This window comes from Dendrobates tinctorius, unplaced genomic scaffold (genome assembly GCF_039654945.1).
Source record: "Dendrobates tinctorius isolate UK_male_01 unplaced genomic scaffold, ASM3965494v1 ptg000036l, whole genome shotgun sequence".
NCBI classification, from domain to species: Eukaryota; Metazoa; Chordata; class Amphibia; order Anura; family Dendrobatidae; genus Dendrobates; species Dendrobates tinctorius.
Genome location: NW_027361704.1, coordinates 38971625 through 39115803, shown reverse-complemented (window position 1 = coordinate 39115803; position 144179 = coordinate 38971625). Strand labels below are relative to the sequence as shown.

At 43.1% G+C, this 144179-nt stretch overlaps 1 protein-coding gene across 4 annotated transcripts; it reads right to left on the bottom strand.

The window, feature by feature from the left end:
• Nucleotides 1-31635: 31635 nt before the first annotated feature.
• On the bottom strand, nucleotides 31636-134697 carry MACROH2A1 (macroH2A.1 histone). 4 transcript variants are annotated; one of them, XM_073573801.1, is made up of 9 exons: nucleotides 134577-134697; nucleotides 113114-113305; nucleotides 101310-101416; nucleotides 89532-89729; nucleotides 84384-84485; nucleotides 82028-82127; nucleotides 62647-62736; nucleotides 51977-52151; nucleotides 31636-32526 (listed from the first exon to the last, which is right to left on the bottom strand). In XM_073573801.1, the coding sequence occupies exons 2-9, from the start codon at nucleotides 113283-113285 to the stop codon at nucleotides 32361-32363; spliced, it is 1110 nt and encodes a 369-aa protein (XP_073429902.1). In that variant the 5' UTR covers nucleotides 113286-113305; nucleotides 134577-134697; the 3' UTR covers nucleotides 31636-32360. The 4 variants fall into 4 exon arrangements, with proteins under 4 accessions (XP_073429902.1, XP_073429900.1, XP_073429899.1 ...); XM_073573799.1 differs by lacking the exon at nucleotides 134577-134697 and adding an exon at nucleotides 134361-134489; XM_073573798.1 differs by lacking the exon at nucleotides 134577-134697 and adding an exon at nucleotides 133992-134217.
• Nucleotides 134698-144179: the final 9482 nt, after the last annotated feature.

Here is a 144179-nt window from a genome sequence, read left to right as displayed (position 1 = left end):
GTGTTAAATGCCGCTGTCAGAGTTTGACATCGGCATTTAACTAGTTAGTAGGCACGAGTGGATGTACAAAACAGCTAACAAGTCCCGGCTTTGAGGTGTGTTCACTGCCAGAGCCCACATCAAAGCGGGGGATACTGCCATCAGACGTACTATGCAGTCCGATGGCAGTAAGGGGTTAAAAATTACAAAAAGGAAAATGGGCTGATGCACAAGTGTGGCAACCCTGCATGGTTAGTACATAGTAGCACCCCTTTTTACAAGTATCACAGCTTGTAAATGCTTTTGTAGCAAGCCAAGAGTCTTTCAATTTTTGTTTGACCCCTTAAGGACCAAGCCACTATGTAAGTTAATGACCAGGACTTAATTTTGAAATCTACCACTGTCACTTTATATAACTCTGGAATGCTTCAATGTATCCCACTGATTCTGGGATTTTTTTGTGACATATTGTACTTTATGATAATGGTAAAATTTCTTCAAAATTTCTTGTGTTTATTTGTGAGAAAAATGTAAATTTTGCAAAAATTTTGAAAATTTCACAATAATTTTTATGCCCCTAAATCAGAGTATTATGTCACACAAAATAGTTAATAAATAACATTTCCCACATGTCTACTTTACATCAGCACAATTTTTGAAACATAGTTTTTTTTTGCTAGGAAGTTATAAGGGTTAAAATTTGACCAGCGATTTCTCATTTTTTCAACAAAATTTGCAAAACCATTCTTTTTTAGGGACCACCTCACATTTAAAGTCACTTTGAGGAGTCAATATGACAGAAAATACCCAAAAGTGACATGATTCTAAAAACTGCACCCCTTAAGGTGTTCAAAACCACATTCAAAAAGTTTATTAACCTTTCAGGTGCTTCACAAGAATTGAAGCAATGTGGAAGGAAAAAATGAACATTTAAATTTTTTTATCCCCAAAATTTAACTTCGGATGAATTTTTTTTAATTTCGTCAAGGTTATGTTAGGGGCCTGGATTCTCCCACTGCACAGGGTGCATTCCAAGCCTTGTCGGCTTATGTGGTCCCCCATTCTGCACCAACTGCAGGGGGTCTGCTCAGCAAAGACGTCAGTCTCTGTGTCTTGAGCAGACCCGTGCGGTTCACTTGGTTACTGCTAGCCTTCCAGCCAAAGCTATGGTAACCAGCAATAAGCAATGGCTAACAGATGCTCCAGAAATCACTCTACTGAGCATGCCCATGAGGTGGCGACCCCTCATTGGTGGTCAGTCATCAGCTGCTCAGGTGATGTGGCAGTTCTGGATTGGTCCATGAGCAAGTTCCTCTCTGACTGGATGAAAGCGGAGCATATTCTTTGGGACGCAAATTTGGGCGCTAAGATCCTTTATGCTATGTATCAGTAGATACGTTACCACCCTGTGTGCATGTGTGCTGCTTCTAGCATGGCGATTGTGTGTCTAGGCAGGCAATGTAGGGTAGGAACTCCCGCTTGGCTCAGCATCTGACTCCGGGCATCCTAAGTTGAATGTGCCATTAGCACAGCCGAGTGTAAGAGCAAGCACAACCACCAGCCTAGATTTCCCTGGGGGTAGCTATAGGGACCTACAGCTAGTGTCATTATTTGCTGTACTCCTGTGATGCCTAAGAGGGTATAGCGCTGAGTGCTCTCTGTTATTGTACCGCTCTGTGAAGCAACCGAGCAGGTACTTTGTTCATAATTTATATTTGGTGCGATCCGCAAACCCTAACAGGGAATCAGGAGAAAACTAACTACAATATTTGCTGTGCAATTTCTCCTGAGTACACCAGTACCCCATGTGTGGAGCAAGACCACTCTTTAGGCGCACGGCAGGGCTCGGAAGGAAAGGAGCACCATTTGAGGTTTTGAACGTAAAATTGGATGTGGGTCGCCCTCCCAGGGCTGTGGGGTACTCGGTACCGGGCTCGGTACTCGGTACCGGGCCGGTGTCAGGGGAATGTGTCACAGCAGCGGTGACCCGGTCCGTGGCCCTGGGTGTCCAATATCAATGGCCACTGATTGTGGTGTTAAAGGTGTTAGAGTTTATTGGTATAGTTCGTGATGCCACCCGTGGTATTTGGCAAGTGAGGTGTTAGCCAACGCTGCGTACAGTTCCTCTGGGACTGATGGTGTGGTGCAGCAGAGATGGTATAGCTCCCCACAGGTGGAGCTGTTGTCCCAGGGCAGTGTAGGTGCAATGGATGAGGAGAGGCACAGGATGGTGTAGATGTTGTTACCCAGGTATAGCGATGTGGGAATAACTGGAGGACACCAGAGTATGTGGTTCCAAAGCTTTACTCACTGTTTGCAGTTCACACCACTGCCTGCCTCCGTACTGTGTTCTCCAGGTCAGGGCTCCAGCCAACCTCCAGGCAGGACAGAACTCTCCCTTCCACACTCCGCCAATATGTACCTTCACTGAACGACTCCTCAAATGCGCCTTTAGGTGCGAAGCACTCCAGTACTTAGTTACCCTGGAATGCCTCTCTCTAGATGTTCCTAATCTCTACTTGTATGACAGACAGCTGTAGCCTGCTTCGGGGACTCCTCTCCTGAGTCCCAGCTCGCTATCCGTTTCGCTGTTGTGTCCCTAATCTATGGTGGGAGTAAGGCGTTAGCGGCTCACTACTCCTCCGGTGTCTGTTGCCGGATATAAAGATCCAATCAACCTCGGAAACCGGGCCCTGGCCTTTGCGCTGAGAACCTATAGGCAGGGTTCCTATCCAACCCACTCCTCCTCTCTGTTCTCCTTCTCCTTCGTTCCGATCTGTTCTATGTCTCTCTAATGGAATCTGTAGTCTTCAGTCTACGTCTCTTTCTCCTTCTCTTCCTTCCCTGAGAAGCTCGTTCCACTAAGACCAGTCCTCAGCCTCTCCTGTCTGACTGCCTTCCTCCGCCTTGAGCTCCTCTCAGGCTGACCTGCTGTCAGCCTGCTCTCTTCTCTGGGTCTCTCCCCAGACTGACCCCTTCTGGGTCTCTCCAAGACTGACTCCTTCTGGGTCTCTCCCAGACTCACCTGAAATCCTACACCTTCCCTCTCTTTTATATCATCTAACTCTGCCCGCCTCCCAGCACATCTCGTATTACGATGCAGGGTTCCACGAGGGGTGCTCTGCTAACCCCCAGCCTGTAGCTGTTAGGTGGCCCCACTGAACTATCCTGTGTGTGGAATGCAGGTGTGGAGCATGGTCAGGAGTTCCCACCTTACCTGGATGGTGGGGCACTACACCTTAGGAGAAGGTGCAGTACCTCTGTGGCGACTGAAGCCTCAGGGGCACCACAGATGGAATCAAGAGCGGACGCCATGTCACATTTGGAGAGCCCCTGATGTACCAAAACAGTGGAAACCCCCCACAAGTGACACCATTTTGGAAACTAAACCCCCAAAGGAACATATCTGGCTGTGTGGTGAGCACTTTGAACCCCCAAGTGTTTCACAGAAGTTAATAATGTGGAGCTGTGAAAATAAAAAAATCATATTTTTTTCCACAAAAATGATATTTTTGTCCCAAATTTTTTATTTTCCCAAGGGTAACAGGAGAAATTGGACCCCAAAGGTTGTTGTGCAATTTGTCCTGAGTACGCCAATACCCCATATGTGAGGGTAAACCACCGTGATCACCTTACTGCGATCTTTGGGAGGCAGAATGAACAAGTCAACAAAAGGTGAAGAATTGGTTTTATTTTTTTACACCATTCCTCTTGTGATATAAATGATTAGGCAATTTTATTCTTCGGGTCGGTGCGATTACAGCGGTACCAGATTTATATCCTTTCTTTATGTTTAGCTTCTATCACACACTAAAAGACACTTTTTTTAAAGAAGTTTTTGCAGCGCCATATTTTGAGAGCTATAATTTTTCCATATTTCGGCAGACAGAGTCATGTGAGGGCTTGTTTTTTGTGGGACAAGCTGACTTTTTTATAGGTACCATTTTCGGGCATGTGGTAAAATTGGTAAGGCAGTTTTATTCTTCGGGTCACTACGATTACAGAGATACCCCATTTATATAGTTTTTTATGTTTTGGCGTTTTTTACACAGTAAAAACTTTTGTAGAAAAAATAATTATTTTAGCATCGCAATATTCTGAGATTGATAACTTTTTTATTTTTCCACTGATGGAGCTGTATGGTGGCTTGTTTTTTGTGGGACAAGATGGTGTTTTCAGTTATACTATTTTTACTTACATTCATCTTTTTGATCGTGTTTAATTCCAGTTTCTCCAAGCGATATGATGATAAAGCATAATTTGCTACTTTTTTTGTTTTTATTTTTTACAGCATTCACTTAAGGGGTTAACTAGTGTGACACTTTTATAGATCATATTTTCCCGACATGGCGATACTTTTTTTGTTTATTCTTTTTTTACATAAAAATGTGTATTTATTAGTGGATTTTTTTAATTTTTATTATTTTTTAATATTTTTTCTTTACATATTTTTTAAAAAAAGTTTTCTTTTTTATTTAGTCCTTTAAAGGGACTTTCACTTTTTTACTTTGATTGTAGGTATAATGCATTGTAGTGTATTATACCTATATTGAAAGCTTCTGACACCATGCTGTGAGCATGGTCTCAGATACTTTCCGTAGCTTGATGACCCGGTGTCGTCATGGCAATGATCGGGCCCCGCGATGAGCTCCCGTCCCTCTACCTCACTCCTGAACACTGCGATTGCACCCAATCGCAGCAATTAGGGGGTTAACAGCCAGGGGCTGCGTGGGCGCCGATCCTGGCTGTTAGTGCAGATATTTCCTATGCAATCATGCTGCAATCAGTCAGTCAGATTGACTGACCGATCACAGTGTTCTGGGTGCGGGGACCTCTTCCCGCGCCACTCAGCCGTCAGTGACAGACACAATCCGCCATGGTGCGGAAACCTACACCTGGCCATGACGGACTGTGTCCGTCAATGGACATTAAGGGGTTAAGGGATTTTCATCTATTCTTCCTTGGAAAATTCTTCCAGTTCTGTGAGATTCCTGGGTCGTCTTGCATGCACTGCTATTTTGAGGTCTGGCCACAGATTTTTAATGCTGTTCAGATCAGAGGACTATGAGGGCCTTTGTAAAACCTCCAGCTTCTGCCTTCTGAGGTAGTCTATTGTGGATTTTGACATTTGTTTAGGAAGGATCATTATCCATTTGTAGAAACCATCCTCTTTTCAACTTCATCGTTTTTACCGATGGTGTTAGTTTGCATGAAGAATTTGTTGAAATTTCATTGAATCCATTCTTGTCTCTGCTCAGCCATTGGCTGCAACACAACCCCAAAGCATAATTGATGCACCCCCATGCTCAATGGTTGGTGAGATGTTGTTTTCCTGAAATCCTGTGCACTTTTTACTTCACAAATACGTTTGATCTTTGTGGCCAAAGAGTTCTATTTTAACCTCATTGTCACACAGGACTTGTTTCCAAAAATGCATATGGCTTGTATAGATGTTCTTTTGCATACTTGTGATGCTGAATTTTATGATGAGGATGCAGGAGAAGTTTTTTCCTGATGGCTCTTTCATGAAGGTCATATTTGTTCAGGTGTCTCTGAACAGTAGAACAATGTACCATAACTCCAGAGTCTGCTAAATCTTTCTGAAGGTCTTTTGCATTCAAGCGGGGATTCTGATTTGCCTCTCTAGCAATCCTATGAGCTGCTCTTGTTGAAATTTTGCTTCGTCTTCGAACTGAGGAAACACTTTGCAACCTTCTCACAGCCTTTTCCTGCTTTGTGGGCTACCACAAATTTCATTTTCAGAGTGCTAGGCAGCTGCTTTTACGGACCAATGGCTGCTGTTTCTTGGCACAAGGTTAGAGGAGGCTAGGTTTTTATAAAGCTGGAAAATTTGCAATCCTTTTATCTTCAACTTGCTTAACTGTTCACAATAACATTAATTTTCACCTTGGGTGCCCAATCTTTTGCTTGCCACTGTACATATCATATGAAAACATGTGAAAATAATTAAAAGTTATTTTTTAATTTTTTTAAATATTTCTTGACTAGCCGTGAAGAAAATGAAATGACATTGGATTTTGATAATATATAAATAAGGATGTCAATGGGACTCAAATTGGCTTGGGGTTGCCATCCAAACCCCTGTTTGTGTTGATAGTGTATGGAGCCACCATGGTTGGTGGATATTACATTGAAAGAATGACTCTTGAGGGAGATCTTAAATGAGGAATCATTATGTATATTTTGCCCAGTTAATCTTTAGGAGAGAATGCTGTAGACATTTTTAACCATAGTGAAAAGATCCCTTATGCAGTAAAGCTGGTATATATTAAAAAATATTTAAAAATAAAAAAATAAAAGTATTCCCGAACTTTGATCTTGCTGTTTCACTTTAGGTGAGACAAAGGCTGAGCGTGGGAGCCCATTCATTGAGAACAGATGCACTGATATACTTTTGTTGGCTGGAAAGTCTCTCTGGCCGCCTGTGATGCCAAGCCATTTGCCATGTACTTTCTTCCTTCACTCATGATCCCACAGGAGAAACATTCCCCATCAATAGTCCTATGTCTTATTCCGCTAATTTTGAAGTTCGTTATTATTTGCTCGCTCAAAAAACTGTATGTTGCAAGAACTATTGAACCTTTGGCATGTCATGTGCCTCTTTGGTGCTTTTTTAAAAAAAAAATATTCAGCATATATAACTGTCTTTCTTGTATGGATCTTCAGTATGGTTATATCATGAGGAATACGTTGGATAACTTAAAAACACACTGACTTTGTAACCGTTTAAATAAACAATTCATACTGAACTCTTCCATCAATTGAGTCCATGCCCGTGAGTCTGCCAGCAGATAAAGGAAAACTGCTTTGAATCTGCACTGCATTTCTCTGGTCTGATGACCCATGGCCTGTAACAGCTGGTACATTCTTAATATTTGTCACAATTTCAATAGCAACAGGTGAGTATGTATTCGCTCTTTATACTTTTTGGTGAATCGGTTAAAACCCTATTTGCGCTCTTTTTGCTTCCCAGTCCTTCATCTATTGGAAGTAGCAATCCTAACAGTCAATATCAACTCTTTAACAAACTTTGCTATATGACAAATCCTTAAACTCTTCCTTTAAATGTTGGCCTTTCTAGTCCTTATATCTTCTTTTTTCTCAGTTTTACCTAACTTTATCTCAGATAATGGTCCCCGGGCTCTCCCCTCTGTCAATCCCATCACTTGCTCCTCATTACCCATAGACTCCAGTTTAAAACCCTAACCATAACATGCAAAACCACCCACAACCTGTCTCCACCATACATCTGTGACCTAGTGGGTCGCCCTCCCAGGGCTGTGGGGTACTCGGTACCGGGCCGGTGTCAGGGGGATGTGTCACAGCAGCGGTGACCCGGTCCGTGGCCCTGGGCGCCCAAGCAATGGGGGGATGTAGTTAATGGTAGAATAGTTTGTGACGCCACCCGTGGTGTTTGGCAAATATGGTGTTAGGCCAACGCTGCATACAGATCCGCTGGGACTGATGGTATGTGCAGCTTAGGTGGTAAAGCTCCCCACAGGTGAAGCTGTAGTCCCAGGGCAGTGTAGATGTAGCTGGAACGGGGATGTAGCAGTGCCGAAAGCGTAGGGAACAGACAGGACACAGCGGTTGTAGTTTCTGTACCTTTACTGAGTATGGGCAGTCCAGGGTCCTGATTACAGATGGTATGGAGCAGGTTAGCCTGGAAGCAATTCAGGATTCTCTCTCACAGATGGGCTGTGCAGTCTCCTTCCTAGCGCTTTGTAATGTGAAGCACCCCAGTCCTTAGTTACTCTGAAATGCCTCTTCTCTGATGTTCCTAGAATGTTACTTGTATGACAGACAGCTGTAGCCTCTCTCGGGGACTCCTCTCCTGAGTCCTGGCTCTCTATATCATTACTGTTGTGTCCCAAGTCTTTTGGTGGGAGCAGGGCATTTACAGCCTCCTACTCCTCTGGTATCTGTGGCAGGACCGTCAGTGTCCATGCCACCATGGAGACCAGACTCCAGTTCATGCGCTCTCAAGCTGAGGGAGCTCGCCTCCTGCAGCTCAACCTCTCAGCTTCGTTCTCCATGTCTGCTCACTTCACCCTCCGCAGACTATCTCCCCACTCCTATCTCTTGGCCCCCAGAGGACACCCTTCCCCTGCATCCTGGTTCAGAGTTCCCCCTGCTGGCCTGGAGTGGAACTGTGTTGCATGTATGGATTGACTGTGAGAGAGACCCATCATTGCCTCCAAGCCTGGCATTACCCTCCCCTGGAGGAAGGCAAAGCCAGTGTGGCGACCATACTCCTGGGGGCGCCACATTAGTCTCCCGGTACTTTTCTGCACAAAACCTCCGATCCTGACAAGATCTCCTTCTCTACTCTCCTCTTATCTCCTCTTCCAACAATCGCATACAAACTTTGTCCAGGCATCCCCCCTCCTCTGGAACTCTCTATCCCAACATATCAGACTCTCGCCTACCGTTGAAACCTTCAAAAGGAACCTGAAGACCTTCCTTTTCCAACAAGCCTGCAACCTGCAGTAACTGCCAATCCACCAAATCACTGCACGACCAGTTCTACCCTCACCTATTGTATCCTCACTGTAGATTGTGAGCCCTCGCAGGCTGTGTGTTCTCTCTCTTCCTGTCCCAGTCACAACTTTTATTGTTTAAGATTATTGTACTTGTTTTTATTTTGTATACCTCTTTTCACATGTAAAACACCATGGAATAAATGGAGCTATAATATTAAATAATAATAAATAATAATCTGATACGTTTAGTAGTGGAACATAAGGATGTAACTAGTGATGAGTGAATCTCCCAGAATTCAGTTCAGGCAGATTCACTCAAATCAGCATACAGATTTGTTTTGGTCAGAATAAAATCCTTTCTGCGTTGAAAATGCCCTAAATTGCCGTTAAACAACATTTATAATGCTCTTACGTCTCTTCAAGCCCTAAAGCAAAATATATGGAGGGGAAGGGGTTAAAAACATATTACAAAATATATGTTGCCCTAAGCCTTGACTTCAATCCCCACACTGCCTTTTCCACAGATCCCCATTTTTATGCCATCCCCATTTCTATATCATCCCCATTTCTATGTCACCTTTCGTTCTTCAAGTGCTGAGGACTACAGGGTCATGTGGAAGTGAGCTAATTAGCAAGGAGAGATTCCATTGACTAAAATATAACTTTTAATGTAATAACTAAAATTGGATAAATCAAGTGATAACAAACAAACAACACAAAGTGATAAGGTGCTTGTGCTAAGGTTACCAGTGCTTGGTAAAAAATGGTTTGGTCTCACCACTTTCAGTTGAACTTGTTCTCTGCAGGTCACAGGTTCACAGGAGCATGAAGAGTAAATACAAAGAGGGGGGAGGCCTTGATATCTCCTGTCGTGCCCCTGTATTAGTCCTGCCCTTACAAGGGCAGTCCCCAAGTAAGGCTGCTAAGATGTAGCCACCAGCATGTGTTGTATCTCCCTACGCGTTTCCTCCCCAATATGTGGGATTCATCAGGGGAGTAAATAGTGTGTGGGAAGCTAAGAGCTCCTGCATTTGCAGGTAACCCATATATCAGGTCCAACTGGTCATGTCAAAACTCACTGAAGTGAAGCATGGTACATAAAGAACACCAATTACATGCCCTTATTATATAGTACTATGCTCACCCCCGCATTGATCAGCGTCTGACGTCACTTCCGGTTGTTGGACCGCATAATGGAGCGCAGGTCCATCGGAAGTGACGTCCCCATCTAATCACCTCACATGCGGCCGGCGGTACTCATGCGAGACCCTGGCTGAGGTCCATGGAACGCAGCATATTACACAGCATTCCAGAAGATCTCCTGGACGTGACACCCACTGTCCTATCATCTCACATTCAGTCCAGGGCATCAATGCAAAGCGCTTGTTCTGGTCTATGGAGCGCAGCATGGAAAACTAGGTGTTGCTTTCCAATATGTCCCCAGCTGCTTCCGGTCATTGGATCACAAGTAGAGGTTATAATATAGATTACCCCTTCTGTGGCATTTTAACGCTTTTTCCAGTCTTTGGACTGCATGAAAGGTGCATATTGTAAGCCCATCTAATGGCACAAAGCTACAATGGGGATATCATAACCAGTAAAATTCCATATTGGCCTGTAATCCAGTCCTCTGGACACAAAAATTCAGTTAGTCCAGTAATGGCCAAATATATTCCGATGTGATAGGAGAGGTGGGGAGCTGGGGGGTGAAAATACAGGGGGGGTTGGTGAGTAGGCATGTTAGATACAGTAGGTGATAAAGAATTATCCAGAGGATGATATAACCTAACTCCGTATTATCTAATCATTAGCCAATTCATAGAAAGATAAGATGTTATGATCACAAAGTCGAGGAGAGGGGATGCTCTCAATGCCAACATTTACCTGGAAGCCTTCATCTACCAACTCGCTGTTAAGATGGGAGAGTCAACATCTCCACTCATTAAAAAAAGGCATAGCCAATAAGAAATGCTAGCCATATCGGTCACTATTATACTACTTCTACTGTGGTGTAATTGATGTCACTTTGGTGGTGTCTGTCAATAATTTTTGCAAATGTGTAGACTCCTGGTTGGGTCTCCTTCATGCGTGTTGCCTGTAGCGTTAGACCTCCGAGACTGTCAGACCTCCAATTCCTTGGAGTCAACTACCGTATTACTATCCTTAGATTTTTCTGACAATAGTAGTCTATTGTATGTATATGACATTTGTGCCACCTGAGTGTGGCTGAGCATAAAAGCAGGTTGAGCTGTTGCATGTGGTATCAGGGCTCCTAGCACAGGAGGCCTACACTGATCCCTCACCCACCTTGACTTATTGTGAGGTTCAATTGAAAGCTGTAAATGCTGGCTCAGACCCCGATACCTCATGCATAGCTGATTGCTGCAGTGCCATGCTACAATTTGTACTGTGTGCGAATTGAGGCCATTTTCCTTGTGTTTCCCCATAATTTGATGTGTTTTTGTAGTTTTCGGGGCCGAATCTCTCGCAAGTGAGTATGAGCCCATAGACCGAGATTGCCACTCCGATTTTCAGTGTTCTTCAGCACTGCAGTGGTATATCACATATCACAAACAGACTTATGCCTTTCTATACCTATCTATAATAACAAGCATTGCACTCTAACTTCCTATGTCTAAGCAGAAAAGCACTAAAATTGGATCTTCTTTCCTGCCTTTAACTTTTATAGTCCCTGTAATAGTCCCCTCTGATTGGCTACACTAGACCATTTGATGTGATAGAGGCAAGACATTATGGGGCAGCTCCCAGACTATGCCTGATGTCATGAACCTATTGTCTGGGTGATGTAAAAATGTGTGACATGGCATTGGTATTTTTTTTAAGTTTAACCTCCTTCTCGACATTCACCATATGAGTGAGAGCTGACTCCCTGCAGCAACGCTCGCGATCGGGTGACAACATAGAGGAGCATCATGCAGGAAACTCATTCCCTGCATCCTTCCATCAGGATAATGCGATGAGATTGCGTTGTCCTGATGGTATTCATGGGGACACCCGACCGCAAGATGGCCGCTGGGTCCTTCAGGGAAAGTGGCTTGTGAGCGCTTGCTGAGAGCAGGACCTGAGATGCCTCCCTGCCTGCTTGTCAGATGTTGATGTGATACACTGCAGTGCAGAAGCATTGTAGAATATCAGATCAGTGATCTGACACTATACAGTAATGTCCCAGGATGGTACAATGTAAAAATCTAAAAAAAAAATATTAAAAAGTGTAAAAATATATATATTTTTTTTTAAATCCCCAAAGAAAATTAAGAAACCAATATTTTTACAATATATACATTTATTTATGTAAATAAAAAACAATAAAAGTACACATTTGGTATCACCCCGTCCGGCACTATAAAACTGTCCCCTTCAGTGAACACCGTAAAGAAAAAAAAAAGAGGCAAAAAGCAATGCTTTATCATCATACCGCCAAACAAAAAGTGCAATATAACACGATCAAAAAGACTAATGTAAATAAAAATGGTACTGCTGAAAACATCATCTTGTCCAAAAAACAAGATGCCATACAGCACCATCAGCAGAAAAATAAAAAAGTTATAGCTCTAAGAATAAAGCGATGAAAAAATAATTATATTTTCTACAAAATAGTTTTTGTTGTGTAAAAGCGCCGAAACATAAAAAAAGATATAAATGAGGTATCGCTGTAATCATACTGACACGAAGAATAAAGCTGCCTTACCAATTTTACCACATGCAGAATGGTATAAAAAAACTCCAAAAAGCAATTCCTGAATTGCTGGTTTTGTTCATTCTGTCTCTCAAAAATCGGTAGAGAAAGCGATCAATGTGCCCGAAAATAGTACCAATAAAATGTCAACTCGTCCCGCAAAAAACAAGCCATAGCATGATTCTGTCAGGCAAAATATGGAAAAATTATAGCTTTCAAAATATGGTGATGCAGTTTTTGAAATAAAAAGCGTCTTTTAGTGCGTGACAGCAGCCAAACATAAAAACCCAATATAAATCTAGTATCGCTGTAATCACACCCACCCGAAGAGGAAAGTTGCCTAGTGACTTATACCGCACAAGAAAAGGTTTAAAAAATAAATAAAACCAATTCTTCACATGCTGTTGATTTTTTCAATCTGCCTCCCAAAGATCGCAGTAAGGCCCGGTTTTTCCACCTTACTGGTAGTACAAAGGCTCTGGAAAAGTGAAATGAATCCTCGCCCCCCAAAAGAAATTCAACAAATTCTCTGCTCCCAAATCCAAATCCTCCTCCTCTCTTCTAAGCCCCAGTGTGCCTAGCCACATTTAGCGCCCACATTTCTGTAGCGATGCGAGCCCACCTAACTTACAGGTGCATGTCTCCAGAAGCATGAGCTGGGAATAATGTACTTTAGGTTACTACAATGGCAGTTTGCAATTTTCACTCAGCAACATTCACTGCCGCCTGTTTCTGGAAAACACCCATGGAGTAAAAATCATCACTAGTACATCTGTAGATAAATTCCCAAATTGCTCTAATTTCCAAAATGAGGTCACTTGAGGATTCTGCTTTTCTATCACTTAGGGGCTCTTTATATGGAATACGCAAACTATTCTAGGAAAATCCATTCCAGGAGGCAAATAATGCTCCATCCCTCCCAAATCTCTCTGCATGGCTAAGTAGTACTGTATGTACAGACACATATAGGTATTGCCACGTTCAGTAGAAATTGTGGGACAAATTTTGGTACCATTTTTATCCATTTCCCAGTATGCAAATGTAAAACTTGGGGCTAACACACAATATTGGTGGTAAAAATGTAATTTATTTTATCTTCACTGCCCAATGGTATAAAAGTCTGTGACACACCTGCACCACTAGATGAATTCATTGAGAGGTTTAGTTTGTAAAATGGGGTCACTTATGGGTGGTTCTGCTGTGTTGGTACCTCAGGAGCTCTGCTACTGTAACATGGCACTAGAGTTGCGCAAATATCTTGGTTCCCTGATTAATCGGCAAGCTATAGCGCATGCCGAATAAGCTACAGCGGGAATACGGCTTCTTGGATCATGCCAGCTGAACAGCTGATTGCTGCCGCAGCTGCATGTGTCGCGGTTGTATCACTGTCAAAGAATATGCATGGAGAGCCTGTGTGTTGGCTTCTCCATGCATGTGCTGTGACACAGTCGCAAAACACATACAGCAACACATACTGCTGCGGTGGCAATCAGCTGTTCAGCCAGCACGATCCAGGAAGCAAGGTTCCCGCTGTAGTTTATTCGGCAAGCGTTATAGCTTGCCGAATAAGCGGGGGAACCGAAGATATTCACTCAACTCTCGATTGCACCCTCAAACAAATGTAGCAAAATCTGCACTATAATATGGCGTTTCTTCCCTTCTGAGCTTTGCACTGTGCCTCAAAAGTAGTTTTCGATTACATTTGGGGTATCGGTAAACTCAGGAGAAGAGGCACAACAAATTTTGGAGTCCATTTTCTCCTGTTACTCTTGTGAATATACAAAATTTGGACCTAATAAAAGATTTATCTGTGAAAAATGAGATTTTTTTTTATTTTCACAGCCTAACATTATAAACATCTGTGAAGCACCTGGGGGTTCTAGGTGTTCAATACACATCGACATAAGCTCCCAAAGGAGTCTAGTTTCCAAAATGGTGTTACTTGTCAGGGGTTTCCATTGTGTCGCCACATCAGGGACTCTCCAAACGTGACATGGCGTCCGATAATTATTCCAGCAAATTTTACATTCAAAAAGACAAATGGCGCTCCTTCCCTTCCAAACCCTGTCGTGCATCCAGTTGTTTTCCTCCACCATATTGGCTATCGTCATACTCAGGAGAAATTGCACAACAATTTCTTTGGAGAAAATTCTTCTCTTACCCTTTTGAAAATGCTAAATTTGGAGCTAAAAAAGATTTATAGGGGAAAAATGGGATTTTTGTTATTTTCACGGCTCTAGGTTATAAACTTCTGTGAAGCACCTGTGAGTTCAAGGTGCTCAATACACATGTAGATAAGTTCCCTAAGGGGTCTAACTTCCAAAATGGTGTCACTTATTGGGGTTTTCGCTGTTTAGGCACTTCAGGCGCTCTCCAAACGTGACATGGCGTCTGCTAATTATTCCAGCAAATTTTGCTTTCCAGAACTCAAATGGCGCTCCTTCCCATCCAAGTCCTGCCGTGCACCAACATATTGGGTATCTGCGCACTTAGGAGAAATTGCACAACAAATTGTATGGTCCATTTTCTCCTGTTACCCTTGCAAAAGTAAAAAAAAATTAGGTCTAAAGGAAAATTTTTGTGAAAGAAAAGTAAATGATTATTTTTTCCTTCCACATTCCAAAAATTTCTGTGAAGCACCTGAAGGATTAATAAACTTCTTGAATGTGGTTATAAGTACCTTGAGGGTACAGTTTTTAGAATGGTGACACTTTTGGCTATTTTCTGTCATATAGGACCCTCAAAGTCACTTCAAATGTGAGGTGGTCCCTAACAAAAATGATTCTGCAAATTTTGTTGTAAAAATGAGAAATCGCTGGTCACATTTTAACCCCTACAACTTCCTAACAAAAAAATATTTTTCAAAACTTGTGCTGATGTAAAGTAGACATGTGGGAAATGTTATTTATTACGGTAACTATTTTGTGCGATATGACTCTGATTGAAGGGCATAAAGATTAAAATTTTGAAACTTGCAACATTTTCAACATTTTTTGCCAAATTTCCATTTTTTCACAAAAAAACGCAATTCATATCAAAGAAATTTTACCACTATCATGAAGTACAATATGTCACGAGAAAACAAGCTCAGAATCAGTGGGATCCATTAAAGCATTTCAGAGTTATGACCTCATAAAGTGACAGTGGTCAGAATTGTAAAAATTAGCCTGCTCAGGAAGGTGAAAACAGGCTTCGGGGTGAAGGGGTTAACTAGAAGCTGATGTGCAACAGTTCAATCTGCTCATCTCTAGTTTTAATGCTACAGAAAAACATTGTTTCTGCAATTAAAAACACCATTGTGTTTCTTCTGTTACATACATTTTTTTAAGGCTCCTCATGGAAGCTCATAGAAAAAAAAAACACTGACTATCAAGGCTCACTTTAGCAAAACAAGACATAGTATACACTGTTACCATCTGACCGTAAATATGAATGTTTTTAACTTTTTTTGTGTGGTGGGATGAAAAGAAACTAATTTTTGCAAAGTTTTTAATTTTTTAAAAGCTATTCGCTTATTGGGATAAAATAATCTATCGGAAGTTACAGACATTATGTTATCAAATATGTGTCTCTTTTGGGAGCATTTTTTTTCAAAATAATACATCTTTTATTGTTAAAACTGAGATGTGGGAAGGTGGCTATTGTCATTTTTTTTTACAATGAAGCACATTTTGGACAATGAGTTAGTGTCTCACAATGGGAATATGCACTCCTTTGATAGCTTAGACTCTTCCTACTATTTGGCGTAATTGTATGTCATGATTAGTGTTGAGCGACTTTTGTTTTTTTAGGGTCGAGTTTCGTTTCATGAAACCCGACTTTTCCAAAAGTCGGGTCGAGCAAAATCAGCCGACTATAGGGAAAAGTCGGGGTCGTCCCGAAACACGAAACCCAATGTAAGTCAATGGAGAATTAAAGTCGGCAGTGAGAGGAGGACAGGAAACACACCAACAGTGCCCATTTGAATGCCAAAAGCATAAATTCTTGTTACTGAAGCTTGTCAACCTTAATTAACTTCATAATACTAGTTACGCACTGAAAAATGGGGGTTATTTGGCTACAGTTGTGGGGGGGAGGGCTGGCTCCAGGTTTTCGTGGGCCCAGGGCCAAAGAGCGCCCCTTTAACACATACCACAACTCATGATGCTCCGATACGGCAGAGAAATAGCAGTATAGTACAATGAAAAATACTTCACTTCTTACATCTCATGACTGATATCCATTTTAAATTCTCCAATACCTCCAAAAACGGACAGTATATAACTCCATACAGTATTATGGCCAGCGCTTAGTGCGCTATACAGAGTAATGAGGCCCATATATTTCTCCATACGGAATCATTATTCCCATATAATGTTTCAAACCGTATATGATGAGCTCCACATAATGCTACAGTATATGTTGGTCCCAATGGATGAAGCTCCACTGTCTTATGGGCCCAAATAATGCTCCATATATAATGGGCCCCATTTCTACTGCTCTAGTGTATAATGGGCCCTGTAAATGCTGCTCCAGTGTCTGATGTCCACCTTTGAAATGCTCCAGTGTATGGTGGGCCCCATATATCATTCACCAGAGTATAGTGCTCCCCAAAAATTGCTGTCCCAACATTGAAAACAATTGCATAAGCCTCCTTGCTAGGGAATCCCTGCACTACTCTGAACTCCTTGTCGTCCCCATCTTCCATCTCACTGCACTTGGCTGTTTAGGCCCTCCCACCGGCAGAGACACTTTTGCGTACTATGCAGTGCCCTGTGCCAGTGCCATCGCCCATGAGTATGCCCCCCCACCTGCTCAAGGAACCTGCACTTTCATCTGCACCTTCCTCTTTGTCACCGTGTAAGGTGGTATAGTATGCGGGAAGGGGAACCTGAGTTTCCTCTGGGTCAGATTCTGGCTGTGTAGAGTGCGAGGGGAATGTAGTGGTCTGGGTCAATGTACCAGCAGCATCATCCAGCAGTGGCTGGGCCTCAGTGCACTTGTGGCGTCCCCAAGAGTACGGTCGCCACTGTGGCATTGCCTTCCTACTAGGGAGTGTGTTGTCAAGCTTGGGAGCAAAGAAGGATCTCTCTAGCAGTGAAACCAACACACAACACATTTCCCACTCCAGGCCAGCAGGGAGACCTCTGAACCTGACTGCTAAGGAGCTGCTCTCTGTGGTCGGGAGGAGGTAAGTTAGGGCACTCTGTGCAGGGAAAGAGAAGTGTGTGGACGTGAGAAGGGGAGCTGGAGGATGAGCAGAGTTAAGGCTCACTCCTAGCTGGAGCGCATGGTCCGGATTCCGGTCTCTGAGTTTGTAGGGACACTGACGTTCCTGCAGCAGAAACCGGGGGAAGTAGCAGCTATAAATGCTCTGTACCCAACTAAGGCTCGGAGGCCCCAGCATCGACGTGTGCGAGGCAGAAGGAAAAGGCTACAGCTGTCTGCCATACAAGTAAAGTCTGAGGAACATCTGTTAGACAGGAGGCGTTTCAGTGAACCACAGTCCTGTGAGTGCTTCCCCCACAAGCGCTAGAAAGGAGACGTTCAGGAAGGTACATGTTGGCGGAGTGTTGGAAGGGAGCTTTCCATTCTGGTCCTGGAGGTTGGCAGAGGTCCTGACCCGGAGGACACAGCACGGAGGCAAGCATCTGTGTAACCTGCAGACTGTGAGTAAAGCTTTGGAACTGCACGCTCTGGTGTCCTACAGTTATTCCAGCACCGCTACATCTGGGTACCAGCACCTACACCGCCTGTGCCTTTCCCCCGTCACTACATCTACACTTCCCTGGGACTCCAGCTCCACCTGTGGGGAGCTTCACCATCTTTGCTGCACAACACCATCAGTCCCAGAGGCTCTGCATGCAGCGTCAGCCTAACATCTATGTTGCCGAACACCACAGGTGGCGTCAAACTATCTATATAAACTCTTTACCATTATACCACACCATTTACATGGGCTCCCAGGGCCACTGTCCGGGTCACCGCTGCTGTGACACATCCCACTGACACCGGCCCGGTACCGAGTACCCCACAGCCCTGGGAGGGCGACCCATATGCCGACTGCTGATCGGGCGGCGTTATTCCCACCAACCTCCAAACAGCGTCCCTGAAGGCAAAGTTTTTGGTTTCCGGGGGCAGTATGATTGCAAAGCTGAACCTTAAAGGAATGTCCAAAAGGGCACCACCAGGAGTGGAGCCTGTGGCTTAATTGGACTGCACCCGGGAAACCACTACCATACAAGCTACAGAAAAGATGGACAGATTGCAAGCTTTGTCGATTCTGTGTGTGGTGTGGTATGTCCGTTTGTAGTTGTGCTAGCGATTTCTCAGCTTTATTCCGTTAACGACCGAGACTCCGGCATGGCCCCGTGGTACGCGTCAAGCTTACTAGAGGGATACGCAAGGCTGTGGCACGTGAGATCGAGCAATAACAGGTCTAGCATTCCAGTACATGTCCGGGGCTGCATGCATGCTACACTGAAAGGACCAGCTTTTGTCGCTTACAGGTGCAGATAACCTGCTGAACTCCCTTAATGATGGGGATCTGGGATTCAGATTATTCCCCGCGAACGATGATTTCCCAGTAAGTTCAGGTCAACCGCCATTCCGGAGTTAGACCTAACCGTCATTCCTGAAAAAATTACGTGTCCAAACCACAGGTGCTGTAGCTTGCTTAACAGCTCGGCAGCCGTTCTCAGGCCCAGTATGGATTCAACAACATTGTAGAAAGTTGATAAAGGGTACAGTTTCACCGGATAACATGTATATATGTAGCCTAGTTTATACATTAAAAATATATGTCTATAGATCAGGAGGCAGACTCAGATGTTCTCAGGCCCAGTATGGATTTGACCAGATTGTACAAAGTTGAGAAAGGGTACTTTATCACTGGATAGCAGGTATATATAGCATAGTTTAAACATGTAAAATCTCCGTGTTCTCAGTATGGATTACACAGCAATCTAAAAAGTGGAAAGAAGGAAATGCATTTGAGGCGTACACAACTATATACTTTTGGTGTTATTTTTTAAATCTTCATATATATTTCTGTCTCAGTAATACAGTCCAGCCTCTCCGCAATAGGAAATGAGATGCATACAATTAGTGACATAAAGGCTATTGATTGCAGAAATCTAGGAATTATTATTTACGGGAAAAACTTCCGTCACAATTCTCATAGGCGATGCTGACCCTCAATTTATTTGTGTGTTGAGACAGTGAAAACATTTTTTTGTGAATAAAGTCTTGCTGTATCGCACTTCCGTGGATTCCATCACTGTTACTCATCTCAATCCAATTTTTATCACAGGGAGCGATGTAAACATGGTGCTCACTGGCTATCATGATCTGTCACGTAACTTTGGAGTGCAAAAGACAGAAGCCACAGGCCGTAGGCGATTCTATTTGATTGGCATGAGAGGGCACATTTTGAAATGTGCGCCGCAATGTCACACGTTTGTGAGTAGGAAAACTGTGAAAGCTGATGATAAACCACCACTGCATGTAATTGTGAGTCGACGTCCATAAGAAATGGAAGCCACTGATCATCTGGAGCCAGAGCCCGGCCAGCAGGACAGGGCATAGCTACATCTTAACCATCATCTTTCAGTTCAATCAATTTGTAGTGGCAGTCCCAGTGAAGGATTTGACAGACCAGACTACACAGCGGAGGAGCAGGGAGAGGTAAACATTGCAAATGCTGGGGCCCTGCCCAAGCAAGGGGGGACCCTCGTGGGCGTCAGTACAGGCACTTTGCCTCTCATAGTATGGCGGTGTGTCTGACGGCGGGTGTGCACCACCACTGTCAGAGACACTTGATTGCACTATGAGGGACCCTATGCCAGTGCCCGCACCCAAGAGTCGGCCTACCCACCTGTCCAGGGCAACGGCACTCGCACGGTTTTGTGCGCTAGGTGGTGACCCCGGCCATGGGGGGGCCGCCCACATAGGGAGGTTTACAAAGTGGCATATGTAGATGTGGGTCATTCAGCTGCTGCAAAAGGTGAAATAGGTCAAGTTCGCGGAATAGGAGGAGGACCAAAGCAAGCCATTTTTCTGGCAACTTATGTGTCATCAAGGGAAGGTGGGACAAAATCCTTGGAAACCCATGCATGGTTCATTTTAATGAAGGTTAGATCATCCACATTTTGGGTTGACAGACGGGTCCTTTTTTCTGTCAGGATTGATCCAGCTGCAATGAAGACTCTTTCCGATAGCACACTTGCAGCTGGGCAAGCGAGCTCCTGTAAGGCATATTGTGCCAATTCAGGCCAGGTGTCCAGTTTAGCGGCCCAATAGTCAAAGGGGAATGACCTGTGCGGGAGAACATCGATATGGGAGGAAAAGTAGTTGTTAACAATAGTTGACAACTGCTGTCTCCTGTCACTTTCCATCGATGCAGTATTACCAGTTGTGTGAGCGGTCCGTGAAAAATCAGTCCACAACATTGTCATGAAACCCCTGTCTCCAACGCCACTTCTGCTGTGTGCACCACGAACACCTCTGCCAAGCTGACCCCGGCCCGTACGGCTCGTGTGAGAACCATCACCGCTGCTGTGTGCTGGGAATGCCTCAACCAACCGGTTAACTAGAGTTGCTTGTTTAGTAGCCAATATTAGGTCAAGGTTCTCCTGTGGCATGATGCTTTGGAATTTGCCTTTATAGCGTGAATCCAGGATGCTGGCCAACCAGTAGTCGTCATCGTTCATCATTTTGGCAATGCATGGGTCCCTTTTTAGGATCTGCAAGGCATAATCTGACATGTGGGCCAATGTTCCCGGTGTCAATGATGCACTGCGAGTGCTGGGTGGAGGAGCACTTTCTGGCAAATCCACATCCCTCCAGTCACGCACAAACCCTGTACCAGACCTTGCCACGCCAACATTTTCACTTGCCCCACGAGATGCATCCTCCTCCCCTAAGTAATCATCCCCATCATCATCCTCCTCCTCCTCTTCTTCCTCCACCTCGTCCAGGAGAGGTCCCTGAGCAGACAATGGCTGAATGTCATCAAGGATTCCCTCCATCTCTTCCTCCTCGTCAACATTGGCTGCAGACGCCTGCTCCTTAAGGTGTGTCAAAGTTTGCATGAGCAGACGCATAAGTGGGATGCTCATGCTTAGGATGGCGTCGTCTGCGCTTACCAGTCTTGTGCATTCCTCAAAACACTGAAGGACTTTACAGAGGTCTTTTAGCTTCGACCACTGCACACCTGTCAACTCCATGTCTGCTCTCAAAGTGCCTGGCCGTGTATCCTCCCACAAATGCATTATGGCCTGCCTCTGCTCGCACAGCCGCTCAACCATGTGCAGGGTGGAGTTCCACCTTGTTGCAATGTCGATAATGAGGCGGTGGTTGGGAAGGTGGAGCAATCGCTGCAGCTTCTACATACGAATGGAGTGTACAGGCGACCGGCGGATGTGCGCGCACAGTCTTCGCACCTTCTGGAGCAGGGCTGTTAACTCCGGATAATTATTGAGGAAGCACTGCACCACCAGGTTCAAGGTGTGAGCCAAGCAAGGTATGTGGCTGAGTTTTGAAAGGGCTATGGCTGCCACAAAATTACGGCCGTTATCACTAACTACCTTGCCTGCCTCAAGATGTACACTGCCCAGCCATGACTCAGTTTGTCGCTGAAACTACTCGGCCAGCACCACGGCGGTGTGTCTGTCGCCCAAACACATCATCTGCATCACAGCCTGCTGACGCTTTCCACTAGCTGCTCGATAGGGGGACACCTCGTGTGCAACAGTGGCAGCTGCAGATGGAGTGCTCGTACGACTGCGCTATGTGGACGAGCTTTCGCTTCTGGAGGAGGAGGAGGGTCGAACGCCTACAGCCAACTGTTTCCTATACTGTGGGCTAGGCAGCACTGTCCCACCACCGCTGTCCCCTGTGGACCCTGCATCCACCACATTAACCCAGTGCGCAGTGATGGACACGTAACGGCCCTGGCCATGCCGACTGGACCATGCATCAGTTGTGAGGTGCACCTTTCCACTCACTGACTGCCTGAGTGCATGGACAATGCGGTCTTTCACATGACGGTGGAGGGCTGGGATGGCTTTGTGAGAGAAGTGGCGACTGGGTAGGTCATAGCGTGGTACTGCATAGGCCATGAGTTCGCGGAAAGCTGCGCTTTCCACCAACCGATAGGGCATCATCTCTAACGAGATTAGTTTGGCAACGTGGGCGTTCAAACCCAGTGTACGCGGATGAGAGACTGAGTACTTTCTTGACCTACTCATAGTGTCTGGGAGGGTGAGCTGGACTTGAGAGCTGCATATGGTGGAAGTAGCGGTGGACAGGGCGGACTGAGAGAGGGTTGATGATGGTGATGGAGTTGGTGTTCTTCCTGATGGCCTAGATTCAGTCTTTCGTTGATATAACAGTGGGATTCCCTGACTGCTGTGGCCTTGCAACGACACATCAACATTTGCTGCTGTGCTAACCGGTGGGCTTACAGTGGGGGAAACAATGTAGCGTTGCTGACTACCTTCTTTGTGATCAGTTGCACATGTGGTACTTGAGGTTTGGTGTTGTGTCCACGCTTGCAAGTGCATGCTGGTTAAATGTCTAAGCATGCAACTGGTATTCAAATTTTTCAGATTTTTCCCTCGGCTAAAGGTCTTTGCGCACTTCTTACAGATAACCTTGGCCTGATCATGAGGATTTTGTTCAAAAAAGTGCCACACTGCACTCTTCCTACTTTGGCAGACATTTTGCGGCCTAGCACGCTGTGATATTTTGACCCTCTGGACAAGCTGTCCAGCAACTCTTTTGATTTTTGGAACCTGTCTTTGGAGTGCTCCGGGCCTGCCAGATAACAGCTGTTGCGATGCCAATGTCTGCTGTGGATGCTCCTCCTCCTCATCTGAGCTATTGGAAGCAGCACCCTCTTCCCCCAATGGATGCCAATCTGGGTCAACAACTGGGTCATCCATCACCTCCTCTTCAATGTCATGTGCACCTTCCTCTTTGTCACCGTGTATGGTGGTATAGTGTGCGGGAAGGGGCACCTGAGTCTCATCAGGGTCAGAATCTGGCTCTGTACACTGCGAGGACAATGTAGTGCTCTGAGTGAATGTACCAGCAGAATCATCTATCAGTGGCTGTGCATCAGTGCACTCCATGTCAGATTCATCTTGGCCTGGGTAATTCACCATTTCACTTGATAATCCAGGCATGGTATGTGAAAACAGCTCCATGGAGTAATCATTAGTATGGCCTGCGTCATCCTTCAATCTTGGTTGGGGTGAAGGACACAAGGAAAGGTGTGGTTCATGAACATGAGCCTCCGATGACGACTCAGTGCTTTTATTTTTTACAACTTCAGAAGAGGAGGCGATAGAGCTGGAGGCTGAGTCAGCAATGTAAGACAAAACTTTTTCCTGAAGCTCTGGCTTTAAAAGCGGTTTGCCAACTCCTAGAAAACTAAGCCTTCAAGGCCTTGTGGAGCCAGACGATGACGCAGGCTCAACACCTCCTGCATTCGGTCCTATTTTGCTTTTGCCACTACCATCAGATCCACCACCAACACCATCATTACCAGCTGCCAACCCCCGCCCAATTCCACGGCCTCTTCCACCAGCCTTCCTCATTTTTGGTAGAAATGTAGACAAAATCCAACAAACTATATAGTAATGTAAAACAAGGTACAAGGTGTCTATAGGACAGGGGAGATTTTGAATTTCTGCACACACTTGTGGACACTGGACACTTTTGGATTGTGTGAGGCCCACTGAATAAACTGCACACACTTATGGACACTGGACACTTTTGGATTGTGTGAGGCCCACTGAATATCACAGTGCTATGTCACAGGCTCGATGTCGCAGGTGTGAAAAATGTCACTAGAGGATAACGGAGATTTTGAATTTCTGCACACACTTGTGGACACTGGACACTTTTGGATTGTGTGAGGCCCACTGCATATCACAGCGCTATGTCACAGGCTTGATGTCGCAGGTGTGAAAAGTGTCAACAGAGGATAATGGAGATTTTGAATTTCTGCAAGCACTTGTGGACACTGGACACTTTTGGATTGTGTGAGGCCCACTGAATATCACAGCGCTATGTCTCAGGCTTGATGTCGCAGGTGTGAAAAATGTGACTAGAGGATAATGGAGATTTTGAATTTCAGCACACACTTGTGGACACTGGACACTAGGGTGACCGGATCTCATATGGGGGGGAAAAAATGTCAGAATCTTGTTCGTCTGGACCCCACAAAACGATTCCCCTTTCCAGATATTGAGAGAGCCAAAATTTGAGCTCGATCAAACGACGTTAACCCGTGCCACTCGTCGCTCAAAGTTTAAAAAAATCCAAATTGAGGTATTTTAAGATTTAGGTATTTTGCATAGTCTGTTAGACTATAAAGAATGTGACAACAACATTGCAGAAATAGCCCTGACCAAATTTTCGAACCATTTGTGGTATTTCAATGCAGAGTTAGTGGGATTATCGTTTTTTGATCCCACCATTACAGACAATGAAAAGTTGTTAATGGCTAATAAATTGCTCAGTAGCACAGATGAACCATCAGAGCACGCTAACCTACATGAGTTGATAATTTTACATAGTTATCTAATCTATTCTAGAGCTTTTGTTAAAGTAGTTTTTGAAACGTCAGAATATAATGCTCGGCATTTGCTTACAACTTGCAGGACATATTGCTTTTGTTCTTCATCTTTTGTCAGAAGGTCGTTAAAGTCGGTTACTTCCTACCTCTTTTAATTTTTCTTTGCTAACTTTTGGATTTACAACCCTAGCGTGCTCTGATGGTTCATCTGTGCTACTGAGCAATTTATTAGCCATTAACAACTTTTCATTGTCTGTAATGGTGGGATCAAAAAACGATAATCCCACCAACTCTGCATTCAAATACCACAAATGGTTCGAAAATTTGGTCAGGGCTATTTCTGCAATGTTGTTGTCACATTCTTTATAGTCTAACAGACTATGCAAAATACCTAAATCTTAAAATACCTCAATTTGGATTTTTTCAAACTTTGAGCGACGAGCGGCATGGGTTAACGTCGTTTGATCGAGCTCAAATTTTGGCTATCTCAATATCTGGAAAGGGGAATAGTTTTGTGGGGTCCAGACGGACAAAATTCCGACATCCATTTTTTGCGGTCACCCTACTGGACACTTTTGGATTGTGTGAGGCCCAGTGAATATCACAGCGCTATGTCACAGGCAGAAATTGGCTAGTGTATGACAAACTACAAGGTGTATATAGAATTGGGCAGAATAGGAATCTCCCTAGAGTGTAGGTCTGTAAGAACGGAACAAGTCCTTGACTTATCCTTACAGAGCGACACACAGATAGCTTCACTGTGGCCGTGATAACAGCCGTTACAAAGTACTGAGAGAGGAGCGTGCACGTACACGACTGTCCGGTGTACGTAAAATTGTCAAGCTCCATGTTTTTTAAGTATACGGACTGACACACGCTGTCTCTCTATAGTTTTGAATGTGATCAAACAGCAAATATATTTAACTGTTTGAAAGCTAGACAAAACTAGAAGGTGCAGGTCTGTAAGAACAGAACATGTCCTCGACTTATCCTTACAGAGTGACACACAGATAGCTTCACTGTGGCTGTGATAACAGCCGTTACACGGTACTGTGTGAGGAGTGTGCACCGCTGTATGGTGTGAAAAAATGCACGCTCAGTAACTCACCAGGACAAAAAAAAAAATTGGGATTGCTTTTAAAAAAGCAGTTTGCAGAGCAGTGGGTAAACAGCAATGCAGCCGTCACGAAGCCTTAGAAGGCAGCCTAACAACCAACACCGCTGATCCAGCAAAATATAGCCTCCACTTGCACTGCACACACAGTGACGGTGTGTTGTACAGGCAAAATCGCTAGCAGCAGAAGCAGTTTTTGGTGTCTTCTTCCCTGCCTAACGCTCTCCCTACAAAATCAGCAGCAGCTCTCCCTATTCTGAGATCAGCATGAGTAACATGGCGGTCGGCGTGCACGCCCTTTTATATCCCCTGTGACGCCCACCAAAGCAAGCCAATCACTTGCATGCCCTTCTGAAAGATGGTGGTGACCCCTGCCTATGTCATCACGTTGCCCAGTGTCCGTGGATCCTGATTGGCTGAAAAAGAGCGCAAAACAAACTTTTGAAACGCGACTTTGGCGCTTAAGTCGCCGACCTCGTGGCCGACCTCATCCTAGGGGTCGGGTTTCGTTTCATGAAACCCAACTTTGCCAAAAGTCGGCGACTTTTGAAATTTTTCGACCCGTTTCGCTCAACTCTAGTCATGATCACTTTTATCACACGGTGAATGGCATAAATAAAACTCCAAAAAATAATTCCTGAATTGCTGGATTTTGTTCATTCTGCCTCTCAAAAATTGGAATGGAAAGTGATCAACAAATGCTATGTGCCTGAAAATAGCATCAATAAAAATATCAACTCAACCAGCAAACAAACAAGCCCTCACATGGCTAATTACGATTATATAAAATTATAGCTCCCAAAATATTTTGAAATGCAAACCAAAAAAAATTTTTTCGTTTGGGATAGCAGCAAACATGGAGAAAAAAAACTATGTAAATCTGGCATTGCTGTAATCACACCGACTCGAAGAATAAAGTTGTCTAATCACTTATACTGCAGGAGGAAAGGCGTATAAAATAAACCAATTCTTCACCTGCTGTTGATTTGTTCACTCTGCCTCACAAAGATTGCAGTAAGGCTCTGCACACATGTATCCTGAGGGCTTACACTGGGGTTTCCATGTACATTTCTGAAATACGTGATTCAGATGGAACCCCAGGCAGATGGAAATACTATGGACTCCTGTGAACTGTTTGGCCTATGATCTAGCGGTGTCCCTGTTTTTAAGCATGCATAAAAGCACTTTTGGCCACAGTTTTGTGCACTTCTGAAAAAAGGACAACACTGAAAAGAGGCCAGACACAGTGCACAGTAACTTTGCTGCCTTATTATAGTGAATGGATCCCTCGGGGGTTTCATCTGAATCGCATCATTTGGAGATTTAGATGGAAATCCAGATGTAAGTGCGAAGAGTTAAGCACACGATAAATGTGATCCAAAATGTTATGTAAAATGTTTCCAAAAAAAGCTTCAACGAAATACAAAAGCAAAGCAAGTCCCCTCTGAGGTATGTCATCTGTTAACGGAAATATAGGGGGCTTTCATGTTACTGGTAGTACAAAAGGGTCTGAAAAAGTTTTATGGCTCCTCACCCCTCAAAAGAAATCAAGCTAAATCCAAATGCCCCCCTCCCTTCTGAGCCCCAGTGTGCCTAAATCACATTTAGCATCCACGTTTGGCATTTCTGTAGTGATGAGCGCCCATTTAATTAAGGAGTGCAGGTCTCCAGAAACATTAGCCAAGCATAATGTACTTGTGCACTAAAATGTACGGGCACTACAATGGCAGATTTGCAATTTTAACTCAGCAACATCCACTGCTTCTTGTTTCTGGAAAACACCCATGGAGTCAAAATCGACACTACACCTGTAGATAAATTCCCAGAGGGTTGTTATTTTTAAAATGGGGTCACATGAGGGGGGATTCTGATCTTTTGGCATCTAAGGGCTCTCTATATGGAGTCCACAAACTATTCAATGAAAATTTGTTCTCCAAGAGTCTTGCTCTGTGGCTAAGCAGTACTGTACAGCCACATATGAGGTATTGCCATTTTCTGAAGAAATTGTGTGACAAATTTTGGTGCCAATTTTTTGTGTGAAAAAAATGTAATTATTTTTTCTTCTCTGCCAATTTGATCACTGCACTCTTAGATGAATTCAATTAGAGATGCAGTTAGTAAAATGGGGGTTCTGCTGTTATGACACCTCAGGGGCTCTTCCAGTGGGTCATGGCACCTGCAAACCATGATAGCCAAGTCTGCCTTCTAATATGTTGCTCCTTCCCTTCTGAGCTTTCTAATGTGCCTGAAAAGTAGCTTCCGATTGATTACATGTAGGGTATTGACACACTTGGAGGAAATTGCTCAACAAACTGTGAGGACCATTTTTTACTATTAGCTCTTGGAAAAATAAAAAATTTGGGGCTAAAACAAATTTTTTGTGGTAAAAATGTTCTTTCTTCACTGCTCAATGGTATAAAATCTGTGGTGTCAATATGCTCACTGCACCTAGATGCATTCATTTGGGGGTGTAGTTTCTAAAATTGTGTCACTAAGGTTGGTTTCTCATTTGCGTTCAGGAGGGCTGCAGATGGCTGCCTACTTCCTCCTTTTTTCCTCCCTGAAGCTCCACCTACTTCTGTATGCATCCAGCTTTTCCCTGCGCATCTATCTTCAACATTGGGTACGCAGGAACATGAGTTGTATGCAGATGTGTCTGAATGCGGCAATTTGACGTGTGCAGTGACCACACAAACGCAAAACTTTGCATTTTCGTGCGGTCGCCGTGTAAGGGTCAGCCAGGACCGTAGTCGTGGCCAAGGACTCTGGGTCAATGGTGTCCTGGCCTTCCCTCACATAGACATGACAGCTTCCTGTCAGCATAACTGCAGCTCCATTCTTCTCAGGGCTTTCTGCAATGCGCTGCACGTTCTCCTCAATTTGGAACAAACAGAGTCAGTCCCATTCAACTTTAACAATAACAGCTTTACTGACTTTTGTACAGAGCACATCCATTTCCTTTACAGCGGTTACCTCAGATTCCATAGTGCACAATTCTGTCACTTTCCCTATTCTCTCACTGTCTTCCTTCTGCATATCTCTGGGACGTCCCGTCCCGTTCAGCATCCTCTCTGTCCAGCTTCACCATTTTTGGGAGTTCCTGTCTGTTTTGCCCTAGACCAAAAAGTATCTGCCCATGTAGCAAGCTGCCTCATAATGAGCAATCTGTTCTGCCGTACCGCTGCCAACTGTCTCGCTACCATCTGTAGTGTACTCATCTGCACTGCTATGTTCTGCGCTGCTCTGAACTGTGCAGCTGTGATCTGCGCTACTGTGTTCTGCAGTGTTGTCATCTGTGGACCTCAGGCCCTGGATGGCTGGGTCTGTGTCTTTAACGTTACAGAGCTGAATGCCCTGTCAGGGTGCTCCTGCTCAACTGATTAAAATCTCAGCTGTTCCTCAGCTTAACGGTCGTTAGCTCCTCCTGCTTTAACTATTTACAGGCTGAGTATGCGCTCCACCCCCAATCTAGAGGCCTGACTGGGGTACTACGCTTTCCCTACAGCTGTAACATTAGTTATACATAGCATTAACATAAATATTCATTACTTTTATCCCTTAAGGTAATACACAGAATAGTGTAGCAGTACCTATGTGACACACATAATGGTAATACACATGAACATGTAGCAGTATCAGTAAAATATGAGAGAGAAAAGATAGACCAATAACATTTTCCATTCCCTTACATTTGCACACATCAAATCGCCACATGTGGACACATCTGCATACAACGCATATTAAAGATAGGTACGCAGGGAAACGCAGGACGCATACAGAAGTAGGCAGAGCATAGGCGAGCTTCAGTGAGGAAGAAAGGAGTAAGTAGGCAGCCATCTGCAGCCCTCCTGAATGCAAATGTGACCCTAGCCTTATGGAGGGGTTCTGCTGTTCTAGCACCTCAGGGGCTCTTTCATTGTGGCATGGCACCGTCAAACCATTCCAGCAAAATCTGAACTCCAATATGGCACTCCTTCCCATCTGAGCTAAACACTGTGCATCAAAAGTAGTTTTCGACCTCATGTGAGTATTAGCATATTCAGGATAAATTGCGTAACAAATTGTACCATTCATTTCCTACTATTATCACTTTTGAAAAGTAGTAGAAAATAAAAACTTGTAATCAAAACAAAATTTTAGTGGAAACAATTGTAATTTTCCATTTACTCAACCCAATATTATACAATTTTGAGAATCGTCCAAAATGGGGTCAATTGTGGGAGTTTCTGCTGTTTTGGCATTTCAGGGGCTCTTCAAATGTGACATATCATCTGCAATCTATTCCACCCAAAATTGTGTTCCAGAATTCAACTAGCTCTCCTTCACTTCCAAGCCCTGCCGTGTGCCCCAACAGTAATTTTCTACCACATATCGGGCATTGGTGTACTTCTGAGAAATTGTGCAACAAATGATATGTCCATTTTCTCCTGTTACCCTTGTGAAAAAGAAAAAATTGGGGTTAAAGCAACATTTTTGAAGGATTTTTTTTTTCCATTTTGACTGCTCACCATTATAAAATTCTGTGAAGCACCTGTAGGTTCAAGAAATCGGCGTAATCAGGAGAAATTGAACAATAAAATATACAACCCATTTCCTCCTGTTACGCTTGTAAAAATGAAAAAAAAATGTGGATAAATCAATTTTTCTAAGAAAAATTAAAATTGTAATTTTTTCCTTTTAAATTGCTTTAATTCGTGTGAAGCACCTAAAGGGTTAATAAACTTACTTTTTAAATTCAGTTTTGTGGGTTCTAAAAGTGTCACTCTTTTGCGTATTTTCTGTCACAGAGGCCCCTCAAAATCATTTCAAATGTAACGTGGTCCCAGAAAAAAATTGGTTTTGTACATTTTGTTGGAAAAATGAAAAATTGCTTATTAATTTTTAACAAAAAAAATATTTAAAAAAATGATAGTGATGTAAAGTAGACATGTAGTAAATATTATTTATTAACTATTTTGGGTGGTAAGTTTGAAAATAGTGATGTGTGAGTATGCTCATTGCTCGGGTTTTCCCGCATGATCTGCGACTGCTAGACAGCCTGAATACATGTGGGGGTTGCTTGATTGTTAGGGAATCTCCACATGTATTTAGCCTGTCCAGCAGCCGCAAATCATGCAGCTGAGGTGACGAAAACTAAATCTCTGAGCACGCCAAAATACTCGGAGGACACCCGTGCATGCTAGGGAAAACCCAAGCAACGAGTATACTCGCTCATCAGAGCTTGAAAAGTATGAAACTTTGACATTTTTTGTAATATTTTCAATATTTTTATAAATAAATGCAAATCGTATCAATGTAAACTTACCATGAAGTACAATGCGTCAAGAAAAAAATAATCTTAGAACCTCTGGGATATGTTGAAGCGCTCCAGAGTTATTACCTGATACAGTGACGCTAGTCAGAATTGTAAAATTTGGCCTGGTCAGGATGGTGAAAAAAGCTTTATGTATAGCTTCTATACAATCCCAGAATTTGTTACATCTGTTACGAACAATTTGAAAAAGCAAAACTAGGCAATGCTATATCCTAAAAGGTTTCATGTAAAGCATGCCGTTTTATCGTAGCACTATTACTAACAGAGGAAACCATTCAACTCTGTGTTTACTTATGGCATGAAACTGACAAAATCCCAGTGAAAAGACAATATGTAGCCACAACCCCATAGGCCATTAGCTTCCATAGTACATTTCAAGAGTGACCAGCAGACGGTTGGTTCAGTAGACCCATGGTCTGGATTTCTGAGCTGTAATACAGATTAAAACCAGGAAAGAGGAAATAAATTTCACATTTATTTAGCAAATTCATGATATTTCCAATGCACAGAATATCTACTTTCCCATAGCAATGTCCGTCTACATTCAACCGTTGGTTTTATGACTTTTTTTTCAATAACAGATGGCATCATTAACCGCTGGGTCCTTAAACAGTTGCAATAGCTTCCATCACTCAGTTTACTTGTGCTTGTAAAATATCCCTAATGAGCCAACGGTGCAGAACTGCGGGCATTTCTTCATTCATTGGAGGTTATTAAGAAGGCTGATTCAATCAAGCTACCATAAAATAAGCAGAAAGACATCTTTGTGTTCAAATAATGAACTATGGGACATTAGACACAATGTGAATGTCTCTTTACAAAGGGGAAAAAATAGAACACCACATAGTATACATTAAATGCACCACAACACATTTACAAAATAGTTCTTCCGTGTCATCCACATACAAAATACAATATACTCCCGACTACTATCTGTATCATTTCATACCTCAGTAAAATAAAACTATAAAAATCTTCTAAATTAACGACAATGCCGTAAATATAGTGCATCAAAACAATGTAATGCCAGCTATCAGTGCCACAATTTTTTGTTTTCGGAAAGGTCACGTGGAATCCTTGGTTTCCCAAATGAGCAGGTTTGTCAAATTGTGGTGCGGTCTTGCAAGAAGGGCTAAATGTTGGGTTTTAGTAAAGAGGAAAGTTGGGCGGTTGTTGGATTCGGAGGCTTAGTTGGCATCCAGTTTGGCCATTTCCTGCACATATATGCCTATGCTTTCACTGTCAAAAAGCACAAAATACACAGTTTTGATTGAAGAGGACATTGTAGACACAAAGTAGTTGGAAATCGCTTTCAGGATAAGCTGAGCAGCGGTCTGCTTCGGGAATCCATTTCTGCAAAACCAAAGGGTAAAATTACACTGGGAAGAAATCACATTGGATCTTTAGAATAAAATAGAAGTACAATAATTGTACATTATTGTAAAATAATATAACTAACACAAAGAATTAACACTTAAAAATAAAACAACTGCATATAATAATAATAAAAAAAATCTAAAAAAAAGAAACTGTGGAGGTGGGATTACTGGAAAAATTAACAGCAGTAAGCACAGGAACACGGAAAAAATATTTGTGGTTGCTCAGTCTACGGCTGAAGTCAGAATAGAGGAGCATGCTGCCATGTTTTCATATGGAGTCCTCTATGTTAATAGTTATGTGATGACTAGCATACACACAGCATCATCCATAACAATAAAGAGATTGTCTTTGCACTTCACAATGCTGATAGAACAAGCCATACTCATGCTGGGAATCTGACTCCTGCTCCACCGGACTGCTCCACTTTCTCTCCCTGAGTCCAAGTGATGACGTCACAACCACCAATCACCTTAACGTTATGGCCTTTGGTTGTGGGATGTCATTGCTTTTGGTCTGGTGGAGAATATTGGAGTGGCAGCACTTTTGCAAACTCTTGGGGTGAGGATAGCTTCTATTTTTTACATCCGCATTCCTCGCTACTGTAATGTACAGTAACCCCGTAACTCCACCTGACTAATATTGTGAATGTCCCCTTCTGCTTCTAAAACATGTATGCCAGGACCCAAGGTTTTCCAACAGAATACTGCCTATGCCTTCTTGACTTATTCTTATTGACATCCTCGTGTTGTCTCTTCTCCGGCTAAGCGACGTACACTCACCAAACATGATATTTTACACCAGTCCACCAATCCGTCTGCTGTTATAATGCCCAGTGTTTGAGTTGACACCAATCTACCAAAGTCATGATTAACTTATTCCATAGTTTGTGCTACAACAGCTCTTCTGTGAACTCAGACCAAATGAGCTAGCCTTGGTTTCTCACATGCATCAAAGAACTTTTAGCACTAATGATTGTCACTGGATCATCAGCTCTTCTTCACTGAAACATTATGGTTGGTACTAATGACAATAAAATAATAGAAAAATAACATGTGGTTGCATGAGTGTGAATGCCCTCTTATAATTGGGGATTATGTTCAGAAATAGCTAATTACATTTAATCTTATGGTAAATAGTATAAAGTACACTGCTGCCATTATTTAAAGGGAATATGTCCCTAGATTTTTGCTATCCCATTTAATAGTAGCATATTGGAGGAGCAGAGACCCTGATTCCAGTGATGTGTTACTTACTGGATATTTGCAGCAGTTATTTGATAGTTATTTGAGTCAAGAAACATACAGTAGTTCAAAAACGTAGGGGGGAAAAAAACGTAACATATGAAGGAAATGATACAAATCTCATTTATTTTGAAGCTACTTTAAACCATTTATCAATATTTGCTCCAATGTAATACACTGCACTTCAAAAAATACATGCAAACCAGTTAGATCTGTGATATTGTACATCCCAGAAAAAACAAGCGATCTATGATATTATAAAAGCTTCAAAGCTTATAAAAATTTGAGGGATTTTACCTGAACATGAAAGGACATGTCACTGTGAGTCTGAGTAAGTATAACAGGTATGATGTGTCCCACTGCCCCGACGTGCGTTTCGCCTCTCATGCTTTTTCGCTTGCGTCCAGGAAGCAAGGACACATCATACCTGCTATACATAATCAGACCCACAGTGACAGAGTCATCCTTTCATATTCAGGTAAAATTCCTCACATATTTATACATTTTATAGGGTAACAAGATAACAAGTAGTGGTGAAAACCAGGGAAAAACTTTATTAAATAGGTAGGAAAGATGCTATGCATTGGCAAGGAACCAGGATATATACCGTTGGAGATTTACTTGTACTCTGGTTTTACAAGCAATGTTAATATATGTGATGTCGCTTAGAGGCATTCCTTGTTATTCGTGATTTTATTCCAAATTTGTATTAATTTTTTCAATAAACTTTGAATCTTTTATCATATTATAGATCTTTTCTTTTCTCTGGGCTTTGAAATAGCACAGATCTAACTGGTTTACTGTAAACCACTGCATTTTTTCCACACAAAATAACGCAGTATGTGAACATACCAAGACAGTGAGAGAGTAGAGATTAGGCGGAATATCTTGACAGACTCTGAAATCATCTTTCCATGCTCAGGATTGTTAGGATGAGGTATAGGGTTGGAGGAGAGACCTGCTCTGCTGGGCTTTGGCAGTGCAAAAATGGAACAAAATCTGTGAGGCTGGCTGAAAAGATGGAAACATCTGACACATGATGTTGTAATGGTCGATTCACTACTAAAATTCGAGAAGGGCCTGGATGCCTTTCATGAAAAATATAATATTACACGTTATGGGCACTAGATTCTGTGATGGGACTCTGATCCAGGGAACTAGTCTGATTGACGTATGTGGAGTAGGGAAGGAATTTTTCCCCTAATATGCAGCTATTAGTGACTGCCAACAGGGCCACCATCAGGGCATTACTGCCCTTACTGCTGTATGGGGCCCGGTCAGCAGCAGTACACAGAGGGGCCCGCAGGTCCGGGGCCCCGCTCTTGTGCTTCTGCTGATCGGGCCCCATTGTGCACTAAAATACTGCACACTGCGGTGCACAAGTCAGCGCTGGAGCCCGGTGCCTTTTTGGAGCTGTCCATGGCTGTCTTACCTAGTCGGCTGCGCAGCTCCTGCACAGCTGTAACTAGAATATATGGGCTCCCGGCAGGTCCTGACTACAGCCAGTACATTCTAGCTGCTTCACTGCTGAAAACACACTAGACACCCCGGAAACGACTGAGGTAAGTATAAAAAACGTTTTTGTTTTCTTAAATGGGTGAGGTGGGGGGAGTGAGACTGCAGATGATGAAGTGTGTTTGAGGGGGTACTGCACATGATGAAATGTTAGGGGGCTGCAAATGAAGTAAGGGGGACTGCAAATGATGAAGTGGGGGTGATGGGGACTGCAAATGATGATGTGGGGGTGATGGGGACTGCACTGCAAATGATGATGTGGGGGTGATGTGGACTGCAAATGATGATGTGGGGGTGATGGGGACTGCAAATGATGATGTGGGGGTGATGGGGACTGTAAATGATGAAGTGGGGGTGATGGGGACTGCAAATGAAGTGAGTGTGAGGGACAGGGACAGCAATTAAATTGAAGGTGGGGATGGGGAGAGCAAATGGTGAATTGAAGGTGGGGGAGAGCAAATCATGAAGAATTTTGTGGGTGGGGGAGTTAATGATGTATTGAATTTGGGGAAGAGCAGTTGATAATGAATAGAGGGTGGGAGAGAGACAAAACAATGAATTGGGGTGGGAGAGGCATGTAAATATAATGAATTGGGGTTAGAGAGGGAAAACAAAGAAGAAAAGAACATGCCCATATGTAATGGGAACACCCCAATTGTCATAAATGTTTATACTTTATTGTCAAACACCAAAGAAAACACAATGGAACACAACGGCAATAAAAACACTTAAAAACAAAGTGAAATACACAATCTAGCCATGCCTAAACTTATATGACAATTGGGGTATTCCCATTACATATGGGCATGTTCCTTTCTTCTTTGTTTTGCCATGCTTTTTTGCATGTCCTTGGAGAACCCCTCTAAGATTGGTTAGTGGTGCGCTTCATCCCCTTTTTTTTGCATTTACGGGGTTAGAGAGGGAGGTACATAGGGGGGGCGTTGAGGATGAAGTGACTGGCAATGAAATGGGGGAAAGAGTACAGGTGCTAATTAATTTATATATTAAATGGGGAAAGTGGCTATGTACAGATAATATGGGCACAGTGGCAGATTATAATTTTTATTTGGAATGGTGGGTTGCATAATAACCAATTATATATTAACGGTGGGTGAACGTCTGTATTCAGATGTGTAGTGTAGAAGAAAGGGAAAAAGTGGGGAATGTGTTCTGGAAGTGGTGCTCTAGATCAGGGGTCCCCAACCACCGGTCCGCGGCCCAAAACCTGGCCGTTGGGGTTCTTTTGCCGGTCCGCGGAGCTGCCGCAGACCAGCAGTAAACACTGACAGTGTGCTCTGCGGCGGCTTAGAGCACACTGCAGATGCCTGCCCTGGCTGTTCATTATCACCGGGTGAGTCGCGCGTAGAGGCACGCAGCGCTCATCACATGTGAACACTGCAACGCATGTGTGGCTGCAGGCGGGAACACGCTGACATTGTTATGTGTCAGCGCTGTCTGTGGGAAGGGAGCAAGCCCTCTGCTTTCCCGCCCGTGGCCATAGTAACACTGCAGCCGTGGTCCGACTGAAGCAGCAGGGAATGAAGAGAGGTAGTTATTTTTTTTTTTTATATATGTACATGTGTGTATCTGTGTATGTGTGTGTGTGTGTGTGTGTATCTGTGCATGTATGTGTGTATCTATATGTGTGTGCATCTGCATGTGTGTGTGTGTATCTGTGCATGCGTGTATGTATGTATGTATGTGTGTATGTATCTGTGCATGCATATGTGTGTGTGTATCTGTGCATGTATGTATGTATGTGTGTGTGTGTGTGTGTGTGTATGTATATATACAGTTAGGTCCATATATATATTTGGACAGAGACAACATTTTTCTAATTTTGGTTCTAGACATTACCACAATGAATTTTAAACAAAACAATTCAGATGCAGTTGAAGTTCAGACTTTCAGCTTTCATTTGAGGGTATCCACATTAAAATTGGATGAAGGGTTTAGGAGTTTCAGCCCCTCAACATGTGCCACCCTGTTTTTAAAGGGACCAAAAGTAATTGGACAGATTAAATAATTGTAAATAAAATGTTCATTTCTAGCACTTGGTTGAAAACCCTATGTTTCCAATGACTGTCTGAAGTCTTGAACTCATGGACATCACCAGACACTGTTTCCTCCTTTTTGATGCTCTGCCAGGCCTTCACTGCGGTGGTTTTCAGTTGCTGTTTGTTTGTGGGCCTTTCTGTCTGGGTTGAGATCAGGTGACTGACTTGGCCATTCAAGAATATTCCACTTCTTTGCTGTAATAAACCCCTGGGTTGCTTTGGCTTTATGTTTCGGGTCATTGTCCATCAGTAGTATGAAACGACGACCAATCAGTTTGGCTGCATTTGGCTGGATCTGAGCACACAGTATGGCTCTGAATACCTCAGAATTCATTCGGCTGCTTCTGTTCTGTGTCACATCATCAATAAACACCAGTGACCCAGTGCCACTGGCAGCCATGCATGCCCAAGCCATCACACTGCCTCCGCCGCGTTTTACAGATGATGTGGTATGACATAACTCCCAATCTTACTGGCAATTTGTAAAAAAGACACCTTCTTCAAGCAGTGGTACAGGAAAAAGTCTGCATCTTTCAAGAAAACCATGAGTTTTATGTAAGACAATGCTCCATTGGATGCATCAAAGTCTCCACTGCTTGGCTGCCTGTAAAGGCCTGAAAGATGAAAGAATAATGACAAGGCCCTTTCCTCACCTGACCTAAACCCTAATGAGAAGTTGCGAGAGTTATGATGAAGGAAAATAGTACACTTCTTTAAACACTATAGAAATAAAATTATTATTATTATTCCATAATAATTTGGCACACTAATAGCTGCTCAATAATTCTGCACACACAGATATTCTCCTAAGAAAGACAAAACCTCATGTTCTAGAATACACAAGTTTATTAACCTTTTGGATAGACTGACAGCACTATAATAAAATTAATCATCAAAAATACAAATTGCCTAATAATTGTGCACACTGTATTTTCTGTAGTATTTTTAACCCCTTAATGACCGCCAATACGTCTTTTAACTGACCTGAGATATAAGAGAATAGCATCCTCATACAGGTGAAAATCCAGCAGCTGTCGGCTGTACACTATAGATGACAACTTGCTGCATCAGCCACGACTAGTGTTTGCACCATCAAAAGCTGTTTAACCCCTTAGATGCTGCTGTCAATAGTGACTAGATATAAATGGTTAACAGAGTGTGGGGGCTTCCTCTTTATCCCCATCGGCACCCTGAGATCATGATTGTGTGGTCCTGATGTTTGCCATGGAAATTCACGACCAAATAGTGACCTTAGAGTCTGACGGCTGTTGTAACCTATTCAGAAGTTAGCGGCATTTAGGTGGTAAAAATACATATTTTCATTTCTATCATGCCACTTTGCATTAATTCCTGAAAATCACTTGAAGGGTTAATAAACTACCTGACTGCAGTTTTCAGTACGTCAGGGGGTGCTGTTTTTAAAATGGTATCACTTTTGGGGTTTTCCAATATATATGATCCTCAAAGTCACTTCAAAACTGGATAAGTCCCTCAAAAAAAATAAATTTTGCAAATTTCCTTTGAAAAAATGAAAAATGACTGCTACATTTTTAAACCTCCTAAAAGGCTAACAAAATAAAATAACACTTTACAAATGGTGCTGATGTAAAGCAGACAAGAGGGAAATGTTATTTATTTATGTTTTGCAGTGGTATGACTATCTGTATTAAAGGAATAATCAAAGTTTAAAAATTGCAAATTTTTTAATATTTTTCTAAAATTTATTTTATTTTTTATAAATAAACACAAAACATATCAACCTAAATTTACCATTATCATAAAGTACAATGTGTCACGAAAAAACAGTCTCAAAATCAATGGGATTTGTTTAAGCATTCCAGAGTTATTACCAGATAAAGTGATACTGGATAGATTTTAAAAATTTGGCTCCATCACTAAGGGGTTAATTTATGAATGTTTTAAATGTATTTATTTTACATAATTTGTCCCCCAAGAGATCATCATCTCTAGGACACACTTTTTTTTCTTTATTAATCATTTTGCCATTTTATTTTGGCTATCTACAATAGCCCCAGGGTAAAACAGCACAATAAATTGACACAAGTCGAGCTGATCCGGGTCTGCTACTATGCCAACAGACAACCGGTCATTATGTGATTGCCTGGTTCTACAGAAAAATCAACGCATCCATAATCTGCATAGCACTGAAATAAAATACAGAAGCGATAAACCACTTCTGTATCACGGACCGCGTAACGGGTACCCACCGGTCTGTACGGGTCCAGTGCAGAGCAGACAAAGCGGGGTTCACAGCTTCCAGGGAATAGATGGGACAGTATATGACCGCCGGCGAACAGGACTTGCGGCACGTGACTGCAGGGGGGTGAGACCAGGGCGGAGCCAACAGCAGTATGCCCGGAGGAGGTAGCGGGATGCATCAGGGTCCGACCGCACAGCAGAAGGGTAACGTGAGCCGTGGTCACCAGGTAAGAACACAAGGAGCAGGAGAGTTGTGAGGGTCTAGCCAGAGGAGTCAGAAAATCGAGAGAGGCAATAACGGTACCAAGGGGGCCGACAGAACGGATAGTCAATAACCACGCAAAAGTCGAAGAACCAGGCGAGCAAACAGACAGTACCAAATCAGCAGGCAAATACACAATGGGGAAACAGACCAGGTCCGAACCAAATAATCACACATGAGACCAGGCAGAAGGCACAGGCACACAGGGGTCAACTTAACTCAGCCGAGGGAAGGAGTATAACTGACAAGGACTAGAGCAACCCGAGGCTATAAAAAGCCCCCCCCAGAACCAGAGAGAGGCCACAATGATTAACACCTGGCGCACCAGTCCCAAACCAACCATAGGATCATGACATTCTGTCGTCTTCTCCCCATGTTTGACAGCTGAGGACCGGACTTGCTTCCGTTATGTTAAATTTTCTATACAGTGAAGTTATAGCTCAAAACCAAGCACACAAATTTTTTCATTACGGAGTTTAATTTCTGAAAGGGCTTCTACAGTGATTTTACTAGCAATATTGTTGAGACTATAAGCCAATATTTTGTAGGAAATATATATCAATGAATTGGGCACTGTATAACTTAATTATTTAGGGCAGTGACAATCAGCTGTGCCATACTAAGGAAATCCTGACAATATGATCTGTTGCTGTGTCTTATAGACTGAAGTTGAGGAACGTTCGGGGACTGTGTAGAACGAGTAAGTGAACACTGTATAGAATTATATTACCAAACCATTGTATGTGTAGTTGGGTACAATATAACATTACAATTGAAGTACCAAATATCATTCTTGTTGGGTCACTAGCTAAAATGTTCACAACTACATGTACCCCAAGCTTTATGTATTGGCCCTAATTATAGTGCATTTAAATATTTGGTAAAATCCTGCAAAAACAGAAAATTCACAATTTTGTACAATTACCGTAAGCACAATATTCCCCGCTCCCTTATACTATAGCTGCAGTTTTTTTATGAAAAAAAGTAGACATAAGTTCATTGAGTTCAAACTATAACATAACAGGTTGATCCAGAGGAAGGCAAAAAACCTCATAATGTAGATTTTAGTTTCCCCATATTAAGGGAAAAAATCCTTACCGAGTCTACATATGGCGGTAAGACTAGTTCATTGGATCAATGTCCCATATCACAGAGTCCAGTACCTAAAACCAGTAATATTATAATTTTCAAGAAAGGAATCAAGGCCCTATTTGAAGTTTTTGGTGAAGCAACCATCACCACATCATGTGGCAGAGAATTCCATAATCTCACTGCTGGCACTGCAAAGAGTCGCCCCCTGTAATGATGTAGAAACTTTTTTCCCTCTAGACATAGACAAAGCCCTCTTATCATATTTACAGTCCTTGGTATAAAAAGATCATTAGAAATATTTCTATATTGTCCCTTTATATACATGTACATTGTAGTAAGATCGCCCGTAAGCCTTCATTTTTCCAGACTGAGTAACCCTGTTTGATAACCTGTATTGGTAATGCAGCCCACCCTTTCCACAACCTTGGTAACTTTTCACTGTACCCGCTCATGTTCAGCTTTCTCAAACAGAGCCTTTAGATGACACAAACGCCTCTTTAATAATAAATTATACTGTAATTATCCTGATCTGTGATTACCTTGCAGAGTTTAGTACCATCTTCAAATATTGAAATTTTAAACTGTATGCCATCTACAAGGTCATTAATAAATGTTAAAAAAGGCCCAATACTGACCCCTGCAATACCACTTTTGATTGTGACCCAATCAGTGTGTGTTCCATTAATAAACTACCCTTTGTTTCAGGTTACTGAGCTAGTAATTTACCCAACTACATGCTTTCCACTAGTACCATTGCTCTCCTTGTTTGTAGCAACTTTTTTATGTGTCACTGTATCAAAAGTCTTTCTAAAGTCCAGATAGACAACATCCAAGGGCCTTACCCTGGTCTATTCTGGAACTTCCCTCCTGTAAAACAGGACCAATCCCAGATAAATCCATGTTGATTGTGGGTTATGAGGTTATTGTTAGTAAGATAGTCCAGGATAGCATTTCTTACAAAACCCTAAAGGATTTTCCTACAGCAGAGGTTAAACTTACAGGCGGTTTTTGTCCCCCTTCTAAAAATTGATACCACATTTGCCAAACCTTATTCTTTTGCTACAGGCCTTTATGAAATCCCTGAATATTAGAAATATTAGCATAATTAGCATAACTGTTTTGCTCATGCAAATCTAAGTAAATATTTCTGCTTTATATACATTCAAACACTCAAATGGAGGTAACAAGATCTACCGTACATTATTGTCTTCATTACATATAGAAATATATTTTACTTGCTAACCACAGTGTTGCCCCCAAGTCACAGGCAGAAGGTTGGACTATAATGGTGCTTTTAGACAAGAGGATAAAACGCAAACCATAGTCCATAGGAACACTCAGTACTAACATGCCAGCAAAAGCCTGAAGAAGGAGCAAAACGCTCACTCATTAGGTTACTGGATCATTAACGCCACCAAAATAATCATTATTACTGGCAACTAGTGATGAGCGAGTATATTCGTTGCTCGGGTTTTCCCGAGCATGCTAGGGTGATTGCCGAGTATTTTGTTCCATAGAATAGGCTCCATAAGATGCTCCATAGAAGAGGCCCCATATGCTGCCCCAATAAGATGCTCCATAGATTATGCAACATATGCTGCCCCTATAAGATGCTCCATAGATTATGCCCCAATATGCTGCCCCCATAAGATGCTCCATCGATTATTCCCCCATATGCTGCCCCTATAAGATGCTCCATCGATTATTCCCCCATATGCTGCCCCTACAAGATGCTCCATAGATTATACCCCTATATGCTGCCCCCATAAGATGCTCCATAGATTACGGGCCTATATGCTGCCCCCAGAAGATGCTCCATAGATTATGCGCCTATATGCGGCCCCTATAAGATGCTTCATAGATCATATCAACCACTAAACAATGCATAATGATTAAAAAGGTATAAATCTAATAACAAAAATAAATCATGACAAAATCAATCACCTGTATCACAGGTCAAAAACAGAGCTATTTGAGTCCAGCTACAGGTGAACCAGTAAGAAGAGTTGTAACATCACAGACATTAGACATGGGGAAAGACAATCATATAGCCAGTCTTATAATGAGCAATCCCCCTACAAATGTATATATGCACGTAAAGTGACAGTGCAGAAATTTCTATTAGGGGGTGGCAGGCTCCCTGTTACCACATAGGTAAAGTTTAACAGGGTGTCAAATTTTATTTTTAGGTCGGTGATCATTCATTTGCAAAACCTACATAGCAAGGGAGCTTCTATTCCCATTAATGGCTCTTACCCATGTCCATGTCCGGACATGTAACATGCAAAGATATAAACTAGCAGGGTGGCGATAAGCAGTGGCAGACTGAAGAACATTGGGCCCACCAGAGGATTTGATTCTGAGAGCCCACCTTTCTCCCCATTCAAAAGCCCTATAGCAACTGCATGGTTTGCACTATGAACTCTCCTGAAGAAGAAGCCAGGGTCCACCGGAGTATTCTCCGGTGGGTCAGTCCAACCCTGGCGATAAGACAATATAAAAAAAATGAAACATCAAATCAATGGAGTAATACAAACCACCATGCAATAGGAGAAAAATGGCAGACCCTACGCATTACGCCATATGGCTAATTCGGGGGACAGAAGGCTAGGATTACCAATCGTTGTGTCTCGATCACTGTTGGTCAACCGGAGTAAACAGGTCAGTTAACGAGCGTCCAATGACTTGTTACATAGTCGATCAATGCTCATGAAGGTGCGTTGATGGGTGAAAAGCAGCAGGTCTAAATGAAGCCCTAACTGTAATAACCAGGAAGATGACACTGTGGAGCTGTGAACGTCATCGACTTCAGAGTGAAAAAAATCCTCTGTCTGAAACTTCGTCAAATATGAATTTTCCGTTCTTGGAAAGAACATATTTTTCAGCAGATACATACATATTCAAGTTTTACCATCCGAAATAGAAAATGATATCTTCATTTAAGTTACCATGAAGAAAATTATACAAAGTGACAGATGTGCTATTTATGATGGATAAAAACGTAAAAAGAAGGTTTTCAAAGTACAAATGTGGGATTTGTACCAACACTACACATAAAAATACTGTGCTAAAGTTGTGTTTCATTTCAGCTATGTGAACATAAGTCTTTTTTTCTCTCCTTGAAGTAGAACATGATTTATTTGATCCTTCTGCCCAAAGCATAATCCTATTCTGCAGTTATAAAGAGGAATTAAGCTGTTTCTGTTGCTTTCAGAAGTCGTGTCTGCCTGACAGATGTTTTCAGTTCGGCAGCTGCACAACTACAAGTACTGTATATTGTTTTCCTAATGCAGTTTGACTTTCAGTCCTTTTATAAATAAGCTTATTTTCTGAAATGTATCTTGATCACCAGCGTCTGTAATGAGGAAATACTACTACTCCACTGGTGAAAACAAAAAATATGTCAGACTTCTTATGTTGTCAATTTGAGCTACTACAACCTAAAACCATTGTCTATTGCCTGTGTCTGGTTTTGCCCCATTAACTTAAATGTGAACTGCGATACGAGGCACAGGCCATCGACAGACATGATGCCATTTTTCAAGAAAAAAACAGACCCATTTTTAATCCTGGACAATCCCTAAATGTTACACCTTGTCCCTGCGGCTCGACTGAACTAGAAAAGGGTGGAGACATGAAGATTTACATGTATACAGCAAAGCTAATGAACAGACACTGAATGTGCAGGCTACATGGCACATCTCTGGCCGCACCACATGTAATATGTGTCTACAGATGCATAGAGGGATCGACATTTTTTCTTACATATCAAATAAAGTTTCTGCATTTAGTTCAACATACGCTACAAGAATCCTTTTTTTTTGTTTTACTTCTTGATATTTTCTGACACTGTGCGCCTATCAATTAAATGAATGAAAGCCATAACTAGAGCAAGTCACATTCTTAGTTACAATAGATCTGTAATGTGGGTCTTCTTACTATGATCTTGTCATGTCTTGATGGCCAACAAGCCAGCCATGGAGTGCAAATAATATTGATAGAGGTATTTATATAGGTTTCAATACTCGGTGACCAAAGACAACTTTCTTAAATGGCAATAGCTGTGAATGTGTAAAATAAACAGTAAAAAACTGTTGCATTAATTGGAAATCCAGGATGTGAAAGACACTGCAGACTAAGGTAAAACACACAGGAGCACTCTATACTAATTATTTTATAACATTTTGGCAACAATTTTGATAAAATCACTGTTTTATTTGCTACAGGCATACCGTAACAGTCCTGAGCTATATATATATAGTGAGGTAGCGCTGTCATTCAAGCAGGGGATTCTCGCTTGCAGCCACACAAAAAAGAGATCCGGCATGGGTTTTCCATAAAACAATCATAGTCCCTTCGGTTTATTCAGCATCATAAACCATCAAAGCAACAGAAAACAGCATATAGTCAGCATAGCGTCTGTTACAGAGTTCAGCTCTGTTATCCTATAGTCATACAAGATATGCACTGTTCAATGCGCAGGCTTTCTAGCCACCAAGTTATCTCACCCTGTCAGGATTTCCTCATGCCGCTTCACCATGCTGCACACGTTCATTCCCTCCAGGGAACTATCAGGCACACGTCGCCATTACTCACAGCCATTTCACATGCTGTTTAGGCAGGAAGCCACATCTCAGCGGGACCTTTCACACTGGACCAACCAGGTCCCTGCATTCACCACATGTGACTTATCCTGGCCACCTTATACGGTCTGTAGCCACGCCCACCGGGTCACATGGCTATGACCTCATCACAGGTCCTGGAACCATTCACACATTTTTATTACAACGTTCTCAAACACACCCTCTGGGTGGGTTTGTAGGTAACTGGGTCCGCCCGTCTCCCCAGCTACCTGGAGACTTTTCCCTGTTACATTGAAACACCTCAGCAATATCATTGCTGATCAACACACACACATAAGTCTCCATCTCAAGGCCACCCACCTTGAGATATATAATGGTCCTTCAGGATTCTGCCACTCATCCTCTCTCTTGGGACATCCCCACAGCGCCCCCTAGCGGACACAGTGGTTACTATACCACATATACATACATACATTATATATATATATATATATATATACACACACACACACACACACACACACACAGGCACAGTTGTGGCCAAAAGTATTGACACCCCTGCAATTCTGTCAGATAATACTCAGTTTCTTCCTGAAAATTATTGCAAACACAAATTCTTTGGTATTATTATCTTCATTTAATTTGTCTTAAATGAGAAAACACAAAAAGAATTGTCCTGGATATAATTCCACACCAAACATAAAAAAGAGGGTGGACAAAAGTATTGGCACTGGTCGAAAAATCATGTGATGCTTCTCTAATTTGTGTAATTAACAGCACCTGTAACTTACCTGTGACACCTAACAGGTGTTGGCAATAACTAAATCACACTTGCAGCCAGTTGACATGGATTAAAGTTGACTCAACCTCTGTCCTTGTCCTTGTGTGCACCACATTGAGCATGGAGAAAAGAAAGAAGACGAAAGAACTGTCTGAGGACTTGAGAAACCAAATTGTGAGGAAGCATGAGCAATCTCAAGGCTACAAGTCCATCTCCAAAGACCTCAATGTTCCTGTGTCTACCGTGCGCAGTGTCATCAAGAAGTTTAAAGCCCATGGCACTGTGGCTAACCTCCCTAGATGTGGACGAAAAAGAAAAATTGACAAGAGATTTGAACGCAAGATTGTGCGGATGTTGGATAAAGAACCTCGACTAACATTCAAACAAGTTCAAGCTGCCCTGCAGTCCGAGGGTACAACAGTGTCAACCCATACTATCCGTCGGCGTCTGAATGAAAAGGGACTGTATGGTAGGAGACCCAGGAAGACCCCACTTCTTACCCCGAGACATAAAAAAGCCAGGCTGGAGTTTGCCAAAACTTACCTGAAAAAGCCTAAAACGTTTTGGAAGAATGTTCTCTGGTCAGATGAGACAAAAGTAGATCTTTTTGGGCAAAGGCATCTACATAGAGTTTACAGGAGAAAAAAAGAGGCATTCAAATAAAAGAACACGGTCCCTACAGTCAAACATGGCGGAGGTTCCCTGATGTTTTGGGGTTGCTTTGCTGCCTCTGGCACTGGACTGCTTGACCGTGTGCATGGCATTATGAAGTCTGAAGACTACCAACAAATTTTGCAGCATAATGTAGGGCCCAGTGTGAGAAAGCTGGGTCTCCCTCAGAGGTCATGGGTCTTCCAGCAGGACAATAACCCAAAACACACTTCAAAAAGCACTAGAAAATGGTTTGAAAGAAAGCACTGGAGACTTCTAAGGTGGCCAGCAATGAGTCCAGACCTGAATCCCATAGAACACCTGTGGAGAGATCTAAAAATGGCAGTTTGGAGAAGGCACCCTTCAAATATCAGGGACCTGGAGCAGTTTGCCAAAGAAGAATGGTCTAAAATTCCAGCAGAGCATTGTAAGAAACTCACTGATGGTTACCGGAAACGGTTGGTCGCAGTCATTTTGGCTAAAGGTTGTGCAACCAAGTATTAGGCTGAGGGTGCCAATACTTTTGTCTGGCCCATTTTTGGAGTTTTGTGTGAAATGATCAATGTTTTGCTTTTTGCTTCATTCTCTTTTGTGTTTTTTCATTTAAGACAAATTAAATGAAGATAATAATACCAAAGAATTTGTGTTTGCAATCATTTTCAGGAAGAAACTGAGTATTATCTGACAGAATTGCAGGGGTGTCAATACTTTTGGCCACAACTGTATGTATATGTGTATATATATATATATACACACACACACAATTAAAATGAAGTTAATAACATCAATAATCATTAAAAATCTGAATACTACTAATGATATTTTATTCACAGTGTAAAATCAAAAACAAACTGGATTCAGTAAGATGTGCGTTTTTTATTCATTCCAGTATCTAAACAAATTTCATAACGAAACATAAATTAAGTTAAAATTTATCTGTAAACACAATTAAATGTATAGTCATTTTCGTCATTTTCAAAGATCTTTCCTTGACTTCTACCAGGTACAATTTGAACTGAAAGACCTTTACAACTTGTTACTCTAGAGAATGCAGTGTATAATTGACCATGTGTGAATGCAGGATCATGTAGGAGAACGCCAATCTTATCGAATGTGGTGATGTGGTGGGGGGGCGGGATTATGTGTGGTGATGTGGTGGGGGGGCGGGATTATGTGTGGTGACGTGGTGGGGGGGTGGGATTATGTGTGGTGACGTGGTGTGGGGGCCAGATTGTGTGTGGTAATGGGGTGGGGGGCGGGATTGTGTGTGGTAATGGGGTGGGGGGCGGGATTGTGTGTGGTAATGGGGTGGGGGGCGGGATTGTGTGTGGTAATGGGGTGGGGGGCGGGATTGTGTGTGCTGATGTGGTGGGGGCGGGATTGTGTGTGCTAATGTGGTGGGGGGGCGGGATTGTGTGTGGTAATGTGGTGGGGGCAGGATTTTATGTGGTAATGTGGTGGGGGCGGTATTGTGTGTGGTAATGTGGTGGGGGCGGGATTGTGTGTGGTAATGGGTGGGTGGCGGGATTATGTGTGGTGATATGGTGGGGCGGAGCTACTTTGCAGGGGGCGGGATTAGCGAGTAATCACGATGCCTTATTATATATATATATATATATATATATATATATATATATATATACACACTGTATATATACAGTGGGGCAAAAAAGTATTTAGTCAGTCAGCAATACTGCAAGTTCCACCACTTAAAAAGATGAGAGGCGTCTGTAATTTACATCATAGGTAGACCTCAACTATGGGAGACAAACTGAGAAAAAAAAATCCAGAAAATCACATTGTCTGTTTATTTTTTCATTTTATTTGCATATTATGGTGGAAAATAAGTATTTGGTCAGAAACAAGCAATCAAGATTTCTGGCTCTCACAGACCTGTAACTTCTTCTTTAAGAGTCTCCTCTTTCCTCCACTCATTACCTGTAGTAATGACACCTGTTTAAACTTGTTATCAGTATAAAAAGACACCTGTGCACACCCTCAAACAGTCTGACTCCAAACTCCACTATGGTGAAGACCAAAGAGCTGTCAAAGGACACCAGAAACAAAATTGTAGCCCTGCACCAGGCTGGGAAGACTGAATCTGCAATAGCCAGCCAGCTTGGAGTGAAGAAATCAACTGTGGGAGCAATAATTAGAAAATGGAAGACATACAAGACCACTGATAATCTCCCTCGATCTGGTGCTCCACGCAAAATCCCACCCCGTGGGGTCAGAATGATCACAAGAACGGTGAGCAAAAATCCCAGGACCACGCGGGGGGACCTAGTGAATGAACTGCAGAGAGCTGGGACCAATGTAATAAGGCCTACCATAAGTAATACACTACGCCACCATGGACTCAGATCCTGCAGTGCCAGACGTGTCCCACTGCTTAAGCCTGTACATGTCCGGGCCCGTCTGAAGTTTGCTAGAGAGCATTTGGATGATCCAGAGGAGTTTTGGGAGAATGTCCTATGGTCTGATGAAACCAAACTGGAACTGTTTGGTAGAAACACAACTTGTCGTGTTTGGAGGAAAAAGAATACTGAGTTGCATCCATCAAACACCATACCTACTGTAAAGCATGGTGGTGGAAACATCATGCTTTGGGGCTGTTTCTCTGCAAAGGGGCCAGGACGACTGATCCGGGTACATGAAAGAATGAATGGGGCCATGTATCGTGAGATTTTGAGTGCAAACCTCGTTCCATCAGCAAGGGCATTGAAGATGAAACGTGGCTGGGTCTTTCAACATGACAATGATCCAAAGCACACCGCCAGGGCAACAAAGGAGTGGCTTCGTAAGAAGCATTTCAAGGTCCTGGAGTGGCCTAGCCAGTCTCCAGATCTCAACCCTATAGAAAACCTTTGGAGGGAGTTGAAAGTCCGTGTTGCCAAGCGAAAAGCCAAAAACATCACTGCTCTAGAGGAGATCTGCATGGAGGAATGGGCCAACATACCAACAACAGTGTGTGGCAACCTTGTGAAGACTTACAGAAAACGTTTGACCTCTGTCATTGCCAACAAAGGATATATCACAAAGTATTGAGATGAAATTTTGTTTCTGACCAAATACTTATTTTCCACCATAATATGCAAATAAAAAGAAAAAAAAACAGACAATGTGATTTTCTGGATTTTTTTTTCTCAGTTTGTCTCCCATAGTTGAGGTCTACCTATGATGTAAATTACAGACGCCTCTCATCTTTTTAAGTGGTGGAACTTGCACTATTGCTGACTGACTAAATACTTTTTTGCCCCACTGTATATATATATATATATATATATATATATATATATATATATATATATATACGGTATATATATATATATACGGTATATATATATATATATATATATATATATATATATATATATATATAATTTATGGTTGTCCTGAGGGAGGAGTTGGTGTTGACAATAAACCATTATACTACATCTGATTGTGAATATCTTCCTTCCAGTAAGTGAGAAAACTTCCATTTCCCTGGCAATCCCATTTCTGATACTTTATAAGGAAGCTGTAGAATCTGATTTTTCAGTGGTTGAGTCTCACACAACCTTCTAAGGTGAGCGCGTCTTCGCTCTTTTATATTAGGATAAAACCTTATTGCTCTCTTGTATTTTATCTGTTTAGGAACTGGAGTTACCGTACATTAAATGACAAGTCTCCATTTGCTTTTATACTAGGAGATCCTATCAACTTCTTTAAAACACACTCTTCATAGCTTTTTAGAGTGGAAATAAGATTTATGCTGACTTGAATATTTTTATAGTTGCATGCAAGTCGGTGCTAAGAAAGTGACTAGAATACAACAGCAGGGAAATGACCTGACAGGTAGGGATTGATTTTAAACATCTACACAATGATTGTAGTGTCAGAGTAAACAAACTAAGATCATAAGTGTTTTCTGCCTAATAGCATAGTCATGGCGCTTCAACCTGGTGGCTATACGCAAAATGTGCAGGTGAAGCGTGGTTATCCTGAAGAAAAAGTGAGAGCACTTTGAACCACATTGAGAATAAATCAGAATAAATCTACTCTACTATCTCAAGGGGTTTTTGGACATCTCCATCTGTCGAGACACCAGTAGCGCACATATCCGCTTCTCCACATTTTTTAATCCACATTGTAACCTGCGGAGCACCAGCTGGCCTCCTTATTTCTGGATCTACCAACCTACGTGGCACTCAATCCATCATCTGTATATGGTACCCCAGATTGCATTTACAATGAAGTAAAAGGTAAAGAAAACCGCACCTCTCTGTATCTTTCACTTTTCCTCTGCACCCCAACGTTCACCACCATCTGAACAATCAAATATATTTGCCCTGGGGCCCTGCTCTACCCGTGGGGAGCTGAACCATCTTTGCTGCGTCACCAACAGCCCCAGTGGACCAAAACCGCAGCGTCGGCCGCCCATTGCCGAACACCACGGGTAGCTTCAAGACCAAACACCACATAATTTTCCTCTATTTTAATTACTGGGCGCCAAGGGCCACGGACCGGGTCACTGCCACCGTGACATCCCCTTTAAAGAACCCAACCGGCCAGGTACCGAGTAACCTAAGGCCTTGTGGGGTGCTCTAAACTTGCATGTTTTTTTCACAGCATCTTGATTTTTTTCTCAGTGCATTGTATAGTAAAATGAATGGGAAAATTCAAAACTACAACTTGTCCCATCCCAGCTCTCATACTGGTCTGTCATGGAAAAATAAAAAGAGGAGAAGAAAAAAAACAAATAAAAAACTGAAAATTGCCTGCAGTAGGAAGAGGATAGGGGACTCTACAGTACCATACAACTATCATCAGAGCAGTACAAACAGTGAAGCAGAGAATTCGGAGATATTTCACCTCTGAATTGGGAGTACATACTAGAAAACTAGTGATGATACAGTACCACAGATGACAGCAATGTGTCTGCAAGGTAACTGATTTTTATGTACTACCAGTACCTAGTAAAACATGACTTTACATTTGAACATTATTGGTACCAGATTTAACATTAAAATATCACTCACCTTCCACTGCCAATTGAAGGGAACGCAATTGATTTGATTTTTTTCTCATCCGCCAAAGCTAAACAGTTCTTCACTGTCTTTTCCAGTAGTTCTTCACACTTGTCGGAGCCCCAGCTCGGGCTGTTGCAGTGGATTACAAACTTTGCGGGCAATCCATGACCTGAACTTACTGCGGCTAGTCAGACACAGGAGACAAGAAAGGATATAGTAATTGGAACCATGTCACTGGGTGCGCCATCTCTCCTGGTGTAGATGGAGGTCAGAACAGCTAGACGTTGTCAGCTTATTGGGGCAAAAGAGCTTTTTAAAAAATAGGCATTGTCTAAAGTGGACAACAGAAAGTGTATTCTGAGGCATAACAAAAGCAAGTAAGCAGGAATAAGACTTTCACATGTGTGCAAGATATTACAGGTTTCAGCTATTTTATAGTCCCTGTACTTTCAGACAATTTTATACTGTTACCTTAGTTGGATCGATAATGGGATAAATAAGCTAATCCTTTCATTTGAAAATGGTTTTGTCTTACCCCTGAAATATCACTCATACATTACGCCCAAGCAGGGTTTCCTTTTTTCTCTCTAAAATGCTGCTCACTGCCTGTAGTCAAGTGTAATCCGTCTCTAGCAGCATTGACGCCCAGACAGGTTATAGGAGATGGGGAAGAAAATATAAAAAAATACACTATAGAAACAAGGCACATTCAATAATCAAATCAATAGAACAGTAATAAGGTTTATTTAGTGGGAACCGGTCAAACAATTTATGCTGCCCAAACCCTGGGCAGCATTCATCTCAGAAAAAAGACTAAGTTAGCTATAACGATAAAAAACAGCAGGCAAGCAGAGATGCTTACCTGCCCAGGCCACAGAACAAATGCACTTACAAGGTGCAGCGGACCCATTAAGATGGCACAGGTGCAAAAATACCTGATGAGGCAGCCAGCCTCCAATCAGGACATGGCCGCTTGGTATGATATTGCACAAAAAATGTAATCTGTATGTGGCAGTGTTCACACAGAAAATGCAAAGCATCCAACTGAACCTATTAGTGACGCCCATACTATTAGATCAGGCGGGCCAGCCAGTGCTAAAAAATGCATACCGTGTGAACAGAGGCCACAGTTTACAGAGCCATCTGGGCCCAGCTGCACCCTGAAAAGATATAAAGTGCAAAAAAAACAGATATATGTGAGGTATGAGTTTATATAATGGCCACAATACGTAAGCTTGCAACCTCCGTCAAAGGAAGTGTGACATCTTTAATGTTAGGCATTTTAGAGATCATTTCATCTTCAACCTGCTTAACTATTCACAATAACAGTAATTATGACCAAGGGTGCACAAACTTTTACATGCCAGTATGCAGATGTAGGCATTCTAAAATTAACATACAAGAAAGATTTGCCATAGAATTATTGTTAGGAATGCAGTCACCCTCTTCTGCATCGGGAAATGTTTGTCATTTCATTTTAAAAATGGCTACATCTGTCCTTACTTTTCCGCTCCGAGTATTTGGACCCTTAATCTTATGACATTTATTTCATATGAGAGCTGAAGTCTAGGAGCGATGCTGGTACAAAAGGCGAGTATGCTTTTATCTTATTCAGTACACAAGGGACAAACACAGAGAAACACAGTACAACAAAGGTGAAAAAATACTCTGCTGTAAAAAAGAAAAAACCTAACAATAAACAGCAAGTGCTAGTAAAAAGATAACAAAACAGGGTATTTAGTTTTTTGCAAAAAATGTATACTAAGCCGCTCTACCAAACGCCAAGGTATACCCTTCAGAGCAGTCCTAACCAATGTATTTAAAACTTGACCATATGAACAGTACCTATATGAGCAGGATTCAGAAAGGTAATGTCTGATGTGGACATGCTGTGTAAGATGGCTTAAGGCTATGTGCCCACGTTGCGTGTTAAAACGCACACTAAAAACCGGACTCCTTCCCAGAAATCGCGCAGTTTTTTCCGCGCAATTTCACCGCGATTCTGTTCGCGATTTTGCCGCGATTTTCTCAAGCACTTTCCAAGCGATTTGAAGCATCGCTTGGAAAGTGATTGACAGGTTGATCACACTCGTCAAACATAGTGTTTGACAAGTGTGAGCAGCTTTTTACTATTGAGGCCGCCTATGCTGCATCAATAGTAAAAGATAAAATGTTAAAAATGATAAAAAAATAAAAAATCGGGGTATATTTACCTTCCGACGTACCGCGCTGCCATCCCGTGCCACAGCGTTCCCAGCGATGCCTTGTGAGACCTGTGATGACGTTGGTCTCGCGTTACTATAGCGATCTCGCGAGACCGCTAGAGTCACGCGAGACTACGTCATCACTGGACCGTGCCGCAAGGCATTACTGGGAACGCTTAGGCCGGGAATGCAGCGCGGGACGTCGGAAGGTAAATATACCCCGATTTTTTATTCTTTTTTTTACAGGGGTATGGTACCCAGGGCCTGGAGGACAGTCTCCTCTCCTCCACACCGTGGGTACCAACCGCACATGAGACGTTTAACTTCCCGCATGGTGGGCATAGCCACATGCGGGAAGTAAGCGATTCTCATGTATTCCTACGGGTGCGGAATCGCGGCAATTCTTTGCGATTCCACCCAAAATGACCATGCTGCGATTTTTTCCGCGATGCGATTCCGCCGCGGAAAAAAGCGCAGCATTAGCACAGCATGTGCGGAATGCCATAGGAATGCATGGGGGGCGTTCTGTACACGATTTTTAAACGTTTTCGCAGCGTTTTCGTGCCGAAAATCGCTGCAAAAACACTTAAAAATCGCTACGTGGGCACACAGCCTTATATGTGCATGGCCCACATGGGAGGGGTGGAGACCTCACAAAAACTTGCAAAAGCAAAAAACCAATGGGATACAAACACATGGGCCAGTGAATAAGTCGGTAGGACAGTATTCACACCACCAAGAGACTGAAACACAGAGAAACACAGTACAACAAACGTGAAAAAATACTCTGCTGTAAAAAAAAAAATCTAACAATAAACAGCAAGGGCTAGTAAAAAGAGGATAACAAAACAGGGTATTTAGTTGATACTTTTTTTTGCAAAAAATGTATACTAAGCCGCTCTACCAAACATCAAGGTATACCCATATCAGAGCAGTCCTAACCAATGTATTTAAAACCTGACCATATGAACAGTACCTATATGAGCAGGACTCAGAAAGGTAATGTCTAATGTGGACATGCTGTGTAAGAAGGCTTTATATGTGCATGGCTCACAAGAGAGAGGTTAGGACTGCACTGATGGGTATACCTTGGCATTTGGTAGAGCGGCTTAGTATACATTTTTTGCAAAAAACGTATCAACTAAATACCCTGTTTTGTTATCATCTTTTTACTAGCACTTGCTGTTTATTGTTAGATTTTTTCATACAGCAGACTATTTTTTCACGTTTGTTGTACTGTATTTCTCTGTGTTTCAGTCTCTTGGTGGTGTGAATACTGTGCTACCGACTTAAGGTACTGTCACACTTAGCGATGCACCAGCGATCCCGACAAACGACATGACGCGGTCAGGATCGCTGGTGCATCGCTAAGTGGTTGCTAGTGAGCTGCCACACAGGCAGATCTCACCAGCGACATAGCTGCGGTCGGCGGTCGCTACTTAGGCCTGTTTCACACTTCCGTTTTTTCAAATCCGTCAAAATCCGTTGGTTTCCGTAAAAAAACGGATCCGCCATTTTTTTGCAGGATCCGTTTTTTTTGTCCCATAGACTTCCATTAGTGGTTACCGCGGATCCGTCAAAAAAAACGGATCCGTTTTTTTAAAAACGGATCCGTTTGCATCAGTTTCCGTCAAAAAAACGGAAACGGATCCGTTTGGCGGACACAAAAACGGAAGTGTGAAACAGGCCTTACCTGTCAGACGAGGCGATCCTGACGTCCTCCCGCCCACGCGTCGCTCGTCTCTCCACAGGAAGCCCAGCAGGACGACGACGAGAAACGGCCCGGGACGTTCTCGCGCAATCAGCTATGACCAGCAGGGGAGCCGGTCAGAGGTAAGTATCAGACATAGCGATATCGCTTAACGTCACAAAACCAGCGATATCGCTTAGTGTGACAGGCCCTTTACACTGTGTGCACGGCCCATGTGTTTGTATTCCATCAGTACACATGGGGTTATCCAGTTGTGGACAAGCCGCTTAAAGTAGATTCAGCAAAGAATGAAACAGGTAGCACATTTACACTGTCTTCTTTCATTTTCTAGACAAGTTCTGAAAAACCTAAAATTTATTGGATGTATACTGTTAGTGAAATATTTACCATTGATGAGAACTATCTTAGTCTTTCTACAGTCAGTTGTAATATATTATCCTAATAAAATATTATCCATGATCTCCCACTGGACTGTTACATCAGGAACACTGCCCGCTACTTATGACCTATATTTACTGAAGCGCCTCAAGCTAGAAGGAAGCTCCAGATTTATGGATGTGTGGCAGATGTTCTTCTAGCTTTCCACGTAATAAGTTGCCATCAAATCATCTGCTCTTGCAACCCAACCAATATGTTTTACAATGTAAGACAAATTATCAGTAATGATCACATGCCTTTGATGCTCTTCGGTCTGCACAAATCCATGTTTATCATACATGCCCCATTGTGGAAGTCATAAGCACATGTGTGCTCACCACAGTCTTTCAAAGATCTCAATTATGAAATTTCTTAGCAAACATGGCCATAAAATGCTAAGGGTGCAGTGATTTTCACAGTTACGCTTCGCCGCTCGGTGTCATGATACATCTGCAGCTTTAAAGTTAAACAATTCAAGACACTGCGGTGTAATAATAGTGCAATATGTGCACGTAATTGAAAGCCAGTGTTCTTCAGATCAACATCTTTCAGGAGGTGACCAAAAAAACCCTGCTTTTATTTGGTACGAACAAGCTCATTTCTTCGACGTTATTGCTTTTCCTTTTCTGCACAGACATAAAAGAGCCATCATCAAGGATGAAAATTAAAGTGATTGCAGGAAAACCTGGGTCACCTATAAATTTCACAGAGTGAGGGGAGTACCGGCAACTATTGTGCACTTGGGCGTTGTTCCCTAACATATTGAAGAAGTTGAGCTCTGGACATTTCCAATTTGTTCTAATTTATGTTTCACTGTTTCATTTGGCATATGGAGAATGCTTCATAAATTCAAGAGAAATCTAATAAAACAACCTGACATTCCTGTAATCAGAAGGGGAATTATATGCAAAATGTGGCCAATATGGCAACTTAAGCGTTTCACCTTAACACTACAACTTTCCCTCTGGAATTAGAAGTTATCCGTTGTGTGTGTCTGTAAAGTATTCTTGTCCTTCAAAGATCGCGCACTTGGCAGGTTAACAGAAAACAGCCAGAGGTTTATAAACGGTGTAAACCATTATCACGATTGTAAATGGAGTTGAATATAAGAGGAAAATACCATTGATTGGTTCCAAGAAACGGGTCATTGTATAACCTTCTCCATTTCTGCATTTTATTGCATCATACAATTATACATATACAAATATATATGCTCCTCAACATTGATATTACAACACCAAGAAGGAAAGGTTGTGGACTTATGGAAATTTCAGAATGGACAGCCATGTTAATGCATTGTAAATGGTGTAAAATGGAAACAAAATATTCAAAAGCACGCAACTTATTCAGTATGAAAGTCCTGTGCAGAAATATCTGCACTTACACATCTGTCCCATGAAGTTATTAATGGTTATCGGAGGAATGTTCTGCTATGTGCAATGCACTTGGGCAATCACCAAAATCGGCTACTGGCAGCTCGCTTGGCAATCACCGACCCATGAAATCCCATTTGTGGGACAAGAGCGGAGACGCTCTAGGCCATGGTAGTCTGTTTAGGCCAAACAGGCTGCTCACAGTAGCCCAAGTAATAGGCAGCTTGGTGCTGTGTTGAAAAACAACTTCCCTAGTGCAAACCCCTTCATAGAGTTGCCCATGTAGTTTTCAAACTAATTTCTGTCTCCCATTGCATCTAAGACAAAAGAGGTGTTTATCGCTGAAGAGGCGAGACCTCCATTCCAGTCTCCATTGCCGTCTTGCTCTGCACCATGATATCCTGGATAGTGCTGGCACGAGGCTATTGGAAATCTGTAGCTGGACATCTGACTTATAGCCAAATAGCTTCTGATGTTCTGTACAAATACTGTTTTATACCTCTTGATTGGAGTGTGATGTCTAATTTCACTTGCCGTAGAGAATGGATCACTACGTGTCATTCTTCGAATCCAACAAAATAATGTGGACAACACCATGGCAAAGCTTTCATGAGAGAACGTCATACCGGTTCTACTCTTAGGCTGTGTGCACACGCTGCGGATTTTGCTGCGGTTCCGCAGCGGTTTTGGCCGCTGCGGACCCGCAGCAGTTTTTGCTGCGGTGTACAGTACCATGATTCCCTATGGGAATCAAAAACCGCAATGCAGATGGTGCGGAATTTTCTGCGGTTTTCAATCCGCAGAAAGAATTGACATGTCAATTCTTTCTGCCGATTCCCCTGCGGTTTGCCATCTCCTCCATTGAGGAGATGAAAAACTGCAGGGCAAAACCGCAGAGCAATCCGCAGGTATTTTGACCTGCGGTTTCACCTGCAGATTTTACAAAATCCGCGTGGATGAATCCGCACCTAATCTGCAGCGTGTGCACTAGGGTGACCGGATCTCATATGGGGGGGAAAAAATGTCAGAATCTTGTTCGTCTGGACCCCACAAAACGATTCCCCTTTACAGATATTGAGAGAGCCAAAATTTGAGCTCGATCAAACGACGTTAACCCGTGCCGCTCGTCGCTCAAAGTTTGAAAAAATCCAAATTGAGGTATTTTAAGATTTAGGTATTTTGCATAGTCTGTTAGACTATAAAGAATGTGACAACAACATTGCAGAAATAGCCCTGACCAAATTTTCGAATCATTTGTGGTATTTGAATGCAGAGTTGGTGGGATTATCGTTTTTTGATCCCACCATTACAGACAATGAAAAGTTGTTAATGGCTAATAAATTGCTCAGTAGCACAGATGAACCATCAGAGCACGCTAACCTACATGAGTTGATAATTTTACATAGTTATCTAATCTATTCTAGAGCTTTTGTTAAAGTAGTTTTTGAAACGTCAGAATATAATGCTCGGCATTTGCTTACAACTTGCAGGACATATTGCTTTTGTTCTTCATCTTTTGTCAGAAGGTCGTTAAAGTCGGTTACTTCCTACCTCTTTTAATTTTTCTTTCCTAACGTTTGGATTTACAACCCTAGCGTGCTCTGATGGTTCATCTGTGCTACTGAGCAATTTATTAGCCATTAACAACTTTTCATTGTCTGTAATGGTGGGATCAAAAAACGATAATCCCACCAACTCTGCATTCAAATACCACAAATGGTTCGAAAATTTGGTCAGGGCTATTTCTGCAATGTTGTTGTCACATTCTTTATAGTCTAACAGACTACGCAAAATACCTAAATCTTAAAATACCTCAAATTTGGATTTTTTCAAACTTTGAGCGACGAGCGGCACGGGTTAACGTCGTTTGATCGAGCTCAAATTTTGGCTATCTCAATATCTGGAAAGGGGAATCGTTTTGTGGGGTCCAGACGGACAAAATTCCGACATCGATTTTTTGCGGTCACCCTAGTGTGCACACAGCCTTAAGATCATGGTGTGGTGTGGCATAATGTACAGCAGCCAGACCACTCTAATCTTCATTGCATATATGCCAACAGCTCAGCATTACTTTAGTTTGGTTGTGGAACCAGTGGTGACGCCATGTTCATTTTTCAACAAGACAATGCCAGGCTGCATAATGATCAAGCTACCATGAGCAACCTGCTTGGTATTAACGTGTTACCATGGCCAGCAGCATCTCGACACTTCCGCATACCAAATCTTGGACATCACTTATAAGCAATTGCATATGCAAAGGGAGCTGCCAGCAGTGGATCTTGACAACTTGTGTGCCCAAGTGCATTCAGTGTGGCAGAATATTCCTCAGACATAATAACCTCATAGATTGGAGTCAATGCATGTAAGTGTTTGTATTTTGTTCATACTCGATACTGAATAAATCAATATTTTTAGAAAATGTTGCTTCCATTTTTTAATCATTTGCATAAAATTAACATGTCTGTCAATCCTGTATGCAAACAAAGGAGTGCATCTAACTACGTACAACTTGTAGATACTAAAGATGTTCAAAAAAATAAATATCCCTTAATGATCATTTCTCCTGCTGTACAGCTACTCACCGCCCTCATTCTGCTCCTCTTCTTTCCTCCGTCACTTGCTGCATGTCCAGAATCTTCACTCTAGGTCAATATCTAGCCGCATTCAGGCGCCAGAGGTCACTGTGTGCCGTAAGGTCACGATGCCATGACGTCAAGACATGTGTAGTGAGTAATGACCTTACAGCACTTGGTGATCTCTGACGCCTGGACGCAGCCTTACATCATGGCCTACAGTGAAAAGGCCAAAGATGCAGAGCGAGACGGCCTAAAGAATTGGCCTTGGCAACGGGCATTGAGGAGAAAAGGTAAAAGATGAGGTGTGTAATGGTAAAAAATAATAATAATACGCTTCTTGGGCTATAGTGAAGAGGCAGGCATGAGGTATGCTGCGATGAAAAAAAAAAAAAGAGGACAGGATGGCTTGAAACGAGCAGTGGGCAGCCAAAAAGGTCAGCGATGAGGTATTATTTTTTTTTTTTCTCAGCCCTGCTCCAACTTACATAAAAATTTGAAACCCAGGGATTGCTTGTACATAAAAACATTAAAGTGGACCTTTACACCCGCTGCCCTGGAGAGACAGGTCTCATCCTACACGCACCAGAGCCTCTCACCTAGCCAAATCAGTTCTCATTCTTTGCACTGACGAGGGCCAATAGCCCGAAACACCATGTCTGCAAATTGAGATTCTGATTTGGCTTTAATCCTAATTCATATTGCAAGACTCGTTAAAGAGTCGATGGTGACTTGTAGGATCGCTACTTCCAACAGGTGGCGCAACAGAGTTCAAGTCCTCATTCCCTCTGAAGAGGCAATTTGCACAATGATGGAGTCTGATACATAGACAGAAGACTGAGGGTGTAGGGAAAGGAAAAAATAGCGCCAAACTGCTTTTTGAATTTTCTTTGCCTATACAGTCCAACTATGGCAATTATCAAATAATAACGGATTGCCAGACTGCAGATCACATGGCACAGCTGACCATACTGAATGGGTTAGCAATGTATTCATGCTACTGAGATGGGAGGAAACAAATGCCAGAGTGACACTTTAAATCACATTTTAATGCACCCAAAATAAAAAATGAAGCAAAACTGCAGGTTGAGACAATTTGAAGTTGAAAATCACCAATATATCAGAGCCCAGGAGCTAGAGACGTAAATCGGGGACATGTATTTTTCAAAACCATTTTCAAAGAGGATTCATTTTATTCCCTTTCCACTATGGTATAATTGCTGTAGCCTTTAAAGGGACAGTCTCATCTGAGACAACAATCACCGAGATTGGCACAGCTAGCCCGAATGGTTAAAGCATTACATTGGGGTCATACAGATTGACTGTCCATGAAATGGAAGCACAACTAAATTCTGCAAGAATGGGAGCCACTTGTACACTCTGTATTGGCTCAGAAGAGCGGCCCCAGGCACGGCTAGGATGCACTAAGCTCTCTCTAGAATCGTGCAGCAGTAAGAGGCATTTTACCGTCAATGGTACGTCATACTTACATGACCACTGGTTTCACTAAGTATTATTTGATCCCTAGAACACTGGACCGTCAGAGACGTTATTGGGATAATGTCTACAGGTACCGGTATTCATGGATGAGCAACTGTAACATAGAATGCTATACAAACATTCCAACATAAGGCACGTGAAGTTTACCCTTAAAGGGGTTATCTGGGACTATTTTTTCTTACTATGGGCTTAAAAATTAACAGGCAGTTAGTTGCTAACTAGCTGCCTGTTCTACCTAGCACCGGCACACACAGCAGTCATTGACCGTTCCTGCCGGCGATTCAGATGCTTGGCATCAACAGAACAGCTCTCTCTCTTCCAGGCTGCTTTTTGACGGGACATGCCTGCTGATTGACAGTCACACTCCGTGAATGGAGCAAAGAGGAAGAGAAGCCCCTGCTCTGTGTCAAAGTGATGTCGGTGGAAGCCACTGAACTGCCGTCAGGAGAGATCTGTGACGGCAGAGATCAGCTCCGGGCACAACAGGTAGCAACTACCTGTCTGTAAATTCTTAGGCCCATAGTAAAAGAAAATGAATAGTCCCAGATAACCCCTTTAATGCCTGTTCATTAAGCAAAATGTGCCCATGATTTGCTGCTGCAGTCACAAGAATAGTCAACTATGCCCAGTAAAAGATGACCGACTTCCTCATGTGACTGCCGTCACGGACCTCAGCAATGTACATCAAGGACAGTGATTGGCTACAGTGGTGATAGAGAGGTAGGAGCGGCTGGGCTGGAAAGCCAGCAGATTTATTAGGAAAGCAAAGTCTTTTAACTTTTTATAGCATTCACCGACTTTATCCAATTTTTGATTCAGCCGTAAAACATCCTAAAAGCTTGCTATATGTCGCTTCATTATGGTACATCTAAAAAGCATTAACATTAGGTGCAACCCTTACCTCCAGCTATATCTAAAGGCCCATTCTTTTTCTTCAGTTCGGTGACAGCTTCCATGAACTCTTTCCCTCCTTTCTTCTCTAAGGCACTGCCTAAGTGCAAACATGGATCAGTTACATAGTTACATTTATCACATCACAGTCAGCATTTGTTCCACTTGTTTAACCTCGCTTGTCAGAATGCATCAATGAGATAGGAAAGCACCGAGCAATAAATGATAAAGACGACTACCACTCAGTTTGCAGATCTGAATATTTGTAGCTTGGATTATAGTAAACCTTCCATTGGATTGCAAAGACTTCTCTACAGAAAATGTCTGGGTTTTGCCAAAAAGACCATACGCATAATTAAGATATAGAGATCTTCCTCTGTACTTATACTGTTGTGATCAACACTATTGGCACCACTGATTGTTTTTTTTTAATAAAAATTCTGAGTTTTCAGAAATAAGTGGGCATGTACTCAAGGCGCGTCAACAGAATACTTTAATAGCATGTCTAAAAACTTTCAAGAAAAAGTCTCCCAGTCAGGAGACCTGCAGTCGGTTCAAAAATAAAATGGAGAGGAACTTGGTTGAACAATTTTGGCAACAATTACAGCCTCCAAACAATTTTATTGTAGTCATCTGTGGGCTCCTAGCACCTGTCTACTGGTAGTTTCTTCCACGCAAATCTCTCAATCTCTGGAATTTCTTAAATGTTACAATTCCCAAAAGCAGATTTCTGGTCTTCCCAAAGATTTTCAATTGCATTGAGATGAGGACTTCTTGTTGGCAGTCGATTTTTCCTTCTGAACCATTTGTGTGTACTTTTGAAGGTGTTTGGGTCATTACTTTATTGCAGGACCCATTTTGTTCAACTTAGATTTAGGTCTCACTCACATGTCCAATTTTTGCGTATGAGTGGGATCTGTGTTTTTCACGGATAACACTCGTACCTGGAATATTATATGGGGCCATTCACATGTCCGATTTTTTTTTTACCCGGACCAAGTGGCCGGAGTAAAATATTGGTGAAAATCGGATGACGCTCATACCACAATCTGAGCAAACTCTGATCATCATAATTGGTCCAATTTTCTCATATGCGAAAAAAATCGGACGTCAGAATGAGGTCTTAGTTTTCTTATACTTGGGAGCACGTGTCTCTAACGCTCCGACAATCCTCTTCATTATTTCGGGAACATGTTCGAGGCCTTCAGTCCCAGATGCAGCAAAGCATCCCCATAGGCTGTAGGTAGGGTGCACTTTTTTATTTACAGGCTTCATTTTGTAGTGCATAAATATTATTGCCAAAGAGTTCTAATTTGGTGTTTTATATGTACATAGAACATGTTCCCAGAAGGATTTTGGATCAACTTTTGCATGGTTCTCTTTAACAAGTTTTCTCTTTCCACCATGTTCTGGAAAATCTTTGATCGTTCCAAGAGTAGCAAACTTTTTGATAACAACTCTCTGTTGAAGTCAGGATGCTAAGGTCTTTGGAGATAGTCTTGTATCCTATAGACTGCTTGTGCTTGGTGATAATAATAGCAAATTTGGTCTGCCTACAAAATGAAAAAAAAAGTAATTCTGGCATTTCAATCTTTTTACACTTAATGGATTTACTGAATGGTTAAAGGCAACCTGTCACCAGGAGTAATGCAGTTAACCAGAAGATATGGAGTTAATCTGCAGGCTAACAGCATTCATATGCTGCCCGGGGAGAAAATGATCTTTATTCTCCCCATCAGTGTTCAGTATTCAGTCATAGGGCGGTGCAGCGCCGGTTCAGTCACCGCTCTACTCATAGCGGCCGCTATATCCCTGACTGACAACCAGTTACTAAGTAGAGCCATTGTCATTCAGGGCCAGGGCCGCTCTGTATACTCAGAGCAGTGACTGAACCAGCACAGGCACCACCCCTGTTAACTAAATACCGAATGCTAGAGAGGAAATACGGCACTCCCGGTCAGGATCAAGTGCCCGAGTAGGATCCCAATCCGTAATATAGAGGCTCCAAGAAGAATCCGGCAATTTGACTTGAGTATAGTAAAAAAAAATTAGACTTTTATTACAATAGTCCTTATAGATACTGTGTATCATACGTGACGTTTCGGTCAGTAAAGACCTTTCTCAAACATAGACGTGTATCAGGCCACAAAGTGTGGGACAAGAAATAAAAAAGGCAGCGCTGTGTGTATGAGCGACATCCGTCGCTAGAGCATGGAGCGCTCATCCTCCAAGCATCAATGGGATTACAGTTTTGGGACTGCAACCATGTAATCTAATGGTACATACTAATAATATGTAATAAGAATCTAAAGACAGTCAAGTCCTTTAATAAAAAAGGTTTTAAGTTTGCATGTTAGCACGCACACGAGTTGTCCCACGAACTAAGCACATTTTAATAAAGTAGATCTTGGAATTAAAAAGAACTTCCACAATTTAAAGTATTAAAAAACAAATTCCCTGTGCTGAGACAATCTTATAAATGTGACTCTAGTATGTACTGTGTAATGGCTGCACATACCAAATCTCTTGGCCAGGGGAGGAAGCGAAAGAGTATACAAAAAAGGCAGCATCATATCACAGCTGATTCTCTGAGGTAAAACATTTCCCTGCATGTGTTATCACAGGAGCGACTGTTTCTGCTGCACTCTGAGCTCATCAAAAATCAATTCAGAGAAATATTAAATCAGCCAACATCATTGACTTGATTCATGATGAGTTTGGGGGAACACCTGCTCCTGTGATAAAGCAGGTAGGGTAATGTGTTACCTCATAGAGAGCAACAGCTGCAAGCCTCTGCCATGCCATCTGTATAACTACTTATTCTGCTTCAGAGATGTGGTATGTACCAACTTGTACCTGTGATTGTATAATCACTTGCTTTACACACTGCAATACTGGACGTTATAGGAGGATTAAGTTGGCAGTAATTCAGGTCTTCTGCAATTCTTCGGAAGCCATTGTAACCCATTTTCATCCTTAATCATGTCAGCTCAATTCCTGAGTCCACTAATGTACTAATTAATTAACACTTAATTGCCACATTAACTGTGATTACAGAAGAATATACAGCACTTTTCAATTGAGTTGGAGTAATAGTAGACATAATCAAGAAGTTTACCCATGGCACTGTAGCTAATCTCCCTGGATGTGAATGGTATAGAAAAATTGATAAAAGGTTGCAACACAGGATAGTCCGAAAGGTGGATAAGCAGCCCCAATCAAGTTCCAAAGAAATTCAAGCTGTCCTGCAGGCTCAAGGTGCATCAGTGTCAGCACAAACTATCTGTCATCTTTTTAATTAAATGAAATGCTATCACTGCAGACCCAGGAGGACCTCACTTCTGCTAGAGACACAAAAAAGCTAGACTGCAGTTTGCCGAAATGTACGTTAGTAAGCCAAAATCCTTGTGGGAAAGTGTCTTATGGACAGATAAGACCAAGAATGAGCTTTTTGGTAAAGCACATCATTCTACTGTTTACAGAAAACTGAATGAGGCATAGAAATGAACACAGTACCTACAGTCATCATGAAATCTGAAGATTACCAAAAGATTTTTGGGTCGTAATGTAGTGCCTAGTGTAAGAAAGCTGGGTTATGGGACACCAAACATATTACAAGAAGCACCCAGAAATGGATGGAAACAAAGCACTGGAGAGTTCTGAAGCGGCAAGCAATGATTCTAAATCCCATTGAACTCATGGGGAGAGATTTTAAAATTGCTGTTGGGAGAAGGCGCCCTTCAAATATGAGTGACATGAAGCAGTTTGCAAAATAAGATTGGTCCAAAATTCCAGCTGAGAGATGTAAGAAGCTTGTTGATAGTTATAGGAAGCCATTGATTGAAGCTATTTATGCCAAAGGCTGTGCAATCAAAAATTCAGTAGAGGGTGCAAACAATTTTGTCCGCACCATTTTTGGGGTCTTGTGTTAACTTTTGTCCAATTTATCTTTTTTTTCTCCGTTTTTTTTTTTAAGATGTTCCAATACACACAAAGGAAATACACATGTGTATAACATAACATGCGTAATTGCAATAATTTTCTGGGAGAAATACTTAATTTTCTGGAACAATTTCAAGGGTGCGAACGCTTTCGGCCATGACTGTAGCCTTCTAACATCCGATAATTAATTTATCCAGCTCAAATTACAGCAAGTGTAAAATGAGCAGGAGCAGACCCCAACGTGCTGGGTGAGAAGGGCCATTCAGGAATGTTTAGATAAAGAATGAATGGACGTGGAGCTCCTAGGTATTTTATTAGCAGATGATGTGCTGACGTATTTGCCTTATATAACAGCTGCAAGGATTTGTATATATTGTTCTCTTCTGGGAATACCCGTATTATCACACCATTTAAGAAACAGCTCTCAGAGGTCACCATGACATTGAAAGGTAGTGGAAGAAAATTTTCTGTGTATATATTAGGAAAGGTAGACACCTGCTCTTTTCCAGGTCTCAGCATTTCTTCTTTTAGGGCAGCAAAATAACTAATATTTAATTACAGCAACCCTTAAATCTTATATATTAAGAATCTTAATATAAAAGGTAATGACTAGCAGTAAAAATGCTCCAAAAGTGAGACTAAATAGGTTTATAATAACCAATAACCACTTTAGGATGGGCCTATTTTGGGTTTTCAGGATGAACAAATTTTGTACTTGTGCAATAAATACCTTAAGAAAAAAATAATTTTAATTCTGTGTTGTGTTATCATATTCAAAGAGCCATAAACTTTAGTTTTAGCACTTACTTTTTTGGGTGACATGACTTTTTGAGAGGTGCCATTAACAAAAAGGAAAAAACCCTGCAATTCTGGAATTTTTTTTCTTCCAACAAAAGTCTACAGTTTTTTTTAGTAGACAAAGCTTTGCTAGGGCTGGCATTTGGGAAGCAAGCTGTTTTAAATAGTACTATTTTGGGGAACGCTCTTTAAATGTGCAGCATGTAGATGAGATTTTGAAAACCTTATGTACATAGCTTATGTACATAGCTAGTATTGTATTGCACCTACTGCAAACCTATATCTTCTACAGATAAAATATGGGGTACACAAACAAAACATATGAAAAATAGAAATTCTTTGGTTTAAACATACAGGTGCTTCTCACAAAATTAGAATATCATAAAAAAACTTAATTTCTTTCAGTTCTTCAATACAAAAAGTGAAACTCATTATATAGTCATTACAAACAGAATGATCTATTTCAAATATTAATTTCTGTTGATGATTATTGCTTACAGCCAATGAAAACCCAAAAGTCATTATCTCAGTAAATTAGAATAATTAACAAAAAACACCTGCAAAGGCTTCCTAAGTGTTTAAAAAGGTCCCTTAGTCAGTTTCAGTAGGCTCCACAATCATGGGGAAGACTGCTGACTTGACAGATGTCTAGAAGGCAGTCATTGACACACTGCACAAGGAGGGTAAGCCACAAAAGGTCATTGCTGAAGAAGCTGGCTGTTTACAGAGTGCTGTATCCAAACATATGAATGGAAAGTTGAGTGGATGGAAAAAGTGTGGTAGAAAAAAGTGCACAAGCAATCAGGACAACCGCAGCCTTGAAAAAATTGTTAATGAAAGGCCATTCAAAAATTTGGGGGAGATTCACAAGGAGTGGTTGATGCTGGCGTCATTGGTCTAAGAGCCACCACACACAGACATATCCAGGACTTGGGCTACAAATGTTACATTCCTTGTGTCAAGCCACTCATGACCAATAGGCAACGTCAGAATCGTCTTACCTGGGCCAAGGAGAAAAAGAACTGAACTGTTGTTCAGTGGTCCAAGGTGTTGTTTTCAGAAAGTAAATTTTGCATTTCATTTGGAAATAAAGGTCCCAGAGTCTGGAGGAAGCATGGAGATGCCACAATCCAAGCTGCTTCAGGTCTAGTGTGAAGTTTCCGCAATCAGTGATGGTTTGGGGAGCCATGTCATCTGCTGGTGTAGGTCCACTGTGTTTTATCAAAACCAAAGTCAGCGCAGCCATCTACCAGAAAATTTTAGAGCATTTCATGTTTCCCTCTGGTAACAAGCTTTTTGGAGATGGAAATTTCATTCTCCAGCAGGACTTGGCACCTGTCCACACTGCCAAAAGTACCAATACCTGGTTTACAAACAACAATATCACTGTGCTTGATTGGCCAGAAAACTCACCTGACCTTAACCCCATAAAGAATCTATGGAGTATTGTCAAGAGGAAGATGAGAGACACCAGACCCAACAATGCAGATGAGATGAAGGATGCCATCAAAGCAACCTGGGCTCCCATAACACCTCAGCATTGCCACAGTCTGATCACCTCCATGCCACGCAGCATTGATGCATTAATTGATGCAAAAGGAGCCCCGACCAAGTATTGAGTGCATTTACTGAACATACATTTCAGTAGGCCAACATTTCATTTATCCAGCTGGTGTTATAAAGTATTCGAATTTACTGAGATAATGACTTTTGAGTTTTCATTGGCTGTAAGCCATAATCATCAACATTAACAGAAATAAACACTTGAAATAGATTACTCTGTTTGTAATGACTCTATATAATATATGAGTTGCACTTTTTGTATTGAAGAACTGAAATAAATGAACTTTTTGATGATATTCTAAATTTTGCGAGATGCACTTATACATGCAAAGAGACCAACAGGCTAAAAACATAGGAATCACTTAGCAAAGAATACGTCAAGTCAAGCAGGAGGAGACATAGATAATGTCAAAATATGTCAAATAGTAACAGTCACATTTTAGTAACGATGAAACACGAAATACATATGTGGGGGGGCTAAGGAGGGATCACAAAGTACATATAGCAAAATATAACCAAATAATAACTGTATCCTCCTGCTGGACTGGTGCCAACCCTGACGCGCATTTTAGTTAACGCCCTCGTCACACATTGTGGCTAATGTATTATTGTTCCTAAATGATATATTTTGTAGATTGTGTCTGGCCAACTCTTATATTTTTACACTTGCTCATGGCATTTTTGCAGCATTTTAGTGGTTTAGATTTGTGTACAGACTGATTTTATACCTACCATCCTACATATATCATACTCTCTCCTCCTGTTTGGTTTGGCACATCTTCCTCTGTGCGATTCCTATGTTTTTAACCTGTTTGCCTATTTGCATACAGTAAATAAATTAAAATTTGACATGCTTTTTAGCAGTCTATCCCTTATTTATCTATAGAAATTAGCTAATACTGTATTATGCTGCAGATCGTCTGCATAAAAATACACATAAAAAAATCTGCACCATGTGCATTCACCCTAAGGTTAAAAAAGGATTTGGAAGAGGAACAACTGCCACACTGAAATCAAACGCAAATTGTTCATCATTATGACAGTCCCGAAAAGGAAAATAAACCCATCATCTATACATATGTCCATGAAGAGGTCATTCATGATCAGAATCAATATTCCGGAGAATGTCAGGGAAAGCCATACAATCACGTCTCAGTTTGGTTATGATGGAAAGCTCAATTCCTAGGAGTATTGGTTCAGATGATGAAGGCCGGTCTCCAGTAGGTGACATGCATTTGTTAATGTCATTTCTCCTTTGTTAGGTGACATTATGGAATACAGATTTGGTTAGCAGGAAAATTTAGTAAGCTTTAGATCCTATGTTACCATGCATAAATATATGAAACTCTGCATCACTAAACTTTTCATTACCTACTTGACCACCGGTGTAGAGGTCAGAGCCTGTCGGGTGAACGACAGCATCACTTTCGAGGGTGGCAATGTCAGCCTTTACAACTTGCAACTATAATAGGCAAACATACGTACATCAACCATTTTGGGTAAGGAACACAAAGGACATATAGTATGATTTTTACCTCGTGCCTGGTTGTCCTACCTTATAAGCTCAGGAAAAAGGAAGCAGCTGTCCAGTCATTGCTATATATAACCAAGAACAGATACAGGGCCATGGCAGCCATTCAGGTCTCCTACTATTGTCCATGTAGCATGTACAGAGCAGTCTGTGGACTCCCCTTTATGCAGACACTACCTGCTATATTAGTCCTGAGGAGCGGAAGCTGGGTGTAGGCTGTTATATCATTACCACACATCTCCCTTGCCTTTTCATTTTTATAGAGGGCCAGTTGCTCATCAATGATCTGGTCAAATAACATTTATGAAGGCCTGGATCATTTAGATCTAGATAGCTTTACTATATAGATTGTCTTGGTAACTAAAAATGCGTATATATCAGTGTAGAAAGGACCCGATTTGTCCGTTTTATTGAAATAACAATTTTGGTGTATCTTGCACTGCACCATTCCTCTGTTCTCCCTCCTCGAAATCTAGAAATAACTTGAGAAATCAGCTCGAAGAGATCCCCCTCAAGCTTTAACAGTGGCTAACCAGTACTCCCAGTGGCAGAAAGCAGCCTTTTAGCAGTGGGAATGATAATACCCAATGTTCAATGCATGTATTATTTTTAGAATGGGTATTTCATAGGGAATACAAGGGAATCTTCAGGCAAAAAAGAAAATCCCAAACCCTCACTTAATATGGTGTCCTGTAATTCAGAGCTCTAAATTCTTCTCCTGGTCATCTTTTTCTGACACCTCAATGGAAAACCATAGACACCAAGTGATGTCATGAAGTGGTAAAAAAAAGAGTGAGGGTCGAAGATAAAGACCACCTAAGAACTGGATCCAATTTTTTTTTTATTTTCTGGGGAGAGGATGCCTGCAAAACAGCTTTGCAGATCGTTTTTTTGTATTCGAGACGTGAAAATTTTCATTTTTTAACTGATGAGCTTTCGGGAAACTGATGTTGCACATATATACTTAGAAATATGAATAGTCTAGATACTGATTAAATCTAGGAATTTCTTGAATATGCTTTTAGAATCAAATTATTTCTCCTTAAGGAGTAATCAGCAAGTTATCTTTTTCATAAACTAATAATCCACATTAAAAAAAGAAACCATGTAAAATATCTTATTAGAGACATCCGCTTCTTTCTCCATCAGGACGGATGATTCATTTTCAAAATTCTCAATTCACAGGTAATACCTCTTTTTCAGTGAATACAGACTTTCCCATTACGGAGATGGGAGATGGCAGTTGGTGCTGATAAAGTTCTATGGTCTAAGCAGTAATGTATCTCCTTGTGGAGAGTGACATGCCTGACCTGTCAGAACAAGCCATGCAATGCTCCTCTGGGAAATTAAATATGCAAATTGCCTCTTCAGAAATTAAAGGGAACCTGTCACCTGTTTTGGCCGCTATAAGATATGGCCACTGCTTTTCAGGGCTTATCTACAGCATCCTATAATGCTGGAGATAAGCCCCCGATCCGACCTGCAAGATAAGAAAAATAAGTTTTATTAAACTCACCCAGAGGTGGGGTGGTCAGGTCTGATGGGTATCGTAGGTACGGGTCTCAAAAGGGAAGATAAGTATGCCTGCACAGGAGCGCGAAGTCAGGGAGCGATAAAGCAAGCGGGAGAGTGACATCACAAGAAGATGGGAGGCGGAGGACCCGGACCTGTGACACCCATCGGATCGGACTTAATTTTCTTATATTTCAGGTCAGATCGGGGGCTTATCTACAGCATTATAGAATGCTGTAGATAAGCCCTGAAAGGCAGCGGCCGCATCTTATAGCGGCCAAAACAGGTGACAGGTTCCCTTTAAGAAGACTTAAACTCTAGTGCCAGCTATTGGGAAGTAGCCATCCTAAAAGTCACCATCGACCCTTTAAAACAGGTAACCGGGACTTGTACCTAAGCACTAGCAGGCAGGTGAAGTGCAACTTAGGCTAGTTTCACACTTGCGTAGGGCATAGCTGCGGAGAGCTGCGTACTTCCTCCATTAAGCCCCACCCACTGCCACACCTCTTCCATTCAGCTCCGCCTATGTCTGCATGCGTACACTGGGTACACAGGCCATGTGAATGTATGCAGATGCCTCCACATGCGTCGTTTTGATGCTGCGCCGACCGCAACAAAATGCAACATGTTGCGTTTGACACAGTTCGGATCAGCGTCAAAACGACACATGTGGAGGCATCCGCATATGTTCGCATGGCCTTGGTAACTAATGTTATAGGTAGATACGCAGGACGCATGCCGATGTAGGCGGAGCTGAATGGAAGAGTTGCGGCAGTGGGCGGGGATTAAAGGAAGAACTATGCAGCCCTCCGCAGCTATGCCCTACGCAAGTGTAAAACAAACCTAACCTGCCTCTTGTGTTCGGCGCCGTTCTTCCTGCACACAGTGGTCACAGACCGCGCCTGCCAGGGATTCAGAAGTCTCTGCTGACCTCACGTCTACAGAGTGGAGGCTTCTGTTCCACTCTGTCACAGGGGCGGGACTTCCGACGTCATTCTGATTGACAGCCGAATCCCCACTAGCTAACTGGGCGAGCTGGCTGTCAGTCAGAACAACGTCAGAAGTCCCACCCCTCCAAGTAAGCAAGAGATCTGATTTGGCAATATGAGAGGTCTCTGACTAAGGTCTCACAGAAGCATTGCATGGCATATAAGTTTCCTTACACTGGTATGTCATCCTCCACAAGAAGAGACTTCACTCCTTAGAACCTATTCAAAGGCATTTTATAAAGTCAAATCACAGCTCTTGCTTTGCATTGAGGAGAGGTAACACACCGAAACACATGTCTGCTTATAGATATTCTGGATTGGCCTTTATACTAAGTCATGTGGCAATTAAAGGGTCAAAACTGACTTTTAGGATTGCTACTTCCACTGTCAACGACCAATCTAAGCTGAATGTGCCTGCCCTCGTCAGATCGTAGCTGCTTTTCAATAGATGGTAGTAGAGTTCACATCCTCTTCCTCTAAGAAGAGGAAATTTGCATATGAAAGTTCTACGGAGAACTGTACCTTTTCAGGTGACCTTGCAGCAGAACGTCTGTGTCTGCCTCTAGCTCCTTCACTCTTAGAATTTTTAAAGCACTACTGATATCTCCTATCTTAGTATTGTGAAAATCTGCCTTCACTGAACACAAACTACCGATTTTATCCGTGAATTGAGTGGTGAAAGATCAATACAGGAGGAAAAATAACCAAATTTTAACGACAAAGTCATTTACTTCAATATGTGGTGTTGAATTATCAATTGAAATTGAAACAAACGGTTACTCTTTAGGAGCAATCTAAGGGTATGTTCACATTAAATTTTTTTTAAGTGGATTTTGAAGTGGATGTTCCAAAGTCCATATCAAAAACCACGTCAAATGCTATTTGAATACTCTTTGATATGGATTTTGTAGTACATCTGATTTATCCTTTTCGTGATCAAACTAATTTTGACATTAATGACAGGGAAAAATTTTTAAATCGGAGCAGTGTCACTTTATGAGGTAATAACTCTGGAACGCTTCAACAGATCCTGGTGAATTTCTGAGAATGTTTTTGCATCACATATGGCTGTTCTGGATAGTGGTAAAATTTGTTTGATACGACTTGCGTTTATTTGTGAAAATATCGGAAATTTGTCAAAAATTTGGAAAAAAAAAAAAAAATCACAATTTTCAAATTTTCAGTTTTTAAATTCTTAAACCTGTTTGTCATGCTGTACAAAATCATTAATAAATAATATGTCCCATATGTCTACTTTACATCTGCATCATTTCACAAATGTCATTTTATTTTGTAAGGATGTTAAAGGGATTAAAAGTTTAGCAGCAATTTCTCATTTTTTCAACAAAATTACAAAACTTGCTTCTTTAGGGACCTATTCAGATTTAAATGGACTTTGAGGGGCCAATATATTGGAAACTTTCCAAATGAGATACTATTTTAAAAACCGCACCCCTCAAACACTTTAAAATTGTTGGCAGGAAAATGTAACCCTTCATGTGCAACTCAGGAATTAAAGCAAAGTCGAATGAAAAAAAAAGAAAAATTAAATTTTACCTCTAAAATGTTGCTTTAGTCTCAATTTGTTCACTTTTGAAAGAGGTAACAAAAAAAAGTGGACCCCACCATTTGTTACCTACTTTCTCTCGAGAGCAGCGATACTTCACATGTAGTCAAAAAGTTCTGCTTGGACAAACGGCAGAGCTCGGAACGGAAGGAGCATCATTTGAATTTTGGAACATAAATTGGCTGAAATAGACTGTGGGCGACATGTTACATTTTGCAGAGCCCCTAATGTGCATAAACTGCAGAAACCCCCCACAAATGACCACATTTTGGAAGCTACATCCTTCAAGGATTTTATCCAGGGTATAGTGAGGACTTTGAACCCAAAGGAAGTACAAACTTGATAACATTAGCTTGTCATATTGAATATGTTGTCATTAGTGTTGAGCACAAGCGCTCACTACTCGAGTTTGCATCGAGTGCTCGGGTATGCACCGAATATCGCGGGTGCTCGGGTGACATGCTCGAGTTCCTGTCCTGCATGTTTCGTGGTGCCAAACAGGTGGGTCGCGGACTCAAGCATGTCACTCGAACACTCGCGATATTCTGTGCATATCCGAGCACTCGATGCAAACTCGAGTAGTGAGCACTTACACTCAACAATAGTCGTTATATTGTTTTTTTTTTTTTTTACTTTAGAAAAAACACTAACCCCAACTATAACCCTAAGCCCAACTCCAACCTTATCTGCAAAGAAAGAAAGAAAGAAAAATCCCAAAATAAAAAAAAATTAAGCTAAGGGAATGATTTACTAATTATTGAGCTTTTGATCACTGTGATGTGGTCTATTAAAGTGATAAAAAATCTGGAATCAAAAATTCCCTGCTGTTGCCAGGTACCGGATGGCAGGTCTCAGCGAGCGCACTGCGCATGTGCAAGCCACTTTTTTCATGAAGAGGGGGAAGAGGGCCAGGCACAGAGCACGATGATCCAGGGGATGGCAGAGGTACAGAGGGGGGGTTGGGGACATAAAACGTGTCAAAAAAGAGAGAAATTATCATGTCAGAAGAGAGAAATTATTTTTTCTAGCGGACACAATTTGTTTTTTGTGTGATCACTTTTATTCAAGGAATAACAACGCTCACGTGATGGGGATCAATGAAGAATCGGCCCTGCCTGGAGATTTTCCAACTCTGGAGGGCACCATAGACTTATTCCAGATCGCTGTTTTAAGGGAATATGGCCCCTTAGTGGTCATTGTTTTAATGCGCATCGGTGGTCGTTAAGGAGTTAAAATTCACGTAACAAAAACTTTGTGTGAACATACCTTAATGCATGTGGACAGACTAAATTGCCCAGCAGGGGTCTATAAACCTATAATACAATTGTAAGCTGTCATTTACAGCATATAGCCTAGATATAACTAGATATTTTCTAGCTTCTGTTTCACATCAGCAATCTGAATAATAGAAGGATATGAAGAAATTGCTCTATTTGCAATCCTCAACTCTGAATAGCAAATGTAAAATAAGGTTTCAGAGCTGCAGAAATGCTCCTTGTGGTATTGTGGACATATTGGTATTTTAATGCCTGCTCGGCTGCTGGTTATGAATAGGTGGTTGTTCCACCGATAACTGATCCTTTTGAGGGTCTGCAGGCGGGATCCACGGTTATTCACACTTGTTCTTATAAATGATATTGCTGTGAAGAAACACCAAAGGTGTTTGGGGTCTTCATTCCTGCAGGTCTGTGCTGGACAAGAATTGGTGAAATATCAATTGTGACTATATACTTTGGAACAACCAGTAGTATTGATTGCGACTGGCCCCAATAAAATAGAGTAATGTGGTAACATATACATTTACTACAACTAGCTCCATTACATTCATTCAAAACTAAGTACAAGAGGAAATGAGCTATCAGTCCCTTCCAAGGATATTTCTCAATTTTACTCATGACAAGCCAAAAATATGTTACATAATTAATGATATTTATAAAGTTGCCACATCACTTTAAATGGTTGTCCCATAACCAACATAGGATAGGTGATACATGTATGATTGCTGGGGGTCAACCACTGTCTGAGACCTTCGTAGATCACTAAAATGGGGCACAAAAGACCAGTGCTTCATACACTGTCGACAGGCGTGGTAGGCACACATGCTCACCAGCACTTCATTTACACAGATGACTGTGCCAACCATTGTTGGGATCTGTGGGGGTCTAAGCAGCTCTACCCCAGTGATTCTACAGTTCTCTACTATCCTGTATAAAGGTGATAAAAAAGTTTAAAAAAAAACTAACAAAAGAAGTGTGATATAACTGTTTTCAGAAAATCTGGTATTCTCTAGGATTTTATTTTAGCTGAATTAATAAAATGTAAATTTGTTGGAGAAAAAAATAATTCCTGGGAGCAGTCATATTAAAAATACACATTTTCTCCCCATATTGTCTGCATAAACCGTTCAGAAAGGTGTACATAGAACATGCAATGAACTGGGGTTAAAGGGAACTTGTCACCGAAAAAAATGCTACTAACCTGCAGATATGGGCTGAATCTACAGGGTAATAGCGCTACTAACCTGGCCAGCACCTGCACTTAGCCGAACACTGCAGGGAGAAAATTAACTTTATTCCCCACGCAGCGTTCCAGTTTCAGTTATGGGTACGCCTACGTGAGTTCAGTCACCGTTCTAAGAATACAGAGCAGCGTCTGTAAGTATGCCCCTAGCCCTGACTGACATGCCCCAATGCAGAGAGAGTGCCAGTCATTGTCAGACGCATGGTTACAACTGCCCCTCTGTATTCTCAGCGGTGACTGAGAGCAGTGCCTGAGCATGCGCAGGCGCCGCCCCTATGATTGACACCGGAATGCTGCTTAGTAATAAAGTTCATTTTCTCCCCGAAGTAGTCAGCTCGGCACGAGACATCTTACTGACTAGAGATGGGCGAACTTGAACAGTAAAGTTTGGCGTCCGAATCGAACACCTACTGTTCGGGCACGGACATTGAACACGAACTTCACCAGGAAGTCAGTGTAACTGTCGGGTTTGGCACTCCAAACACATGGTGTTTGTCGAGCGGTAATGTGCATAAGAGCGTGGGAACACTTCTTCTGATCGGCATTAAAATCATTACCGCCAATCAGACAGCTGTGGTTCCCACACTGTCAAATTACAGAATTAGCTGTGATCAGAGGCATAAAGTTTACCTCTGATCACTGGTGCAGCATCAATGAGCAACTGTGACCTCATCGAGGTTACCGCCGGTCACTGACGCTGCGTACCCAGCCAGGCCAATGAACTGCGGTGACCTCCCTACGGTGAGATCAAAAAAGTCTCATAGTGCAGAGGTGAGTTCACCGCAGCTCACCAGGAGAATTTCACTGTAGTGAATTTCAAGTACGGTGAACTCGCCTTTGCACCCTGAGACTTTTTCACCGCAGTTCATAGGCCCAGCTGGGAATGCAGCATCAATTACCATCGGTAACCTAAATGAGGTCAGTTTGAAAACTATTAATCCCCAGACATGGATTACGGCATGGGACAGAACGACAGATAGGTGAGGGATATTGTTGTTTTTATTAAAGGAAAAGAGGGATTCAATGGAATAGGCATTAGGTGAGTATAACTGTTTGTTATTTTTAAATAAAAAAGGAAAAGTTATGTTTTTATTTAAAAACACAGACATTGTTCTGGCTGTGTGTTTATTTACCATACAACTATAGGATTAGTAATGGACAAGTGTCTTATAGACATCTCTCCATTACTAATCTGTGGGCTTAATGACACCGGACAAAGGTGACATCAACCCCACAAATATGAACCCCACTTGCCACCGCTACAGGGAAAGTGGGAAGAGGTGGGAAAAGCACCAGAGTTGACGGATCTAATAGATGTGCCTTTTCTGGGTGGCTGCAGACTGCTATTTTTAGGCTTGGGGGGCCAATATCCATGGCCCCTTACCAGCCTGAGAATACCAGCTACCAGATGTCTGCTTTAGCAAGGCTAGTTGTCAAATAAAGGGGGAAACCCCATGCCATTTTTTAAATTGTTTAAATAATTAATAAAAAAAAAAAAGGTGGGGACCCCTCTATTCTTGATTGCTAATGCTGACAGCTGAGGGTTGCAGCCCCTAGCTGTTAGCTTTGTCTGGCTGGTTATTAAAAAATACAGGGTAACCCACACCCTTTCTTTTTATTATTGATTTAGAGCACAGTCGTTGGCTGATGAATACTTCCATCAGCCACTCCTGCTCTCGCTGTTATTAGTGCGGCAGCAGGCGTTGGCTGATGAGAGCAGTAGTCTCATCAGCTAATACCAGTGACCGGAGGTCAACTCTTCACCTCCGATCACAGTTGAGGGTTGCGCAGCTTTCTGACCGACTGTGGTAATGATTTTACTGTCGATAAGAAGCAGTGTTTGCCGCGCTGTCATGCATATGGCAGCAAGGCAAACACTGGATGTTCAGGCCCCCCATTCAAGTGAATAGGGTTTAGGTTCGGGTACTTTTTTTTTGTTAGGCTGAATCCGCCAGACCCAAACATCCAGGATTCCGCCCATCTCTATTAGTAACGCTATTAACCTGCAGATTATTACTGCTTTTTCTGGTGACATGTTCTCTTTAATGGTGAAAAGAGTCCATAGACTAATGCAGTCTCCAAGGACATATGGGTTTTAGCACTTGTCTATTTTCAGAATTTGTGTTTGCTGTAAATGAATGAGAACACTCTAGATCACATTCAGAAGCAGTCATCTTCAGTGCCCAGTCCTGTGGAGTGCAGGTCTAGGTATATAGCAATGTATATAGGGATGTGCTGCCACTGGATGTGCAGTATACAACGGTATTCATATTCATTCACAGCAAACTGCAAAAAAATGGCCTTGGAAACACAATACTAATTAGAAAGTGGAAAGTTGGATTTGTTGTAAAACAAAAATTCTTTGAAAGTTGCAGACTGTCAAGCGGCTGTCAAGCAATGCTGGGAGATGTAGTTTCCCAACTGCTGGAGTGCTGAAGGTTTCTGGTCCATAGTCTAGACAGTGCAACAAGCATTAGCCACAATTATGGCAATCCAGGCTGTGGTGACCTGGAATTCTCCATTACACTCGTACAATATAAGGTGGCAGCGTCATATTCTCTGGTAGAGATTGACAACACAGCTGACTTTCAATGTAGAGGACTACAGCTCATTTGTGAAGGTCGTGTGTGTATGGAAACCAATGCTGGCAACATTAACTGGTTTTCCATTAGCTAAAGTTAAAATTGAGAAATGATCTTGTGGGAGACAAACAGAAAACAAACACCATAAGTGAAAAGAGAGAACGAAGCAGCCGACAGTGGGAGATAATTTTGGAACAAAATACCAAATCTTGTATTAAATATGATTCTTCATTTGTAGATTTAATAGCTGCCCCATGAGCCATTCCCATCATAAGGATATTTGGAAGTGGTCCCTTTAGATGCGCAGGCGATTCTAGCAGGAAATGTAATAATGCCATCCTACTGATGACACGGTGCCATCTTTGGCAGGCTGTATTCTGGCTATCAACTAAAGAGGTTGTTACCTACAGGAAATCAGCACACTAGGGGAGATTTATCAAAAGTGTTGCAAGGAAAAGTTGCATAAAATATATAGCCGGATTGTAGAGCTACTTTTCGTCATGCCTTTAAAGGTGGCCTGTCACTGGATTCACAATGCCCAAACCATGGGCAGACTCACAGCCTGGCTGCAAGAAACTTTAAAGGGAGTCTGTCAGTAAAATCAGCCCTATTGAGCCATCTATATGGGTGTGTTCACACCTGATTTCTGTTTGGATGTGCAGGATAGTATTTTGATTTTTATATGGATGTGTAGGTCACAGGAAGCTGAATATAAAGTTACCTTGATATCTACGATCCAATGTCTTATTCCAGAGAAATCCACGTTTTTCTTATATGTAAATGAACTGGCTATAGGCCGGACACTCCTCTGCCCACAGAACTTAATTTTAAATAAAAGGGGCTATCCTACTGACAGATTGCCTTTAAAGAGCTTCTCCGCTCTAGGTGATTGACGGGTCTCTCCCTATGTATGTACACACATGAAAGAGACTTGTCAATCATTTGGACCAAAGAGGGGAGAACGGGGTAGCTGAGAGCACAAGCCAGCCAATGGCAGACCAGGATTAGTCTCGTCTCTGCCTATGGCCTCTTAAATTATAGACTTTCCTTATGGGCTCTCTAAACTACACTCTCTGAAACACCGTAGTTTGGGCAGCAAGAATCAAGTGACAGGTTCCCTTTAAATGAAAGGGAATCAGTAAGTAGTTTCAACTCTGAGTTAGCAAGGCCTAGCAATCTATTTAAACGGACTTTTGGGTATTTTCTTAATATCAGCAAGACGAAACGTTTTAATCCTCATTTCTCATAGAAAATGCGTATCCGTCAGAAAATGGCTTCTTCATATGCAGTGCCCTGGACCCTCTGCGCTGAATGCTCCCTGACCACTTTCTTTTGCATTTCTAAGGAAAGCCAATGAGCTGTCTTTCAGATATTTAGATTCGCAAGTAGTCCATCCACGAATGTTCTCAGTATCTTCCATTCTTGAGCCTCCTGTTCTCATAAATGTTCTGCTGTAGAAGTTTATAAGCCTGGTCTGATCCATCCTTTAGTGCCTGTACTCTCCGCTCCACAGACAGTGCCTTTGTCTGTGCTGTGCTTCAAGCATCTGGTGGAGGTCATCCCCACGTACGGGGCAGCAGCGACCGTTATTGAGCATTGTCAGGAGTTGTGCCTTCACATCCCGCGCAGGCACTCTACCTGGATCTAATATATCCTTTATAAAGGTATCACCCTATGGTCTGATGATCTCTCTTTCCCTCCCGTATTTATCTAGAAGATTGACTTGGTAGTCTTTCCAAGTAATTTTGTTCTTTTTTTTAATAAACAAGTCCATGCACAGGATTTTGTCTGGTGACATTCCGTACTGTTAAAACAGACTGTCTGTGATTTGAGAATGAGAACACGTGGTATGCCAGGGCATTCAGTGCAGTGAGACCAGGGCACAACACATGAAGGAACCCCCTTCAGACAGACCTCTGAATGCAGAGCAAAGGGGTTAACAAATATTTTTGTTCTTGGTCTTGCTGAAACAGTTATGTTTAAAGCAGCTCTCAGGCCTCCTACCAAGCACTGCTAGCAATTTGGTAAGGCCAGAAAAGCTGACAGATAACCTTAAGAGCAGAGATCTGATTTCTGTAGTCAGCTCCACCAAGTTTTTTTTAGCACCAGTTTTGATAGATTTTCCCAAAATTGCATTCAGATGTTACGCCCATTCAGAAAAAATAGACTTTAAGGTATTCTGCTGACAGATCTCTGCCTTCTAAAGGGAGAAATTGAAAAAAAACTCATATTGCAAATTATTCCATAGCAAATGAATTGACTTCATGGAGGCCACTTACGTTCAGTAAAATAGATCTTATTGAGCCTTCCACATCTGATTCTCCCAACTTTGGAATCCAAAATTATCTCTCAACCATTAGCTTTTATAAATCCCATGTCCCATTTACCTATATCATCTTTAAGGTCAATGTCAGCATTGGTAGGGTTGATAACAGCCTCCACCTCAAATCCGGCTAAATTATTGATTTCACTGTGAATAAGGTTGAGCTGCAAAGAAAAGCATGAGCGGGGAAGTAGTAGAGCAGCGGGAAGAGACCAGGATAGCAGCAAAGTAGCAAGCCACAAAGCCAGGTGCAGGACCCTCAAAGTAAAAATGCCAGTACGGGTGAAAAACAGGTTATAGGGGGAAGGCCGCTGTGGTTAGTATGCTGACTGCTTCTAAAAAATTACTTAACCCATGCATAATTACACCTCATACATTTACAGTCAGCAGATCGTTCCAAAACCTTCATAAAATCATCTCATGATTCAATATTGGTGAGGGGTCAGAGAGAAACTGGGTGTCATGAGCATGAGGTTTGCAATACAAAGACCCAACCAGTTGTGTGCTTTATGTATTGCACTGCCATTACGCACACAGCTATGTATTTCTCGTGGGCCCAGGTAGTCTGTGCAGCTATTTCTATGCAATATATATGCAAGGCGAGACAAACGTCAGGTTGGTGTGCTAATAACTGTACGACCATCATTTATTAGGTCAGTGGAGGCATTAATGACACTGTCTGTGTGTCTCTTTATTTTACAGCCATTTAGAAAATCCCAAATTAAACTCCATGGGAAGGATTAAAAGTTGCTCTCTAAAATGGGACATTCATTTCTAAAACTTAAAAAAAATCTACATTCACCTACTGATCCCCTGATCCTCATCTGTAGTTATATCTAGATCCCCATCTACGTCCTTGCCTCCTCTTTCTGTGGGAACCACACATGACCACTGAAGTCCATCAGAAGCTTGTTGTGATGACAAGTTGGGCACCACTGCAGCCACTGGTTGTCTCCAGCAGTCACATGCTGGCCCCACAAAAAGAGACGGCAAGGAGAAAAGCGGGGTGCCAGACAGCGCTACTGAAGAACATCAGGGATAGACAATTGTGAAGATGTGTGCATGTGTATATAGACCTAAAGAACTTGTAGGAGCTTTGACCATCAGAACTGTTTTATGACACTCTACAGGGGTAGTCCACTACCAGGCATGATACTGAGGCACAAGCCCCAGGAGACCTGGAGCTGACATCGCTGGAACGCCGCTGATGCAGTAGATGAGAATATGTCAGTTTTATTTACAAGAGGGACTGCTTTATTTAAAAATGGGTTATCTAGAAACAAGCTCTTTAAGCCCTCCATGACCAGGAGATTTTATGCTTTTGGCTGTTCATTTATTCTAGTTTTCTTCCAAGAGCCGTAACTTTTTTATTTTTCTGCCGACATGATGATACAAGGGCTTGTCTTTTAGTTTTTAATGATACTTTTCATTTTACCACGTTCATTGTGGAATAAAAATGACGGATTTTTTGGGCCAGTATGATTACAGTGATTCCAAATTTAGGGACTTGATTTTTATTTAAGTGTTGAAAAAAAATTCAGGACCTTGGATATTAAAAAAAAAAAAAATCTTTCTGAGACCAATAATGGTTTAATTTCTCCATAGATATCACTGATGTGGGATCATTTCTGCATGGCGCGTTGTGTTACGGGTACTATTTTGGGCTACATACAAAGCTTTGATAGCTACTTTTGCAGGGAGATACAGTGACTAAAAAAAAACAACAATTCTTGTGGTTAGATTTTTTTTTTTTGCTTCATACCGCTTACATTATTGGATAAATCATTTAATATTTTGCTAAGTCAGACTTTTACAGACATGATACTAAATATGATTTCATTATTATTATTTAATTTTAAATGAAAAGAATTTCAATCTTTTTTTTTAATATTTTTAAAAACATTTTTTTTTTTTTTACTTTTATTCTGCAGTCCACATAGGAGACTTGATTCTCCGATCAGGAAAATGATGGTCTCTTATGAAGACCAACCAGTACGAAGATGGCAGTACGTGCACAGCACCGAAAATTGCATGAAAGCATTCATTAATGTAACGAGCTGAGTGATTTGTATGGGAAATGTATGGATATGGGGCGATAATATATATTTTTTTCATAATTAATGTTTTACTTGTGTTTGTTAAAAGGGTGAACATTTTGCCCCTAGCAGCCATTTGTCTACCTGCTCCTGGTTGTGTTGGTATGTTTCTAGTGATTGTAATCCTGATGCTTTACTCGCCTTGTTTTATTATTTCCTGTTTGTTGGTGGTAATGTATTTAACTGTATGTACTGTATCATATTTTGTAAGTTAGTGCTCATGACACCCATATACTGTATTTAAATGGTTACGTAGCGCAGAATATCATACTCCTGGTTACTTATGATTTAGTTATCATTTATAGTTGTATAGATAGAGCGTACCTTTTGTCCAAGAAATAGACTTTTTGTGGAGAGGATTGTGAACCCATCTGCTGGAGTACCTTCGGTCGTGCTGTCTGCACTGCTCACTTCTCCTTGCTTCTTCTGAACACACACAAAACATAATGGCTATATTAGTTACACATTAGAGACACGATCACAGGAGTGAGGAGCCTACAATGAATAAGCCATGATAGAGTCAACAGCAGCATAAGAACAGCGAGTAATTCCAGTGTATAATTATCAAGATTCCATTTCTTCATCTGTGAGTACAAGTATAACCCGTCCTATCATTGATACATAGCTGCTATAAATGTGTAGCCACAAGCATGGGGCTGATTTACTACTCAAGCTGAGCCACAATTCTGGCATATATGTCATGCGCTACCTTTATACATGGTAATGAGATGGAACTGGTGTCACTGGTAATGGCATAGTCCTTACACCTTTCTAGGAACAATGGGAATAAATGCTCCACGCTGAGAAATGATGGGCCAGAATGGTAATTTAATGAGGAATGCAAACATTTCCTATGTTCATCTTTAGGAAGTCAAAGATCAGGCTTGGGGTTCAGCCCACATTACGTGACTGCAGACATGAAAAGTCTGGATTCCCGGGAATGAGCGGGCATGTGACCAAAAGTACGTATGCGATTTGCATACATGCACGTGCCAATTACACGTGTGTAGCCTCCCTCAATGCAGGTGAATGGGACGAGGCCAAGCGTGCTTAGTCAGAATGTGGCCAGAAGTATGCAAATCGTATACTTGCGGTCACATAACTGCCCGCGCCGGCACTGGAGAATCCTGACAGCTTGCCCGACAGTGAGCTCCAAGCCTGAACTCAACATCGAAATTGTAAAACCAAGAAGGAAAAGTTGTGGACTTATAGAAATTACAGGACTGATAAATACTATAATGATGTGCAAAGGATGAAAAAATTAAAACACCATTTTCAAAACAACTCAACGTATTTGATATTGATTGAAGTACACGCACTTACACATCTTGGCTTCTGTTAATGAGGTTATTAATGGTTGCCTGAGGAATGTTCGGCCACGCTGAATACACTTGGGCAAATCATCAATTCACCTTGGCAGCTCAATTTACAATTGACGACTAATGACGTCCCATATGTGCTCAATGGAAGACAAGTATAAAGATGTTGCAGGCCACGGTAGCATGTTTGGGCCCCACAAGCTGATCACAGTAGCATGAGAAACAAGATCTGGTGTTGTCATGATGAAAATGGCTTCAAGGACACTTTGGAGAAATGGCTGTGCTAACGGTTCCACGATTGATCCTACCTGTATTGTAAATGAAACTAGACGTCACATACCAAGCCTAAGGCATCAAACAATTCCTACACAAACCAGCTGAAGAGAGCAGGACATTGGGCTATAAGCTAAAGGTCCAGCTACAGATATACACTGACCTCATTCCACCGCTCCCAGAGGCTATCATTGTGCAGAATAAGACAGCAATGGAGGCTAGAATGGAAATCTATGCTCTTCAGTGATGAGCGCTGTTTTGCTGTGGACACGATAGCCAGATATTGGTCTGGAGACCATGGTGGCAACACAATCAAACGGCCTTTTCGAGCGAACACAACAGTTCTACTGCTAAGACTATATTGTGGGGTGTCATAAGGTACAGTAGCTGAATCCCACTAGTCTTCATTCCAGGTACACTAGGTACACTAACAGCTCGGCTTTACATTGATTTGGCTGAGGAATCAGGAGCCATTTTTCAACACAAAAATACCAGGCTACATGTTGCTGGTTTTACTGTGCGCAGGATGCATGGGGCCTAAACGTGCTACCATAAATCTGCAGTGTCTTTGGATTTGTCTCGCATTGGGCACATCAGGGACGTCAGTAGTTGACAAATGTAAAAGGGAGCTGCCAGCAGCGGATTTTGATGATTTGCATGCCCAAGTGCATTAAAAATGGCAGAACATTCCTGCTTGATAGCAGCCTTGGTGTTTAAGTTCATACATTTCTACACATGGCACTCATACTTGGTACTGCATAAATTGCAATGTTTTGATAATTTTTGCTCTCTTTTTTCATCATTAACATGTCTGTTGATTCTGTGATTTCCATAACTCTACATCTTTTCCTTCTTGGTGTTGCGATTTCACTACTGAAGAATGTAATTTACTGATTGGGTTTTATTATTTTGGGGGACAGGATGCTAAAAGCATATCGTTGTTTTACGGTTTAATAGTTTTGCACTATAAAAACATTTTATGGGAAAATGGGTCATGTTTGGTCACTCCATTTTTCATGCCTTATGTTTCTATTTACTAGTATGAAGACCTGTTGTAGTTTATAATACTGCATATACTTTTATTTTTTTGGGAGGGGAGAACATGGCAGAAAGAAACAAAACCTGTTATTTATTATGCCAAGAACGTAATTAATACGATATCTTTATTCCATTCGCTATGAGTGCACTGATAAAAAATATTTTTATGGTGAACGATTTTTTAAAAGATTAAATCATTTTTAAAATGGTTTTATTAATCCCTTCACAACATATGACATAAACTTACATCATTTGTTGTGTCTCTGCTTTTGAAGAGGGCTCGCACGTAGAGCACACATCTTTGACTGCACATGATGGTTGACTCTATCAGCCATCATGTGCCTCTTATGGCTGTTAGGGCTCGCTCACACTGGCAGGTAGCCAGAGTATAACTCAGATGAGTGCTATCTAATGTTTCATAGGATAGCACTTGCTCCAGTGTTATAGTATGGAGCAGGGCCGATTAGCTTTTATTTTCTCATGCCAAGTTGAAATAGGAAAAGAGAAAAAAAAAAAAATTTCTGCATGCTGCTATTGGCAGATATGCCGGACGGCAATCACAAAAACAAGACTATGGGTGTGTGCAAAACATCGATAGGACTGCACGCGGACGTCATCAGGAGGAGATCAAAACATAGTATGTACCCCAAAATGGTATCAGTAAAACTGTCAACTCAGGGCGCAAATAAATACCGTAAGCCCTCACCCAGCCCAATATCTTGAAAAATAAAAACTTTTTTTTCATAAATTCTCGATTTTTTTTTTTTTCACCACTTAAATAAAAAAAAAAATAAATAAAAAAAAAAACTATACGTTTGGTATATGTAATCATACTGACATGGAGAATCATATTGCCAGGTCAGTTTTACCATATAGTGAACATAGTAAAAAAAAAAAAAAAAAAAACAATTGTGGAATTACACTTTTTTGGGGAATTTCACCGCACTTTTTTTTTCCCACTATGTGGTGGAATGAATGGTGTCATTCAAAACTACAACTTGTCCTACAAAAACAATATGGCTATATTGATGAAAAAATAAAAAAGTTATGGCTCTTGGAAAAAATAGGAGGAAAATACTAAAATGAAAAATCACCATGTCATGAAAGGGTTAATTATTTTGGGGCGAGGAGTTTTATTAACCTATCGACATAAAGAAGACGGTACCATTACATTCTATGCTGGGTGCAGGCGCACGGATGCCCACTCAATACCTGGGCCATGCTGGCTGCTTTACATCCCCAATATCTGCCTCAAACAGCAATGTGAGCAGGCTCCGATCGCTGCTGTTGGATGCTGCTGTCAATCACTGATCTGCTGTGTGTTAATGATGCACATAAGCTATAATCAAAAGTCAGAATGCTTTCAAAAATAGAAATGTTAATAGTTTCTTTAGTTTTTATCAGCTGACAAAATGCAAAGCAAATGAACAAAAGAAATCTAAACCAAATTATTATTTGGTGTGATCACACCTGGCCTTCAGAATAGCATGAAAGCATCAATTACTCTAGGCAAACTTGCACATAGTTTTTGAAGGAACCTGGCAGGGAGGTTGCGCCAAGTGTCTTGGAGAACCACAGATCTATAAGCTTGTGCAAATCCTACTGTCCGACGTTTTCCTGATGTTACTGCATCATGGGTAAGATTCCGCCTGTATTTCTCAGCATCGAGGGCATCAATAATCTTGATCATATTCCTAACTCCATTTGCTGATATTGAGCCCCAAACATACAAGTAACCTCCAACATGCTTCACTGTTGCCTACCGACGCTCATTACTGCATCACGCTCTAGTCGTTCAGCAAACAAATTGCCTTCTGTTCCAGCCACATGTGTCACAATTTTTCTTAAGTCCAGAGCACCTGCTGCTATTTTTCTGCACCCCAGTTCCTATGTTTTTTGTGTATAGTTGAATTACTTGTCTTTGTTTCCGTATTGAAGTTATGGCTTTTGGCCTCAACTCTTCCATAAAGACCACTTCTGGCCAGAACAGTAAGAGTGTAATTGGGTCCCACTGGTTGCCCATTTCTTGGTAGCCTCAATGCTGAGAAATAGGCCGGGATCACACATGCAAGGAATACAGCCTAGTCTTGCATGTTAATACCCGGGACTGCCGCCGGCACTCAGGAACAGAGCTCTGCGGCCGCATAGCAATACAAGGAGTTGCACGCTCCATTCTGAGTGCCGGCGGCAGTGCCGGGTATTAACATGAGAGACTCGGCTGTGTTTCTTGCATGTGTGATCCCGGCCATAAAAGGCAGATACTGATCCATAATCCAATACAATAAAAGAGACATCTGATTGGCTCCAAATGTATTCTCTGCAGCAGAAAAATGACCCCAAATATACAGCCAATGTCATTAAGAGCTAAAGAAAACCAAGGTGTCCTGGAAGTGATGAAATGGCCTCCATACAGCCCTGATGTCAACATCATAGAGTATGTTTGACATTACATGAAGAGACAGAAGGATTTGTGCAAGTCTATATCCACAGAAGATCTGTGGTTAGTTATCCAAGATGTCTGCAACACCCTCCCTGTCAAGGTTATTCAAAACCTGTGGATAAGTATACCTAGAAGAATTGCTGCCGTCCTGATCGTAAAGGGCGATCACCAAATATTAATTTGCCTTACATTTCTCCTTTGTTCATTCACTTTGCATTTCGCTACTATACACAAATAATCCATTACCGCTTATATTTTTGAAGACAATCATACTTTGTAGCATGACTTACACACCTGCCTAAAACTTTTGTGCAGCACTGTATAATTAACAAGTTAATGGCTTGGAATGGTTAATTAATACTTAATTGACTTATTATGACAGAAATATAGTCAGATCCGTACCTTGGATTTCCTCACCCCCTTTTTGGCACCTGGCTTTTTTGCGGATGATTTTTTTGGTGAAGTGGTTTTGGCCTTCTTTGCTTGAGGAGGTGTGATAATAGCTTCCAGTTTTCCTTTCGTTCCCCGTTTCTTTGCCAGCAGTTCAGGGTGAATATTTGGTAACACGCCACCACTTGCTATTGTGACACCTTTTAGCAACTAAAAACACATTGAAAGTAAATTAGTATCAAATTAATTCTTACTAAGTAAAACCATATATACAAAAAATACATGACATTTAGAAGAAAGTTTCATTACACTTGAATCCGTTATGGCTTTTTAAAAATCAATTTTGAAAACCTCAAATTTTGTAGCTTAAGGATGGCTACGTGACAAGACCCTCACCCATAGGAGCCACCCCTGGAATGCTCTGTGCCACAGCCCCTCCATCAGAAGTCACTTGCTGGATGGGACTGGTGGGTGAATCCAAGAAAAATACTTGGATGGCATTGGGACATGGCATCTGAAATAAAGAGCGTGGTGTAGGACCTCTAAAGGCCAAAGTAGTACATTTCCAATATTCCTAGTATATTATAGTGTATTGCCAACGCTCCTGTACCGATTCAGAGGCAAACAATAAGGTTGTCTCATAGGACCAAAAAATTGGCCATATGGCTTATTAGGGTGTATGGATGTTATAAAGGAGTCCATCTTAGGAGTCAGACTGAATAAGTAACCCGCATGTAATGCTACACTCTGAATGCTGCCAATGTATACAGCTCCGCCGGCTATTCCACTCACTGGAGCATTTGATTGGCCGAGCGCTCCTGTGTTCTCTATGAGAGAGCCGCTATCAGATTCCTCTATTTATTATTATTATGCTTTTGCTTATATACTGCTATCTTATTCCGCAGCGCTTTATAGACATTATGGCACTAACCCCGATAGGGAATCTAGATTGTGAGCCCTATCAGTATCTCTTAGGAGTGTGGGAAGAAACCGGAGAACCCGGGGGAAACCCACGCAAACACGGGAAGAACATACAAACTCCTTGCAGATGTTGTTGAGCCACTAATTTCTCTCAGAGAGCAAAAGGATCAACAGACTGAAATCAGACATGAGGGATCCTTACATCTTCCAAGAATGCCCCCCCCAAACGGGATTTGGGCGCATACACCAACATGGCCATGGACAATAATGGCACCGGCAGAGAGAACTTGCACTCTACTGTGCATCATTTTCAGTAGTGTATGTACTCAGACATAGCAGACTCTGCTCTGTCTGAGGGTCCGCCTGTATTAGCTGTACACTCCCAAAAATGATACACAGCAGAGTTCACATTCGCTCTGCCGGTACCATTATGGTCCATGGCCCTGCCGGCGTATATGGCCAAATCCCTTTTGCGGTGGGGAGCTTGGATGTAAGACCCGACGGAGACATTAAGCATGTCCATGAATGTAATGTGAAAGCACCATTATGTGTATGGGGGCTTCAACTATATCAGTCACCCTTATCTAAACTTTGGGAGTCTGAGGCCTTAGAATCTCTATTACACAAAGCTCCTGCATTGTCCAGCAGAAATATCAGGACATTATTGACCTAGATCAGAAACAGTTTTATGATCACTCTTAACTATCCCCCCCAAAAAACAAAATCACCCTTTTAAAACAGCTTTACACTTACACGACTAGTCCAATTTGTGCATCAGTTATGCTTTTATACGCCACAGATGACGTCTTAAATGTTAGTCTTTATATAACAATAAGTGAGACTGCTGTGAACGCAGGGACTGCCCAATGACCTGTGGATGTCATCATTTAATGTCAGATCGCTACTCACAGTCCTCCGGAAGATTTCATTCCGCTAAAAAATTGGATTCTAACTACGGTTTTTCATGGAGGGCTAATACCACATCGCCATCTAGTGGCCGCTATACTGTGCACTGACAAAAGTAAACTTTCACCAAAGCTGGATATTGTTAGAGAAAGCAATCAACTAAATAATGACATGTACGGCATACGTATAAAAATGACATACCACGGTGTATAACAGGAATGAAAAGAAGGAATACAGAAAAAGTAGTCATCATTATAGGTGGCTGGTACCGAAGTGCTGCCTTATACAATGTTCATGGAGTATGAGGTCATACATGAGCCCTGCTGCTCCCATGGTGAATGAGCCGCTGGTCAAGGATTGTATTTACATGGAAAACATACTGAGATCGGACAATCATATCACTGATCGGGAGCGCTGGGTGATCGATAAGTTGAACATTGCTGCTTTTATACTTTTAACTATTTCTGTGCATTTTTATAAAAAAATTATTACGCACCAGACAATCCCCTTTAAAATTAAAAGTCTTTATGCAGGGACATAGAAGACCATGTTTCTCCTTAGGTTGCTGAAGTTCCACTATTAGGCCTTGTGGACTAAGTGTTTCCCGTTCCCTCATGGTCGCAATCCAAGAAACAGAACTTTTTAATTTTCATATGGTAGTTGTAACACAGCTGCTTTTTATGTCAGAAAAGTAGTTTTAGCTATAGATACAGGTGATGGTTGTTTTGGATACAGGTAGCTTTAGATACGGTGATTGCTTTAGATACAGGTAGTGGTAGCCTTGGTGGTGGTAGTTTTGAAAATAAGTGGTGGTAGCTTTGGATACAGGAAATGGCAGCTTTGAATACAGATGGCGGTAGTTTTGGATACAGATGGTGGCTGTCTTGGACACAGGTGTTTTTTGTTTTGGAATCTTTTGGATTCAAGTGTTGGCAGGAGATGGTTGCTTTGAATACAGTAGATAGTAGCTTTGGATACAGGTAGTGGTAGCATTAAATATAGGTGGTGATAGCTTTGGATACAGGTGGTGATAGCCTTGGATACAAGGTGGTGGTTGGTTTGGATACAGATGGTGGTAGCTTTACATATAGGTGGTGGTAGCTTTGGATACAAGAGGAGGTAGCTTTGGATGCAAGTGATGATAGCTTTAGATACAAGGTGGTGGTTGTCTTGGATACAAGTGGTGGTAGCTTTGGATGCAAGTGGTGATAGCTTTAGATATAAGGTGGTGGTTGTCTTGGATACAAGTGGTGGTAGCTTTGGATACAGGTGGTGGTGTGGTAGCTTTACATATAGGTGATGGTAGTTTTGGATACAAGAGGTGGTAGCTTTGGATGCAAGTGGTGATAGCTTTAGATACAAGGTGGTGGTTGTCTTGGATACAAGTGGTGGTAGCTTTGGATACAGGTGGTGGTGTGGTAGCTTTACATATAGGTGGTGGTAGCTTTGGATACAAGAGGTGGTAGCTTTGGATGCAAGTGGTGATAGCTTTAGATACAAGGTGGTGGTTGTCTTGGATACAAGTGGTGGTAGCTTTGGATACAGGTGGTGGTGTGGTAGCTTTACATATAGGTGATGGTAGTTTTGGATACAAGGCGTGGTAGCTTTGGATTCAAGGGGTGAGTTTTGGATACAAGGTGGTGGTAGTTTTGGACACAAGGTGATGGTAAATTTGGATACAGGTGATGGTAGCTTTAAATATAGGTAGTGGTGTGGTAGCTTTACAAATAGGTCATGGTAGTTTTGGATACAAGGCATGTTAGCTTTGGATTCAAGGGGAGATAGTTTTGGATACAAGGTGATCATAGCTTTGGATACAAGGTTATGGTAGGTTTGGATATAGGTGATGGTAGTTTTGAATAAAAGTGTTGGTAGCTTTGGATACAGATGTCCATGAGAAAAATTGAAAGCAGCACTCCTTTAGAAAATATAAAGGTGTTTTATTCAGTCCATAGGGCTATGTGCCCATTTAGTGCAACGTTTCGATCCAAAAAGGGTGCGGACCTTTCTCAAGCAGTCTGCTTGAGAAAGGTCTGCACCCTTTTTGGACAGAAACGTTGCACTGAATGGGCACATAGCCCTATGGGCTGAATAAAACACCTTTATATTTTCAAAAGGAGTGCTGCATTCCATTTTTCTCATGGATGTCTTTAAGGTTTGGTATATACCTGAGAGCATGCACCCTCTTTTCTCCTTTTTCATCTGTGCTGCTTTTCTATTTTTTCTTTGGATACAGATGATGATGGTAGCTTTGGATACAAGGTGGTGGTAGCTTTGGATACAAGGTGGTCGTAGAATTGAATACAAGATGGTCGTAGCTTTGTATACAAGGTTATGGTAGGTTTGGATACAGGTGGTGGTAGCTTTGAATAAAAGTGTTGGTAGCTTTGGATACAGCTGGTGGTGGTAGCTTTGGATACATGTAAAAATAGCGTTGGATACAAGTGGTGATTGGTGATTGTTTTGGACACATATGGAGGTAGCTGTGGTGTGATGACAGCATTTTTTCTTAATTATCCAAGACACCAAAGATCCAGAGATTCTGTAAATGACAACAACAAGGAACACGCTAGAGGACAGCAACCAAAACATGGCTCCATCACAAAGGACACAGATTTGAAATTCTACAGGATGCAGCTTAGGGGACCAAGGCCCCAGCTGGAAGAACACAGATCTGCTCCATTGACCATCGCTGAACACTCAGAGATGTCTTTAAGAATCCAGATTGGGACAATCAGGTCATTGGGCCACATACCTCACCGTTCTCGGTTAGCTTCCTTAGCTTGTCTCGGTGGGTGCCCGCCAAAAGCGGGGTGCCACTGGTGGGGGTAGTCGGCCCTGGAAGTGGCTCTAATCCTGGAGAGTCAGGTTCAATAAATTATTGCCACACTGTTTTACCCTCATCCTGTGTTGTCCGAGTGGTATACCCAAAGGAGAGCAGGCATATAGTGGGATGATCCTTGGTCCATACGATCTCGAGCCATCGGACTAGAGCACCCACTGACACCCCGTGTCTCCACATGTGGATACAAGTGGTGGCAGCTTTGCATAGAAGTGATGGCAGTTTTGGATACAGGTGGTGGTAGCTCTAGTTATAGGTGGTGGTAGTTTTTTGGATACCAGTGGTGGTTGTTTTAAATACAGGTGTTGGTAATTTCAGATACAGGTAATGGTAGTTTCAGATACAGGTGATGGTAGTTTCAGATACAGGTGATGGTAGTTTCAGATACAGGTAATGGTAGTTTCAGATACAGGTGATGGTAGTTTCAGATACAGGTAATGGTAGTTTCAGATACAGGTGATGGTAGTTTCAGATACAGGTGATGGTAGTTTCAGATACAGTTGATGGTAGTTTCAGATACAGGGGATGGTAGTTTCGGATACATGTGACAAGTGTTGTAGTTGTAGGTAGATATAATTAGTAATGTTTATTTCATTTTATTTTTTTCTGTTGGTTTACTACAAACCCAAAACATGAAAACCCATAGGCCCCTTTTCTTTATTTATCCCATCAATGCGGATGTGGGATTCTGCTGTTTCTTTGGTTCCACTTTGCAGTAAACTGAATTATTTCATTCATTTTAAACAAAAAAGTCTTAGTTACTCACCGGTTAACGGTATTTTTCGGAGTCCATGACAGCACCACCTGAGAGAGGGGATCCGCCCTTCAGGAACAGGAAACCTACAGATACAAAAGGGCGGCACCTCTCCCACGCATCAGTTGGATTACAGAGCACAAGAGGACCACAATGGTTAATAGCAAAATTTATACACAGTGTTTTTTATACAACTATTCCTTACTAGTGTACATATAAGAGAAAGAAGTGCATATCCAAATTTAAACTACAAAAGGGGGGGAATATACGGGTGCTGTCATGGACTCCGAAAAATACCGTTTACCGGTGAGTAACTAAGACTTTATTCAGTCGTCCATGACAGCACCACCTGAGAGATTTACAGAGAGTAATAACTATTTTAGGGAGGGACTACAGCCTGCAGTACCCTTATACCAAAAGAGAGGTCTGTGGAAGCACCCAAGTCTAGCCTATAATGATTATAAAAGGTGCTCGGAGAGGACCAAGTAGCCGCCTTACATATCTGGTCAATGGAGACTTCTGATCTCTCGGCCCACGAGGACGCCATGGCTCTGGTGGAATGCGCCCTCAGTTTTGCAGGTGCCGGTCTGCCCTTTGAGGTGTATGCAATTGAAATAGCCTCTCTAATCCACCTAGCTAGTGTATTTTTTGACACTCTACAGCCTTTCCTGGGACCTTGATGGGAGATAAATAGGGCATTCTCCTTTTTCCAGGGGTCAGTAACCGCCAGATATTCTTTAAGGCATTCTCTAACATCTAAGGTGTGTAATTTCTCTTCCTTCTCATTAGCTGGATTAGGGAGGAAGGATGGAAGGACTATTTCCTGTGTTCTATGAAAGCTAGAAACTACCTTCGGTAAGTACGCCGGGTCAGGTCTGAGTATTACCCTATCGTCCTTAAACTGTAAATAAGGAGGACGCCTAGATAATGCCTGGATGTCGCTTACTCTACGAGCTGAGGTTAGAGCTACCAGGAAGGCTACCTTGAGGGACAGGTTTTTTATAGAGGCTGATGAGATGGGTTCGAATGGAGCTTCTGTCATGGCTGTGAGGACTAGGTTCAAGTCCCATGGCATGAATCTATCCTTCACCACTGGCCTGGATCTACCTGCTGCCTTGATGAATCTACTGACCCAGTAAATACCCGCGATGTTGCAGCTAAAGAGGGCCCCCAAGGCTGAAGCTTGTACTTTGAGGGTACTAGTGGAGAGCCCCATTTCTAGACCTTTCTGAAGAAATTCTAAGATTTGATTTATAGGAGCCGAACCCCCAGCGACTACTCTAGAGTTCTTTAGGAATCTCTTCCAAATTCTGACATAGATCTTGGTAGTAGTGATCTTTCTACTTTTAAGTAGAGTGTCAACCAGGTCTGGGGAGAAGCCTTTATCTTTCAGCAGTGTCCGTTCAAACTCCACGCCGTCAGATGTAGGCCAGCCACCTGAGGATGAAAGACTGGGCCCTGGGATAGGAGATCCGGGATCTCCGGCAGGACCCAAGGATCGGACACTGACATGGTCCTGAGGCATGAGAACCAAGCCCTCCTGGGCCAAAACGGAGCGATCACTATAACTTTCGCTCTGTCTCTCCTGATTTTCCTCACCACTAGAGGTAATAGCGATAGGGGAGGGAAGGCATAGGATAGCCCGAAATCCCACTTTATCAGCAAGGAGTCTACCGCCAGGGGGTCTTCTCTGGGATTTAGTGAGCAAAATTGCCTTACTTTCCTGTTTTCCTTGGTGGCGAAGAGATCTATCTCTGGCAGTCCCCACTTCTGTACAATCAGGTCGAAGATAGAGTTTTTAGGGACCATTCTCCTTGCCTTAAGAGATTGCGGCTCAGGAAATCTGCCGTGGTGTTTTCTTTCCCCTTTATATGTAGAGCTGTTAATGATAGGAAATGCTGCTCTGCTAGCTGGAACAGCCGTTCTGCTACATTCATCAGGGATTTGGAACGGGTCCCACCTTGGTGGTTGATATACGCTACGGTGACCAGATTGTCGGAGAACACTCGCACATGATGGCCCTGTAGATACACAAGCAGTTCTTTAGCCGCCAGCTCTACTGCTGTCAATTCTTTCAAGTTGGATGACATCTCTATCTGATGATGCTCCCATAGGCCCTGGACCAGAATTTCCCCCATATGAGCCCCCCAACCGGAAGGGCTAGCATCCGTGGTGATTATGCGGGATGTCATATTCCCAGGGAACCCCTCTGGATAAATTATTCTCGTCTAGCCACCATTCTAGGGACTCCCTTGTGTTTCGGGACAAGGTTAACTGGCCCTCTAAGTAACCCCCAAGCATTTTTTGATGCCTTAAGACCTCGCCCTGTAGAGTTCTTGAATGAAACTGGGCCCACTGGACCGCCGGGATACAGGAGGAAAGTGAACCTAGAAGGGACATGGCTTTCCTGAGGGACATGGTCGGGTTACTGGAAGCGTTCAGGACCTGATAGTGCAGGCGAACCAGCTTCTCCGGGGGCAGACGGCATTCCTGTTTTTCGGAATCTAGGATGAGGCCCAAGAATTGTTGGATTCTCATCGGCTGTAACCGAGATTTTTTAATGTTAAGCAGCCATCCTAACCGTTCTAGGGCAGACCTTGCCCTTTGTAGCTGTTGCAAACAATGGTTAGCCGTTTTCCCTACAATCAAGAAGTCATCTAAGTAGGGAACTACTAAAATGTCTGATTCACGTAGATGGGCCATAACTTCCGCTACTACTTTAGTAAACACACGGGGAGCGACTGCCACCCCAAAGGGGAGGGCCGCATACTGGAAATGTTGAACTGACCCATCTAACTGCACTGCCACTCTGAGAAAACTCTGATGATCTGCATGAATGGGTATATGGTAGTAGGCATCTTTCAAATCTAACACTACCATGAAGCAGTTTTGAAACAGTAATTTTATTGTTGAATTAATTGTTTCCATCTTAAATGGACGTGTGACCAGGAATTCATTGAGGGATTTAAGATTTATTATGGTCCTAAAGGAACTGTCTGGCTTGCGGACCAGGAACAAAGGGGAGTAGAAACCTTTCCCCCTTTCTTCCTCTGGAACTTTAGTTAGGACCTTTTTATGGCAAAGATCCCGAACTTCAGCTTCCAGGGCAGACTGTTCTGATGAGGATGACCTAAGAGGAGTGACCTTAAAACGATCTTGGGGAACCCGGGAGAATTCTAGTCGTAGGCCCGCAGTTACCACCCCCAGTATCCAGTTGCTATTAGAGATTAATGCCCAGGCCGGGTAGAAGGCAGCTAGTCTCCCCCCTACCGGAGCAACTAGTCATTGGGGCGGCTTTTTAGTGTCCCGTGCTGGACCTTCCTGGCGCCCCCCTCCTCCGAACATGAATCCAGTACCTCTCCTTCTTTTGTCGTCCCATCTGCCCTGATCCCTGGACGGCCTCCTACGGAAATATCCTTTCCTGGTAAAGGGGCGTCTAAAAGAGGGGTTCGGCAGACTGGGGAACTTCTTTTTATCGTCCCCGGCCTTCTCTAAAAATTCATCCAGGACGGGCCCAAACAGGTATTCGCCCTCACAAGGAATGGAACAGAGTCGAGATCTGGCCTGGATGTCTCCTGGCCAGCATTTTAACCAGAGAGCCCTTCGAGCTGCGTTGGATAAACCTGCGGTCCTAGCCGCCATCCTCGCAGAATCTGCTGACGCATCAGCCAGAAAAGCAGCAGCACTTTGGATAACTGGTAAAGCTTTTCGAATGTATGCTCTTGAGGTTCCATCCTTCAATTGGGAATCCAGCTGATCCAGCCAGACCATCAAGGATCTGGCCGTACATGTGGCCGCTACCGCTGGTCTGCTACCCCCATGGTGGACCTTACTGCTTTAACTAACTTATCCATCTGGTCTAAGGGAAAGCAGAAACGGCTCGAGTCTTCCTCTGAAGATGATGAAGTGGAGGCCGGGGAATCTGAGGAGAAATCGATTCCAGGTGCGGCCGAGGACTCTGAACCAGAGAGGTTAACATCTCTTCCCTTAGAGGAGTCTTTTTTAGATAGGGCCTTCATTTCTGTCCTGATTATCTCCCTCAGGCTTGTGGTGAAGTCCGGTGTTTCTTCCGCCACCTGTATGGACGGGGAAGAGTGTAAGGGCCTGTCAATCTACCCCTAGGGTACCCCTATCCAACCCCTACCGTTTGTCGCACGCATGGCTGACACAACTTTTTAGGGTGGCCGTCTGGCAAAGGGCAATTACAGAGGGCACATTCCCTGTGCTTCTGCTTCCCCGTAGCTTTCCTTGCCTGCGAAAGAACAAAATAAAACACTGCATCAGGGTACATTCACGGAGATCTCTTACCCATGCAGATGAGGCAGGTACCGGGTCACGGAGGGAGGCAGGAGGGTCCTTTAGCCTGGAGGAACTTCTGTGGCTTTGTTCGCCCGTCCGTTTCTTCTTCTGCTGGCCACTCGCATGTGAATTCACTGTGGCCTGTTTCTCTGGGCGCTCCTGCGCCTCGTCCTGCTGCTCTGTGGGGGCTTCTGTCGAATCCATTGCTGGGCCTTCAGAAGCACCCCAGCAGCGTCACCTCCTGTGCTTTTAATGCCTCCCACAGTGTCCGGGTCAGCAGGGCTCTGGCGCGGCACCTCCCCCCCGGGTCCTCCCCCCCCACATGCTCCGTCCCCCCCCCCCCCCCGGGTACCGGGCGCCGCCCCAGACCGCCGAGCACTGGCGGCGCATCCCGGAAAGCCGGCCGGCACCCGACTTCCGGTTTCGGCGTTCCCGGCCCCGCCCCTTCCGCTGCGTCACTTCCGCCGCGCGATCAAGACCGCGGGAGCGCGCGGAAAGGAGCCGGCACGGCGCCCCCGGCTCCGGAATGCCTGCCGCCCCCACATGCGCCGACCTGCACCCGCCGCACAGGCGCGACCGCCAGCCCCCGGCGAGAGAGAGAGAGGAGCAAGCGGAGACCGGGTGAATGCAACAGGAGGGGTTCCAGGGGTCATACATACCTTGTGCCGGCCCTATGGAGACGGCTGTCCACCGGACCCTCTGCTCCGCCTGCTCCAACCACTGTCGTGGTGACCTACCCGGCCCCACCGTGGCGCATCCAGGGACCCGAGCTTGACCGAGGTAGGAGACCCCCCCGCTACCTGGGTCGGTCAGCCGGCCTGGGAATCCCTCGACGACTCCATGATGGACCATCTGTAGGAAGTCCCGTCCTATAGGGACAGGAAACCAACTGATGCGTGGGAGAGGTGCCGCCCTTTTGTATCTGTAGGTTTCCTGTTCCTGAAGGGCGGATCCCCTCTCTCAGGTGGTGCTGTCATGGACGACCGAATAAACATCCTTTTTCTATTTTTTTTCAACAGTGTAATACCAATCATGTAACATAGTAACATAGTTATTAAGGTTGAAGGAAGACTTAAAGTCCATCTAGTTCAACCCATATCCTATCCTAACTTGCCCTAACATGCTGATCCAGAGGAAGGCAAAAAAAACCCTATGTGGCAAACAGTAAGGTTCACATTGGGTAAAAAAATCCTTCCCGACTCCACATACGGCAATCAGACTAGCTCCCTGGATCAACGCAATATTGTAGGCACTATTCTTTTTAAATTTTTTTTTTTACTATTCACAATGTTTTAAATTTTGTTTTGTTGTAATAAACGGGGTTTTGTAAGGAAAAAAATGGATTAAAAAACCAGGATTAGAGGTTATGCTGCCAAGAGCTGTTTAACAGCGTGTCAGATGAATACTATGCATTACACCTTTCGCACATTGTTGTAATAGTAAAGCGATGGGTGGGAAACAACCTGTTATACAAATTAATCAAGTTTTTTTTCCGCAACAATCACAGATACTGACCACCTCTGTTATAGACACAAACAGATGGAAGACTGAGAGCATTTTTTTAAGTGATCTGGTTGCTGTTAAAATAGCCATCTAAGGCCTAAAGGGTCAGCAATGGTGTTTCCTTTTACACTGCTGTAACCTTGAGGGGGTGCACATGCTCCGACAAGGAAACCTGCACATCTCTCACCCCCGTCTACAGAAATCTGTGAGCATACTTGTACTTCTATATGCATTAGGACATACATGTACAGTACAGACCAAAAGTTTGGACACTCCTTATTCAAAGAGTTTTCTTTATTTTCATGACTATGAAAATTGTAGATTCACTCTGAAGACATCAAAACTAGGAATTAACACATGTGGAATTATATAATTAACAAAAAAGTGTGAAACAACTCAAAATATGTCTTATTTTCTAAGTTGCTGAAAGTAAAAACCTTTTGCTTTGATTACTGCTTTGAACACTCTTGGCATTCTCATTCTCTTTGAATGAGAAGGTGTGTCCAAACTTTTGGTCTGTACTGAATGTACAATGTGCACAGGAGTTACCTTGGTCGGTACTCACCTGATTCAATTCTTCATCATTTGCTATTGCCAGGAGAATGTGTCTGGGTGTGACTCTTCCCTTTTTATTATCTCTAGCAGCATTTCCAGCCAATTCCAGTATCTCCGCTGAAACAAAAAGGAAACATATAAGTGCCATCTGGACCGCGCCTGTCCACATGCCCCATTAGGACATATGGCAGTCATTACTGTCACCATCCTATCTAGGAAAATAGGAAAATAGGGTACTAAAGAACCGATTAAGGTCACCAAACTATTTACACTAGTGGAGGGGTTATATCCAATAAGTGCACCAAAGGAGGGTTGATTCCCAATAACTGCACCAATGGAGGGGTTATATCCAGGGCTGTGGAGTCGGTAAGCCAAACCTGCAACTCCGACTCCTCAATTTACCTTACACCGACTCCGACTCTACGACTCCCACATATATTGCTTATATTTAAGTGAAAAATTTATTGTAGTACAATGTGAACATCAGACATTGAATCATTTTTATGATACAATAATCAAGATATTTAGATAGAACATAATACAGTGGCATGCAAAAGTTTAGGCACCCCTGGTCAAAATTACTGTTATTGTGAACAGTTAAGCAAGTTGAAGATAAAATGATCTCTAAAAGGCCTAAAGTTAAAGATGACACATTTGTTTTGTATTGTAGGCTAAAAAGTAATACACATTGTAATTTTTTTACATTTTAAAAATTACAAAAAGAAAAATGGTCCGATGCTAAAGTTTGGGCACCTTTGGAGATTTGTGTGCTCAGATAATTTTGACCAAGGTTTCAGACCTTAATTAGCCTGTATGGGTTATGGCTTGTTCACCCTCAATGTTAGGAAAAGCCATCTGATGCTGATTCCACAAGTTTAGAAGCACATAGCCTCCTCCAACCTTGTGCGAAAAAACAGCCACCATGGGTTCTGTTAAGCAGCTGCCTAGCACTCTGAAAATGAAAATGGTGGAGGCCCACAAAGCAGGAGAAGGCTATAAGAAGATAGCAAAGCATTTTCAAGTTGTCCTTTCCTCAGTTCAATATGTTATTCAGAAATAGCAGTTTACAGAAACAGTGGAGGTTAAGATAAGGTCTGGAAGGCCAAGCAAAATTTCAGAGAGCGTTGCTTGTAGGATTGCTACAAAGGCATATCAGAACCCCCACTTGACTGCAAAAGACCTTCAGAAAGATTTAGCAGATTCTGGAGTTGTGGTAATTGTTCTACTGTTCAGAGACACCTTATCAAATATGGCCTCAAGGAAGAGTCATCAGAAGAAAACCTCTCCTGCACCCTCACCATAAAATTCAGCATCAGAGGTATGCAAAAGAACATCTAAACAAGCCCAATGCATTTTAGAAACAAGTCCAGTGAGTGAATCTTTGAAGTTAAAATAAAACTCTTTGGTCGCAATGATCAAAGGTATGTGCAGAGAAAAAATTGCATAGAATTTCAGGAAAAGAACATCTCTCCATCCATTAAGCATGGGGATGGATCAATCATGTTTTCGGGTTGTGTTGCAGACAATGGCACAGGGAACATTTCACAGGTAGAGGGAAGAATGGATTCAATTAAATTTCAACAAATTCTTGATGCAAACATACAGTAACACCATGTGTAAAAAAGCTGAATTTGAAAACAGGATGGCTTCTACAAATGGATAATGATCATACACCTCAAAATCCACAATAGACTACCTCAAAAGGTGATAGCTAAAGGTTTTTCAATGGCCCTCACAGTCCGCCGATTCGATCATCATTGAAAATCTGTGGCTAGTCCTCAAAATAGCAGTGCATGCAAGACGACCCAGGAATCTCACAGAAATGGAAGAATTTTCCAAGGAAGAATGGATCAAAATCCATCAAACAAGAATTGAAAGACTCTTGGCTGGCTACTAAAAGCGTTTACAAGCTGTGATATTTTTAAAAGGGAGTGCTACTAGGTACTAACTACGCAGGGTGCCCAAACTTTTGCACTGGCCTATTTTTCTTATTGTAATTTTTTAAATGTAAAAAATGACAATATATAATTTTTTTGGCCTAAAATACAGAGAAAATGTGTCATCTTTAACTTTAGCCCTTTTAGAGATCACTCCATCTTCAGCTTGCTTAACTGGTCACAATAACAGTAATTTTGACCAGGGGTGCACAAACTTTTACATGCCAATGTATATATTTATTGGAATACAACTTTAGAACACAAAACTGTAATAAATTGTAAATATGTAATACACTATGTAATATCAATTACATATATACAGTACAGACCAAAAGTTAGAACACACCTTCTCATTCAAAGAGTTTTCTTTATTTTCATGATTATGAAAATTGTAGATTCACTCTGAAGGCATCAAAACTATGAAATAACACATGTGGAATTATATAATTAACAAAAAAGTGTGAAACAACTCAAAATATGTCTTATATTCTAGGTTCTTCAAAGTAGCCACCTTTTGCTTTGATTACTGTTTGCACACTCTTGGCATTCTCTTGATGAGCTTCAAGAGGTAGTCACCGGAAATGGTCTTCCAACAGTCTTGAAGGAGTTCCCAGTGATGCTTAGCACTTGTTGGTCCTTTTGCCTTCACTCTGCGGTCCAGCTCACCCCAAACCATCTCGATTGGGTACAGGTCTGGTGACTCTGGAGGCCAGGTCATCTGGTGTAGCACCCCATCACTCTCCTTCTTGGTCAAATAGCCCTTACACAGCCTGGAGGTGTGTTTGGGGTCATTGTCCTGTTGAAAAATAAATGATGATCCAACTAAACGCAAATAGCAAGCCGCTGCAAGATGCTGTGGTAGCCATGCTGGTTCAGTATGCCTTCAATTTTGAATAAATCCTCAACAGTGTCACCAGCAAAGCACCCCCACACCATCACACCTCCTCCTCCTTGCTTCTCGGTGGGAACCAGGCATGTAGAGTCCATCCGTTCACCTTTTCTGCATCGCACAAAGACACGGTGGTTGGAACCAAAGATCTCAACTGTGGACTCATCAGACCAAAGCACAGATTTCCACTGGTCTAATGTCCATTCCTTGTGTTCTTTAGCCCAAACAAGTCTCTTCTGCTTGTTGCCTGTCCTTAGCAGTGGTTTCCTAGCAGCTATTTTACCATGAAGGCCTGCTGCACAAAATCTCCTCTTAACAGTTGTTGTAGAGATGTGTCTGCTGCTAGAACTGTGTGGCATTGACCTGGTCTCTAATCTGAGCTGCTGTTAACCTGCGATTTCTGAAGCTGGTGACTCGGATGAACTTATCCTCCGCAGCAGAGGTGACTCTTGGTCTTCCTTTCCTGGGGCGGTCCTCATGTGAGCCAGTTTCTTTGTAGCGCTTGATGGTTTTTGCCACTGCACTTGGGAACACTTTCAGTTTTCCCAATTTTTCGGACTGACTGACTTTCATTTCTTAAAGTAATGATGGCCACTCATTTTTCTTTACTTAGAATTTGTATTATGGCAAGAAAAAAGCAGCTAACAGTCTATTCAGTAGGACTATCAGCTGTGTATCCACCAGACTTCTGCACAACACAACTGATAGTCCCAACCCCATTTATAAGGCAAGAAATCCCACTTATTAAACCTGACAGGGCACACCTGTGAAGTCAAAACCATTTCCGGTGACTACCTCTTGAAGCTCATCAAGAGAATGCCAAGAGTATGCAAAACAGTAAACAAAGCAAAAGGTGGCTACTTTGAAGAACCTAGAATATAAGACAAATTTTCAGATGTTTCACACTGTTTTGTTAATTATATAATTCCACATGTGTTAATTCATAGTTTTGATGCCTTCAGGGTGAATCTACAATATTCATAGTCATAAAAATAAAGAAAACTCTTTGAATGAGAAGGTGTTTCCAAACTTTTGGACTGTACTGTATATATATATATATATATATATATATATATATATATATATATATATATATATATATATATATTGTAGGGATTCGACTCGCTTAGGTGCAGCGGGAGACAATCATGAGGCAGGTTCTTCCCAAAGTTCATGGGGTTTATTTGCATCATAAACCCACAAGGGAGCACATTACCAAAATAGCCTCTAGATTAGGCAAAAGAACAGAAATGTCCGTGGCTTCAGACTCGGACCGAGAGTCTCAGCACATGCTGGGAGCTGTAGTCCTCCCCATATACAACCTCTGTAGTGTCCCGCCTGGACACATGGAAGTCTGTCCACACTCTGACAGACTCCCTCACAGTCTCTCACATGTGCCAAACACCTCAATTACATAGCCCTGTAACCACACCCAAAGGGAATCACATGGCTATGACATCACTAAAGGTTGTATAGACACACACAGGCTTCCCTGACACAGTGTAACAGAAAGATCAGCAGTACCTCTGCTGATCAATACACCCTGGAGCCTGCATCCCAAGGCCACCCACCTTGAGACCCATAATGGTCATTTAGGACCCTGCTCCTGTTACCACACTGAATGTGCCTGTACACCCGTCCTGGGACACCCACACAGCGCCCCCTAGCTGACATAGTGGTAACTACACCACATACCTCCCCCCTCTGTTCAAACTTGTGGGGTTGAACACATGACATCACCCAGGTATCTTGAGACCTGGCACCCATGTCACCTTGCCCTACAAGTCGAGAGGACCATCTCCGTCTGTTTCGGTAGTCAAACTGCCTCATATTCACGTTAGGCCTCCCCCGCCCCCGGCGGTCAGTATCTCGGCCTTGGGCTTTGGCCTTCCCGTCAACGTCCGTCAGTGTGATCAGACACTCTTTAGTCTCCACCTGTTTGCAGTGCGCTCCGTCACCTGACCTTTCTCTCACCGGCCGGCTCTCCCAGTTCACACTGTCATGAGTCCCACGTCCAGCTGGGCCAACTGGCTGGTCTGAGTCTGACCCTCTGTCACTATGTCCACCACCGGGTCTCGTGCCTATGTTACTACGATTAGAACGGCCACTTGCGGACTCTCGACGTTCTTGCCTTCGACTACCTGTCCTTTCATTCCTTGGAGGATCCCTTCGGGTCCTTACACCTTGGGTTGGAGGTGGACGCCACCTGACGTTCTCTATCTGCTCATTCATCTGCAGTCGATCCTGTCTTAGCTGCTCAATCTCCTTCAGGTACGCTACCCGATATTCCAGGAGCATGCGAAGCTTCCCAATGCTTTCCACCGAACCAACCACAATGACAGGAACCATGTCATCTTCAATAACGACTTGGATTTCACCAGCAGGTGGGATCCTCACTCTCTTCACACAGGATCGATTCACCATCTCCTGCATCACCTTTCCAAGTCTGCCAACGACTTTCCCCACCAGATTTCTGGGTACCGGAATTATGTCTTCCACAAAGCCCAGCCGACTTTGTGCTTCCCTTGCAAGCTCCAGACATCGAGCGGCTTTCCTATTACGCTCCACGAGCATCTGTTTCGTGCGGAGACATTGTAGGTGCATCTCCTTCAGGACAGCCACCCTTCTCTCTGTGTCTTCCGTTTCTGCCAGTATCACCAACTGGTCTGTTTCTGGTGCCCAGCTCACACTATAGGCCTTTACTGCCTTTTTAAAGGTCTCATGCACACCTTCGCTGGCACACGCTTCTCGCACGTCTTCGGGTACCTCAATCACGCACTTGAAGGTCATGGACTTGCTCTCATCCTGGACAGATGGCTCTGGGTTCCCCACGGACACTTCCCTCAAGGTATCTGCCAAGACCGGGTGACTGTCTTGTGCAGCTCTTTGCTCACCATCTTCCTGAGATTTACAGTCTTCAGGACCCTTTTCCAAGATGGGCTTTGGCAGTTCTGCCTTGCTATCAGTCGGGCAAGGCCGCTGTACGTCTTCGCCCCTCCACTTCTCCTGCAGAAGACCTTTTACTACTCCACTGAGTTCTTGCAGAACTTTATCTCGCTCCTCTGCCAGGTAGCGACGCTGATCCTCTCTCCTGAGAATCTCCTGTTGATGCTTCTCTTGGGCCTCTCTGAGCACCTCCATATCTTCCAACAGGGTCTTGTTCATGGTTTTACAAGTGGACAGGTGACCTCTGAGCTCAGAGACTTCCTTCTCCAGCTCATCCACTCTGTGCTCAGTTGCTTGCCTTAGGACTCTTTCCCGTTCGACATGTTCTGTTACAGTCTCCTTTATCAGCTGTATCTCATGATCTTGTTCTCTTTTGGCCAGCACGTGTCTCACCACTACCTCTTTAATTATATCATCAAAGGGTACCACTGGGTCAGTCACACCAGTCGAGTGAACCCTCCAGTTACCGTCCAGCACCAATGTGTCTAGTCCAGTAGTCTCATCTCCCAGCCCAGCATCTGTCTTATCACGAGACGTCAGGTCCGTCAGTTGGGCAGATGTACTTCTTCCTCTGGTCAGTTCTACCTCTGACCTGTCCATGTCAGGAGCCGTCACTGTCTCAGTGTCCGCTGGCCCCACAGTCGAAGCATCTCCATCATCCGACCAAATGTCATCAAACAAAAGAAAGTCCCGGCCCCTCTCCCAGGCATAGACTAAGTCCCGTGGTATCCCTCTACCTTGGCACTTACCACCTTTGGTCCCCTCAAACACTACTGTGTCTACTGCGTAGTTCACCGTGACCCCGTGTTTACAGCGAACCCTGACGTTTTTCTCGGTCAGAGAGAAAACGAGAGGCTTTCCTGTCAGAGTCACCTGACTCTCTGAGTCCAGCCGACCAAAGGCTCCTTCCCGGTGCAGCATCACTGTACACATCTGTGGCCCGTCATTACTACCTGGAAATGATATTCCACATTCTGAAAAAGACCTGCACATACACTGCGGTACTCCAGACATACCTACTGAGACACCCAGTGCTGTCACTTCTTCACACTTGGCCCCTTTCTGGACCACCACCCCGCTTTGGGTTGCCACTCCAATTTGGGTCACCGCCCCCTTTTGGGACTCCACCCCCTTTTGGGTTACCACTCCAATTTGGGTCACCTCCCCCTTTTGTGACTCCACCCCTTTTTGGGTTACCACTCTAATTTGGGTCACCGCCCCCTTTTGGGACCCCACCCCTTTTTTGGTTACCACTCCCTTTTGGGTCACCGCCCCCTTTTGGGATTTCCCCATGTCCGTTCTGCAGAACTTCTTATGCCACAGTTCACACAGTACAGTTTGTCTCTCACGATACCAGACAAGTCCTTGCTGGCACCACCACAGCTTCTGCTGTCACAAACCACCGGCACCTCCGGCTGCTGTTCACACACACACAGCGGCTGGTGTCACTGCAGTCCCTGCTGCTCCGTCTTCGTGGACGCGCCGATCCACCGGAAGCCGCTTGTCACCTTCGTAACCCCGCCGGGTTACTGGAAGCCGCTTGTCACCCTCAAAGATAAAAAAGCCACAAAAGTGCGCCCATAGGGCCTTACCAGTGCAGGTATAATGGGTTATGCAGCAATAATACAGGGTACTCACCCTTAATAGTTGTGTAAAGCCACAACTACTGTATCCGCTTAGTCACATGCAATAAAGCTGCAGCAGGATGGTGTAGACAGACAGCGTCTGCTACCAATGCTCCCAGGGCAGATCCCTTAAAGAAAACACCAGGACCCTGTGCTGCGAGACCTTCGTGACCCCACTGAGCCACAGCAAGCACCTTCAGGTTTTGCAGAGGAAAAGGAAAAAAAACACATGCACAGTCTCTCACATGTCCTGTTCGTGTGCTGTTCAGGACGTACCGTCTCCGCCTGAGACCGTCCAACACACAGGCGCACACCGGGTGCTATTCAGGGAGCAGCCCTCCTCCCAGGGTTTCCCAACACACCGGTCTCACCAGGTCCAGGGGCTCAGCGGGTGCTCTTCAGGACATCCGTCTCCACCTGAGACTGCCCAACACACGCCTCACCAGGTCCAAGGTCATAGCACGTGCTTCAGGGCTCTTCCCAACACTGACCCTCCAGGACCTTGCTCACTGACCCCTCCAGGGACACAGTCTCTCACTGACCCCAGTGCAACCCAGACTCCTGTCTGTTACCTGTGTCGGCCACACAGGTTCCTGGACGCCTCTTCTCCTCAGAGGTATCCCACAAATTTTAATACAGTCACTTTCTCTGACCTCGGTCAGTATTACTCACGGTTGTCAGACAGTCTGCTCTCCTGGCTCAGAATCGACAGCACTGCCACACGTGCTTCTGGGAATCGCTGCTCGCATTCTCCACCAATTGTAGGGATTCGACTCGCTTAGGTGCAGCGGGAGACAATCATGAGGCAGGTTCTTCCCAAAGTTCATGGGGTTTATTTGCATCATAAACCCACAAGGGAGCACATTACCAAAATAGCCTCTAGATTAGGCAAAAGAACAGAAATGTCCGTGGCTTCAGACTCGGACCGAGAGTCTCAGCACATGCTGGGAGCTGTAGTCCTCCCCATATACAACCTCTGTAGTGTCCCGCCTGGACACATGGAAGTCTGTCCACACTCTGACAGACTCCCTCACAGTCTCTCACATGTGCCAAACACCTCAATTACATAGCCCTGTAACCACACCCAAAGGGAATCACATGGCTATGACATCACTAAAGGTTGTATAGACACACACAGGCTTCCCTGACACAGTGTAACAGAAAGATCAGCAGTACCTCTGCTGATCAATACACCCTGGAGCCTGCATCCCAAGGCCACCCACCTTGAGACCCATAATGGTCATTTAGGACCCTGCTCCTGTTACCACACTGAATGTGCCTGTACACCCATCCTGGGACACCCACACAGCGCCCCCTAGCTGACATAGTGGTAACTACACCACAATATATATATATATATAAAATAAAAAAAACTGACTTATCTCAGCTGAGACAAACCCTAGATCCTCAGGCTACATTCACACCATGGGTGTAGCCAGGATCAAACCTGGGGGGGGGGGGCAGAACCTCATACTGTTCTGCAGAACCTCATACTGCACACCTCAGCTGCTGCAGAACCTAATACTGCACACCCCTACACTTGAAAATAAAGCCTGCACCATAAGAAGATATGGTGATGAATGCAGCCTATTTATTCCAACTATCAATTGATGTTGTTACTAAGGACGAGCAATGCCTGTTCTGGGCGTCCGTTTGGGCAGCTATGAGGTGTACCTGACTGGTGCTAAAAAAAAAAAAAAGGAGTGTTAAGGTACTGTCACACTAAGCGATATCGCTAGCAATATCGCTATAACTTGTGATGTTATAGCGATATTGCTAGCGACATCGCTGTGTCTGATACTTACCTACGACCCGCTCCCCCGCTGGTTACCGCTGATCGCGCGAGAACGTCCAGGACTGTTTCTCGTCGTCAGCTTCCTGCGGCGCTTCCTGTGGAGAGACGAGCGTGGAGCCGGGCGGGAGGACGCAGGATCGCCTAGTATGACAGGTAAGTAGCGACCCCATCCCCAGCGATGTCGCTGGTGAGATCTGCCTGTGTGGCAGCTCACTCGCGACCACTTAGTGATGTACCAGCGATCCTGACCGCGTCATATCGCTGGTCTGGATCGCTGGTACATCGCTAAGTGTGACAGTACCTTTAGTCTGTGTGCTACCCGGCTTTCATTCTTTTTGGTAAAGATAAGATATGGATAGACAGATATGGATAAATGGATAGCTAGAGTAGATTTCTAATCTGCTTTTGCTATTGAAAACATTATCTGTGAGCTCAAAAACCTTTCAGGCGATGCGGTTTTTTAAAAAGCTGATCTGCTTTTGCAGCTGAAAAACGTATCCTCAAAAAATGCAGGAAAAACGCTGTGTGTGAATGTAGCCTTAGATCAGGAATATAACAGTCATTTATAGGACGTTTCATAACTTTCCCAAATTCCTGTGAAAAAATATTCAGCACATTCTGCATTGAATTACTGTACCCAATTTATTATATATTTTAGGAGTCGGTCCATTTCATACCGAATCCGACTCCACAGCCCTGGTTATATCCAATAAGTGCAGCAATGGAGGGGTGATTCCAATAAAAATGCACCAATGGGGGGGGTGATTTCGCATAAGTGCATCAATGGAGGGGTAATTTCTAGTGCTGAGCGAGTAGCATTGTTGCTCAGATGTCCCCGAGCATGCTCGGGTGATCGAGTATTTTGGCGTGCTCGGAGATTTAGATTTCGTCGTCTCAGCTGCATGATTTGTGACTTGTAGACAGGATGAATACATGTGGGAATTCCCTAACAAACAGGCATTCCACACATGTATTCAGGCTGTCTAGCAGTCGCAAATCATGCAGATGAGGCGACAAAAACTAAATCTCCGAGCACGCTCTGGGAGACTCGAGCAACGAGTATACTCGCTCATCACTAGTAATTTCCAATAAATGCACCAATGGAGGGGTGATTTCCAATAAATGTACCAATGGGGGGGTGATTTCCAATAAATGTACCAATGGGGGGGTGATTTCCAATAAGTGCTCCAATAGGGGGGTGATTTCCAATAAGTGCTCCAATAGGGGGGTGATTTCTAATAAGTGCACCAATTGAGGGGTGATTTCCAATAAGTGCACCAATGGAGGGGTGATTTCCAATAAGTGCACCAATGGAGGGGTGATTTCCAATAAGTGCACCAATGGTGGGGTGATTTCCAATAAGTGCACCAATGGAGGGGTGATTTCCAATAAGTGCACCAATTGAGGGGTGATTTCCAATAAGTGCACCAATGGAGGGGTGATTTCCAATAAGTGCACCAATGGAGGGGTGATTTCCAATAAGTGCACCAATGGAGGGGTGATTTCCAATAAGTGCACCAATGGAGGGGTGATTCCCAGTAAGTGTGCCAATGTTTTAAATCATTACCTGTCTAAAGCTACACACACGGCTAGAATGACATCAGTTCAGTATGTCCCTGCTATAAGCAGGCAATAACAAATGTCTATATCCATTTCAGGCCAGGAAGGAATGTTTTAATTTTTCTTATAGTAACCTATCCAGTAACATTATTAATTTGGTGATCTTAAAGGTATGTGCACAAAGCATCTCTCAGACACCAGTGGACTTGCAGCGCTTTTCATGTACGTATCAGGAAAATACAAGTGGCTATTTCCCTTAAATGCCTTTTCTGACATCTTTTTGGAAGTTTTTGCGGAAACTTTGCCATTTGTGTTTTGTTTTTTTTTAAACGGTGAGGGGAGTCCTCTTCCCTTTGCTTTCCCTGTGGTGGGCTTCGGAAAAATGGCAGCCAAAAGCAGAGCATGTGAAAATTGAGCTCTCGAGAGATGAAATCTCGGCTCCTAAGATCTCGCTCTGAGCATGGTCAGCCTTCAGCAGCCATTTTCAGGAAGCCAACGGCAGGGAAATCAATGGGAAGGGGACTCAGCTCACCGCTGACATTTTATAAAAGCCCAGGGCTCACAACCTCGCACTGCTGGCACAACCTCTCCTACCAGCACGGGGGGACGCAGCATCGCCCCATTCCTACCACTGTCTGCCTCCTGCAACAGCAGCCCTACCTCCTGTGTCCCCGCTCCATCGCAACCGCCTCCCACAGTAAGCTACCATAAAATCGGACTATAAGAGGCACCAACATTTTATTTGAAAAATTAGTTTTCCTATTCTCTTCTCCAAAAAATGGTGTGCATCTTATGTTCTGGTGCATCTTATAGTCCACAAAATATGGTATACTACAAATACGGTAGTTTTTACATTGCTGTGCACATGTTCATGCTTTTAAGCATTTTTTGGGAATATGTTTCAGACAGGTTCCGCCTGGAAAAGACGTCACATGCTCATATCATGAGGCTCCTCAGTTTCCCTTTTATGAAACAGATCAGACGAAGACATGACCTACTCAATTGCTTCATCTTTAGATACGTAGGGGTAGCATATAATAGATCACACAAAATTAAGCTCACCAGTCAGATACTCCAGCACAGCAGCCATATAAACAGGTGCTCCAACTCCAATTCGATATTTGGGATGTCCTCTCTTAATGTAACGCAACATTCTCCCCACTGGAAATATGACGCCTGCCTTTGCAGACCTTGAGGTCTTCGTGGTCTTCTTTTTTCCACCTCTGCTTGACATCTCGATTGTGTGCTATATAACTGTAAACAGACAGAAGGGTTTAAAGCTGATCATCAATTTCTTCATATGACTGAAAATATCCCAAAATAACACCATTCTAAAAATTGCACCTCTCATAGTGCTCAAAACCACATTCAAGAAGTTTATTAACTCATCAGGAGTTTCATAGGAATTAATGGGAATCTGTCACCTATTTTTTCGACTATCAGCTGCTGCCACCGCCATCAGTGGCTTATCTAAAGCATTCTGTAATGCTGTAGGTAACCCCCAGATGTAACCTGAAAGAGAAGAAAAACGGGTTATATTATACTCACCCCGACGTTCGGCCCAGTCCGATGGGTGTCGCAGTCAAGTCCGGCGCCTCCCATCTTCTAACGATGACGTCCTCTTCTTTGCTTCCCATCGTAGTTCCTGTGCAGGAGCGCTGCAGTGCGCAGGCGCCGGGAAAAGTCAGAGAGGTCAACAGGGCAGAGCAGTGTGCCTGTGCAGGACCCGCGATGGGAAGCAAAGAAGAGGACGTCATCGTTATAAGATGGGAGGCGCCAGACCGGACCGCGACACCCATCGGACCAAAACCGGACCCGGACCGCCCCTGGGTGAGTATAACTTGTTTTTCTTCTCTTTCAGGTTACATCGGGGGCTTATCTACAGCATTACAGAATGCTGTAGATAAGCCCCTGATGGCATTGCCGGCAGCTGATAGTCGAAAAAAATAGGTGACAGATTCCCTTTAAAGCAATGTGGAAGAAAATTTACTTTAACCCCTTCACCCCCCCCAGCCTGTTTTCACCTTCCTGACAAGGCCAATTTTACAATTCTGACCAGCATCACTTTATCTGATAACTCTGGAACGCTTCAACGGATCCCGCTGATTCTGAGAATGTTTTCTCGTGACATACAGTGGGGAAAAAAAGTACACTGCTCAAAAAAATAAAGCGAACACTTAAACAACAGAATCAAACTCCAAGTTAATCAAACTTCTGTGAAATCAAACTGTCCACTTAGGAAGCAACACTTATTGACAATCAATTTCACATGCTATTGTGTAAATGGACTAGACAACAAATGGAAATTATTGGCAATTATCAAGACACCCTCAATAAAGGAGTGGTTCTGCAGGTGGGGACCACAGACCATATCTCAGTACCAATGCTTTCTGGCTGATGTTTTGGTCACTTTTGAATGTTGGCTGTGCTTTCACAGTCGTGGTAGCATGAGACGGACTCTACAACCCACACAAGTGGCTCAGGTAGTGCAGCTCATCCAGGATGACACATCAATGCGAGCTGTGGCAAGAAGGTTTGCTGTGTCTGTCAGCGTAGTGCCCAGAGGCACTACCAGGAGACAGGCTAGTACACCAGAAGATGTGGAGGGGGCCATAGGAGGGCAACAACCCAGGAGCAGGACCGCTACTTCAGCCTTTGTGCCAGGGCTGTGGAGTCGGAGTCGTGGAGTCGGAGTCGGTGCTCATTTTGGTGGAGTCGGAGTTGGAGTCGGTGTTGGAGTCGGTATAAAATGGACCGACTCCGACTCCTAAAATATATAATAAATTGGGTACAGTAATTCAATGCAGGATGTGCTGAATATTTTTTCATAGGAGTTTGGGAAAGTTATGAAATGTCCTATAAATGGCTGTTATATTCCTGATCTAAGGCTACATTCACACACAGCGTTTTTCCTGTATTTTTTGAGGATACGTTTTTCAGCTGCAAAAGCTGATCATCTTTTTAAAAAACTGCATCACCTGAAAGGTTTTTGAGCTCATAGATAATGTTTTCAATAGCAAAAGAAGATTAGAAATCTACTCTATCTATCCATTTATCCATATCTGTCTATCCATATCGTATCTGTACCAAAAAGAATGAAAACCGGGTAGTACACCAATATATATTCTGTTCTATCTAAATATCTTGATTATTGGATCATAAAAATGATTAAATGTCTGAGGTTCACATTGTACTACAATAAATTTTTCACTTAAATATAAGCAATATGTGTGGGAGTCGGAGTCGGAGTCGTGGAGTCGGAGTTGGAGTCGGTGTAAGGGAAATTGAGGAGTCGGAGTCGGAGTTGGAGTCGCAGGTTTGGCTTACCGACTCCACAGCCCTGCTTTGTGCAAGGAGGAACAGGAAGAGCACTGCCAGAGCCCTCCAGCAGGCCACAAATGTGCATGTGTCTGCACAAACGGTTAGAAACCGACTCCATGAGGAGGGTCTGAGGGCCCGATGTCCACAGATGGGGGTTGTGCTTACAGCCCAACACCGTGCAGGATGCTTGGCATTTGCCACAGAACACCAGGATTGGCAATTTTGCCACTGGTGACCTGTGCTCTTCACAGATGAAAGCAGGTTCACACTGAGCACATGTGACAGACGTGACAGAGTCTGGAGACGCTGTGAAGAGCGATCTGCTGCCTGCAACATCCTTCAACATGACCGGTTTGGCAGTGGGTCAGTAATGGTGAGGGGTGGCACTTCTTTGGAGGGCCGCACGGTGTGTTTCATTACACCAAGCTGCTTGCCTATTGCAGATTCTGTCTTCTCAACCTGGTGCAGGGCTACAATTTTGTTTATGGTGTTCTTCGATCGCTCTTTGGTCTTCACCATAGTGGTGTTTGGAGTGTGATTGTTTGAGGTTGTGGACAGGTGTCTTTTATACTGATAACAAGTTCAAACAGGTGCCATTACTACAGGTAACGAGTGGAGGACAGAGGAGCCTCTTAAAGAAGTTACAGGTCTGTGAGAGCCAGAAATCTTGCATGTTGTTAGGTGACCAGATATTTATTTTCCACCATAATTTGCAAAATAAATGTTGCCAAATCAGACAAGGTGATTTTCTGGATTTGTTTTCTCATTTTGACTCTCATAGTTGTGGTCTACCTATGATGTAAATTACAGGCCTCTCTTATCTTTTTAAGTGGAAGAACTTGCACAATTGGTGGCTGACTACTTTTTTCCCCACTGTATTGTACTTCATGATAGTGGCAAAATTTACACGATATGACTTATTTGTGAAAATATTCGGAAATTGGCGAAAATTTGGAAGACTTTGGAATTTTAAAATGTTTAATTTTTATGCCCTTAAACCAGAGATATGTCACACAAAATAGTTAATAAATAACATTCACCACATGTCTGCTATACATCAGCACAATTTTTGAAACATAATTATTTTTTGTCAGGAAGTTATAAGGGTTACAAGTTGACCAGCGATTTCTCATATTTTCAACAAAATTTACAAAACCATTTTTTTTTTTAAGGACCACATCACAGGGGCCCCATATGACAGAAAATACCCAAAAGTGACACTTCTAAAACCGCACCCCTCAAAGAACTCAAAACCAGATTCACAAAGTTTATTAAACCCTTCAGGTACTTCACAAGAATTAATGCAATGTGGAAGGAAAAAATGAACATTTAACTTTTTTCACAAAAATTTTACTTTGAACCAAATTTTTTCTATTTTCTCAAGGGAAACAGAGAAAATGGACCCCGAAATTAGTTATGCAATTTCTACCAAGTACGCCGATACCTCATATGTGGTTGAAATCTACTGTTTAGGTGCAGGGCAGGGCTCGTAAGTGAAAAAGCGCCATTGGACTTTTGAAGCGGAAAAATTAGCTGGAATTATTAGCGGACACCATGTCAAGTATGGAGAGCCCCTGATGTGCTTAAATAGGGGAAATGGCTCATGAGACACCATTATGGAAACTAGACCCCTCAAGGAATGTATCTAGATGTGTGGTGTGCACCTTAAAGCCCCAGGTGCTTCTCAAAAGTTTATAACGTGGAGCTGTGAAAATAAAAAAAAATACCGTATATACTCGTGTATAAGCTTACCCGAGTATAAGCCGACCCCCCTAATTTTGCCACAAAAAACTGGGAAAACTTATTGACTCAAGTATAAGCCGAGGGTGGGAAATGCAACATGCTCCATATTAATATATGCCCCATAAAATGCTGCACAAAGGTTATTAGTGGCCCATAACATGCTCCATATATGCCCCATATAATAATGCTGCTGTGATTTAAAAAAAAAAAAAATGACATACTCCCCTTTCCTTATGGCATCCTCATGGCATGGCTGGCTCACCCTCCCCCAGTGCTACTCACCCTCCAGGCGTCTGCATATCCGGCTCTGCTACATTTCAGTCCGGCGTCTGTATCTCCCTTCCTGTGCGGTCACATGGTACCGCTCATTAAAGACATTAATATGCAGCTCCACCCCTATGAGAGTGGAGACACATCCATATTCATGACTTTAATGAGCGGTACCATGTGAACACACAGGAAGAAGACAGGAAGGGAGATACAGACGCCGGGACTGAGATGTAGCAGAGCCGGATATGCAGACGCCTGGAGGGTGAGTATCATATCTCCTGCTCCCCCTCCCTCGCTGGCTTTCAGGTGTATGACTCGTGTATAAGCCTAGAGTATTTTTTCAGCCCAAAAAAGGGGCTGAAAAACTCGGCTTATACACGAGTATATACAGTATTTTTTTGTTTTCTACAAAAATGTTCTTTTAGCCCCAATTCTTTTTCCCAAGTGTGAGAGGAGAAAATGGACCCCAAAGTATGTTGTGCAATTTCTCGAGTACGCTAATGCACGGGTAGACGGAAGAATGGATTCAATGAAATTTCAACAAATTCTTCATGTAAACATAACACTACCTGTAAAAAAGCTGATGTTGAAAAGAGGATGGTTTCTACAAATGGATAATGATCCTAAACACACGTCAAAATCCACCATAGACTACCTCAAAAGACGCAAGCTAAAGGCTTTACAATGGCCCTCACAGTCTCCTCATCTGAATATCATTGAAAATCTGGGGTTAGACCTCAAAATAGCAGCGCATGTAAGACGACTCAAGCATCTCACAGAAATGGAAAAATTTTCCAAGGAAAAACGGAAGAAAATCTCTTAAACAAGAATTGTAAGACTCTTGGCTGGCAACAAAATGCTTTCAAAATGGGTTGCTACTAGGTACTAACTATGCAGGGTGCCCAAACCATTTTCCTTTCTGTAATTTTTAAAATGTAAAACATGAAAAAATATATTTTTTGCATAAAATACAAAGGAAATGTGTCGTCTTTAACTTTAGGCGTTTTAGAGATCATTACATCTTCAACTTAACTGTTCACAATAACAGTAATTTTGACCAGGGGTGGCCAAACTGTTACATGTCACTGTACATATACAGTGTCCGTAAAGTCATGGTGCACTTTTGACCAGTCACAGGAAAGTATACATTATAGAATAACAAAGTCCATAAAAGTCATAACTTAAAGAATTCTTCAGCTGCTCAGCAGTCCTGACAGGAATGTAGATCTATTTATAGCTTACATTTTGGCGCCCTTTCTCTGGCCCAATCATATCAGACCTGTTCATGAGGAGAGATAACAAGAACCAATCAAACAACACAAACTCATTTAAGCTGTTGCTGAGCCCCCAGTCAGATTAACCCTTGATAAACTGAACTCTGATTAATACACTGCCAGGTCTGTGACATCATGCAACCACAAGCTTATGCCAGCTGTGTGGTTTTGCATGCCAGTCGAGATGTGGACGGTACAAAGGAAAGTTCAGTGTGTTCTGTGGCTCGCTAAATTCGAATCCGTGACCAAAGTGCTACGTGAATATCGGCGTGTTTATAACGAAGCACCACCACATAGGAATAACATTACTCGGTGGGATAAGCTGTTGAAGGAAATCGGCAGTTTGGTGGAGAAAGCCCGTTCTGGTAGGCCTTCAGTCAGTGATGAGCCTGTAGAGGCTATACGGGATAGCTACCTAAGGAGCCCTAAAAAAATCTGTGCGTGCATGTGCTTACACCTAACCAAGACTACAGTTCATAAGGTGTTAAAGGATCGTCTCTGTTTTACGGAGAACAAATTGCGGCTGTTGCATGGTATAAAACCTGCAGATAGACCCAAACGATGCACGTTTGGTACAGATATGCTTCATGAGATCGACAATGATGCAAGATTTTTGCAGAAGTTTGTGCTTAGCGATGAGGCGACCTTCCATATCTGTGGACATGTTCATCGCCAAAACGTCTGAATATGGGCTGCTGAACATCCTCATGCCTACGTTGAGTATGAACGTAACACCCCTAAAGAGAATGTGTGGTGTTGCCTGATGCATGATAAGGTGATAGGCCCATTTTTTTTCCGCAGAGCAGTCTGTGACGGTAAACACGTATCTTGACATGCTGGAATTGTATGCAGTGCCACAATTTCCAGGTGTCATCTTTCTACAGGACAGCGCTCTCCACACTACGTCACCATTGTTCGTGAGTTTGTGGATAGAACATCCCACCGGCGGTGGATAGGCAGGGGTTGTGTCAAACCATGCCCATCACGATCCCCGGATCTGATGCCCTTAGACTTTTACTTTTGGGGTTATGTGAAGCAACATGTGTACATTGAACGTATCAACAACATTAATCGCTTAAAACAGAGAATCACAGACGTCATTCACTCTGTTACACCAGACGTCTCCTTACCAGTGTGTGACTAGAACTTCACTATCGTTTGGATGTGTGTAGGGCAAGAAATGGAGCCCTCATCGAACTGCACTGAATAGGTATGAAACTGGGACAGTTTCTCTTTTATTTGGAGCAGATTTCACATTTCTATTGTTTTTTGTTGCTTTCCAGTGACTGGTCAATAGTGCACCGTGATTTTACGGACACACTGTAGTTAGGCTGGGTTCACGCTGCGTTAGGGGGCAATGTGCTGACGGATCTGTTACATAGTGGCACTAACGCTATGTTACGGGTCCGATAACGCACCCATTGGCCGCAATGAAACTAACGCATACCAAAATCGGCATGCATTAGAAAGTATGCGTTAAATCATGACGCACCCTCGAACGCTGCTTGCAGCGTTTTTGGGTGCGTTGGCAGTAATGCACAGCGAACGGACCCGTTCACTGTGCATAGAACTGTATGGGCTAACGCTAGGTAGCGCATGGTACCTTGGCGCATACAGTTACCGCTAGGTCACTAAAGATGTCATAAATGACATCAGCGTTAGCGCATCTGTTTAACGGATGCCCTAATGCAATGTGAACCTAGCCCTACCGTGTCCACAGGGATTGCTCTGCATGACGCTCCCATTTCTTCCCATACTGCTGTCAGTGCCATAGGTTGCACAATTACCAGGACTGCGTGTGGCTGTCAGGCATGTCGGTGGTTCTGATTCCATAGTCCTTGTAGTTCTGCTACCTGCCACCATCGCACTCTAACAAGCATCTCTATTCTTCCGACAGGTATGTCCATCCACCCAGCTCTCCTGCTCTCCTGCTGTCTGTCTATGAAGGACACACAGTGCGTCACCCAGCTTTGCACATAGACTTGCCTCTGCACCTAGCATTCACATGGTATGTCCATCCACCCAGCTCTCCTGCTCTCCTGCTGTCTGTCTATGAAGGACACACAGTGCGTCACCCAGCTTTGCACATAGACTTGCCTCTGCACCTAGCATTCACATGGTATGCCTTTCAGCTAACCCCAGCTTACCCCAGTGTTATTTATGACCTTGTTTACTCTGGCTTGATCATATACATCTGGTCCACTCTTAATTGTCTGGCCAAGATGAGCAGAGACCACTCCTCTCTGCTTCACACCTGACTGCACTTAGTTGTACATATATTGCAGAGTACAAGTCTGCATAGACTTCAGTCTGCATTGTGATTGCTATAAGTGTGTGCTAGAAGTGTGAAGATTAATTTAAGAATTAAAACCAGAATTGAACCAGAAGGGAAGTAAAGGTAACTGGACACAGTCACTGTAAACAATGTTTCTGTTTGTTTTCACTTTCACCCCAATAATCCTTCACTTTCTGCTAATTCCCCTAATCCCTACTCCTAGTAAGGAACTGTTCATCTCTTCTTCAATCCTCCCCATCCACCTCACCTCCGCCTCAAAACTGTTCCTTAACATACAATCCTCTGTCTCCAAACACAGACAGCCCCCTCATGCCCTCTCCTGCTCCCACCTGGTAACACTTTCTCTGCTCCTTCTCACTGCTGGTGATATCTCTCCAAATCCTGGTCCTCCTCACCACATTCCCACAGTCATTTCTACCTCCCATCCACGCTCTATCACAACCTTCCGTAACCTCTCCAACCTTATACCCATTCACCCAGCCCCCGCTTCCCCAGTCCCACTAACAGGAGCTCTGTGGAACGCTCGCTCTGTCTGCAACAAGCTTTCCTACATCCATGATCTTTTTGTTACTACCAAACTCTCCTTCCTCGCCATCACCGAAACCTGGCTCACCCCTTCTGACACAGCCTCTCCTGCTGCACTTTCGTATGGCGGCTTCCACCTTTCTCACACCCCCCGCCCCAGCAGCAAACATGGTGGAGGAGTTGGTTTTCTCCTGTCAGATACCGGCTCCTTCACCCCAATCCCACTGCCACCCTCTGTTACCCACCCTTCCTTTGAGGTGCACTCTGTGCGCATCTACTCCCCCTCCAACCTCCAACTGGCTGTCATCTACCGCCCCCCAGGGCCAGCCACCACCTTCTTTGACCACTTCACCACCTGGTTACTTCATTTCCTTTCCGCGGACATCCCTACTATCATCATGGGCGACTTCAACATCCCCATTGACACTTCCCTCTCAGCTGCCACTAAACTTCTATCTCTCACATCCTCCTTCGGCCTCACTCAATGGTCTTCTACAGCCACCCACAAAGATGGCCACACACTGGACCTCATCTTCACCCGCCTCTGCTCCCTATCTAACCTCTCTAACTCACCTCTTCCTCTCTCTGACCACAACCTGCTCACATTCTCTTCCCTCTTCACTCCATGTCTACAATCCCCACCCCACAAACTTTCACACCCTCGCAGGAATCTTAAACACCTTGACCTACACTCATTCTCCGAATCCCTCCTCCCTCTTACAGATATAAGTTCCTTACACAATGCGGATGACGCTGCCGCTCTATATAACACCACAATAGCTGTAGCTTTGGAATCCGCTGCCCCACTTACACATACCAAAACTCGCAAAATCAACAGACAGCCCTGGCACACCAGCCTGACCAAAGAGCTGAGGCGAGCTTCCAGGGCTGCTGAGCGCAGATGGAAAAGATCCCACTCCAACGAGCATTTCATCGCATTCAAACAGTCCCTCACTACTTTCAAGACCACACTCGCCACAGCTAAACAAACCTACTTCTCATCTCTCATATCCTCCCTGTCTCACAACCCTAAACAGCTATTCAACACCTTCAATTCTCTCCTCCGCCCCCCAGCACCTCCTCCCTCCCCACTCATCTCAGCTGAAGACTTTGCCTCATTTTTCAAGCAGAAAATTGATAACATCAGGGACAGTTTTGGTCAACAACCCCCAGAGCCCTTCCTCCCGACTTCCCAGCCCTCCACCTTCAAAACCAACTTCTCCACCATTACAGAAGATCGACTCTCCACTCTACTCTCAAGATCACATCTCACCACCTGTGCACTCGACCCGATCCCATCCCACTTCATCCCAAACCTCACCACAGTCTTCATCCCAACCCTAACCCATCTCTTCAACCTATCACTAACAACTGGTGTTTTCCCCTCAAGCTTTAAACATGCCTCCATCACACCTATCCTCAAAAAGCCCTCTCTTGACCCATCCTCTGTATCTAGCTATCGCCCTATATCACTTCTCCCATACGCCTCCAAGCTACTGGAACAACACGTCTACCTTGAACTGTCCTCCCATCTCTCTTCTTGCTCCCTCTTCGACCGCTTACAATCTGGCTTCCGGTCACACCACTCCACTGAAACTGCCCTTACTAAGGTCACCAATGACCTCTTAACTGCCAAGAGCAAGCGACACTACTCTGTCCTCCTCCTCCTGGACCTGTCGGCTGCCTTTGACACAGTGGACCATTCCCTATTATTACAGACCCTCTCATCCCTCGGCATCACAGACTTGGCCCTCTCCTGGATCTCATCATACCTAACAGACCGGACATTCAGCGTCTCCCACTCACACACCACCTCCTCACCTCGCCCCCTATCTGTCGGAGTCCCACAAGGTTCAGTCCTAGGGCCCCTGCTGTTCTCTATTTACACCTTTGGCCTGGGACAGCTCATAGAATCTCATGGCTTTCAGTATCATCTTTATGCTGATGACACACAGATCTACATCTCTGGACCAGATATCACCTCCCTACTAACCAGAATCCCTCAATGTCTGTCCACTATTTCATCCTTCTTCTCCACTAGATATCTGAAACTCAACATGGACAAAACAGAATTCATCATCTTTCCCCCATCTCACGTGACCCCCCCTACGAACCTATCAATTACAGTAAATGACTGCCCACTCTCCCCAGTCCCACAAGCTCGCTGCCTCGGAGTAATCCTTGATGCTGATCTCTCCTTCAAACCACATATCCAAACCCTTTCCACTTCCTGCCGACTTCAACTCAAAAATATTTCACGCATCCGTTCATTCCTCACCCAAGAATCTGCAAAAACCCTAGTCCATGCCCTCATCATCTCTCGCCTTGACTACTGCAACCTCATGCTCTGCGGCCTCCCCTCAAACACTCTCGCACCCCTCCAATCTATTCTAAACTCTGCTGCCCGACTAATCCACCTGTCCCCCCGCTATTCCCCAGCTTCTCCCCTCTGTCAATCCCTTCACTGGCTCCCAATTGCCCAGAGACTCCATTACAAAACCCTAACCATGACATACAAAGCCATCCACAACTTGTCTCCTCCATACATCTGTGACCTCGTCTCCCGGTACTTTCCTGCACGCAACCTCCGATCCTCACAAGATCTCCTTCTCTACTCCCCTCTTATCTCCTCTTCCCACAATCGCATACAAGATTTCTCTCGCGCATCACCCCTACTCTGGAACTCTCTACCACAACATATCAGACTCTCACCTACCATCGAAACCTTCAAAAAGAGCCTGAAGACCCACCTCTTCCGACAAGCCTATAACCTGCAGTAACCACCGATCGACCAAACCGCTGCACGACCAGCTCTACCCTCGCCTACTGTATTATCACCCATCCCTTGAAGATTGTGAGCCCTCGCGGGCAGGGTCCTCTCTCCTCCTGTACCAGTTATGACTTGTATTGTTTAAGATTATTGTACTTGTTTTTATGTATACCCCCCTCACATGTAAAGCGCCATGGAATAAATGGCGCTATAACAATAAATAATAATAATAATAATAATAGTTCACACACATTTTTACATTTCTAAAACCACTTCAAATAGTCTTGTGCTTTTAGAATATCAAGCGTGTCTCCGCCATTTTATCTGACTCTCTTCTCTGCACTTGGGAATTCTACAACGATGTGACTACATACATAACTACTGAAGTGTGCATACTCTTTTTTGGCCACTGATATTATATATTTTATGTATACTAGATACATACATAGTATCACATATTTATGCAATAACAGAAAGCTAGTATCAACAGAGAAATACAACTGGACTTTAACCCCATAAAGCCATAATGCCAATTGTCACAAGGTCGTAATACAACTTATCTTTAACGCTATGTTCCCCATAATGCTGAGAACTTCACACATGGAACATATGTGGTTTTCAGTTCTCAGAATGTAAGATTATTAGATGTCAGGACGCGCAATATGACAGTGAAGCAGGAGCTAGGCCTTGTTTGCACTTTGTGTTTGCTTTGCACATTTGCATAGAGCGCACACAAGCAGCACCGTACATACCGTAAGACGCCTATAGATTTTCTATGCACCAAACCTGGTCCAAGCAAGTGTGCAAAAAGTCGGCCACCCATGACAGTCTGCTCTATGCGCTAATAACATATTTTTGTGGGGGTTACCAATAAAAGCAATCCCAATCTAGACCTTGACAAAGAGAGCACAACCCCCGCCATGTGCCAAATAACCAAAGCTCTGTGACGGTCTCCTACACACAGATCCCTTAGAAAAATCGATTTCAGGAATAGTAAACTTTGTGCAGAATAGGTAAGAAGGGCACTGATGGAGTACAAGAAAAACTGTGACCTCCGAGGGGCACTGTGTTGCGACTACTGGAGACCGGGAGCAGGTGGGGCTCTGCTGTGACTATTAGGGAAGTGTTGGGTGTTCTGCTGCGAACCCACAATAATAAGGCATTAAAGGGAATCTGTCACCCCCTGGACGATCTTCACCTATTACTATGGGCATACAGGTAATTGAATGGTTAAACCAGTCTTCCCTGTATGCCTCATAGGTGTGGGGTAGACAATGAGAAATTGATTTATAATATTTTATACAAATGGAGAGTCAGTGGCGCTTGTGTATGAGTGTAATCCAGCAGCAAACACTAAGACACCTGTCACAAGGGTGTCAAAGAAATAAGGTAAAAGAACTCATAATATTAGTGTGCACTTGGAACACTCATAAAGAAGAGGGAAATCTAAATTAGGTGGTTACAGAAAGAGAAAAAAAAAACCTCTTATAAGTGCTCTTTATGTAGCTGGATAATAATGAGAAAATAGCAATTAGAAATAGACACTTGTAAGACCTCAGAAGAAGTGCTTAAGGGAAAAATATATAATATATATATATATATATATATATATATATATATATATATATATATATATATATATATATATATATATAGATGCTGGTGCAATCTTAGGCTGGTTTCACATTTGCGTTAAAACAACGCTGCGCCCTGCGTCGTTAAGCCCCGCCCCGAGCCGGCTCCCTGCCCGCCCCATCCGGGATCACCGCCTACTTTCGCATTTGCACGCATGCGATCGGCGCACCCTATCTTTAGCACAGGGTGCGCAGATCATGCGCTGCCAGTGTGAAAGTAGCGTGCTGCGCACTTTTGACGGTGCGCCGTGCGCAGCACGCTACTTTCACACTTCTTTCACAGTCCTTGAACATATCATTCCATTCAGATAAGGTATTAGCGTCTCCAAGATCACCTGAAAGAGCCTTGGACACCACCAGGCCTTTTTGGATGCAATTATAGGCCAGGTAGCATTCTAAGGTTGCTACTTCCCATAAATCCCGCATTTCTTTAAGGAGCAAATTTTCTAAATTCCTCAAAGTTTCTTTAATTCTATCAAAACTATCTTTTTGGCTTCTATTAAGTTAATTGGGTTAAACTTGCTTAAGCGGCGGGAATGCTTAAATAATCCTCCTGTGGTGGGGGGAACCATCCCTGAGGAAGAAGACAGTTAGGCCGGGGTCACACTGGCGATTAAAACGGACGAATGCAATGCGATAAAAAAATCGCATTGCATTCATCCCAATGTTATTCTATGGGGCAGCTCACATCATGCGATTTTTGATGGGATCCGATCCTCGGACCGAGACAATCGCAGCATGCTGCGATTGTCACCGATTTTCGGATCGGATTCGACAATGCAAGTCTATGGGGGCGAGAAAAAATTGGATTGCAAACGGACCCGATGTGTGAGCATTTTTTGTTCCAAAATACAGTAAAATCACAGTGTCCGGTTAAATAAAGAAACAAATTAATAGATCTAGACACATTAAATACATATATATATATATATATATTTTATACATGTCATAGAGACAAATTTATATATATATTTCTAATTCATACAGTTCTTAATTGCAGAATAGCCGCTGAAACATTTGCTGGCTTTTGTATAACATTCTCCTGCCCAACATGAAATGACACATGGTTTACATAGTTAACCATTTCATTTCATGTTTTTTTTTTATGTCTATCACTATTAATTATATGAGGGCTTGTGGGTAAAATTTTGGAGTTGTAGGTGGTCATTTAAGGGGTTAATTCGTTGTATTAAATTGCGGAGACTCCCGCTGCCGTCACAAGCCCTCATATAATTAATAGTGATAGACATAAAAAAAAAACCATGAATTGAAATGGTTAACTATATGTAAACCATGTGTCATTTCATGTCGGGCACGAGAATGTTATACAAAAGCCAGCAAATGTTTCAGCGGCTATTCTGCAATTAAGAACTGTATGAATTGGAAATATATATATATATAAATGTGTCTCTGTGACATGTATAAAATATATATATATTTATTTAATGTGTCTAGATCTATTAATTCGTTTGTGTGCGGAAACCTGTCATTGGGCTCCATTATATGTCCATTTAGCTATCCTGCGAGAAAATCTCGCAAGAAGGATGTCAAAAGGATCCTTACATGCGATTAAAATCGCATCGATGAAGAAAAATCGCATCAAAAACGGATCACTGGTTAAGATACCTTTGTGCGATTTCGGACCGTTAAAATCGGACCGTTTTTTTAATTGTTGTGTGTGACTCCAGCCTTAGTCTTTGAAACATGTTGGAAAGTCCATTGGTCCCCGCCGCAACCACCAGCAAGTGAAACTGACGTGGTCATGTGCTGACTCACATCACAAAAGTCCTGTATACCTGGAGCAGCTCACAGACGCCGAGAGCATGAGAGGCCGCTCACGTCTGCTCCACAGCTGGAGGTACACTGATAGGAGGCTGCCACCGGCCGGGGCAGGCCCTGTAACTCGTCTATACCCCTGTGTACAAACCCCCCCCCTCTTTTTCCAAGCGCTGGAGCAAAAAGCGCTATTTTAACCTGCACCGCTTACTGGAGTGAGGACTTCGGATCGCATTATCTTTACAGGTACCACTCTCTGGTTGGAACTAAGATTGCACCAGCATCTATATATACATATTTTTTCCCTTAAGCACTTCTTCTGAGGTCTTACAATTGTCTATTTCTAATTGCTATTTTCTCGCTATTATCCAGCTACATAAAAAGCACTTATAATAAGAGGTTTTTTTTTTTTCTCTCTCTCTTTCTATAACCACCTAATTTAGATTTCCCTCTTTTTCATGAGTGTTCCAAGCGCACACTAATATTATGAGTTATAATATTTTATGTTAATGATTTCTTCCAGGCTCCAGGGCATGCGGTACCTGGAAGAAATCACTGTCTGCCCTTGTATGGGCAGTGTCTGAATTGATCTTCAGCGCAGATGTATCAGCATTAACTGTACACCCATAGTATTAGAGAAAAATCATCAAGGGGGTGACAGATTCCCTTTAACAAACCAGACTAGTTTCCACTGATCTACCCACAAAAAGAGGTTGTGCGTTTTCCACTTTACACTAAACCAAGTAATAGCAAATCAGTGCCCTAACTGGAAAAGCTAGAGGACTACTGAAAGAGAAGCTCTCACTCCATTCAAGGTGCCCAAAACACAGGCAGCATGAATCAGAGCGGACTACACGATCCAACCAGCTATGTTTTACAGTGAAAAGCCTCCTCCCTTTTCTGCTCTAGGTGACTGACAGGTCTTACCCAGTGTAAACACTTTTCTCACTATGTATACACATGGTTGATACTTGTCAATCACCTTGGGTGGGACAGGTTGAAGCCAGGACCATAGGAATGGACGTGACTAGTCCAGCGCCAGAAGGATTATTACAGCGTTTCAAGGAAATATATAAAGGTGCCAGAAATTGAGTAATTGTAATACAATAATGAATTCACAGTGATACTAGAAGAGTCAGAGTAGAATGGTACAGATCATCCATAACATTAAAATCCCCTGACTAATATTGTATCAGGTTCCCTTGTGTTGCCAAATGGGCAATGGACCACCAAAATATGGACTTATGAAAGTTTTCTCTTTTTTCTGAACCCAAGATGTTTGCAGCAGGTCCTACATGTCCTTGAAGTTGTGAGGTGCGGTCTCCACTAGCACAGATGTTTGATATGACGGCGTTCTGGGGAACTTGGAGGTAAGGTCATCACCTCAAACTCTTTGAGATGATTCCCATACCATTTCTGAACAGATGTTGAGTTTGACAAGACACAATATTCTGCTGAAATTACCTAATGCCATTTGGGAATACAGTTGTCATGAAAGGCTGTACTTGGTGTGCAACAATGTTTGGGAGGGTGTTACACGTCAAAGCAACATCTGCATTAATTCCAGAACCCAAAGTTTCCCAGAACATCACACATTGCACCTCACCGCTTTCACCCCTTCCCATAATCCATCCTGTTGCCATCCCTTCCCTAGGTAAGTGACGTAAACGCATTCAGACCATCAGACCAGGCTACAATCTTCAACTGCTGCATTAAATGAAATCTGTCACCCCCTGGGACGTATATGACCATTAATATAGGCATACAGGTAATAGGACTAGTTTAACATTTCTACCTGTATGCCTCATATTTGCAGTCTTGTTGTTGAGAAATTGTATTTTATTCCTGTATGCTAATTTCTTCCAGGCTCTGGGGCGTGCGGTGCCTGGAAGATATCTCTGTCTCCTGTCTTACCACTTCCCTCCCATCAACAGCGCCCTGTGACACGTAATGGTGGCCCCAGAGTCCCGCGCCTGTGCCCTGCAATAGTGCTCATTAATTTTGAGAAATCGCGGCGATCCCGCACCCATAGGAATGCATTGTTCTGCTTACTTCCCGCATGTGGCTGTGCACACCATGCGGAAAGTAAGCAGAACATTTGCGGATGGTACCCACGGTCCGGAGGAGAGGAGACTGTCCTCCAGGCTTTGGGTACCATATCCCTGTAAAAAATAGAATTTAAAATAAAAAATATTGTTATTCTTACCTTCCGGCGTCCCGCGGAGCCTTCCCGCCTCTCTCCACGCTCTCGTTCCCAGTAATCCTTTGCGAAAATGCCCGCGATGACGTCCGTTCTCACGGGATCGCAAAGTCTCGCGGTCATTCGCGCGACTTCATCGCGAATTACCGCGAGACATCGCGATCCCGCGAGAACGGACGTCATCGCGGGCATTTTCGCAAAGGATTACTGGGAACGGCTGCACGGGACGTCGGAAGGTAAGAATAACACCATTTTTTATTTTTTTTTACATTTTATCGTTTACTACTGATGCTGCATAGGCGGCCTCAGTAGTAAAAAGTTGGTCACACTTGTCAAACACTATGTTTGACGAGTGTGACCAACCTGTCAATCAGTTCTCCAAGCGATGCTACAGATCGTTTGGAAAACGCTAGCATTTTGCAAGCTAAATACGCTTGCAAAATGCTAGTTTTTCCGCGGGAAAATCGCGGGAATTTAAAATGCGATTTTCCCGCGGAATGGAATTCCGGAATTCTCGCGGTAATTTCCGCAAGAGTTCCGGTACGTGTGAACGTAGCCTTAGGGTGTAATAGTCATACTGTTAGGACTCGCGGTGGTCATAGCGTGACGGCTCATATGTGATTTGCATACTTTCAACCAGGTACTGATTGCTTTTTCTTCCACTACTCTCAATTGACACCATTGAGAAGTGGAAGAAAAAAGTCAGCATGTGATGGCAAGTATGCAAATAAGAAATACTGCAGAATCCTAACACTGAGTATATATACAGTACAGACAAAGAGTTTGGCCACACCTTCTCATTCAAAGAGTTTTCTTTATTTTCATGACTATGAAACTTTTGGTCTGTACTGTATACTGTTAGGATTCAGCTGCTTAAACTCCCTAGCAACTATTATGCATGGCTCAGACAATCCTTTTAAAATGGATATATCTGCAGGTTTTTGCTTTTAAATCTGAGGGCTACCTGAAGTACAGGCTCAGAAACTGATTTCAGTGATGTATCACTTATTAGGATGTGTGCTGATGCATCAATACAATGAGTTTTTATCATTATCACCAGCATATTATCACGACCCAGACTACAGCTCGCATGCTTCCTGGTCTGACTCAGCCCCCTCCTCTGATTAGCAGATTACTGTAAATAAATAATGTAAGAAACAGAATGCTGTGGTGTGGTCAGGGTCAGCTCTCTGAGCTCTGCTACATCTAAAAACTGATTGCATCAAAACTGCTACACTCAGATGCGCTAGCTCTCACATGAGGTATCAACAACCTGGTGACAAGATTCCCTTTAAATGCCTGTTGCTAAGTTACAGCTTCACATACACATGAATTCCAGTATTCTCCATGTCTAAGAATACAGATCTGTGTCTTCTATACTAGGATGCATTAGATGTAGAAGTTCACTGAACTAATGAAAATGTATTATCAGCTGTAAAAGGAGTATCAATACCTACTCGGAGCAACACCGACAAGTTTACATATAACTTACAATATTTAAGTGTTCGATACTAATACCTTTTTTTTTTCCAGGTGTTGTACTATAATATGTATGCTTGTCTTTATTTATATAGGGGTTTTACTCCTAAAAATATTGCAGAAAATAATACTGTTAGTTATTGTCATGTCTTTTCCTTATGGGGTTATTTAATCCCCTTTCTATCGAAGAGACATGACATTCTTAGTTTAATTTATATTTCCCCTCCTTACCCTTCCTTTTGTTTTACCCTTTGTTTGTCTTAATAAAGTGACTTAAAACCTATTCCGAATCCCTTATCCTTCCCTACACCCTTTGTTTCACTGTAACATCTACATTTGGATATCAATGTAAAAATATTGCTGTTATTCAAAACATTTAATAAAGTTGTTTGGAAAATGGGAGTATCAATACCTAACACAGAAGCAGATTGAGTGACACCAGTGACACCCCCTGATGAAGGAGGCGATAGACGTTGTAGAGATCCTGGTGTCACTCACTCTGATCAGCCCTGGTGTAGTCTGACCAACACTTTTTGTAATCCTAAAACATGTCACTGATCAGTCTTGGTGTAGTTCTACCTGACACCTCTGGAAATCCCTTCTACAATATGTGACTGATCAGTCACGGTGTACTCTGACTGACACGTCCCTTCTATAACATGTGACCGATTAGTCACGGTGTAATCTGACTGACACGTCCCTTCTATAACATGTGACGGCTCTGTCACGGTGTAATCTGACTGACACTTCTCTTCTATAACGTGACGGATCAGTCACGGTGTAATCTGACTGACACTTCCCTTCTATAACATGTGAGGGCTCTGTCATGGTGTAATCTGACTGACACTTCCCTTCTATAACATGTAACTAATTAGTCACGGGTGTAATCTGACTGACACTTCCCTTCTATAACATGTGACTGATTAGTCACGGGTGTAATCTGACTGACACTTCCCTTCTATAACATGTGACGGATCTGCCACGGTGTAATCTGACTGACACTTCTCTTCTACAACATGTGACGGCTCTGTCACGGTGTAATCTGACTGACACTTCTCTTCTATAACATGTGACGGCTCAGTCACGGTGTAATCTGACTGACACGTCCCTTCTATAACATGTGACGGCTCTGTCACGGTGTAATCTGACTGACACTTCTCTTCTATAACGTGACGGATCAGTCACGGTGTAATCTGACTGACACTTCCCTTCTATAACATGTGAGGGCTCTGTCATGGTGTAATCTGACTGACACTTCCCTTCTATAACATGTAACTAATTAGTCATGGGTGTAATCTGACTGACACTTCCCTTCTATAACATGTGACTGATTAGTCACGGGTGTAATCTGACTGACACTTCCCTTCTATAACATGTGACGGATCAGTCACGGTGTAATCTGACTGACACTTCCCTTCTATAACATGTGAGGGCTCTGTCATGGTGTAATCTGACTGACACTTCCCTTCTATAACATGTAACTAATTAGTCATGGGTGTAATCTGACTGACACTTCCCTTCTATAACATGTGACTGATTAGTCACGGGTGTAATCTGACTGACACTTCCCTTCTATAACATGTGACGGATCTGTCACGGTGTAATCTGACTGACACTTCTCTTCTATAACATGTGACGGCTCTGTCACGGTGTAATCTGACTGACACTTCTCTTCTATAACATGTGACGGCTCAGTCACGGTGTAATCTGACTGACACTTCCCTTCTATAACATGTGACGGCTCAGTCACGGTGTAATCTGACTGACACTTCCCTTCTATACCATGTGACCGTTCAGTCACGGTGTAATCTGACTGACACTTCTCTTCTATAACGTGACGGATCAGTCACGGTGTAATCTGACTGACACTTCCCTTCTATAACATGTGACGCCTCAGTCACAGTATAATCTGACTGACACTTCTCTTCTATAACATGTGACGGCTCAGTCACGGTGTAATCTGATTGACACTTCTCTTCTATAACATGTGACGGCTCAGTCACGGTGTAATCTGATTGACACTTCTCTTCTATAACATGTGACGGATCAGTCACGGTGTAATCTGACTGACACTTCTCTTCTATAACATGTGACGGCTCAGTCACGGTGTAATCTGATTGACACTTCTCTTCTATAACATGTGACGGATCAGTCACGGTGTAATCTGATTGACACTTCTCTTCTATAACATGTGACGGATCAGTCACGGTGTAATCTCACCGACACTTCTCTTCTATAACATGACGGATCAGTCACGGTGTAATCTGACTGACACTTCTCTTCTATAAAACGTGTGACGGATCAGTCACGGTGTAATCTGATTGATACTTCCTTTCTACAGCATGTGACTGATCAGTCCGGCTGTTTAATGACTATGACTGACATGTCGGCACCATTGTCAGCTTGACAGGTAAACTACCGATGTATAAGGTTATGGAAAGAGAACAATAACAAATATTAATATAAGATAACACAGTACAAGTGGGGAGAAGTTCTTCCAAGTGCAGAAGATGGGACACCGCCTGTCCCCACAGGAAGGTGCAGGCACCTGACAGCCCCTGAACAGCTCGCTGTAGTCAGACACTAGGGGCGTTACCATGACAACCTGTCGCCGTCCCCTACACCCCGCACACTGACATGTCAGTTACTTACGGCTCCCAGCGCGTCCACAGTCTGCGCTCAGTCCCTCTATGAACTGGAAAGACTAGGCAGCGGCTGTCACACACGCCCACAATGCACCGCGGCGTCACATCCCATCTCGTCCTGTGCAGTGAGTGAGGCGGCGGCGGCCTGACAGGAAAGGAATGTTCCACGGTGAGGAGCGCTCGGTGTGTCCGTCACTGCTGAGCGGCGCGGATGTAACGCGAGCCTCCATTGGACAGCCCTTGTTGCTAACACACGAGGTTCCGTGCTATTGGCCAGCAGCACGTCCTGCGTGCTATGTAGGAGCGCTGTGTACTGGTGTACTGCTCCCCGTATAGGAGCCGTGCTGGTTGTAGCGACCTGTAGGGGGCGTCTCACCTGTGCTTCCAGAGTGCAGGCTGCTATACATGCCTGCTGACTGCCCCTGCAGGAGCGCATGCTCTTGCAGACCCTTAAAGGGAATCTGTTACCCCTTTTTTTCGAATATGAGCTGCCGGCGCCGACATCAGGGGCTTATCTATAGCATTCTGTAATGCTGCATATAGCCCCCAATGTAACCTGAAATAGAAGAAAAAGGAGTTAGATTATACTCACCGGGGGGTGGTCTGGTCTGATGGGTGTTGCGGTCCGGCGCCTCCCATCTTCTAACAGTGACGTCTTCTTCCTGTCGTGGTTCGGCGCAGGCGCACTGCAGTATTCTGCTCTGCCCTCAACAGGGCAGAGCAGTGTGCCTGCGCGAGCCACAACAGGAAGGAAAGAAGAGGACGGCATCGTATGAAGATGGGAGGTGCCGGACCGCCACACCGGTGAGTATAATCTAACTTGTTTTACTTCTCTTTCAGGTTACATCGGGGGCTTATCTACAGCATTACAGAATGCTATAGATAAGCCCCCTGATGGCGGTGCCGGCAGCTCAAATTCGAAAAAAGGGGTAACAGATTCCCTTTAAGGTATACCAGAGCTAGGTTATTCCAATCTGTAGAGGCCACCATGGCTCCATAGGAGTCTGACAATTGGGCTCCGATGTGCACGACATGTTTACCAGCTGTGCTCATCAACTTTCCAATCCTTAACCCCTTCATGACCCAGCCTATTTTGACCTTAATGACCTGGCCATTTTTTGCAATTCTGACCAATGTCCCTTTATGAGGTAATAACTCAGGAACGCTTCAACGCATCCTAGCGATTCCGAGATTGTTTTTTCGTGACATATTGGGCTTCATGATAGTGGTATATTTAGGTCAATAATTTTTGCGTTTATTTGTGAAAAAAATGGAAATTTGGCAAAAATTTTGAAAATTTTGCAATTTTCAAATTTTGAATTTTTATTCTGTTAAACCAGAGAGTTATGTGACACAAAATAGTTAATAAATAACATTTCCCACATGTCTACTTTACATCAGCACAATTTTGGAAACAACATTTTTTTTCGTTAGGAAGTTATAAGGGTTAAAAGTTGACCAGCAATTTCTCATTTTTACAACAAAATTTACAAAACCATTTTTTTTAGGGACCACCTCACATTTGAAGTCACTTTGAGGGGTCTATATGGCAGAAAATACCCAAAAGTGTCACCATTCTAAAAACTGCACCCCTCAAGCTACTCAAAACTATATTCAAGAAGATTATTAACCCTTCAGGTGCTTCACAGGAACTAAAGCAACATGGAATGAAAAAATGGACATTTTAATTTTTCCAACCAAAATTTTATTTTAGCATCAGTTTTTTCATTTTCACATGGGTAACAGGATAAAATGTATCCTAAAATTTGTTGGGCAATTTCTCCTGAGTACACTGATACCTCATATGTGGTCATAAACCACTGTTTGGGCGCACGGCAGGGCTCAGAAGGCAAGGAGCGCCATTTTACTTTTTGAATGTAAAATATGCTTGAATGTTTAGCGGTTGCCATGTCTTGTTTTAAGAGTACCTGTGTGCCTAAACATTGGAGCTCCCCCACAAGTGAGCCCATTTTGGAAACTAGACCCTCCAAAGAACTTATCTAGATGCATAGTATGCACTTTGAACCCCCAGGTGCTTCACAAATTGATCTGTAAAGAAAAAAGTACTTTTTTTTTCACAAAAATTTTATTTGGCCTCAGTTTTTTCATTTTCACATGGGCAACAGGATAAAATGGATCCTAAAATTTGTTGGGCAATTTCTCCTGAGTACATCAATATCTCATATGTGGTCATAAACCACTGTTTGGGCGCACCGCAAGGCCCGGAAGGGAAGGAGCGCCATGTGACTTTTTGATTGGAAAATTAGCTCCAATCGTTAGCGGACACCATGTCGCATTTGGAGAGCCCCTGTGTGCCTAAACATTGGAGCTCCCCCACAAGTGACCCCATTTTGGAAACTAGACCCCCGAAGGAACTTATCTAGATGTGTGGTGAGCACTTTGAACCCCCAAGTGCTTCACAGAAGTTTATAACGCAGAGCAGTGAAAATAAAAAAATATTTTTTTTCCTCAAAAATGATTTTTTAGCCCGCTATTTTTTATTTTCCCAAGGGTAACAGGATAAATTGGACCCCAAAAGTTGTTGTCCAGTTTGTCCTGAGTACACTGGTACCCCATATGTGGGGGAAAACCACTGTTTGAGCGCACGGCATGACTCAGAAGGGAAGGAGCGTCATTTGACTTTTTGAATGGAAAATTAGCTCCAATCGTTAGCGGACACCATGTTGTGTTTGCAGAGCCCCTGTGTGCGTAAACTTTGGAGCTCCCCCACAAATGACCCCATTTTGGAAACTAGACCCCCTAAGGAACTTATCTAGATGCATAGTGAGCACTTTGAACCCCCAGGTGCTACACAGAAGTTTATAACGCAGAGCCGTTAAAATAAAAATATTTTTTTCCCTCAAAAAATAAATTTTTAGCCTGCTATTTTTTATTTTCACAAAGGTAACAGGATAAATTGGACCTCAAAAGTTGTTGTCCAGCTTGTCCTGAGTACGCTGGTACCACATATGTGGGGGGGACCACTGTTTGGGCACACGTTGGGGCTCAGAAGGGAAGTAGTGACGTTTTGAAATGCCGACTTGATGGAATGGTCTGTGGGCGTCATGTTATGTTTGCAGAGCCCCTGATGTACCTAAACAGTGGAAACCCCCCACAAATGACCCCATTTTGGAAACTAGATCACCCAAGAAACTAATATAGATGTGTGGTGAGCACGTTGAACCCCCAAGTGCTTCACAGAAGTTTATAACGCAGAGCCGTGAAAATAAAAAAATATTTTTTTTTCCTCAAAAAATTATTTTTAGTCCACTATTTTTTATTTTCACAAGGGTAACAGGATAAATTGGACCCCAAAAGTTGTTGTCCAGTGTGTCCTGAGTACGCTGGTACCCCATAAGTGGGGGGGGACCACTGTTTGGGCACACGTTGGGGCTCGGAAGGGAAGTAGTGACGCTTTGAAATGCCGACTTGATGGAATGGTCTGTGGGCGTCATGTTACGTTTGCAGAGCCCCTGATGTACCTAAACAGTGGAAACCCCCCAAAAGTGACCCCATTTTGGAAACTAGACCCCCCAAGGAACTTATCTAGATGTGTGGTGAGCACGTTGAACCCCCAAGTGCTTCACAGAAGTTTATAACGCAGAGCTGTGAAAATAAAAAAATATTTTTTTTTCCTCAAAAAGTGATTTTTAGCCCACTATTTTTTATTTTCCCAAGGGTAACAGGATAAATTGGACCCCAAAAGTTGTTGTGCAGTTTGTCCTGAGTACGCTGGTACCCCATATATGGGGGGGGACCACTGTTCGGGGACACGTTGGGGCTCGGAATGGAAGTAGTGACGTTTTGAAATGCCGACTTGATGGAATGGTCTGTGGGCGTCATGTTACGTTTGCAGAGCCCCTGATGTACCTAAACAGTGGAAACCCCCCACAAGTGACCCCATTTTGGAAACTAGACCCCCCAAGGAACTTATCTAGATGTGTGGTGAGCACGTTGAACCCCCAAGTGCTTCACAGAAGTTTATAACGCAGAACCGTGAAAATAAAAAATCTTTTTTTCCACAAAAATAATTATTTTAGCCCCCATTTTTTTATTTTCCCAAGGGTAACAGGAGAAATTAGACCCCTAAAGTTGTTGTGCAATTTTTCCTGAGTACCCTGATACCCCATAAGTGGGGGTACACCACTGTTTGGGCACACGTCGGGGCTCGAAATGGAGGGAACACCGTTTGACTTTTTGAACGCAAAATTGGCTGGAATAAATGGTGGCTCCATGTCGCGTTTGGAGAGCCCCTGATGTGCCTAAACAGTGGAAACCCCTCAATTCTATCTCCAACCCTAACGCCAACACACCCCTAACCCTAATCCCAACCCTAATCATAACCCTAACCACAACCCTAATCCCAACACACCCCTAACGAAATCCCAACTCTAACCCTAACCACAACCCTAACCGTAATCCCAACCCTAATCCCAATTCCAACCCTAACCCTAAATTCAACCCTAACCCTAAATTCAACCCTAACCCTTAGTCCAACCCTAACCCTTAGTCCAACCCTAACCCTTAGTCCAACCATAACCCTTAGTCCAACCCTAACCCTTAGTCCAACCCTAACCCTTAGTCCAACCCTAACCCTTAGTCCAACCCTAACCCCTAGTCCAACCCTAACCCCTAGTCCAACCCTAACCCCTAGTCCAACCCTAACCCCTAGTCCAACCCTAACCCCTAGTCCAACCCTAACCCTTAGTCCAACCCTAACCCTTAGTCCAACCCTAACCCTAGCCCTAACCCTAACCCTAGCCCTGGACCTAACCCTAATGGGAAAAAAAAAAAACAAAAATATTTTATTATTTGTCCCTACCTATGGGGGTGATAAAGGGGGCGGTGATTTACTTTTTATTTATTTTGATCACTATGAAAGTTTATCATAGTGATCAAAATAAATGAATCTGCAGCGTTGCAGATTCGATTCGGCGCACTGCGCATGCGCCCGCCATCTTGCAAGATGGCGGAGCCCATGACGCTGGACGGCAGGACACCGGGACGGATAGCGGGAGATCGGAGGCACAAAGGAGGGTGAGGGGGTGATCGGAGGGTGAGAGGGGATGATCGGAGGGCTGGGGGGGCGGAGAGAAGGCGGGGGGGCAGATCATGACGGCGGCTGCCGATCGGTGCCGTCAGAAGGTGGCGGCAGCCGATCGGTGCCGTCAGTCGGTGTGGGGGGGGGGGGGTCGGGTCTCGGTGTCCAGCCATGTCCGATGCTATTTCAGCATCGGCCATGGCTGGATTGTAATATTTCACCAATTTTCATTCGTGAAATATTACAATCGCTCTGATTGGCAGTTTCACTTTTAACAGCCAATCAGAGCGATCGTAGGCACGTGGGGGCTAAGCCACACCCCCAGGTGTTAACTCTGAAGGGTCCTTTGTGTGCGGGTCGGGTGACCTTTCAGTGACCCCGGTCACCCGACCCGCAGGGGGGCTATTTATAGCATGACGCCTACGTAGGCGTCATAGGTCGTTTGGGCACTGCTTTTCATGACGCCTACGTAGGCGTCATAGGTCGTGAAGGGGTTAAACAACTAGTATTAGGCCGGGTGAGAAACTCACGGCTCGATACCCGGCACTCAGGACTGGAAAGTGCAGCTGCATGTATTTCTATGCAGCTGAACACTCCGGTCTGAACCGTCAACGTCAGCAGGGCTCCCACTAGGAATTTCGAGACCCCTTACTGGCAACATTTTTGGGGTCCCCTTGAGACTGCTCAGGCTCCACCCCTCAAACTGTCCACAGTCAAAAGATTTTTTAAGCCGCCACCCACCACAAGGTAGACTCTTTTGGCCGGGCCGTACTCTAACCTATTAAATATATTTTTAAACTATCCAATACAATTTAGGTAAATTTTTATTTATTTTTCAATTTTTAAAATGGCCAATAATATCACATATAGGGGACAAATACCACCGCATTATGACCAGACACCATATTACTACCACATAGTGACTGAATACTACTATACTGATCAGTAGTATTAAAAAACAATACTAATGTCACCATAAGTGCCATTATACACAGGAGATCTGTACTTAGTATACAATGTCTGTGTACAGGGAATACAGTGATCATCAGTGTCATACACAGGAACTCTGTATATAGTGTCAGTGTAAAGGTAATACAATGATCACTGGTGACATTATACACAGGTGCTCTGCTTATAGTGCCAGTGTACAGGTCATACAGTGATCACTGGTGACATTGTACACAGGAACTCTGTATATAGTGCCAGTGTACAGGTCATACAGTGATCACTGGTGACATTGTACACAGGAACTCTGTATACAGTGTATAGTGTCAGTGTACAGGTAATATGCAAATTGCCTCTTCAGAAAGAAAGAGGACTTTTACTCTACAGCGCCACCTATTGGTAGTAGCGATCCTACAAGTCACAATCAACCCTTTAACAAGTCTTGTAATATGACTAAGGCCTCTTTCACACTTCAGTTTTTTACAATCAGTCACAATCCGCCAGGTTTGGAAAAAAACGGATCCTCAATTTTCTTTTGAGGATCCGTTTTTTTTCTCCATTGACTTCCATTACTGGCGGATTGTGACGGATTGCCGTCCGTTGCATCCGTTTTTTTTGCGGATCCGCCAAAAGTTGCTGTCCGTCACCATCCTCAAAGATTTGAAAACGGAGCTTGCAACGTTTTTTTTTCTGGCGGATCCTCCAGACACTAATTTAACCCGAAATATTCTCATTCTCTCTCTCTCTCGCCAGCGTTTCCTTTAAATTTCCTCATTTTCAGGATCCGTCTGAAAACGGATCCTGTGCTATCCGTTCACATCAGTTGAGAACGCATCCGCTTGTCTGCCTTTTTGGCAGATTTGAACTGATGCAAAAAAACTGAAGTGTGAAAGAGGCCTTAGGGTTGATTGTGACTTGTAGGATCGCTACTACCAATAGGTGGCGCTGTAGAGTAAAAGTCCTCTTTCTTTCTGAAGAGGCAATTTGCATATTATTTTCCCAGAGGAGCATTGCACGGCGAATAAGCCTCCTTACCTTGACAAGCCACAGCCGGCATGTCACTCTCCGCAAGGAGAAACCTTACCTCTTAGTGTACAGGTAACACACTGACTCAGCAGTGATGTCTCTAGGTGAAGTCCTTCATCTTCGCTTTTAATCTTCAGCACAGACCGCGTCACTTCTTCCAGCCAGGGATCATCTCTGCAGGAAATAACAGTTATCTACAGCACCGCTTGCAGAACACATTACTTTTTTCCCAAATTCTAAACTACACCAGATGAAGAAAAAAAGGCAACAGTTTTGCTCTGTACAGTAACAGGACCGCCCACCCATTTAAAACAGTATCATCAAAAATAAAATAAATACATCACTGCAGTAATAATATCCCGTAATTAGCCCCTATGGTAATTATATCCCCCATACTGGCCCCTGTGTGTCTCATTCCTGGCTCCAGCCATATGTTCTCCTATCCTGCCCCCATGTGATGTCCCATCCTGCCCCATATGAACTCCCCATCTGTCCCATGATCCCGCCCCATCTACATCCTGCCCCATCTGTCTCATGATCCTGCCCCATGATCATACACATCTGTCTCCATCCTGCCCTATTATCCTGCCCCATCTGTATCCATTCTGCCCGATCTGTCCCATGATTCTGCGCCATCTGTCTCCATCATATCCATCCTGCCCCATGATTATACACCATCTCTCTCCATCCTGCCCCATCTGTCTCCATCATATCCATCCTGCCCCATGATTATACACCATCTCTCTCCATCCTGCCCCATCTGTCTCCATCATATCCATCCTGCCCATGATCATACACATCTGTCTCCATCCTGCCCTATGATCCTACCCCATCTGTATCCATTCTGCCCCATCTGTCCCATGATTCTGCCCCGCCCCATCTGTCTCCATCATATCGATCCTGCCCCATGTTTATACACCATCTGTCTCCATCCTGCCCCATCTGTCTCCATCATATCCATCCTGCCCATGATCATACACATCTGTCTCCATCCTGCCCCATGATCCTTCCCCATCTGTATCCATTCTGCCCCATCTGTCCCATGATTCTGCCCCATCTGTCTCCATCATATCGATCCTGCCCCATGTTTATACACCATCTGTCTCCATCCTGCCCCATCTGTCTCCATCATATCCATGCTGCCTGTCGGGATCCCTCAGATTACTCTTTCATCTGAAGGACCGATGTTCTTAGGTGTGAAGCACCATATGTCTCTAATCAATTGCTCCGTCGAGAAGGATAACACAGACACAAGCTGTATAAAACCACTCGGGATGCCTCCAAGACGCCTCTGGCTTATCAGTTAGGCTTCCGTCTTTTATAGTAAAGAATTTAAACATTTTACAGACATGCGCAGTACAAATGATTTTACAACTTGTTTTCGACAAAGAAAGTCATTTAGGCGAAAAAGCAGAGGTATTTGACCTTGGTTCACAAGGGAGATGTCTGAGACATCTCCTCGAAGAACAGATAAGGTTTTAAACAAGAGAATGCAACATAGACAGAACTCAATTTAACTCCTTCAGTTCCTATCATTCCCCCCTTTGACATCTTCATTTTCCACAATCTGGAACACTGGATCCTGCAACAACAGCGGATAGTGGCTCGTTCACCAGGTACTATCCCAGGCCGACGGGTTGCCCAAGGGAGACAGGTCTTCTACCTTCTCCATCCCCCAGATACTGAAGCCACGTCCATCATTGCAAGAGTACGCTCCTTCATGCCAGAAATGAGATGTCAATCTAGGACTCAAAGGAATAATAGTTAAATTCTTGTTGTTTACAGTCAAACTTCCTTATCTATTTCTACATCTTTTCTTGCATACAGAGATACACCAAAAAACAAGTTTCAATAGCACATATATTACGAAGATACAAACAACAATGATTTTGGACAGCAACGGTGGTGTTCAATATATCCAATATATCCCATATTTGGTCATCTAAGTAATCTGTAGCCCTGACTAATTTATCCCACATTTAAGTGATCACAGGATAAATAAAAATAGAGCTGACAATTTTATTAGCCACACTCATCTGCACTATATGTGGTCTCCCAGAGGGACGAGGTGTATTGTCAGCAGCTCTTTTGTACAACGTGTGTTTAGGTATGCTCTGAGTATTCAACTGGTCATTCGGAATAACAAAGGTAGCTGGAGTCAAACGACCCAGAGTACAAGCACCTTTTACCCCTACTGGCAACCATTTATATGCATTGTCTCCACATACCCAGTACATGTCACTAGGTAGGTCCCATAGGGCTGAATGTTGTAATACCAGTCTATGAACTAAATCTATGAACGCGGATACATTCTGAAGCATACACCAATTTGGAAGTTGTCCTAAAGGGCTACAATACCCTACATCGGGATTTCTACAGGTGGGAGTTCCTTTCTCATATCCAGATGACTCGTTGCAAGGTATATTACCTGAAATATTAAAACAAGTTTCATTATTGCCCTGGGGAAATAAATTGGAATACTCCCAGGACGTATTATGTAACCTTCTTTCTATCAGTATTGGTTTGAAGGCATCAGTAGAGTGGGAAGTTACATTAAAACTAACTTGTAGGCCATACATTGGAATTTGCCCCAGGTAGGTTAATCGAGTTCTATTCCTGGGTACCCAAGCCCCCCCTTTATATGCCAGATATTGAAGGTATGTATTACTTCCTGAAAGATTACCCTGCCACCAAGGGTATCCTACCCATCCCACAATAGGTATTCCAACAGTTGTGTTCCATAACTTCACATTATTTGTGGCATTATTAGCGAGTGTATCAGAACAACTGGTCCAGACAAATAATTCATCGGGTGGCATAGGAATAACAAGGAACGGAATACTAGTGGCCGATACTGGTGAATGTGTGCAGATCCAGCAATCTGCTGGAGACTGAGTGTCTTTTGACCAATCATTTAGTATTTTTTCATGATGTTGTATAAACTTATTATTCAAGGACATTGGAGAATTTAGATTGTCCCACGCAGCTACCATTATTACAGAAAATGCAACAAAACCAAACCAAAACATTATGCACTCTTATGCTTTGTTAATTCCTGTGGCTAGTTTGCAATGCGATGCGTGGATCCAGGTTGGTCGTCCTTCCAACTTAACAGAAGTAGGCGTTGTCAGGAGTACTTGGTAAGGTCCTTGATATCGGGGTTCAAGGGTCTTTCTGGAGTGT

Excerpts from the sequence above, each read along its gene's own strand:
- MACROH2A1 (XM_073573801.1), bottom strand. The coding sequence starts at position 113,285 with ATGTCAAGCAGAGGTGGAAAAAAGAAGACCACGAAGACCTCAAGGTCT. Across the intron at positions 89,730-101,309 it reads ATGATGAAGAATTGAATCAG|TTGCTAAAAGGTGTCACAAT; the intron begins GTGAGTACCGAC and ends ATGTGTTTTTAG. Across the intron at positions 84,486-89,531 it reads AGGGGGTGAGGAAATCCAAG|AAGAAGCAAGGAGAAGTGAG; the intron begins GTACGGATCTGA and ends GTGTGTGTTCAG.